General features: G+C 35.1%; 1 protein-coding gene across 3 annotated transcripts; it reads right to left on the bottom strand.

Annotated features, from left to right (window-relative positions):
* Positions 1 to 36,843: 36,843 nt before the first annotated feature.
* On the bottom strand, positions 36,844 to 115,444 carry LOC131160260 (DNA (cytosine-5)-methyltransferase CMT2-like). Of its 3 annotated transcripts, none has more exons than XM_058115717.1 (21): positions 114,575 to 115,444; positions 93,127 to 93,161; positions 92,901 to 93,003; positions 88,160 to 88,267; positions 87,949 to 88,068; positions 87,696 to 87,789; positions 77,549 to 77,754; positions 77,378 to 77,443; positions 77,069 to 77,290; positions 62,361 to 62,419; positions 62,169 to 62,235; positions 61,712 to 62,041; positions 61,572 to 61,640; positions 61,419 to 61,505; positions 61,252 to 61,339; positions 49,707 to 49,828; positions 49,528 to 49,629; positions 44,842 to 44,885; positions 44,689 to 44,758; positions 44,514 to 44,617; positions 36,844 to 37,117 (listed from the first exon to the last, which is right to left on the bottom strand). In XM_058115717.1, the coding sequence occupies exons 1-21, from the start codon at positions 114,977 to 114,979 to the stop codon at positions 36,949 to 36,951; spliced, it is 2,670 nt and encodes an 889-aa protein (XP_057971700.1). In that variant the 5' UTR covers positions 114,980 to 115,444; the 3' UTR covers positions 36,844 to 36,948. The 3 variants fall into 3 exon arrangements, with proteins under 3 accessions (XP_057971700.1, XP_057971702.1, XP_057971701.1); XM_058115719.1 differs by having other exon boundaries at positions 44,514 to 44,613; positions 114,575 to 115,297; XM_058115718.1 differs by having other exon boundaries at positions 77,549 to 77,742; positions 114,575 to 115,296.
* Positions 115,445 to 130,016: the final 14,572 nt, after the last annotated feature.

Here is a 130,016-nt window from a genome sequence, read left to right as displayed (position 1 = left end):
AAGGAAATCAACAGGAAATGTATTTTCACCCATTTCCTTCCACTTTTTGAATTTCTTTTTCTTGTTACGCTTTTTTCCCCTGGAAAGAGGTGGAAAGGCATACTTGGACTCATTTTCCTTAGGTTTTCCGTCCTCAAATGAGCCAAGGAGTTTCTCCCTCACCTTTTCTTCTCAACCCAATCCTTCTTGTCTCCTCCAGACTCCAAATAGTGATCTCAGTAGTTATATATAATGTCTTTTGTTACAGAGTTTCGGGTTCCTGATATTGTTAGGCACTGCTGATTTGGTGGAAAGAAAATCATAGATGTAGGGCTCTTAGGTATGGATCACGTAATGTAGTGAATGCTATTTTTTTAGGAGGATCTACTTTTTCAGCCCCAACATGCTTTTCTTTTTTAGTTTTGCTATATTCATGTTGTTACTCTATTTATTTAATGATTGCTTTTATGATTATATATCGTAATTCCAAAGCTTCGGTTATAATTATGATTTTTTATATTTTTTATTATTTCAACAAATAAAATAATTGAACTGTTAAAGTTATTGTTTTATTTGTATGTCTTCTATGCCTAATAGATTATTTGGATGTATAATATGTTTTTTTATTAATTAATTTTTTGAAAAAAATGTTTGAAAAGTGAATACACAATTTTTTTTTGTCAATACTAATTTAGAACAAATGCAAAATTTATTGCCCTTGCTAAATAATATTTGTAAGTTGAACTATTAGATTCAAAATACACTTGATAAGAATGATGTATTCTCAAGAGAGAGAAGGGGGGGGGGGTGAATTGGGTATTTAAAAAAATATCTTCTTAGGTTACATCAAAACAACAATCAGTATTATGCATTTGAAAAAATCTCTCTCTTGGTTAAATCAAAACAACAATCAGTATTACACAACTTAGGGTTTGTCTAAGCAAATGCCAATTTCCCCAAGGATCAAGTATTTAAAACATGCATGTAAAATAATCAAGACAGTAAATAATCAAACATACATGTGCAGAAATTTAAATAGAAAGGGAAGAGAGAGAGAGAGACACGATATTTGTTATTGAAGTTCGACCAAATTAGTCTACATTCCTGCTTCAAGCTAACCAGTAAGAGGATTCCACTATTTGCTCACTTAACAGGCGGAGCGATGCCACTTACACTCTCCTTACGGGGCGGAGACTCCCTAACTTAATTACGGAGTTGAGCCACAACCAAATCTTCTTATGAAGCGGAGACACCTCAACTTAATTACCAGATTAAGCCAAACTGTGCACACTTTATAGGATGGTGCAAATCCTAACTTTCTTAACCGGGTCTGAACCAATATGGGACTCCTTACAGGGCGAGTCTCCCTCTTCAGGCCACACTTAGAATGCAACAGATATAAAATTTTACGTATAAAGAAATGCTTCTCAAAAGGTAGAGATGTACACAATGAAGCACGATATGCACTCATATATGATATGAAATTAAGCTCAAGTATGTTTATTTTTCACTCAAAAATATTTTTCCAATAAAAACGAGAGTATAAAAAATAATATTTTCAAAATTAAGAAACTTGTCAAGAAACAATATTATATTTGAAGATATGCTCAAGGCTCTTTCAATATCCCAAGAGATTTTTCAAAAATAATTTTTCAAATAAAGTTCAAGGGAAGCAAGAAATTTAGCACATAAATATATTTGCAACTAAGACCATGTGAGCTTTTGAATCTTGCAATGAATGTGCAAATATTCACAAGTTAGAATATGATTTCTCCCAACAATATTTATCAAGGAAAATATATGGGAGAACCTATAATCTTACTCTCAAATATGATTTTCAAAATAAAGATTGAGTGAGAGTATATGCCTTTGATAATATAAATATATGCCCAAAAGAAATTCTCTTTCAAAAAGTATTTTTCAAATGAATATGGGAAAAAGAGTAAAGTAATTTTTTCTTTGAAGAAAGAATGCCCAAAATGTATGCTATGTTAAAATAAAGATTTTCAAAAAAATAATAAAGAGAGTAAAAAATATGAACGAAGAACAAAAATTATTTTGGGAGGATTTTCTCTCAAATTATTAATTAAATTTTTTTTATAAGGGGGTATTTATAGAGTTTTTGAAAATTATAACCCTTAAGGACACGCTGGGTATTTTGAGATTTGTTTAATAAAAAATTTAATCGTGATTAGCGCTGGAAATTTGCCCAAACCTGAGAGGTTTGGTCGACTGAGCTAATACAAAATTTTGAATACTCCTTTGAGTTCAGTCGATTGAGCAAAAGGCTGATCGACTAAGCAAAGGCGATTTCCCAACCTTCGATACTCCGTCAATTGCCCTAATGACTGGTTGGCTGAGTGAACAGTGCTGGTCGACCGGGGTCATTTTGTTCAAGAAATGTTGGTCGGCTGAGGAAAACATATTTGCCAAGTTCTAAGGTCGGTCGACTATAGAAACTTAGTTAAGAAAGTGGTCGGTCGATTGACCTATAGTCAAACTTTGACTTCTGGCCTAAGTCATGGTCGGTCGACTGAGGGTATATAGTGTGAGCTGGTCGGTCAATCGAGGACATTGAAAAACTGAAATTTTGCCCTGATTTTGACTCTAAAAATTTTCAAGCACATATTAAAACCTTTATATGATTTTAATCTTTGATGAAAAAGGTTTCTCATGAAAGGTATGGTCCCCTAAGGTCTGTCTATGGTCATTTGATTCCCTATGGTCATGTTCTAAACTTAACATTCATATTATGCATGAGATGCATTATTATAGGCCAAAAACAAAATGCAATTACAATAAAAATAAATGTCTTCTACTTTCTTGCTCTTCTAATCCGTCATGGAATATGCCAAGTGTATGATCTTGAAGTCCTTCATGGCTTCCATTTTCTTCCCCTTATGTGTGTGTTGAAATTTAAACTTGCTCAAACACTTAAATACACATATAAGATACGAGTACTTTGTCAGCATCAAAACAGGGATCAAATTCAAAAAGTCAACAACACTCAAAACTTTTGAAGAAGGATTAAAACTTTAAAGCATACAAATATTTATGAATAAGGTTGTATATGTTTGAAAAAACAAATTTCAATCATTATACCTGCATCTTGTTAAGTAATATTTGCCACTCCCACTTCTTACTAGTTACTATAGCCATTACTATTACGTTATGCTATCCATTACAACTTTCAAAATCGTGCCTACAACAAAAAATTATGAACGATTTGAGTAAAGTAAGAAGAAACCCTTCACGTTATATATGCACATAAATTGATAAACATTCATATAATGTAACAATTTTTATTTTTATTTTTGTAAATTGCATTATAAGTCTCTAGCCAATAACATATAGTCAGGGAAATCAACAAGGTCGACTTTCACTCTATAAAAAAGGAACCAAAACGAGGAGATATTAGGACGTAAACTTTAGAGTTTCACTTCACCCTTTAAAATTTTATATTGTGACACTTCAATCCTTGAAATTTTAGATTTTGGGTATTTCAAGTCTTTATTCAAGAGGCTATTTTTTTCAAGCATCTAATAATGTTCATTATTTGAACTCAAATAATTTAGTAAAACTTGATAACTATTGAGATAAATTACTCTTTTATTTGGGATGAGATCAAACATAAATTGGAGAATTAAGAACACAAACAAAAAATATGTTCAGGATGGAGGAGATTAATTAGGTGATGGAAGGATGGATCAATGCAACTATGCAGAAACCCATAAGGCGACTCTGAGTAAAAGACGTGGGCATTGCATAATATAATGAAACAAAAAGGGAGAAGAGTGAAGATAGCTTGAGGTGGGACTTCTCTCTTTTTCCATCCTTTACCCTTGTTGCGGAATTAGGCCTAGAAATAAATAATATTTCTAGTAGGATCAAAATTTGGAGTTGTATATGATCACGAGAAATTAATGGTAAAAAATAAATAAATGAATAAATGGCATGACACGCACACAGGAGATTTACGTGGTTCGGCAATGTGCCTACTCTATGAGCGAAGATAGATCAGAAGTATTCACTAAAAATTGTAGGGTACAAAATAATGACAGCTCACACTCTCAAACCCAAAACCCAAATACACCCAATAATCCTCATAGGATAGTATACAAAATTGGGTATACCATATTTATCACAATATTAAACTGATTTTGGGATTAGTTCCTTGAACCGCAAGCATGCCCTTTTATAGGCATTCAGGCATAATGCTAGAAGAGGAAAATATGGATGTGTGTTGAGGATGTGAGACAATTGGCAGCAAATCATAGTCATCACATGACCCAAGCATGGGCATGGACAGCTACAGGTCATGGGCAGCATGGGAAGCTGCAGGTCATGGGTTGCATGAGCATGGCATGTGAGAAACATGGGATGCTATGGGGAGGATATGGACATGGCATGGCTGCATATAGGCTGCATGTGAGCAGCATGAGCAGCACACTGCCCCACGTCCTGCTCCAACAAATCTCCCCCTCCAGCAGATATGGGGAGGAAGTTGAAAAACCACAACTTTCCAAGGAAAGAAACAAAACTACTGATTCAGTCTTCACCAAAAAAATTCCAACTAGGAATTAAAACTTGCGAACACCAATCAAGTTTGAGTAGTGAGTAAACTTGATCGTCGTAACAGGCTTTGTCATCATATCTGTTGGATTATCAGATGTACCAATTTTTTCAACATTGATAAAACCATTAGATATAATGTCTCGAATAAAATGAAATCTGACATCAATATGTTTGGTCTGCTCGTGATACATTTGATTTTTGGTCAAATGTATTACACTCTGGCTGTCACATTAAACAATAGTTAAATCTTGTTGTAAGCCCAAATCAAAGACCAAACCTCTAAGCCAAATGATTTCTTTCACTGCTTCAGTCCGTGCCTTATATTCTACCTTGGTAGTGGAAAAAGCAATAGTCGGTTGTAAAGTTGCTTTCCAACTAACAGCACATCTTGATAGGGTGAAAATATGACCAGTTAGGGATCTCTTCTTTTCCATATCGTCTGCATAATCATAGTCCACAAAACCAACAACACTTTTAGAAGTGTCCACGTTGCTACGTTCAAATACCAGACCAACATCTGAAGTACCCTGTAAATACTGCAGTATCCATTTCACAGTCTGCCAATGTTTTTTTCCTGGATTCTCCATGTACCTGCTAACAACATTAATTGCATGTGAAATGTTAGAACGGGTACATACCATGACATACATAAGACTGCCAACAACACTAGCATAAGGAACACGTGACATAAGCTCCTTATCCTCATTGGTATGTGGTGACAATTTCGTTGATAAGCATAAATGCATAGCAAGTGGTGTACAAATTGGCTTCGAAGTTTCCATCCCAAATCGCTCAAGTATTTTCTCAATATAATTTTTCTGAGATAAACAAAGTTTTCCAACTTGATGGTCGCGGTAAATTTCCGTGCCCAAAATTTTTCGAGTTGCACCTAAGTCTTTCATCTCAAATTCAGAGTTGAGTTGAGATTTTAACTTTGAAATTTTTGACATGTTATTAGCAGCAATTAACATATCATCAACATATAATAATAAATGTATAAACAAATCATCAGAGAGCTTCCTAAAATACACACAACTATCATAGTTGCTTATACAATAACCATGATCAATCATAAAAGAATCAAACCGCTTATACAACTGTCTTGGAGATTGCTTTAACTCATACAATGATTTTTTTTTAACAAGCAAACATGGTCTTCTTTTCCTTGGACAACAAAACCTTTAGGCTGATGCATATAAATCTATTCTTCAAGGCCACCATGAAGAAAATTAGTTTTTACATCGAGTTGTTCAAGCTCTAGATCATATAAGGCAACTAAAGCAAGTAAAACACAAATTGAAGTATGTTTTACCGTAGGTGAGAAAACTTCATTGAAATCTATACCTTCCCTTTGACTGTAGCCTTTTGCTACTAAACGTGCCTTGTACTTAGCATCCTTAACTCTAAGAATTCCTTCTTTTCTTTTGAAGACCCATTTGCAGCCAATAACCTTTTGACCCTTCAATGGTTTAACTAGCTTCCATGTCCGATTTCGATGAAGAGACTCGATCTCTTTAGTCATAGCAATAGTCAATTTAAGAGATTCTTTGCTTACAATGGCAAGACGGTACATGGAAAGTTCATCCTCTTCGATGAATTCTGCCATAGACAAAGTATAAGCAACTAAATCTACATAAGCATACCTCTCGGGTAGCTTAATTTGTCTACGCTGTCTCCCACAACAATACTATCCTGTTGTGGTGGTGGTGCTTCTTCATGTTGCACCTCCTCCTCCTCGATAAGCTAATCTATCGGTGCTTCAAGCATCATTTTTGAAACATCAAACAGTAACTCCCCCTGATGTTTGTCACTTTCACTACAACCTGTATCAGAAGAATACTTTTTCCAGTGAAGCATAAAAGATTCATCAAAAGTGACATCCCTGTTGATTAGAAACTTAGGTGACTTCGGATCAGGACACCACAACTTGTATCCTTTCACCGCTTGTCCGTATCCAAGAAAGATGCATTTCTTGGTTTTAGGCTACAATTTTCCTTTCATTAACATGAGCATAGGCTAGACAACCAAAAATTCTTAAACAAGAATAATCAGCAGGTTTACCTAACCATAACTCCTCAGGTGTCTTACATTCAATAGTAGTCGATGGAGACCTGTTCACTATATAACAGGCTGTGTTGACTGCTTCAGCCCAAATTTCTTTGGCAGATCTGTAGTAAAGAGCACACAACGTCCTCTCTCCAAAAGAGTTCTGTTTATGTGTTCTGCAACTCCATTTTTGTTGTGGAGTACCCTTGACCGTATGGTGTCGAACAATGCCTTCGTTCCTGCAAAACTCATTAAATTCTCCTAAACAAAATTCTACACCATTATCAGTCCGTACATGTTTCACCTTTTTACCAGTTTGATTTTCTATCATAGCCTTCCATTCCTTAAATTTTTCGAACACATCTTTTTTACTTTTCAAAGTATAAATCCAGACTTTGTGGGAAAAATCATCATTAATAAAAGTCAGTATATACCGAGAACCATTGAGAGAGGGAACTTGTGAAGGACTCCAAAGACCAGAAGGGATATAATCCACAGTTTCTTTGGTCCTGTGCACTGTAGTACCGAATTTAATTTTTTTATGTTTACCAAAAACATAATTTTCTTAAAAGTCACATTTACTTGTCTTTTGTCAATAAAGTAAACCACGTTTACTTGATTCGGTCATGCCCCTCTCGCTTATATGACCCAAGTGCATATGCCACAACTAAGTAGTATCTGAATCTGAATCAACTGATGAAGAAACTGAAGTAGAGCCATAGACTGTACTGACCTGCAAAAAATAAAGATCATTTCTTCTATTTCCTTTCATCACAATTAGTGCACCTTTCGAAACTCTCAATACTCCACCTTGAGCTAAAAACTTATAGCCAATAGCATCAAGAGTACCTAAAGAAATTAAATTCTTCTTCAACTCCGGAACATGCCGAACATCTGTCAAAGTCCTTACCATACCGTCAAATATCTTAATATGAATTTGATAGCTTTGGTGTATTCCCAAAAAGGGGGGAGGGGGGATGAATTGGAATTTTAAAACTTATTCCTAGGTTAAACAAGATATTAATAGAATATCACAACCTAGGGTCAGTCTATGCAATCCCAAATGCGCAAATTAATATAATATGCGAAAATTTAAACCATACGCATCATTCACAATAAAACATACACGTGCAATAAATAAATTGCAGAAATGTAAAGAAAACACACGATATGTTACGGGGTTCGGCTAACTGTGCTTACGTCCCCTCCTCTAGTTCGCAAGCTTGAGGATTCCACTAATGGCTCACTTAACGGATGGAGCGGAACCTAATATAATCAGGTCAAATAGCATAGGGCTGACCTCAACCTTTACACAATCTCCTTGCGGGGCGGAGAAGGCCCTAGGTCAAATTCACAGGGCTGACACCAACCTTTACACAATCCTTACCGGGCTGGATTATCGCCCCCTCAGGCCATGCCTAAAAATATAACAATATGTTCACTCAAATGGTACAATGATTATGGTTTTATGTAAAGCAGATATGTACCCAATACGTCCAATCACATACGCATCAATAATGTAGGTCATGTAAGCTAAATGATGTGTATATATTTGCAAATAACGTTTAAGAAGATATGATCACAATAATACTCAAGAGACAGTAAACAAGCAATATCTTGGATTTTAAGCAAAGCACAAATCAATAGCAAATTAGTATTCCAAAGATATCAATCAGATATTCAAACTAGTTCAAGAAGATTTTCTTTAATGAAATAGACACACTACTAGTTTGAAAATATTTTGCTTGTTTGAAAGAATCTTTGCACAACCAAAAACAAAGTTATTGGACACTTGTAATAACAATGCAGATATCCTAAGCTTACTAGGTTATCCCAACACAAGATTTATAGTATGAAAATCTGTGGGATAAACCTAAGCTAAACTCCCTAAAAATAATATCTCAATCACACAAGCACATTGGGAGTTTTAGCAATGCCTAATATACACTAGCACAACTAATATGCTCTCACAATACTAAAATGTATTAAGGGAATGAAGATATGAGAGTATTTGGGTAAGAATATGATTTTGAAATAGAGAGGATTTTTGTAAATGATTTTCTGCTAATCTCTATCTAATCCTCACAAATGAACCCATATTTATAGGCAGGGGCAAAAATATAACCGTTGGGGACCCATTGGGTATTATTAGAAAAGTTTCAAATGGTTTAACATAATTAACCCAACTTAACCCATTTTTACCTCAGTTAAATTAATTTTAACCCAACAAGGTTCGGGTGGCCGAACCTTGGTTCGGTTGCCCGAACAGACACAAGGATAAAAGTAATTTAAATGAGTTTGGTTGCCCATGTCATGCTTCGGCAACCCGAATCAAAGTCAGTAATATTGCTTCATGACTTCGAATGCCCAGTCATATGTTTGGTGGCCCGAATCCGTGTGTTCAGTCACCCGGGGCCTATTTTGAACTAAACAGTTCGGTCGCCTGAGTTGGTGGAATGTCCCTTTCAAAGGGTTCGGGCGCCCATGGCCGGTTTGCACAAAATAGTTCGGTCGTTCGAGAGCCGAAGTCAACTTTTGACTTCTCAACTTTTCGAGTGCTTGAGGAGTTTTGAACTCCAAGGGTTCGGTCGCTTGAGCTCTCTTAACTTTCCTAATAATGTTCAATTAAGTGCAATTTTAACACTCCTGTATTTTGTATGATGTATGTGCGTGAGTTTTGGGACCTATAGTCATACTAGGGTCTTACTGAGGCCATTTTGAGATAGTCCCAAAAATCGACGTCGATCGACCGAAGGGTGCCCTAAAGTCATTCAGCCCCTATGGTCATTTTACGGTCATTTTGAGCTTATAAAACCTACATGCATGACATGCAAAGATTATTATAGACTGTTTCTCCTAATTACTATTACAGACCTAAATTACACAAAATAGAAATTACAATAAGTCTTTAGGGTCTTTAATTAGTCTTCAAGTCTTCATATGCCATCAACTGGTTTGCTAATATAAACCTACACACAAATTAGATAGACATTAAATACCAGAATATTTGTCATAATCAAAACATGAAATAACCCATAGAGTCAACAGAATTGTACTTATTCCAATGGTTTTACACGCTATATTATTACTCATCAAGACGGTACCAACAATTAATTAATTTTTATGCGGTAAACCAGTCTTTATTGGGACACATATGATAGGAACAACCCAAATCAAGAATCCATTCATTTTTTGAACTAGAATCAACAATGGTAACTGAAAGAATATATTCATCATCTGAAGATTTATATTCAACAACAGAAGAATTTTCATTCTTATTGTCCTTTTGATTTGATTTATTATTTTTCTTAAGTTTAGGAAAATTTCATGTAGTGTGCCCCTTCTTGTGACAATAGAAACATTCAATATTTTTCTTCAATTTGGATTTAAATCGGCCTCTATTTTCAGATCCCTTATTTTAACTCCTCCCCCTTGCAATAAGACCATCCCCAATTTCTTCGGTATTATTGCTAGAGACATTTTTCCTTAATTCTTGTGAATTTAAAGATGCCTTAACATATTCCATACTAATGGAAAGTGGTAATAAAATGCTCACAAGAACAGGGCAATGAACATAATAAAATAATGGCTTCATCTTCATCATCAATTTTAATATCAAGATTTCTTAGATCCATAATTACCCGATTAAATTCATTAATGTGTTCTTTAATAGGCATATCTTCTTTCATCCGTAGTGTGTAGAGATTTTGTTTAACGTACAACCTGTTGGTGAGAGACTTCGCATTGTAGAGACTCTCAAGCTTTTGTGTAGTGATCCTAAAAAATAAATAAAAAATGAATTATATAATAATTATTAATTAAATAATATAATATAATATTTTATATATATAATGTTAAAAGATCCAGGATCAAATTCAGATCCAGAGACAAGCCCCTCCTTCTACATTTTCTTCTTCTTCTTCTTCTTCTTCTTCTTCTCTCTCTCTCTCTCTCTCTCTCTCTCTCTCTCTAAATTTTCTTTGCATTTCATGGTCAAATTGAAAAACGAACATCATTTTCAGGTCCTAACTCTGCACCTTAACATTTTAACCGGAGAGATTCTTTGTTTGGACATCGTAGGCACCACTCCAGGGTTAAGGTAAGAAGAATATATCATGTTAGGATTTATTTTAAATATATTCTTAATTTAAGTTAATTATGCTAATTCAATTATTTCCATATGCTTGAGTTTTTGAGTATTGTGTAGTTAAATTAAACTGCGGGGATTTGATCATATTTGGGTATTTAAATATATTGGGATTAAATTTAAAAATGGGGAGTTGATATCATACCCGCGTTATAATTAAATTTACCAATTATACATTTTGAAAATTCCGTAGGCAATTTTGTGAAATTATAATTATTGAATAACTTGTGTGGCATGAGAATATTTCCCCTTTATTTCATAATTAAGCTTATTGGGATTTTTATGGTGTTATACAGTGAATGTTAAGGTATTATACTGATTTCTGGAAATGTTGAGAATAATGTGGAATTGTGAAAATGAAGGTTTAAATACCGAGTTATGAAAATGGCGGTTTAACACCGAGCTATGGATATGACTGTTTGATATTGAGTTGCGAATTTGACGATTTGATACGTGAATGGTTGGAAATTGTGGAAATACTGATGTTTGTTAAAGTAATTTCGGAGGTATCAAGGCAAAGGGGGATGACAATACGTATCGCCCCAATCCTCAGAACTTTAGCCTGAGGGCTTGCTGAATTGGGGGACGGCGATATGTAACGCCTCAATCTCAGTGAGTGCTTGATACGTACGGATCACGAAAATTGTTACGGTGATGTACGGATCATGTGATTTTTAGATTATTATAAATGGGGCCAATTATGGGCCGATTTTTACAAATGGAAAGGAAAATATGTATTTTTCAATTATATAGGTGTGAGTGCATTTTATAAATGCTATCTCATTTAAAGTTAATTAATGGATGTATTTGTCTTACACTAAAACTCATATAGCCACGCACTGATGATAATCTATTCCGTCTTACTGAGAGGTGTCTCACCCCAATAAATATTTCAACTTTTCAGGACCTACAGGAAGACAAGCCTAGCGAGCTTCGGGGTGGGACTTAGATAGTATAGTTTAAAGTAAGAGATTGTGAAAAACTAGTGAAATATGTTTTATGTGATGTAATATTAATATTGGGGAAATGCCTATGTAAAATGTGTGGTGGTTTTATTACTTTGGTATGATATTCGAAGTTTAGTTTATTTTCAACTGCTTGTATTAATTATTTATTTTTAAGGTCATTACAGTTGTGGTATCAAAACCTAGGTTGCTATGTTCTGTAGACTTTAGCGGATAATAATACCAGAGTATAGATATGAATTTTGATGAGGGTAGGAATGGGTAGGTTAGGTGTTGTAAGGTGGGTCGGGTATAGGATGCATGGCGGAGTAAAATACACTCAGCAAATTGGAGTTTTAGATTTTGTCTCGTAGCCGCAAGCAAAAGTCCATCGAAGGTTTCCTTGGATTTCTTGAAACAATCAATAGTTTCAGAAAAGCCACGGCGAACCATCAACGGTTTTTCTCTCGGAAGGCTGCATTATGCTCTTCTTTTCGTGTAAATTAGTCATTATAATAATAAAGCCACCATTCATAACATTAGGATATTTTTAGTTTAGTATTCGAGGTCTTGTAATTATGTATGTGATTAGAGGTTCAATCCTTGAAATGAGTAACTTATATAAAAAGAGGGATTTAGTGAAGCTTTCAGGGGGCAAACCGTTGACAATTTTCTAGGGCGTTCACAAATCGTCAACGGTTTTCTAAAAAATCATGCCCTCGGTATCTCCAGTCATCGATGGTTTTGTGTCTGAGCCTTAAATTGGGAACTTGGACGTTAAATTGGTTTATTTGTGTAGGGAAAGTCTCGGAAGGAAAGCCTAAGTATTCTTGTATGAGGGTATTGTGCACTTTATAGTTTCCTAGTTAAATGGTTATACCAATCGTGTTACGATATTGGGATTCTAAGTTAATTTCTGGATGGACCCCAGAGATAACAATGTGAATGCGGGAGAAAGTAGCAATGTGGGGACTTTCAACGAAGAGGACATTGATTCTACCTTATTGCTACGTGGGCTAACCTGGCAGGTCATGGCAGAGATCATGTGGAACTCTAGGGGACAGAACTGCCCCCCCCTGACCAGGGTTGCACTATAGAGCAATTCACCCGCATGAATCCCTCAACTTTTGTGGGAGGAGCTGACCCGATTATTGCAGAAAATTTGGTTCAGGAGATCAAGGAATTACTGGCGTTCTTTGCTGCACTGATGAACAGAAGGTTCTGTATGCCACTTTTAAAATGACTAGGGACGCCAAGCATTGGTGGAGATCAGTGAAGTTACTTGAAGAACAGAGGCTAGGACTCGCAACGTTGACTTGGAACCGTTTCAAAGAGATATTCTTTGATTGATACTTCCCCTCTTCTATCAGGGATGCCAAGGCGGATGAGTTTTTGAACTTAACCCAGGGGAACTTGATCGTCTACCAGTATGCGGCCAAGTTTGTTGAGTTGTCTTGATTTGTTCCGTATATGGTTCCAGATGAATCAAAGAAGGCACGAAGATTTGAGAAAGGTCTGAATCCGAGGATCTACGAGCAGGTGGTGGCATTTCAGATTCAGAATTTCTTAGAGTTGGTGGACAAGGTAAAGGTATTGGAGACAAGTTTACAGAGAAGTGCAGGGGTACAAAATCAGAGGAAGAGGCCCATGCCTCCTGGTTTTCAAGCTGGTACAAGTTAGGGTCCATGGAGAAGAAATAGTAACAATATGGACCAGAGACAGGAAATGGGAAATCAAGTGTATCAGGGTAATCCATCACATCCTACTTGTACTAAATGTAATAGCCGTCATGGGGGTGAATGCTGGAGTGGAATGGGTACTTGTTACTGATGCGGTAGACCCGGCCACATCGCACAAGACTTTCGTGCGTTGCTGAATCATGCACCCACTCCTAATCAATAACAGGGAAACAATCAGGCACCCTAAGGCGGCTACCAGAGGAACATCGGCTAGGCGCGGGTTTATTCTTACTCTGAAAGATGCAGAAAATGCCGGTGACGTGGTGACAGATAATATCTTTATATTTTCAAATAAAGCTGTTGTATTATTTGATTCATGGGCAACGCATTCATTCATATCTATGGAGTACATCAAATTGTGTGGGGTAGAAACTCAGCTATTAGAGGTCGACTTATCTGTGGGCACACCGATGGGAACCATGGTGATATGTAGGAAGGTGCTTAGGACTATCCAATTTGTATTCAAGGAAGAATGCTACTTGCTACTTTAGTAGTGTTTGATATGCATGGATTTGATGTGATTCTGGGGATGGGCTGGTTAGCCTCCGGTTATGCTAGTATAGACTGTTACAAGAAAAAGGTATTGTTCAGACCTCCTAGAGAGTAGGAGTACAAATTTGTTGGGTCGTGCGTGCGCTCCTCACCACAGATACTGTCAGCTATTCTGGAAAAAATGCTACTCTTGGATGGATATCAGGGGTACCTGGCTTGTTTGAAAGAAGCGCTAGAGGGAGAACTAAAGCTTGAGGATGTCCCAATAGTGATGGAATTCTTTGATGTATTCTCGGAGGACTTACTTGGGCTACCTCCCGACCGTGAAATTGAGTTTGCTATTGATCTACTTCCAAAAATGGCACCAATCTCTAAGGCTCCATACAAAATGGCTCCAGCAGAATTGAAAGAATTGAAGGAACATTTATAGGAGTTATTGGATAAAGGATTCATCAATCCTAGTGTGTCACCCTGGGCGCACCAATTTTATTTGTTAAAAAAAAATACGGATCGATGAGGATGTGTATCAATTATCGAGAAATAAACAAGGTGACAATTAAGAATAAGTATTCACTTCCCCGTATAGATAATTTGTTTGAAAAACTTCAGGGAACATAGGTCTTCTCTAAGATTGATCTCCGATCCGAGTACCTTCAGGTGAAAATCAAGTTAGAGGATGTTCCAAAGACTGCATTCCGAACTAGGTATGGTCACTACAAATTCTTAGTTATGCCATTAGAATTGACTAATTGTAACAACCCAAAAAAAAGTTATATTAGATTAGGGTTATGATCCTTAAAAAAAAAAATTAATTAATTAAATAATATAATAATATAATATTATAATATATATATATATATAACTTCAAGAACGATCAAGAAGATCCTTCCTGAAAATCAAATCCCCCCCCCTGAGATGTCTCGCCACTCTCTCTCGCTCCTAAAACTTCCTTTCTCTCTTCTTAATTTCTTCCCTGATTCTTGGCTGATTGAAAAACGGAAAATACCACTGGATTGCATTGTCGGCCACCAACATTTTAACCGAAGTGGATTCGTGATTAGAGCATCGTAGGCACCACTCCTGAGATAAGGTAAACTCTCTCTTTATCTCTCTCTCTCTCTCTCTCTCTCTCTCCCCTCAATTTCTTCTCAAATCTTTAACCAAATTGACGATGGACACTTCCACAGGGTCCTAGCTTCGATTCTTGTCATTTTAATTGGAGTAAATTTTTAATTTGGGTCTCCTAGGCACTACTCCAAGGCTAGGGTAAGGATAATGAAATTATATCCGTTAAATATTTTTAAAGTTTAATTAGTTATAGTGAGTGTGTGAGCTTAGGAAATATTAAAAATAATTGTAATTCTGGGGTTGAGTTGATTGAACTGGGGAAATGTGATTTTAGGGCTTTAAGCTCCGAGTCGCCGTGGGCTTGGGTTTTAGGATTTTCGCAGGAATTCTCTCAGTAAACAGGTAAGGGGAATAAGTTATGTCAAGAATCTTTAGAATATTATATAAATATTTTTCTGAATATCTAAGCATGCGTGAAAATGATATTTTTAGCAAAAAATTTATATTTTTCTAGGTGGATATAATATTATAATTTACTAGAAAAAAATTTGTGTGGCACGAGGATGTTTTAGGGATTGAGTAAATATGACGTTTTTACTAGTTAAGATATGACGACAGTAATGTCAATTATGATATGTGATTTATATTGAAACTAAGAATAAGAATTTTACACTGAAATGTGCTTTAACTAATCGTTGAATTATATTGAACTTGAGAATGATGGTTTTTATATGAGATGTGATTTACCTGACTATTTATTGATTTATGAAAAATGGAATTTTGATATTGTTGTTGTGAAAACCAGAATATAACGTTGGTAGGATATGAGGAGTTCGTTATATTATTGGATATGGAAATGATAATATAACGTTGGCAGGGTATGAGGAGTTTGTTATATTGACCGATTTTATGAATATTATGGAAACCACAATATAATCTTGGCAGGATATGAGAAGTTTATTATATTGTTGGTTGAATATAACGTTGGCAGGATATGAGGAGTTCGTTCTATTGATATTATATAACACTATGTAAAATGCAATATATATATATATATATATATATATGAATTAAGAACCTTGGTGGATGATTGATGTGAAGAGCACGGTACCGTAGTTACAGTATTAAAGGAGTGAATGCAACCACACTGACCTGGGATGGTAGTGTAGGTGATGACAATCGATTAGGCTTGCATAGAGTTGTTGACCATCCTGGGTCCGGACTAGTTGCTGTAGGCCAATCATACCACATACATATATGGAAGTTTGAATTAACCCGATGTTGGCCAGCCTAGGTTAAGTCTAGCCTTCAGGCCACACAACCCTATAATGGGGGGAAGCGTGACATTAGCTAATGAGACCCTACGTGGGTGGTTCTTGATGGGGTATATATGTTGATTATTTACATGGAAGTATTCTATTGAAATTGAGCATGTTTTGAGAAAAGAATGTTTTATAAATATATATATATATATATATATATGTGTGTGTGTGTGTGTGTGTGTGTGTGTGTGTGTGTGTGTGTGTGTGTGTGCATGCATGCGTGTGTGTGTGTGTGTGAATTCAGATTTAGACGTTTTTCTTAGATTGAATTATTGACTAAACAAATGTGTTTTATAATATTTAAACTCATGTTGCCACACATTGATGATAACCTTTTCTACAGTAATCTGGATAATTATAGGAATTAAATAGTTAAGAAAAGGGGAAATTTTTCAAGGGGATTCAGTAGGGCCTCGTCGATGAACAGTCTTCTTGGGCTTGTCGACGTGGACGTGTGTCTCGTTGACGAGAGTTTACTGAGGGGCTATTTCGGGGCTTGAAACTCGTTGACGAGGGTTAGGTGTTCATCGACGAACCCCCTTCTTGGACTCGTCGATGAGATGTTGTGGCTTATCGACGAGGCCATGTGGACAACACTTTATATATAGCCCCAAAATCGATTTTCAGTGGAAAAATTCATTTTATCAACTTTATTTCTCTCTCTAACTCGGTTTCTCTCACTTCTCTCTACAAATCCGACTCCGTTTCTTTCTGGTTCAATGATCAGAAGCCACCACGGTGATCCTGGGGAGATTCTCTACAACCTAATCGGAGTAGAAATTCGATTTGGGAAGTTTAGGAACCATCCCAAAATCAGAGTAAGTGGATTTTTAGGTATTTCCAGTATTACCAGTTTTATCTAAGTTCAGATTTTGTGTTGTAAGGGTATATACTGGTGTTTTATGGAATAAAATTAGGGTGTTATATTTTCAGGGTTAGGTTGTTTTTGGGACCCTACAAGCATGGGTTGAGGACCCCAGCAGGTATTTTTCTAGGAGCCAGGTATATTAAAGTTTAAGAAATTGTGAATAGGCAAATTTAGAAAATATGAGTGGATAATTTTCTAAGGAAATTCAGTGATTCACTGAGAAATTTGTGTAAATGTATTATTTCAGGATTTATAGATTGGTACGTAGAGAGCGTGAGGGTAGAGTTGGAGGCGAGCCTCCCAGTCAGTTAGGTAAGGGAAATATATTATGTTAGGAATCTTAGAAATTTTATCTGTAATATATATGTGTTTTGGGGTAAATTTTATGGAGTATAAATTATCTTCATTATCAGAAAATATAGATTTCAGTATAGGGGCTTCTATTTATTTAGCCGTGTGGCATGAGTTAATATTAGAACAGTTTAGACTTTATAACAATCTTTCAGAATATCTTGATTCACATTATTTTTGCACAAGAATATGTTTTATCAGATTTTACAGAATTATGAATTACAATATATTTTTCAGCAAATATTTTGCAGACAAATATTTCACAAGACAGATATTTTACAAACAGATGTTTTACAGCATTTGTAAAATACCATGATTTTATAGAATTTCAAAACCATAACACTCAGTTATTTCAATTTATTCAGAAAAATATCTCAGTTTATACAGTCAATTATTTTAGTTATTTCAGTAAGATATTTTAGTATTTTCATATCAGATTTTCAGTGTTATGGTTATTTTTGAATCATGATGAAACAACAAGATAATTATATATTACTGTAATATAGTAGTAGACCCTGATGGACCAGTTTAGTTTTCAAAGCGCGGTACCGTAGCTATTTTAGTTCAGAGTGTAACCAGATATCTTCGACAGTGTGTGGATTTTCAGTTGTCGATCGTGCCTTAGTTGTGGACAGGCTCCTCGTCAGTTAGGGTTGAGGTGACCGATCTGACTATCAGAGTTCAGTTGATTTATCCTGATCAGCCAACCAGGGTAAGTCCCACCTGCGGGCTGCACGACCCTATCATGAGGGGTTAAATCATGAATTTCAGTTATCCATCTAGGGAAGTTTTCTCAGTTATTGTATATATACAGATGTACAAAAACCGTAGACATACCTATAAATATTAGAAGTATTATGAATAGAATATTCAGAAAAAACAGTTTATGTTAAACAACATAGGTGTGAGCTATATTGTGTATTATTTATACATGTTATCTCAGACTCAGTTGTTTACCGTACTTTAAAATCAGATTTTGGAAATTATATAAATTCATCTGCCACACATTAGTAATAGCATATTTCTTCTTACTAAGAGTTGTCTCATCCCAGTAATATATTATTTTTCAAGTGAACCAGATAGACGAGCATATCAGACTTGTAGGTAGAGGGGACTGGAGTACTGCCTTGTCTGTAGGGTGAGTCTTTTTAGAAAGATGTATTTTGAGTGGTCTCTAGGAGATCAATTAGAAGGTTTTTGGGGATGTTCACGTTATATGTATGTATTTTGGGAATACTGGATTCTGGTATTGTATATATGGATATTTGACTTTATGTTTTCCACTGCATAGGTATGTTATTATGTGAATAGGAATTTCCTCAATGCCCACCTAGGGCCTGAGATGTTATAGCAGTCATTATCAAGGGTATCAGAGTATCTTATTCTGCAGTATATAAAAAAAATTGGTATGAAAAATTGGGTCATTACATTTTCCGTCTTATTGAGAGGTGTCTCACCCCAATATTTATTCTAACATTTCAAGACCTCGAGAGGATCGAGTCTAGTGCCCCAGAGTAGGGCATTGAGAGAGAGTGTTGAAAGTAAGTATGGGAGAGAATTATTTTTGTTTATGGAGATGTATTTGTACACTTGGGATTATGATAGCATTTTAGGGAGAGCGACCTATGTGTATATAAGATAGCACTAGAACTCTAGTATATTGTATTCTGGCTTGATATTTTCGCTCCATGTATGCATTTTTGGGTTATACAATTATGGTATCAGAGGTGAAAAAAATGGGAGTAATTTTGGGCATTACACTAATGCTCTTGCTGCATTTATGAACTTTATGAACAGGGTCTTCCATAAATATCTGGATCAATTTGTGGTAGTATTTGTTGATCATATTCTGATTTATTCGAAGAGTCTCGAGGAGCATAATAATCATTTGAGGTTGGTACTTCAAATGATAAGAGAAATGAAGCTTTATGCCAAATTCAAGAAATGTGAATTGTGGTTGGAAAAAGTTGCATTCTTAGGACATGTGATAACTAGGGATTGTGTTTTTGTGGGTCCAAATAAAATAGAGGCAGTAGTGGATTAGATAAAACTAAAGAATGTTCATGAGGTCAGAAGTTTCTTAGGTCTGGCGGGATATTATCGCCGATTCGTGGAAAGGTTTTCTAAATTATCAGGTCCTATGACGAGATTGAAAAGAAAGAATGTGAAGTAGTGAACAGATGAATGTGAACAAAGCTTCCAAGAATTAAAGTAGCGACTCATCACTGCGCCTGTGTTGACCATTCCTTCAGGGGAAGGCGATTTTGTGATTTACAGTGATGCATCTCGGAAGGAGTTTGGGTGCGTACTAATGCAACAAGAAAAGTCATTGCATATGCTTCTCGACAACTCAAGGAGTACGAGAATAATTATCCGACGCACGATTTTGAATTGGCGGCGGTGGTTTTTTTGCTGAAATCTGGAGACACTACCTGTATGGTGAAAGGTGCGAGATTTTTACAGACCATAAAAGTCTCAAGTACTTCTTCACGCAAAAAAAACTGAACATGAGATAGAGAATATGGCTAGAACTGATAAAAGGATTATGATTGTACCATCAACTACCATATGGGGAAAGCCAATATGGTAGCAGATGTGTTAAGTCGAAAATCATTGAATGCATCAGTTTCAGCAGTGGTAACTCAACATCAAATCAAGATGGATCTGGAGAGATTTGGTGTGAAAATAGTGGGGGAAAATCATCAGGCTTTCATTGCTAATCTGGTAATCCAACCGACCTTACTGGAGAAGATTAAGGCCGCACAGATGAAAGATGCAGAGTTGGTGAAGATTAGGGGTAAAGTACAGAGTGGACTAAGGATGGATTTTAGCATCTCAAATGATGGGGTTTTGATGTTTTACACCAGATTATGTATACCCAATGATACATAGATTAAAAGAACCATTTTGGAAGAGGCTCCTCGCTCTCTTTATTTAGTGCATCTATGGAGCACCAAAATGTATCAAGATTTGCGATAATTCTTTTGGTGAAACAACATGAAGAGAGAAATTGCCCGATTCGTAGAGCAGTGCCTTACATGTCAGCAAGTGAAGACTGAACATTAGAGACTAGCAGGGCCATTGCAGCCACTTCACATTCCTGAGTGGAAGTGGGAGCTCATTTCCATGGATTTTGTAATAGGGTTACCATTAGTACTGCATGGGCAAAACGTTATTTGGGTAGTGGTCGATTGTCCAACAAAAACTGCCCATTTTGTTCCAATCAAGGTTAACTACTCCATGAATAGACTAGTAGAGTTGTATGTTCAGGAGGTAGTTAGATTACTCAGCGTACCAGTGTCCATCATATCAGATTGGGACCCACGGTTCACCTCCCAGTTTTGGTAAGCTTGGAGAAAGTCTTGGAATCACACCTTACCTTTTGCACAACATTTCATCCTCAGACCGATGGACAATCTAGGTGGACGATTCAATTATTGGAGGATATGTTGCGGACATGTGTGCTTGATTTTAGAGGAAGTTGGATTCAGTATTTGCCATAAGTGAGGGTCATTAATAAATTTTGGACAGGGCCGCTATGTGAGTGGTCGACGGCTCTTTCTAGAGTCAAGTGACCATTTTAGTAATTTTAGAGGTTTTGGTAAGTGTTGGTCAGCAAATTTCGAGGGCGAAAATTTTATAAGAAGGGAAGGATGTAGTGATCCTTAAATAAATAAATAAATAAATAAATAAATAATAATTAAAATTAAATAATATAATATAATGTAATAATATATTAATATAATATAATATAATATTATAATATTAACAAATTGAGATCTAGAGACAAGCCCCCCTTTACATTTTCTTCTTCTTCTCTCTCTCTCTCTCTCTCTCTCTCTCTCTCTCTCTCTCTCTCTCTCTCTCTCTCAATTTTCTCTTCATTTCTCGGCCAAATTGAAAAACGAACATCATTTTCGGGTCTTAACTTCGTTTCTCAACGTTTTAACCAAAGAGATTTTATCATTTGAACGTCGTAGGCACCACTCCAGAACTAAGGTAAGAGGAATAGATTATGTCAGAATTTATTTTAAATATATTTTTGATTTAAATTAATTATGTTAATTCAATTATTTCCATATGCCCGAGTTTTAGAGTATTGTGGAATTAAATTAAGTGAAGGCAAATCATGCTAGATTTTTTTTTTTTTTTACTATTAGTAATAACACATATGGTCAAAGGCACTAACTTCTTTTTTGAAGTTTGCTAAAAACATATATGCCTATCTCACATTCTAAATATAATAATATTTACATATAATGACATGTACAAAGTTCTACAAGCATCAATGTCATATAAAAATAAAAATAAAACCTTTTTATAACTATCATCAATATGTATCTTTTTTTTTTTTTTTAAAAGTACATTTTTAAGAGGTAAACTCAGAAATGATGGTGTCATTAAAACCATTCAAAAATCATAAGTGATTCATTTCCAACATTATGGCTTCTTTGATGAGTTTAAATTCATCATAAAAACAAATATATTATCAACAAAAATATATTAAAGCAAATATATTACCGTACATGTGTCATCATTCTTAAATGCTAGGAATAATTGATTAATTTTAAAATGTCAATGAAATCCCTATATTTTTTTTAGTTTAAAAGTATAATCTCCAAGTTTAGAGGTAAATATGGATTTGTATATTACTATTTGTTGTACTTAGTCAAAGAACTATGTGAAAAAATGAGTTTAAAACTATGTGCTGGGAAGAGTTCTATGACTAGTATCAAAGTCATTGAATTCTTGCATACCAGAAAATTTTAAGCCAATCTTACCAATTTTACAATGTAGACACATGTACATATAATAAGACTAAAGGTAAGTTTTTGAAGTTTTTTCCCGTTTTGTTATTAAAAAGAAATAAAATATAAAATAATACTCTTATTGGGAAAAAATTTTCCAAACTGATGCTCACGTAATCTCGCAGCTTGATGCTGCGAGATTTAAAAGCCCAGCCAATGAGAAGCTGACGCGTGACACGGTTGCAGAGAAAATCTTGCAGCATGAAACTGCGAGATTTAAAACCTCAGACCAATAGGGTGGTGACATGTGGCATTGAGCAAATCTCGCAGGTTAGTCCTGCGAGATTTACAGCTATAATAAACATTCATTTATAAATTATAACTTTCCTTTTTTACAAATTTAAATTTAAATAATAAACATTCCCTTTTAATAAATTTAATCATAACTTTCCCTTATAAATATAATTTAAAGTTAAATTTAAATTTAAACTTATATTTTAAATTTTAAATTTAAAATATAAATTTTTTTTTTAAAAAAATCCTTACATAAAAGAAATTATTGATTATAAATAAGTATTTTGTCATAAAAATTTGGATAAAATCCAAAAAAAAAATTTCAAAATATGATTCTAACCCCTGAATTTTCAAAAAAATACTAAAAAATTTCTTATAATTTAATTTTATTGACAGAATGAATATTTTGTTAGTTAACTATTAAGTGCATGTGGAATAACAAAATTTGTCCTTAATAAAATGATATTTTAAAATGACATTAATTTAGTAAATTAAAAAAAAATATATGATTAATATAATGATTAAAGTTAAATAAGTGAATTAGAGACAGAACAAAATTTTCGAATTGACTGCTTTGATGCTTTGGGCCAACTAATTATATAAGTATGACAAAATAATTTGTATTATTTCAAAATTTTCTAAAAATATAATTGGAAAAAATAAATTTCTCAATAAGTTATAAAAATGCCTATTGGATGTAATATTTAAAATTAACAATTAAACATTTTGCAAGACAAATTTAAATTTATTATTTAAATTTAAATTTAAATTTATAAAAAAGAAAGTTATAATTAAATTTAAATTATAACTTTAAAAAATTTAAATTTAATTAAATTTTAAATTTATAAGGGAAAGTTATATTTTAACAATTAAACAATTTTTATATTTTAAATTTAAGTTTATAAATTTATAAATTTAAATTTTATATTTTAAATTATAATTAAATTTAATTATAATTAAATTTAAATAAAACACATTGTTAATTTTAAATATTACATCCAATAAACATTTTGCAGCATTATAATTACTAGGCATTTTTATAACTTGTTGAGAAATTTATTTTTTCCAATTATAATTTTAAAAAATTAACAATGTGTTTAATTGTTAAATTTATAAGGGAAATTTTATAAGGGAAGTCGTTAAAATTATATATTTTAAATTTAAATTTAACTCTAAATTATATTTATAAGGGAAAGTTATGATTAAATTTATTAAAAGGGAATGTTTATTATTTAAATTTAAATTTTTAAAAAGGGAAAGTTATAATTATAGCCGTAAATCTCGCAGGACTAACCTGCGAGATTTGCTCAGTACCACATGTCATCACCCTATTAGTCTGAGGCTTTAAATCTCGCAGTTTCATGCTGCGAGATTTTCTCTGCAACTGTGCCACACGTCAGCTTCTAATTGGCTGGACTTTTAAATCTCGCAGCATCAAGCTGCGAGATTACGTGAGTATTAGTTTAGGAAATTTTTTCCCAATAAGAGTATTATTTTATATTTTATTTCCTTTTAATAATAAAACGGGAAAAGACTCTAAGTTTTGGTCCCTCTCTTTTCTCTCACCTTCTCATTTTTAAAAGTAAAACTTAGATCAAACTTTTACGGCTTTTAAAAGTTAACTTTTACATTTTTGGTAAACTTTCAAAAGTTATAAATTTGAAACTTTTAAGCTAAAAGCTAACTTGTTTCACAATAACTTATTCAATTTCATTATTGTCCTCAATTTTTTTTTTTTCAAATATCACAAAACTATCAATACATTAATTATATTTCCTAAAAATATATATTTATTTTAATTGTTTTCAATACTTTTAGACACCTTACAACCCTTTTACCAAATGCTCAAAGTAAGTTTTTTCTTTCCCACAACTCCTTTTTCATAGGAGAATAAAATATTTTGAAAATAATATCAAAAAATTCCTTTTCATTAGCTCTTTGTGGGGGAAGGGGGAGCGAGGCGAAACTAGCCTAAAATTTGGTAACCAACAAGCAAATTAATTCATTTTAATATTCACATCTTTCAATGATAATTGCATATAGCAAACAATTAGACCATTAAATGAAGGTTGTTCATAGTACATATGCATCCTTTTGATATGACTGGAGTTACTTTTTTGCTACTACTCCCATTGTTTGAAATAGTTTGCGCATGAGTTATATGTGACATCACTAAATTTTAATAATTACTAGGCAAATTGCTACCTGATTATAACTATAAAAGTACAAATTTATAATTATTATTGAGAGAGTTATTGTCTCAAGAAGATCTATAACTACTACCACCATTTTCATGCATAATTGGGGTGTTGTATGTGTGGGAAGATGCAAGAAAAAATAAACTATAATCATCGAATGGAAGTAAAAAAAAAAAAAAACAATAAGCAACAATAAGAAATATTGTTGTGTTGTTTTCCCAATTATCTAAATATTCATGAGATTTACTATATTATTTTTATGCGTTAAAAGAATATTAAATGCATAGATAAATTAAATAATAAGTAAATTTGAGAAGTTACAGTTGAATCACAATAGTATTTTTTCGGTTCATCTATAACATTTTTAATTTTATTAAAAAAATACTTGTGTGTATATTGTTTTCCAACTTAAGAATTACATTTCGTGAAGTTAAAACAAGTGACAAAGCAAAAGTGAAGGAGAGATAAAATAAGGGTAAAATAAATAAGGTTAAAACTTGGAATATTTTAAATAAAAAAAACCTTCGTGGTGTCACATCTAACCCATGCACAAATTATTTCAAATAATGAGAGTAGTAGCAAAAAAGTAACTTCAACCATATTAGCAGAATACATATGTACAATGAATAGACCTTGTTTAACGGTCTAATTATTTACTATACACAATTAATATTGAAAGATGTGGATATTAAAATGAATTTCATTTATTTGTTGTTGACTTTTTAAGTCTGATATCTATTTTGATGCTAACAAACTACATGTATCTTATGTGTGTATTGAGTGCTTGAACATATTATAATTATACATACACATAAGGGGTTTGAAGATGGAAGCCAGACGGAATTTAAAGAACACATCATCTAGCGTATTCCATGAAGATGGAAGAGCAACAGAAGAAGAAGAAGAAGAAGAAGACATGTTTTTACTTGTAAATGCATTTAATTTTTATTTGATTTGTAATAATGCATGCATTTACATGATATGGTTGAATGCTCAAATGACCATAGTTTGACCTTAGGAGACCTTAGCTTTCAAAGACAAACCTTTTTCTAAAAGACTAAAATCATACAAAAGGTTTAGAAATCCTTTAGGGTTAAAATTGGGGCAATAACAGGGCCAAAATTGATTTTACACAGACTTCGGTCGGCTGATGCTAGAATTTTGGGTTAATTAAATAGCTCCAGTCAACCGACCCATTGACGTTTAAATCACCACAGTCGACCAACCGCACTGTAGGCTAGAAGTCAAACAGTTGTTAAAGCCTCGGCCAACCGACCTTGATTTGAGCATAGCCTCCACGGTCAACCGACCAATGAAGTTTGACTTTTCTACTTTCACCGGCCAACTGATCCTTTAGTTCAAAATCACCTTGGCCAACCGACCATGAAGAACCGGCAGACCAACTTTAGTTCCGGTTGACCGAACCTATGAAGGTTTGAAATCACCCTTGACTTGGCTGACCGACATCTTCTACGACCAACTGAACCCTATTGAAATTCAAAATACGCTATGAGAGGATAGCCGACCGACACTTGGACCGGTCAACTGAACCTCTTGGGAAAAATTATTTTCCAGAGCCTAATCACGTTTAATTTTTAATAAAATAATTTGAAAAATACCCAACATGTCCTTAACGGTCATAATTTTCTGAAAATCTATATATACCCCTTCATAAGCTTAGATTAGTAACTTTGATTAACTTTCAAAACTCTCTAAAATATTTTTCTAATCAAAGTTCCCCCATATTGTTTTCATTGCAAAAATTCTGTTGGGACAAATTTTTCACTTTCTCAAACTCTCTTTCATTCATTGAAAATTTATTTTACAAGAGAGTATTTTATTTGGGCATTCATAAGCACATACTCTCACTCTCTCTTTTGTTTTGAAAATCATTTTGTGAGAGTTAGCTTAGTGGTTCTCCACATTACTTTTCTTTGATAAATATTTTTGTGGAGAATTTCTTACAGGTTGTAAATCTTTGCATATTCATTGTAAGATTCACAAGCTCACTTGTGTTTATTGACAAAAATCCTTTTGAGCTAAAAACCCTAAGTTCTTCTATTATTATGGAAAAATGTTTTTGGGAGAAAATGTTTATTAGGGTTAAATCATTGAGTGTTTATCATATACATATTTTTTAAAGATTGAAATATTATTTTTGAAAAACACCCTTACTATACTAAGCACAATTTCATATCATATTAGAGTGCATGTTTTAGAACTTCGTTGTTGTACATCTTTGCTTAATTGTAGAAGCATGTATTTTGTACAAAACTGTTTAATGTAACGGTTCGGTTCAACCCGTTAATTGAACTGTAGAGTCTTTGCCTCATAAAAGAAATCGATTGGATTCAGTCTGAAAATTGAACTGGGGAGTTTCGGTTAATTGTAAGGGAGACCAGTTCAACTCAGCCTAGTAATTGAGTTGGGGTATTCCTCACCTCGTAAGGAGAGATGTGTAGGTTGGGGTTAGCCCTGTAATGTGACCTGGGGTATTTCTCGCCCGGTAAGAAGAAGTTGTAAGTGGCGTTGCTTCGCCAAGTTAAAGTGAGCACTTAGTGGAATCCTTGGGGGGTATGCTCAAAGTAGGGACGTAGGCTGGTTTGACTGAATTTCAATAACAAATATCGTGTGTGTCTCTCTACTTATCTCATTTAATTTTCGCACGTTAATTTTCATATGTGTATGTCTATTCATTTACAATTATAATTATTTGCATGCACACATTTAAATTAAATGAGATATGTTGCATGTGTATGTATGGACTCATTGCTTAATTATATTACATACACACTTATATTTTGAATGAGATATGATCTGTGGTGAATCGACAATTGTTTAAATTAGCAGAATATTTTTTAATAGTCAATTCGCCTCTCCCTCTTGGGATCACACCAATTAGATCACTTGTTGTAGTCTAGGTTCAAATCTTCCAATCAATAAATTTTATAAATATATTTTATAATTTTCAAAAGTAATATTTATGTCCAAAAAAAAATTTATATATATAAAATTAGATATGGGCTACACAAAAGAAGACAGTCCATCTACTAATCCATTCCCCATATCCACCTCCTTTTAAGGTTAGAATTTAAAACCTTTTAAATAAAAATCTCAATTATGTTTATATAGTCTATATATATATATATATATATATATATATATATATATATATAGATTATTATTATTCACTCCTGAGGCGCGCCTTAAGGCCCAACTTGAAAGGAATAAAGCCTCAAATGCATACGCCTCAGGAAAAAAAAATCGCAACCCCCCCCCCCCCCCCCCCCCCCCCCAACGAAGCTTCTTTCTTCCAAGCTTCGTATCTCTCCGACGCCTCCTCCACCTTCTCGTCCCTCTCTGACGAGTCGTCGACTACTTCCGAGGTATCGTCTCTCTTCGACGACCCCTTCGGAGCTCTTGTATTTTTCCAAGCTCTAGGGTCTGGCTTCAAAGATTCCTAGCTTCTCGTCTCTCTCCGACGAGTGGATGACCCCTTCCAACCTCTAATCTGCCTCCGAGAACCCCTTCCGACGTCTCGTCACTCTCCGACGATCCATTATGACCTCTCGTCTCTATCCAGCAACCCTATACAGCCCCTCGTCTCTCTCTGCGACCCCCTACAACCTCTCTGCTTCGTGTATTCAACTCTCACTCTCTCCAGTGTTGTTCGTAGCAGACTCCCATGGGACTCTCTGACAGTCTCTCTAAAACTCAAGCTAGTTGTAGCTGCTTTTGATTTGTTTCAGTTTTCCCTTTTTATTTTTCAATTTTCAATTTTAATTTCCTATTACAGCTGCTGATTGGTTCTGTTCAATAAACAAAAAACATGTCCGAAGGTGAGTCAAAGGGGTAGAACCCTTTTCATTTTGTAATGTTTCGGCCTATATGATATTTTTTAAAAATTATGTTTTTATTTTTTTCTCCATTATTCTAAAATTTGTCTCATTTTTTTGTTATATATAAATTGATTTTATTTATTAACTATTTTAAAAAAATATAGTCCCAAAATGCTACTTAAAGCTTACGCCTCGCCTCGCGGAGGGTATAAAGTGCCTCGCCTTATGCCTTCTGCCTTCGACTTTTAAAACATTGGTTCATTTACTTATCAAGTCCTCCAATTTAATTTGTTTATAAATTTGTTTTCACTTTTTCACAAATTTGCAAGTTTAAAAACAATTAAGTCACATGTGAGTACTTTTTTTTTTTTTTTTTTCCAACTCGACTTGTGTATGAGGTCGAGTCTAGTAATTTGGGTTTGACTAAGTTGACCATGATTTGTATTTATAAGATTTTAAATTATGACCTATAAACCAAACTAGTAAACATGATTGATTGTGATCGAATTAAGTTACAATGGTTGGTTCAATTTAAGTTTTAAAACCAAATTGAACCATGTAAATAACAGTCAAAAGATTTGCCAAAATTAGAGTTTCTAAAATTGACCTAAAATTTTAGAACAAATAGTGTTCTTTTTCATTATTTTGATCTTCCTTCATTTATAATTAGATAGGGTCCAAATTTGATGGGTTTATTGGAATTTATATGTCAACTTGTTTTAAAACATTTTATGCTCGTGATAATATATTTTTTTAATGTGTATCATTTTTTATCACATGAAAACAATTACATGATTTAAAATATTGTGCATAATCCCAATCATCCATTAATAAATAAAGTCATTTTCCCTACTTAATTAACTAAAAAAGTGTCCTCTTCTCTTGTTAACTATTCTTTAAATCAACTATCTACATAAAAGGGATAATGGAATTTGCAAAAAAGTAAAGTATGCATAAAGCTAGGCAAATTAATAATTTAGAGCATATGCAATCATTTTAGTTTTAGTTTTATTTTTAAAATTCCCTCATACATTGTTTCTTTACTTCCACTCTATCATTCTTATTTAAACAACCCAACGTATAATTAATCAAAACTTACCCTAATTCTCCAATATATAAGGCAAGTTTTCCTTTCTATAAGATCCTACAAGATCTCAAAACTTTCTTGATTTGTCAATAATAATGTCTACAAAATTGTTCTACTCTTTCTATTATTCACATATTTTTATTTTCTCTTCTCCATCACTGCATCTCTCCCATGCCATTATATAAATTGGTGGTGCGACACTACTCCTCACCCTTAGCCGTGTAAACACTTAAATATGTCGTTTATACTGCCCAAGCCAAAACCTAATTTGTGTATGATCATAGTACAAGTCACACTAGAAGAAGCCATCAAGGCCTAGCAACACTTTATCTGGTGTGGATCCTCTTGTGAAAAGTAAAATGATGCTTTGATCGATTGCTTCAAGCTCTCGGTGCTACATACAATGATAGATGTGAAAGTGTAGGGTGTATATATAGGACTTGAGATAGTATTGCACAACTTCTTGAAATGAAATTGGGAATCAATTATATTAATTTCTAACATTCAACTCAGGAGCATGGGAGATTTTATAACTTCCTACAATAAAATTCAAAATGGAGACCAAAAGATTATCAAAGAAGACATGTTTAGAAGCTTTGTTAGGATGAACCACAATGCTGCAATAGCATCCCTCCATCCCTCCACCAAAGTCAGTAAGGTAGAGAATAATAATCAAATTATTCTTACATCACAAATATGTCATTTTACTCTTTGAAATGAACAACAAACCATCCAATCAAGTGGTAATTAAGAGGAAATAATCAAAATTAAACAATCAAAATTGCAAAGACCGTGAATAAAAAGGGAAAAGTGACCCTTAAAATCCTAGGGACACATTTGTTAATAAATTTAGTTTTTAAATGAGATAATGAGTAAGAATTTAATAATCTAAAATTTGTAGAAAAAAAATTATCCATGATTGCATAAATTGGCGAAGGATTCCTGTAACTAACCCACCTAGTGGAACTAAGACTTGGTTTTGTTATAAAGATATTTTGAAAATCATCATTCTTAAGACATAACAAGAATTTAAATTTGGATTAAATAATCATTGTGGGCAATTTTATCATTATGGAAATTGTCACATCAGAGGACTACAATAGAAATTGTTTTTTTTTTTTTTTTTCCTTTTAGTAGTTAAATTAAATATTAAGAGAGATCAGGGTATTTTACTGAAATAAATACAATATTTAACATAACAAGATCCATTTAATTTTGAATTAGAGCAAACGCACTATTTGTGTCAATGTACTAGAGAAATTCAAGAGTATTGACATAATGAGTTTCAAAAAAGATAATGGTAAAATCACTAAATTGGAAAATAAATTGTCTAATTTGTAGAGTAGAATAGTTGGGATAAATATAGAATAGTGATTGCCTAGAAATATAATAATTTATAAAAATTATTATTTTAAGATAATTGGCCATACAAAAAAGTGAAACCATAATTAATTCCATATCAAGCGAAAATAATTTCAATCCCTATGTTTTTAATTAATACAACGACGAACTTGTGTTTATTAAATTTATACAAGTGAAGTCATCACTTATCACTAGAGTCTCCCTCCCCCACTTTAAGGCTAGGTGTTAGGGCTTGATAGTGTCATCTTGGTTAAATCGGAAAGAGAAATGGTGTCACCTCTGTCTGCCAGGGATTTTTATACTGGATGTTGAATTACTCGAAAGAAGACTTGTGTGGTTGTCTTGTTGATTGAATATAACAACTAGTTCCACGTATCATTGAGTATAAAGGTCGCTTGTATTCATGAATTTATTATTGTTGGAACTGATATTTCATGACTATAAATGGCTTTTGAAAACCTCTCGAGTGTTCATGACAACCAGATTAAACATATAGTTATTGGCTAATTAGGTTGAGGGAGAGCCTCGATGAGTGCCGCACGTCCCATAAATTGAGTTTAAATTGGGGGTCCGTGATAGTTGGCATCAGAGCACGGTATATGTGAGTTCGGCGGGCGTGAATATCCTGAGTTGTAAAATTAGAATCTAAAATTTTGTAAAACAGAACAATGCGGAAGCATGTAAGGCAAGGGATGACTTAAGAGAAAGTGCCAATAGAGTTTGAGGGCGCCAATGTGAAAATTGATTTTGAAAACAAAATTGTGGAACTTGAGTAAGTCACTCCATGTATAAGAATCCTTGGTATGGAGTAGTTGAAAACCTTGAGAATAGGTTGAAAAACATTGAGGGCATGATGTCATCTCCCATCTCGTGAAGGAGAAAGACAAACAGAGCTTGCGGTATTCGAAAGGAGGATTGAGTAGTTAGAAACTCATCGAGGGAGTGAGCCCATACATAATCCCAAGGGGTAGTGTCAATAGAGCTTGAGGCCTCCCTGCGGGAAGTAGACCAATAGAGCTTGAGGTCTGCCAAAAAGTATTGAGTTGTCGCCTTGAGTAGGTTGAATCACATTGAGGGCATGATGCCATCATCATCCCAAGGGGTAGTGCCAATAGAGCTTGAGGTCTCCCTATGGGAAGCAGACCAATAGAGCTTGAGGTTTATGGAAGAGTATTGAGTTGTCACCTTGAATAGGCCGAATCACATTGCTAACGTGATGCCATTTATGATCCCAAAGGGTAGAGCCAATAGAGCTTAAGGCCTCCCTACGGGAAACAGACCAATAAAGCTTGAGGTATGTTAGAGAATATTGAGCTATCAGAAACCTTGAATAAGCTGAAACACATCGTGGGCATGATGCCTTCCATAATCTTATGGGGTAGAGCATATAGAGCTTGAGGCCTCCCTACGGGAGTTTTGGATATCATTGCTTATGTTTGTGTGTGCAGAGATTGGAAAAGAATCCATGACAAATTGTTGGGTAAGTGGCTAGAGGACTTCTAGAAAGACCACAGAGAGAAGGTAATGGTTCACACCAAGCACTCGGGAAAGTAGGCAGGGTGTCATGCAAAAGTGCAAAAGGGAAGGCAATGTGAATGCTACATGCTCTGGTAAGTCAACATGGTAGAGAAAGGGTAATGATTCACGCCAAGTGCCTAGGAAAATAGGTAGAATGTCACACCATGCACTAAAGGGTTGGCAAGGTGAACGATGCATGCTTCAATTAGTATGGCAAAGAAAGGATAATGGTTCCCGCCAAGTACCTAAGAAAGTAGGTAGGATGACACGCCAAAACGCACAAAAATGGTAGGTAGGGTGTGTAGCGACCCAGAGAAATTATAGTATTTAAAGATGGAGAAAAGGAAATAAAAAAGGGGCACAACAGGTCTTCGTCGATGAATGCGAAGTGTTCATTGACGACGCGCCATATTGGGCTCGTCGACGAGAGTGCTCTTTGTCGACGAGAAAATACCAAGAGAGAGTTTTGGGTGATTCTGAATTTCATCGACGAGGAGATAGTTCGTCGACGAGTTGTTTTCATGACCTCGTCAACAAGGTGACGTGGCTCGTCGACGAAAGCTAGTGTATAAGTAGTCCTAAACGCCATTTTTTGGTGGATTTTGGCTGTAGAAACCTTTTCTCTCTCTTCCTTCTATTCCCCTTACTTCTCTCTAGGATTTCTTGGTCCGTTTTTCGATAGATCGACAATTCAAAGCCACCACGACATTCCTGAGGAAGTTCTCAGCATATCTGCTGGAGTGGATCGTCAGTGGGGTGAGTTTGAAATTCATCCCAAATTCAGGGTAAGACTTTCTACTCAGTTTTTGAATTTATGACAGTTGTAGAAAGCGTAGTACGTATAGAAATACTGAAGTTTAGTTCTGAAAAATGTCATTTTCAGGGTATTGAACAGGAAACCCTGCGGGTGCAGGAATGTTTATTTTAGGGGCTTTTCAAGACTCTTATAAGGGGATAAACTAAACTAGTTATTTTATAAAAATATATGTATGTTATTACAGCATCTGATTTCAGGAAAATAAATATATTTATATATGTTTTATGTTTGGAAAATACTGCTGTAAAAGATGATATGTTTTAAATATGTATAAAACCTATTTCATGTGGCATGAGTAGAATTTACGATAAAATACTATTTTCTAGAAATATGATAATGATATGGACATGATCTGCCAGCGTATGGGCCATGCTATGGATATGTTTTCCTGGCGTACAAGCTGAGCTATGGATATGTTTTTCCGGCGTACGGGCTGTGTTATGGATATGATTTGTCGGCGTATGGGCCGAACTATGTTAAAATATGAAATGCCGGCGTATGGGCCGATGATTTTCATTATGTATATAAATATGCAAATTGATGTGATGATATTGATTTGGAAATTAATAGTATGAAATATTCATGTATCACAGTTTGATTATATGCTATATGTTATCAGAACCTGGTTGGCTTGGTTTAGGCTAGCACTTGCACGGTACCGCTACTATGTGTTCGTGATCATCACGATATTGTGTTAATGCTTCTGTACGGAGTAATGTGAGGATGGATAGTCGATGGTTTTAAGAAGTGTGAGTGCCCCTGGTGTACAGACCAAGTCTGGCAGACCCATCGGACTTACAAACTGTACTTTTGACTTGGTAGTGGTCGGCCAACCATTGTCAAGTCTCGCCTTCGGGCCACACAACCCAGTCATATAGGGGTAATACATGACAACAACTAGCTAACCTACTAGGGTTGTTTTCGTATTATTATTATATGAGATGAATTATGCTATGAAAATCCTGTATGTTCTACTATGCTATGATTATACATGTTTTTCCCAGAAATGATACATACAGTTTTATTGGTTATGTTTATGTACATGATTGTATGAATATCACAAAAATGCTCATGTTGCCACACACTAGTATTAGTTTATTTCCCTTACTGAGAGGTGTCTCACCCCAAATTATATGAACATTTCTAGAGCCCCTGATAGGAGAGCGGATAAAGCTCCACTGAGATAGCACTGTTGATATGCGCTCTTTGAAGGGTAAGTTTTGGTGGGGACAGATGGATTTTAGTGGGAAATGTCCCTAGGACTTTTTTTTTGGGATATATATACCTAAATACAATGGATGTAGTAATTATGGTGTTGAGATAGATGGTTTTGTGTTTATGTTATTATGATTTTATGTTTTCTGCTGCTTAGGCTTCCATTTTGTGTGTTTGTTATATCCCTGGTACCCACGGGTTCAGGTTAATCATGATCTGCTAGATGTGTTATACTGGTTTTATTGTATTATAAATATATATATATATATATATATATATATATATATATATGGAAACTAAGCTGGTCATTACAGGGTGAACATTGCATGCTCTAACCAAGTTAAGATAGATAATTGCAAGCCTCTGTTGATTTGAACGATAGTATGATACGAGATTCAGTAAATTTTAGTACCCAAAAGACAGCTAACTGGAGTGGATGAATCATATACCTTTTTGTTTCTTTACTCGTCAATTGTCGTAGTTATCTCACATAGTCAATGAGTCGTATCCTTTTTCAGATCCTTACCTGTTAGTTGTCATTGTTATCCCACATAGTCGATGAGTCATATCCCTTTTAGCTCTTTAACAGTCAGTAGTTGTAGTCAACTCGAATAGTGGATGAGTCGTTTATCTTTTTATCTATTTGCAAGTCAGTAGTCATCGTAAGCTCACACATTGGATAAGTTTGTGTCCCTTTTCAGCTCTTTGCAAGTGAGTATTCATGGTTACCTCATACCATGGATGAATCATATACAGTAGAGACTAAATATGTAGAGTATAACTTGGTAGACATGTAGTTAATGATGAAGGTCATCAACAACGAGTGGCTAGTCTTCTTACAAACACTTCGACAAGGTTGTCGATAGAGTACGTGGGGGAGAATGTTAGGGCTTGACAGTGTGATCTTGATCAAATGGGAAGAGAGATGGTGTCACCTCCATCTACTAGGGATTTTTATACTGGATATTGAATTACTCGGAAGATGACTTGTGTGGTTATCTTGTTGATTGAATATAATAACTAGTTTCACATATCATTGAGTATGAAGGTCGCTTGTCTTCATGAATTCATTATTGTTGGAATTGATATTTTGTAACTATAAATGGCTTCCGAAAACCTCTCTAGTGTTCATGACAGCCGGATTGAACGTGTAGTTATTGGCTGACTCGGTTGAGGGAGAGCCTCAACGATTGCTACACAGCCCGTTAATTAAGTTTAAATTGGGGGTCTGTGATACTAGGCTTATAACAACTAATAGCAATACAATATTCACTCAATATGAAATCAAATTTCACATATTTTTTTTTTATTCTATCCCATGTAATAAGAATTACACCAACTTCTATACGTTTATTTGATTAGAATAACACTAATTCATTTCATAAATCAAGCACAACATATCCAATAGTCAACTTTTAACTATGCTAAATGATCAATTTACTAAGAAGATAAAACTAATGCCGCTAAAAAATGAAGGAAAAGGATACTTAAGATGGATTAACACTTGCCCAAAAGGTTAGAAACAACTAAAAGGAAAAAGACCTAGAAATGACTCTTCAAACTTTTGAAGATGGTATTATCCAATATCAGTTAAAATAACAAATGAAGGTTCACATGCACCAACACAGGCATGTATGCATCCATATGCATCAATACACACTCAATGTTTTGCAAGGTGAAGGTGCAACGCAAGTTGTTTTAACCCTTAAGATGCGAAGGCTTAAGGGCTGGGCCTAAGCCTTTTGAGAATTTTATTTCAAATAAAAATATATAAATAAATTATATATCTTTGAAAAAATTAAAGAAAAATGAAGAAAATAAAAAATATAATATATAAAAAAAAAGATATAATTTGTAAGCTACTTGTTGACCATTCAAAAATTGCTAACTTGAATTTAGAAGGCATGTCTTTTACACAAATGCGTAAGCCTCAACATGTAATGCATTAGCCATTTCCAAATCTAGTTTTTTTAGATTGAGCCTCAATGCATTTTAGGCATGCCTTGCCTTGAGGCAAACCTCGATTGAGCTTTTAAAACATTGATACACACACACATATATGGTGATCATCAAATGAGCTACATATATGGTTCAGTAAATTAAAGCAAAATGTGGATAAATGGTTGGAAAACACGGCCATACAAAATTGTGTAAAATTTTTAAAAAATATTAAATAGTTGTTTTCTTATTATAATTCAATGAATGCTTCAATGAATTGAAGGGAGACAAGCCGAAAGATAAATGTGCATTCCTGTTTTATTTTAAATATTCGCTGAACCATCTCTTGTACATGTTGTGAACAAGAAAAAAAGTGAAACAAAGAAGGAAATTAACTTACACTAAATCTCATGAGAAGATTGCAACAACTGAAGAGTTGTGGAATGGGAGAACTTAGGTGGGAGGGTCATGAGAGGTTCGTCTCCACTCAGTTTCTGTACTGCCATCCCCAGTGCATATCCTAAAGCTCTTGCAACTGGAATTGCAACTGCATTTCCTATCTGACAGTATCTGCCAGGATACACAAGCAGTCATATGTTAAAACAGACTAGTGTAACAGAAGCGGATAAAAGCATTTCATTGGGAGTCAAATTTCACAGATTTGCAACATAAGAGGATAAGTGTAAATCTTGCTTTAGAAGTAAATATGTTCTCCAATATAAAATAGCTCACTTTTTAACTTTTCAAACCTAAAAATACAAACATTCCAAAAGTGATATATTTGTCAAAATTAACATTTTTCAGGATTGAAAATAAAAATTAACAAAATGTTTGTAAGACATGCCATTTATCCCTCACCACCTGCAGGACGTGTTGGATTAGTTGCATCAACCAAATTCTGGTAAGTTAGTTCATATTTCAATCCATCACTAATTGCGATAGCACCAAAGTGGCCAAACCACATTATATTGCATAATTGAAATAGTTGATGACTTTTCCTTAAAATTTCTGTCAATGTATATTTAGTAAAGCTGTCCTTTTATTCTAAAGCAATAATTTGAGTGTATATTTTTTTGATTTAACAAGTATAGGAGTGCAATCTAAATTCAAATGCAGCAGGAGACTTAGATGAAAGTATCAAAGTATGGAGGTTAATATCAGTAAAAGAGAAAGATACAGGGTCAAAACACAAGAAAAGTTAGCACCATCATATATTTGAGCATGAAACTTGCTAGTTTCTACATATCTTAAGCTTAAACTTTTCAATCAAGTATTTAATAGTTCTTTTTGCTTCTTTCACAAGCAACACACTGTGACTTAGTTATTGTAAACGGCAACCTTAAGAGACAGGAGAGAAAAATATGTAGAAAGCTCAACACCTTGTTTGAAACTTAGAAAACATTAGGAAAAGGAAAGAAAAATAGGAAGAATTTCACCATTTTATATTTGGTTATCAAGAAAAGTGAGAAATATATATATACACCAAACCAACAAATAAAATTTTATTTTACATTTCCTTAAAATTTAGTTTTTCTTAATTTTTAATCATTTTAGAACTTTTTTTTTTTCATTTTTAAAGGTATTTTAATATAGAAAGAAAATATAGTAGAAAATGAATTTCTTTTTAATTTTTCTTTCCTTTTCTTTCTCCAAGCAAAATCCTTGATTCAAACTGGCTTTAAGAATTTCAAGAAATAGTTAGAAAAATCATGAAGCTGATAATTGAGTTAGGTATCTTTAATCTTCATTTGGTTTGCCTAGGAACTAAGAATTCGATGCAGCCCAATGGGGGAAACATACCAGACTTATGTTATTTATATTCTTGTGAAATTCTGGTAAAAATGCTTTACACACTTGTTTGTTTAAATGGTAGGTCATTGGTGTTGGAAATAATGTTGCTGTAAGTGTGCTTTTGGTATATAGTCATTTATAAGCGTAAGGGGTTTTTTTGACCTTGTACAGCATGCTACAGAATATTTATTATATTTCTTCGCGAAGGCAGCAGGAAATTCATGCTGGACAATCTTCTCTGTTCCTCCTCTACATTACTTCTCTCTCTCCCTTCTCCGTTTCTCCCCCTCCCTTCTTCATCATCATCATGTGTTTTATTAATATTATCAGACTTTGGTTTGTAATGTGGTATGAAAGCGGATTAAATGTGATTAAATCTTATAGTTTTCACCTTTTGTTTATTATTGAAAAGGCTCTGGTAGCAGAGAGGTTCATAGCTGTGTCTGTGTGGTTGCAGTCATCTTGGTTGCTGCTTGTGTGATTGCTGCAGTATGTGATACCAGTTGGATTGATGACATCAAGAAAAAGGGATTTTCTTATATGATTTAAGCATAATCGGCTGACTAAGTTGGTGACTATAATCTGTTTGATGAAGTGTCTAACAGGGCTACAGTCGGGTTTGGATGGCTTTTCATGAGTGTTGTGGTGTGTGATGTGTTTCTGGAGTCCTAAGCAATATTTTTGTAATCTTCTTCAAAAGTTTGTGGCATACACTACTGCCAGCTTCTGCTATGTTCTGTTCCTCTGATCTCCACACCCTGCTTGTTTTTTAGTAGCTCAAATTCTAAATGGGTTTTGATTCTGTTTCTGTGAATCTTGATTGGCCACTATTCTACTCAAATATCAAGATCAAGAATGTCTTAAGCAATGTTATGCTGACCATTCAGTATTTACTTACTTGACAAGGAATTTACTTGACAAGATCGTTACACCTTTCGTGCAAGTTGGAACTTACTTGACAAGGAATTTCGCTACCTTAAGACTGTTATAGTTACGGCCGCTGTTCACCGGAATTGCCATACTCTTTCATTGGTCTTAAGAATGCTTGTTTTAAAAACGAGTTATTGCCCTTCTCTGACCCTAAAAGGATGATAAAAGTATCACAAAGTCCTATCCAACTCCTAGAATTTCTTGGATTTTCAAAACAAAAAAAAGACATTGTCAGTTTCAGCATGAATACTAATAGGAATTGTGAATCATTCAAATGGGGATTCCTTGCTCAAGGATGTTCATTTGTACATGTTATATATCACAAGACTTGTGATAAGAGAAAAACATTTCACCAAAGAATAGATGCGTTAGTTAGAGAGACCTTTCAATGAGGAAGAAGTGTAGGGGGTGGTTTTTGGGATGGAAAAGGATGAGGCCTTGGGTCCAAATGGTTTTAATATTTCTTTCTTTCAAGATTTTTGGGAGGTGATTTGTTGAAAGTTTTTACCAATTTTTATAGGAATGGGTCCTTATGGAAGAGCATTAATTCCTCCTTTATAGCTTTGGTTCCTAAGAAATCCATATCCATCAAGGTAAGAATTCTAGGTCTATTAGTCTAGTCTCTAGTGTGTAAGATTATCACTAAAATTTTAGCTAATAGGTTGAGTGTGGTGCTCAATGAGGCTCTCTCTAGGTGGTTTTGGGGGGGGGGGGGGGGGGGGGCGTGCGTAGGTGGGTGGCAAATTGTGGATGCTATTCTAATGTGGCTAAAGAGGCAGTGGAGGATGTTTGTAGGAATAAGAAGAGGGGGTTCATTTTCAAAATGGATTTTGGGAAAGCTTATGATAGTGTGAGTTAGTGTTTTTGGATAAACTCTTTGCAAGAAAGGGCTTTGGTGAGTGATGGCATCAATGTATTAGGGGTTGTTTGTCTAATCTAGTGTGTGGTTTTCTGTGATTTTGAATGGTGAACCCAAATCCTAGTTTAGTGCTTCAATGGGAATTATACAATAAGACCTTTTGTCCCCCTTATTGTTTGTCTTAGTATCTGATGTATTGAGTAAGACGATGGATAGGGGTGTGGAGAGGGGGTTGGTGGGTTAGAAGTGGCGAGAGAGTGGTGGTTTCTCATTTTAGTTTGTTGATGACACCATTTTCTTTCTAGATGATTGTAGCCCTTCTTTCAGGAGAATCTTTGGGTATTCTCAAAATTTTTGAGAGGGTGCCTAAGCTTAAAATTAAAATGGGGAAGAGTGGTTTAGCAGCTATAAATGTGCCTGTTGAGCGCGCTAGTGAGTGGGCTTCTAACATGGAGTGTGGTATATTGAGGTGGCATTTGATCTGTATAGGGGTTCCTTGAGGGGTAATCCTAGAGCTGTGGATTTTTAGAATCTGGTAATTGGAAAGAGTTACAAAGAGATTAGATGGTTGGAAGGGGGCTCTTTTCTCTCTTGGGGGTAGAATCACTCTTATTCAAGCTTGTCTGTTTAGTTTTCATTTGTATTTCTTATTTGCTTCTAAGATTCCAATAGGGATTGCTAGCAAGCTTGAGAGAATTATGATAGATTTCTTCTGGTGTGGTGTGGGGAGTCATAGGGACCACTTAGTGAGCTGAGATTAGGTCTATAGGTCTAAGAAGGAAAGGGGATGAGGGTGAGGCCGGGTCTTGGTAAGTTGGTGTCTAAAAACACTGCTGTAAACAGTTATGGCGTTTAACCCTAAAAGATTCTTTCCTTTTTCAGAGAGTAATAAGAAGTAAGTTTGGGTTGAACAAGAATTGTTCAGATATGATACTAGTTTAAGATGTCCCCAGGGAAGTCCATGGAGGCCTATTTTCAAATTTATTTGTTATTCAGTCCTCACATTTTGAGGTTGGCAATGGAGGCTGGGGGTTCTCGGATTTGTTTTTGGGAAGACCCATTGTAACTCCCCAACTTGGGTTTGTCAGGGAGCACTGCGTCTCTCCTCCTCCACCTAAACCAGACAACAGGGGGGTAGGCCTTATCGGACTAATGACTGGCCCCACAGACCAACATGTGTCCTTTTCAATGTGTTTTGTCCTCACTCACACACTTCCTGGGAAAACTTCTCAGAAGATCACCCATCCCAAGATTATTCCAAGCCAAGCATGCTTAACCGTAGAGCTCTTATGGGAGGGCTCCCGAAAAGAAATGTGCACTTTATTGATATGGGTAGTAACATCTAATCCTTTTTAAATCTTTCTTCCATGGGGTATCACATTCTCCCCCACTTACAGAACGTAACGTCCTCATTGTGAACCAACATTTCCAAACCCAGGCAATGTGAATCTCTTCACACTTCCGGCTGGGTAATTTCTCTGATACCATTTTGTAACACCCCAACCTGGGTTTGCCAGGGAGCACTGCATCTCTCCTCCTCCACCTAAACCAAACAGCAGGGGGGGCAGGCCTTATCGGACTAATGACTAGCCCCACAAACCAACATGTGTCCTTTTCGGTGTGTTTTGTCCTCACTCACACACTTCCTGAGAAAACTTCTCATAAGGTGACCCATCGCAAGATTACTCCAAGCCAAGCATGTTTAACCGTGAAGTTCTTATGGGAAGACTCAGGAAAAGAAATGTACACCTTGTTGATATGGGTAGCAACATCTAATTCTTTTTAAGTATTTCTTCCATGGGATATCACTTTCTCCCCCACTTACAGAATGCAGCATCCTCGTTGCGAACCAACATTTCCAAATCCAGGCGATGTGAATCTCTTCACACTTCCGGCTGGGTAATTTCTCTGATACCATTTTGCAACACCCCAACCTGAGTTTGTCAGGGAGCACTGCATCTCTCCTCCTCCACCTGGACCAAACAATAGGGGGGATAGGCTTTATCGGACTAATGACTGGCCCCACAGACCAACACGTGTCATTTTCAGTGTGTTTTATCCTCACTTACACACTTCCTGAAAAAACTTCTCAGAAGGTGACCCATCTCAAGATTACTCCAAGCCAAGCATGCTTAACCGTGAAGTTCTTATGGGAAGACTCTTGAAAAGAAAGGTGCACCTTGTTGATATGGGTAGTAACATCTAATTCTTTTTAAGCCTTTCTTCCATGGGATATCACATTCTCCCCCACTTATAGAATGCAGTATCCTCGTTGTGAACCCACATTTCCAAACCCAGGCGATGTGAATCTCATCACACTTCCGATTGGATAATTTTTCTGATACCATTTTGTAACGCCCCAACCTGGGTCTACCAGGGAGCACTGCGTCTCTTCTCCACCTAGACTAGACAATAGGGGGGCGAGCCTTATCGGATTAATGACTGGCCCCACAGACCAACACGTGTCCTTTTCAGTGTGTTTTGTCCTTACTCACACACTTCTTGAGAAAACTTCTCATAAGGTGACCCATCGCAAGATTACTCCAAGCCAAGCACGCTTAACTGTGGAGTTCTTATGGGAAGACTCTCAAAAAGAAAGATACACCTTATTGATATGGGTAGTAATATCTAATCCTTTTTAAGTCTTTTTTCCACGGAATATCACTCCCATAGTTAGGGAATGATGTACTATACGCAACTTTCCATTGTCTTTTTTGATTAAGATTAGGGTCGAATAGTGTCATTTCTTTCTCTACTAGCAATTTGAGTACTCCTTAGGTTTCTTGCAATCTCCATGTCAGGAGATCTATTAATGACAGGGAGTTGGTGGAGTTGTTATCCTTATTGTCCTTATTGAATAATTGTAATCTTTCTTTGGGGAGGGATTCTCGTTCTTGGTCGTTAGATCATTCAGGGGTGTATTTTGCAAATCATTTTTTGAATTCTTAACCCATTCCAATTTTTCATTTCCTCTCTCTTCTATTATTTGGAAGGCTAAGATACCCCCAAACTAGTTTCAGATCAAGAGACCTTTAAAGGCTTCTCTCCATATGTCAATGTACTCTGTTGTAAGAATTTGAGACAGTTTCTCATCTTCTTTTGCATTGTGAATTTGCTTGGAGGATTTAGAGTAAATTATTCAGGGTATTTGGGTGAGAGCTGGGTCTGTCCTATTTCAATGGAAGACTTGTTAGCTCCTTTTGCATGTTTTGAATGAAGGAAGGATAGGGCAGCTTTGTGGAAATGTGGCATTTTCACAATTTTTTGGGGATTATGGTTGGAGTGAAATGCACGGATCTTTTCTGGGAAAAAAGTTAAACTGGTTGCTAGTGTAGGAAAAGATTCTGTATATGGCTTCTTTGCATGCTGTGTCAGTTTAAGGTCTTTAAGGGGTCCTAGTTTTCCAGTCTCACAAAGAGATTAAAGAAACACAACGGGTTGATATTTTATTTTTATTTGTTGTTTTCAGTGTTTTCCTTCTAGTTTGTCCCAGAATTTTCTAGGGGAGATGTCTTATTTTCCCTATTGTATATTCTTTCCCTATTAATGATTTTTTTTTTTACTATCAATTTATGAAATATATATATAGAAACACACACACACCCAACCATAAATCTCAGAATTAATCCCATTCTAATGCAATTTCCAACTTTTCTGCACCTTGCCTGCTGCCATTTATTCCTTATTGTGGTTTGATCAAAATCTCTTACTATCGGTCATCACATAGATTAGTCAAACAGGATATTAACAACAACAACAATGATTGTTAAAAAGCTTGATCTATAGTTTTGGGTGTTGGTCCACGACCTAACAGCTTAAAGTCGTAATCTAAGATGGTATCAAAACGATGGATACCAAGAAGTCTTGGTTTCTAGTCTTCTTGTCTGCATTTAATATGTGGTGGTAAAAAATTATCTTATTTTCTATAAGGGTGTCTCCTTTGTTAATATCCCCATGTGCAATTGGGCTGCACAAGCAGGGGAGGTTTAAAGCTTGATATACATTGGCCCACAACCTAACAACTTAAGCTTTTAGTAAAGTGGTAATTTAATAACTCAACAACAATTATAATTATAAAATTGGACCAATAGATAAGGGTATCACTGAAAATGGAGGCCTGCTTCAATTACCATTACTTGATGGTGAGATGTCTCAAAGTAGTTAAAATAATTTTGATCATCTACATAATGTAATACACACACACACACACACATTTTAAGTCCTATTAAGTAGATTAAACAGAGATCATCTTAATGCCCATTGATCCAACTCAAATCATGGAAATCATTATAAAATCATAAGCAAATATGAGAAACAGAAACTTTGGCTCATAGAAAGGACATGCACGACATAGGAAATTTTATTAAACAAATGAAGAAAAAATACCTTCCTTTAATGTTCCCACAAAATTCATAATAATCAGGAAACCCTTGCAATCTTGCATTTTCACGAATTGTAAGCATTCTATCTTGCTCTGGATGTAAAACTGCCTAGATGATACCAAAAAATCTATCAAGCTTAGTTTAAACGTCAAGGTAACTACACAAGTAGACAAAAGTACCTGGCTGTGAGGATCAGGTCTACACAACACAGTTGGCACAGTCTCATCCCACCACAACCGTGCAAAAGGTCTACATGATTATTATGGTTAAAAAACAGGCACAAAAATCTCTGAAAGGATATAAAGCATAATTGCTAACAAAGATAAGCTTACCTTAAAGACTTCCCTTCCCATAAATTTAATGCATATTCAGGTATCTAGTCATAACCAAAATATGACACATCACAATGGTTTCAAGTACAATAAAGTTACATCAGAGAAAAAAGACATTTTTTGCAAACATTAAAAGAAAATGACTTTTTTCAAATAAAATATGATAATGCAAGGTGAATAAGTAAAGACAACAAGGGAAAATTGACAGAATTTATCTGTAAGATCAAGACTTGACTCTTCTGGGTTCTGCCAATATACAAAACAAAAAACAAATACAACATCTACATCAAAATCTCTATCTGAATGATTTGGGGCCGATCATATCAATCATTTTTCCACATTCAGCTCAATTTAAGGCTATCTCATTTCTTTTTAATTTTATAATTTTTTTTACTGCATCAACGTACAGTTTTCTCAATCCCTATCTCTTGCTCGTATCTAAGAATCACTTCACCTCAATCAAATCAGTCTTCCATATTAGTGCATTTTTAATATGCATATCATCCTACTAGTCATTTGTTTCCAATTCTATTTTCAATCCCTGTTCTCCATGCAGTGAAATCTTATTTCAGCTTTTCTTTTATTCATCTATCTCAACATCCTCATTCTAGTTACACTAAAAAACTGGAACAGACACAATTCATTAAAAGGCTTGCTAGGGTCATCGTACCAGCAGTTCCTCTCCCATCTCATCCAGTCATCCTTGACCCCTCCATTACTGTGGAGTTCACAGAAATTTCATATGGGCCCCACAGCAATGGAGATCTGATATGGAACAGTTGCCACAGATGTGACTGTTCCTTGCATTGCCCTCAGCATCAGAAGCATTCACACATTTCACTAATCTCAATAATCCTACTTGAAATAAATTGGCAAGGTGAAGGTTTTGTGAATTGCTCATACTTAACTAATCAGCGAGAAGTTAAATCACTCAACATTCTTTGATTTAAAAATAAAGAAAATTCATTTATTCATTTATCGGATCTTATATGATATGTAATGTCTTCAATCTCTCCTTTTATGGTGGAAAATTGATCTAAGGACAACAATCACTTTTAGTTATGTCTCAACCAAAAATGTCCCTATTTCATCATCTCTATTTTTACTGTCCGTGATCACTTCCTCCTAAACTACTCCTTAAGGCCTGATATACATTGTTGACCTACAACCTAACAGCTTAAGCTTTTAGGTAAAGTGGTATTCTAACATGGTATAAGAACTGGTTACCAAGTGGTTTTGGGTTATAATCTTCTTGCCCATGTTTATTATTCATTCGTTAAGAATGATCTTATTCCCTATAATAGTGATGTTTTTATGTTTGTTTATCACTTCACGTGCTGTTGGGCTGCACATGAGGAGGAGCATTACATAGTTGGCCCACAACCTAACAGCTTAAGCTTTTAGATAAAGTGGTATCCTAACCTCACTGGATAAGCAAATCATGACAATATAAGACTTCATGTTTACCATGTGAAGTAAGTTAATTCTGATAGAGTGAATAAAGGACACGATTTAAATGCTAGCTCTTGAAGTAATCCTAACGTGAGAAGGATTAATTTCTCCTCCAACTGTTCCCATACTACTTGCTACTTTATCATACTTATTTTTTATTTTACCTGTAAACCAAAAACACATTTTGTAAGAACCAGCACCAGAGAAGCCGCTAATCACACTGACAACATGTCATCAGTTTGTCCAACAGATTCCTCTTGTGGAGAGGCTCCTGATCAAGAAGCAGCCTGTAGCAGGCCTTTATGTTTGCAGGTGAGTAGAACCTGGCTCGGGACAGTCAATATGGGATGTTAGGAGGGTATAATAGTTAGATTCTCTCTAGTAAACTATGACTCAAGGATGAGATAGGGCAAAGCCTATGGAGTTGCAGGTCATAGAACTAAAGAAGAGGGAAAGTAATAAAGACTGTGATCAACGGCAGTCTGTGGCAGCCCTTTGGATGTGCAGGTGAGGGGCGCCTAGCTCAAGATTGAATTGAACAAGGGAAGAAGAATCTTGTGAATTACTATGCAGAGCCAGAAGGAAACCAAAGCAGTGTAATAGAATGGTGGCAATGAAAATAATGTAGGAGTGAGTAGTAAGCCCACGCTGACTTAAAGATAAAGTGTAATTTATACGTGGATAGTTGACCAGAAGTAACTTGAGTTCAAGCTTTTAGCTCAGTTGAATGAATGCTCATAGGACTTTCAGGTCCAAGTGTTACATATTTCTTTTCTAGAACTGTGCTCTCAAGGGATCTTATCAAAAACATTAGAATAGGATATCCTCCAAAAGACTCCTGTAACGCAGAGGTATTGGTCTACAACATATCAGCATGTCAGATGCATGTGTCAAGACATCATGCCTCTGCCACCTGTAAGACACTATAAATCCATGCCAATTTTTATTTATTTATATACTTTATCTTTTGAACTTAATTTTTGAGGCTTCGAAGAACAGAAATCTTGATATAGGGGAAATGGCAGTGTAACAGCCTGCTGCATGCTTCTCCTGGCTAATGCAGTCTGAAACGGGATTGGTCTTGGTCCTACCAAAATTCATTACATAAAGGCCATTATGCAACATAACAGCCATTGTATAACACCATGATATCGGTTTTGATTTTACAAAGTTGTATAAATTAGTAGTAAAATAAGGAATTTTTTAATGAAACATTACAAAATGTTAATCGACATGGTCACACAAGATTTAGACATAAAATAATATAAATCAAATACATATGACATATATGAGGAATACTAGGTTCTATAATTATAAAATGATAACCATATTAAACATCTTCAAACTGACATAAATGAAATACAAAAATTAACTAATATCAGTTCGTATGCAGGTATGACCATTTTAGAAGTAAAAGGTTTAATAAAATGTTCTAGTTAATATCCAAGTTCAATCTTGCATAAATTTCAAGTGTTAAAGCTATCATTTCTATCACTCTTGTAATAGTCTATATTAAATTAAAAAAGAAGACTTATCAAAAATTTCAGCAACGAGGGTTTTGGATCTTAAAGTTCAATTACAAGTTCAATTTCGACAATTTAATGGAAATTTGAGACTATGGTTAGGATTATCTCATACTTACAGGACGCATTAGACAGTAGGAGGGGTCAACTATATAATGTGCTATCAAACACCTTTTTAAAAAAAATTTAGTATAGCATGTCTTCCTTTATGCTATGGGATAGGATTCAGTATATGGTCTCATTGCGGGCTATTGCAGCTGTTTGTTTTAAAGATAGAGATTTAAAGCATGATTGGCTAGTGGTGCTGGTTTGATTTTACTTTCATTTTTTTCTTCTTTCTTTTCATATATTTTAAGGAGAATTCCTTATGCTCCATTTTTACAGTTTCTCTATTCTTGAATGACCTTCTTCTTCTAAACAGAGGAAGATTTCTTCTGTCCAAAAAGAGTTGAATCATGTGTGATAGGGCATACAAGAAGCTAAGAAATGTGTCTCTTGTACAGCACGTACTGCTCACTAAACCAACTTCAAAGAGTTGTAAGCCATATCATTGAAAATTGTGGTAGAAGTAGTTGTCCTTCAAAAGCTCTAGTATTAATCTCCCTCCACATCCAGATTGGGCCAGTTTGTGACATTTCTTTATACAACCGTAAAAATCAGCAAAAGAATCGAGCTCTCAATCACAGGAATTTCCTAAATAGGGGCATTTTAGGCTATCCTATTGATGGAGTTGTCCACGTACATCCTAGCTACCCCCTTAACAGAATTGTCCATGTACATACTCTCCAAAGCCTCCTCGTTGCAGCCAAGTTGTCCCCATTTTCAACATAGAAGTGGATGGGTGTGAAGAAATCCTCCCATCCTTACCTGATGGAAGGATGCCCATCAAGAAAGGACTTCCAAACCCCTACCATAGGTCTGTGCCTCCTTGGATGCCCATCCATTGTGATCAAGGTTATACCTTAATGCAATAATCTTTCTCCTTAGTAACTCCCTCTCATTCATGGATCTCCAAACCCATGCTTTGAGAGATTTGAGACCCAAGCCACCTTTTCTTCAGTTCATTACCAAACAACATCCCATTTAACTTAATTTGAACTTGAAAACCTCCTGCATACTTCACCAAAGAAAACTTCTTTCACTTTTGCCCATATAGCAAGGAATATGGAAGAGGGACATGAAGTAAACTAGAGGTTGGAGGTTAAAGAAAAGTAGAAGATGAAAGAGAAAATACTAGCTTAAACCCAATGCTTGTCTACACTTGTTTTGTGCTTAAAAATAGGAGAAAATAGAACTTTAGGTCTTGTGTTGCCTTCGCCAAACCATTTTTCAATCTTGGAGGAGTATATTGCTCTATCATTGAGAAGAATAGGAAGAACACTCCTCAGCTAAGGTAGTGCTCATGTTCCAATTTGTTGTTAAGATGCAAAAGTTGGTTTTTTTTAGTGGTTTGTTCAATTATGATCATTTTTTAGGTTAATTATTTTTTCTGTTAACTCGAGAAAGAATATACATGAAATATTATTTTTCTCAGCTGTTGATAAACACCAAAAGTTCAGTATATATTACCATCTTGGCAATTTTCACATTTCTGTTAACTTTCTATTGAATTGTGGCAATCGTTAGAGAGAGAGAGATCGTAATGATGATATTCATTCTTATGCATCATGCAGAAATATAAATGGAAAAAAAAAAATTTAAATTTTCTTACCAATGGCTTTCCAGAAGGCAATAGTATCTCTTCTGCTGGATCCCTCCGAGCAACATTGTCAGATCCAACCACTACACCTGGAAGGTCCCTATAATTTGCTCCCTATAAAAGCAAATATTAATAACAAAAAAAAAAGATTAATGAAAAAATCAAATGGCAGGGTGAATTATTTATTAAACCTTTTTTTTTGGGATTCGACAAACTCGGACATAATCATCCTCTGTCAACGGTAGAGGCCTATGATCATATAGGCGAGATTTCTGTGTTTTTATTTTACCGCCAGAAGTGGAACCCATCATCTCTGGAGATCAATGAAATGTGTTTTGTCAAATCTTATAGAGAATATCGAAGTCCCCAAATGTAACATGATGATCTCATAATAAGTTAATCGGCCACCTAATTTACTCTCCTATGGAGATAGATGTGTTGAATATAAGCAAATGAATGCTGGCACATTGTACAAGTAGAAGATATGAGTTACTATGTCTGTGTTCACGAATTAGAGTAAACCAATTGAATCCCTGGCTAAATGTAAAAAAGAAGAGAAGAGATGAATGTACAAAACTTGACCAAGGTGAAGAGTACGTTTTCACCGTTTAGATACCATCAGCACACAAGTACGAAAGCAAGTCAAAGTTGTCAAAAAGAATCTTGAAATTCATACATATCTCACATTTACTCAAGTAATACTTACTTTTAACTATTTCAATCATTTGATTCAGCATAGAAATTTTTCTTGGTATGGGTAATAAAGTTTAAATTTATTCTAAAAAGACATCGGCAATTTTTTTTCACCTTCCACTATGACCACAAATTATCAAAATGCTAGACAAGCATAGAAAGCCATCATCAAACACAAAATATAATGCACATAAAATAGTACAAATGGGTACTAGAAAAGAAAATAAGGTCAAGTTTGCACAAATTGAAACAAAATACCAAATTATTAATACTAAAGAAATAATATAAGGTTGAACTTTTCGGATTCTACAGAAAATACTCATATCAAATTAGCAACAAATGCATGTGTTACAAGCAATACAAAGAGTAAAGAATCGGATATCATCGTCATCCTCATTATCATTTCCTTATCCACCTCATAAGACAATTGAAATTGACTTATAAAGAGGGAATGGTAGAAATTTATAGGAGGAATGTTGGATTACCATGTTACACTTAAAGCTGTTAGGTTGTGAGCCAACAATGCATGTCAAGCTTCAACACTCCCCCATGCATGCAGCCCAATTGCACGAGGAGAGATAGATAAACAATAGAAAACACCCACTGTCGGGAATAAGACTAGGTTTTGATTTTTACTCTTTAATGTGGCATGAAAACAAGAGCTATTTTATTGTTTTAGTTTTTATGGTAATTTTTTTTTTTTTTTGCAGAATCATATCTTCAAGATTCTAGGATATCTTTCTAGGGTATAATTATTTAAGAGATTAGTATTTTAAATTATTACATTCTGAAAATAGTTTCCTTATCTTCCAAGCACTGTAATCCTATAAAAACCGCCTATGTATTAGTTTTATTTAGACTTGGCTTGAGAATTAAAGTTGTTTGACAATGGTCCTGCATCACTCTTATAATTCATGCAACATCTCAACAATTGCGTTAGTCTTGCCTCATGAGCCATAGTTTCCTACCCTGCCCCTAGAACCATCTTTAAATACCTACAGGAAGAAAGAACCTGCTCTAATACCACTTTGATGCAGAGGATGGGCTGAAAAAAGTGTTAGCCTCAAGGTTTCAAGACCTAATTTTGATCATAAAAAACTACTCACAAACTAATTACCATGAGCTTAAGCTGTGCTTAACAGGTTTAAAAGAATTCAAGTTTCAAAAATGGTTTCTTGAAGACTCGTTCAAGATGTTTTATTTTATTTTTTTGTTGGATTTTTTTAGTATTCTAAGTTGTATTGTGTAATTCTCCTATAATATCTTGAAAATTGCTCAAAAGCTGAACCAGGAAAAAGAACTAAATGAAAGACTGTTTTGGGCTGTCAGCCTAGAGTGGTGGACCAGGCCCCCATGGGCCAGTTGACTGACCTTTGCAGAAGGCTTGGGTAGTCAACTAATCCAAGGAACAGGTTGATAGACCCTGCTTTTCATAGACCCCAATGGTCTGATCAATACTCTAATGGCTAGTGCCCAACCAAACGTCTTTTGACACAATTTGACCAATCTGAGCATAAATCAGACTCCAACAGGCATAAATGGCTAGTTTGACCAAGAACACTATATATATACCCTCTAAAGCCCAATGAACAGTACCTAGGTTGTTTATATTTATATTTGAAAGTCTCTAACACTCACCTCTCTCAAAAATTCTCCTAGTGCTCAAACTTAGTTCTTGAGAAACCTTATAGCCCTTTGGCATACTTCGCATAGTCTTTAAGAGTTACTTAGTACCTTCACTTGCATCCACACCTCGTGGTGTCATTCTTGTATTATTCAAAAACTCTTGTATTTTATCACCTTGCCACCAGATGAAGTAAGGGGAGTGTAAGGAAGGTTGATATTTTGGAACCTCAAGGCAATTTGATCTTGAGAGAGCGGACATAAGCTTGAGGAAGCCAAACCACTATACAAGTTTGCACAACTCTTCTCCCTATCTCATTTAATTTTTGTGTACTTGCATTAATTTCTTGTGTGTATTTAATTTGATCATGGGTTGCATTTGAGACAAAACAGGCCAGCATACTAGAAATGGACCACATAAATGAATTGTGACAATAACTATTGACTCTGAAATGAATCAAATGATAAACATGACTTGGACACAATAACAATCAGCTAGATACCAATGACTCATAATTAAATAAAAGAATGTTAATAAGTAGGATCAGAAGACAACAATCCCATCTGATCCACCATTTATTGCACTTTAATATCTTTTCCTCTTATCTATTTTTCAGGCAAAGTTGGGATAAGAAAAATTCCATCCTTGGTCTTCTCAAGATCTCCTCATTCTTTATATATAATGTCATCCATAAATGATAAAAAATTAGGAATACCTTCAAAACCTTTAAGTAATAATCCAGCGGCACAAACAGATGAATTCACTATCAGCATCACCCTCGACATCAGTTTTTCCTTAGAAAAAAGCTCCCTCTCCATCCTTCCCACATGAAACATTTTGCTTAGCAACCGAAATTTCTATAACACATAATGATAGATCTCTCCCTCTATTTATAATATATAAGGCATACCAATGGCCATAATGCCCTCACTAACTCTCACTTGTTCACATAACAATAACACACTAATAATGCTAAATGAAAAAAACAACCATCAACACTTCCCCTCAAGATGGAGCATATACATATCATATGCTCCTACCTTGTTACAAATGAATTTAACACAAGCACCCACTAAGGCTTTAGTAAATAAATTAGCAAGCTGCAAATCAAACTTCACATGAGTGGTGGTAATGAGCTTCTGCACAAGTTTCTCTTAAACAAAGTGGCAATCAACTTCAATGTGTTTTGTCCGCTCATAGAAGAACAAGCAAGAGGCAATATGAATTGAAGCTTGATTATCACACATCAACTCCGTAGACTGAGAATATGGAAAATCCAATTCTTCCAACATATTCTTCATCCAAACAAGTTCACTTCTATTGGAAGGTGACCTGGTCCAATCTGCATCAATATACTCCTAAATATAAGTGTGACCCCGATCTTGATATAAGAGATCTTTCCCAGGTGCAACTTTGAGATATCTCAAGATGCGAATAACTACATCCTAGTGACTTGTTCTCGGAGAGTCAAGAAACTAACTCACAGCACTTATTGCAAAAGATATATTCGTCTATGTGACCATGAGACAAATCAACTATCCAACAAGTCTCTAGCATCCTCAAGGGTTGGTATACAAATCACCCATATCTAGCTTACTATTAGGATCCATAGTTGTATCAATAGGTTTGGATCTTGTTAAGATTTGATTAAAATGAATAACCTAACTTGAAGATAGGTCTCTTCCTCTATTTATAATATAAATTAAATACATTCTAATGAAAATAACACTCTTACCAACTCTTACTAATTAACATACTAACACACTCAATAATAATAATACTAAAAGACATATATAACTTGTTACACTCCCCCTAAGTTGGAGCATAAATATAATATGCTCCTAGCTTGTACAAATGAATTTAACACAAGCACCCCCAACGCTTTGGTAAACAAATCAGCAAGCTACATGTCCAACTTCACATAGCAGTTGTAATGAGTTCCTGCACAAGTTTCTCCCGAACAAAGTGGCAATCAACTTCAATGTGCTTCATCCACTCATGAAAGACTGATTTGGAGGCAACATGAAGAGCATCTTGATTATCACACATCAACTTCATAGCCTAAGAATGTGAAAAAACCAATTCTTCCAACATGTTCTTCAACAAAACAAGTTCCCAAACAGTGTTAATCATAGCTGTATATTTTGATTCAGAACTTGACCTTGCCACCACAATTTGTTTCTTACTCTTCCAAGAAACCAAATTACCACCAACCAAGATACAATACCCGGTGGTGGATCTCCGATCGGAAGGTGATCCAGCTTAATCTGCATCTTGATATCCATGGATATAAGTGTGACCTGGATCACGATATAAAAGACCTCTCCCAGGTGCACCTTTGAGATATCTTAAGATGTAAATTACTACGTCCCAATGACTTGTCCTCGAATAGTCCAAAATTGAATCACAACACTTGTTGAAAAAGATATATCTGGCCGAGTAATTGTGAGATAATTCAACTTTCCAACAAGTCTCTGGCATTGTCTAGGATTAGGTATAGAATCACCCATATCTGGCATTAACTTGCTATTATGATCCATGGGTGTATCAACCGGTTTAGATCCCAACAAGCTAGTTTCATTCAAAAGATCAAGAACATACTTCCTCTGTGACACAACAGTTCCTATATAAGATCCAGATACTTCTATATCCAAGAAGTATTTCAACAGTCCCAAATCTTTGGCCTGAAACTTAGCCTATAGAAAAAGTTTGAGACTCTGAATACCTTTATCATCATCACCTGTAATAACAATATCATCCACATAAACAACAAGAAGGATCCTACCCGACAAAACACAAAATGATCCATAGCACATTGTCAAAGAGCAAACTCAAGAACTACAACATTGAAACGACCAAACCATGCTCTAGGAGACTGTTTTAAACCATATAAATCCTTCTTGAGCCAACACACTAGGCCTAACTCCCCTCGAGCAACAAACCCAAGTAGTTGCTCCATATAAACCTCCTCCTCAAGGTCACCATGCAAGGAGGCATTTTTCACATCTTGCTGATGCAGAAGTCAGTGGCAAGTAGTAGCCAAGGAGACAAAGAAACGTACTAATGTAAATTTGGAAGGAAGAGAAAAAGTGTTAGAATACTTTAGACCATACACCTAAGTGTATCCCTTACCAACAAGACGGGCCTTTAGACGAGCCACAAAACCATCAGGGTTGACTTTCATAGTGTAAACCCATCTTTTCAATCATAGCATCCCTCCACCTAGAATGGGCTAAGGCTTCTGAAACAGATTTAGGAAGGGTAGTAGATGATAGAGCAGTAATGAAACAATAATAGAAGGGTGATAGGAAGTCATAAGAAACATAGTTGGAAATGGGGTGTTGAGTACATACGCATTTACCTTTCCAAACAACAATAGGAGGATCAACATCATGGGAAGTATGATCATTAGACGAGGAAATCAAAGGTGTGGTAGTAGAAGCTAAAGGGTACTCTTCTCCTTGGAATTGTTGTCGTGAATACACTTGCAAATTATGATGATCAAGAAGATAAGGACTCAAACTATATGGAGACTCAAATGGTTGGTTGGGCAAGGAAAACAACATAGAATCTGGAAAATTAGACAAATAAAGAGACTAATTGAGCTTAGAAGCACTCAACGACTAGGTGTAGTAAGGTGTAAACTCAATGAAGGTAACATCAACAAAAACAAAAAAGTTATGCAACATTGGACTATAACAACAATATCCCTTTTGAGTATATGAGTAGCGTAGAAAGACACATTTTATAGCGCGAGGATCCAACTTATCCACCCCAAGAGTTGGTTGATGACAAAAGGACACACCCAAATATGAGGAAGAGAAAACAAAGGTGAATTAGGAAAGAAAACGGAATAGGGAATTTGGTCACTAAGAATAGAGGATGGCATTTTGTCAATTAGATAACAAGTAGTAAGTACAACATCGCTCCAAAATACTTTAGGTGCATGCATTTGATAAAGTAAGGTGCGAGTGATTTCAAGAAGATGTCTATTATACCGCTCTACAACCCATTTTATCAAGGAGTGTGAGCACAAGATGATTGATGAACAGTACCAAATTGAGTCATATAAGTAGTGAATTGTGCATTGAAAAACTCTTTAGCATTATCACTTTGAAGTATTCAAACTAGCAAACCAAATTGAATCTCTATTCAAATCAAAAGGCACAAAATGCATGAAATAACTCAACAATTTTTATTAAATATAACCAAGTCATTCTAGAAAAATCATCCACAAAGTTTACAAAGTATCGAAATCCCAACTTGGACACAACCCTACTAGGACCCTAGACATCTGAATGAACTAACATAAAAGGGTTTGCAGCCCATTTATCAACTCAAGAAGCGAAAAAAACACAATGATGCTTTCCCAATTGACAAGACTCATAATTGGGACTACACACTGAACTCAAACTAGGAACAAGACATTTTAACTTTTCCAATGAAGGTTGACCCACGCAACAATGAATTTGAAAATGTGTGGCAGCAGTAGTGCAGGCGGTAGAAGGAGATAGCAGCTCAAAGTGATAGAGTCCACCAACTTCACGCCCTCCTCCAATTGTCTTCCTCGTCTTCAAATAAAAAAATTACCACAAAATTAGGGAAGAATGTCACTGAACAATTCATGGATTTAGTAATTTTGCTCATGGACATAAGGTTGAAAGGAAATTAGGGAATATATTAAACCAAACGAAGAGAAATAGAAGAAGTGGGATTTACAGTTCCAATTCCCTTAACTGTAGTAGCAGATCCATTAGCAAGAGTGAAACAAGGTAAATTTGCGAAATATTAAAGAGTGGAGAAAAAGCTAGGTATACCTATCATTATGATCAGTCATAGCGGAGTCTATGACCCAAGGACTAGGATGAGAAGTACTGGATGACAAGCATACTATGTGATTACTTGTTTGGGCAAAAGATGCAATGGGAAGAGAAGCTTGTTTTGATGCTTGATCTACTGGAACTTGGAATACTCTTCCTCTGACATAGATACAGTGTATGCACTCCACTTGACCCCAAATGTGAGGAGTCGGTGGTGCTGCATTGGCTGCCCCCAAAGGTATGAAATCAGTGGTGGCTACATTAGCAACACATAAAGGTCTACCGTGAATATCCCAACACTGCTCAATAGTAATGATTATTCCGTCCACAATGAGTGCACTTGCAAGGAGTACCTCTGCCTCATCCGTCTATACCACCATGACTGCTCGAACTACAACAATAACTTTTGCGATTTTTGGGAGAGAACTAGAATCATTGTGTGTAGCAAAGGTTATCCTCTCAGAGCCATATGCAAGAGAAAGAGAATGTGTGCTAAAGGAAGCACGAAGGACACGAGAACAAACATCAGCATATGATGGCAGCTCGGAACTACTGAGTATCAGAGACCGAACTGCCTCAAACTCAGGTCCCAAAGCTGCTAGAACACAAAGAGTTGTCATCTGCTCCCTCTGCTTCTACATCTCACGACAGTTATAGGTTGCACAATGTTAAGCTCCTCATGAATATGCTTCATCTCTCCAAAATAATATGAAATACTCCTATCTCCTCTTTGGAACTGAAAGTATTCCTAGGACAAATCATGCATATGTGTAATGTTACTAAAGTATAGAAGTTTGACATAATCCCAAATCTCCTTGCACGTATCTAGATGCATACACATCTGTGCAATCTGTGGCTCCATCGAATTCCATGAAAGGGAAACAATCAAGGCATCTTCCTAAACTAACACGTTTTTTCTCTTCTCATCAGAAAAATCAAATTGAAGCAATTGGTCAGATTTCCCTAATACTGCTAAATAAATCCAAACAAATTCAGAACATCGAACATAGTTCTTTCCATCCCACTTTTGAGTTGTTATTTGTGGCAGCGATGTAGGAAACAAATTTTTGGAATCCATAGGTTCCATCCCAACACTCACAAATCAGCAATCACACCAAAAACAAGAAGAACAATAAAAAATAATCAGGACAATCACAAACTATGTGAAGCACAAACACAACAACAGACAAGGTGAACAACTCCCCGACAGATATAACACTGCCACGGCACTCACAAATCAGAAACCACACCAAAGACAAGAACATTCAATAATCGGGACAATCACAAACTATATGAAGGACTGACACAACCACGAAAGAGGTGAACAACTTACCAACGAATATAGCACTGCCACAGCCTCACAACTGAACATACGAACGCTGCCATGGCTCCAAAAAACTCACAAAGAAGCCTTCACAAACGCTGAACAGAAACGAACGGAATACTGAGAGTGCATGTCGAAAAAGGTTGAATTTTTTTTAAAAATACTGGCCTAACAGCTTGATAATATAGCCTAAAGAAGGAATCAGAGCATGGCAGAGGAAAAATGAAGAAAAAAATGGGGTTTGGGGTCTGCCCTGCCAGCATTTGGCCGGCGCATGGGGTGTCCTCTAACAATGGGGTTTTGTGGGGTGGGTCGTCGCCGGGGGGTGGGGGGGTCTGCTTTTATGGGTATATGGTTGAATCTGGAAAGAACAGCCGCAGGAATGGTGTTTTCCGGCGATGGCTTAGGGGAATAGAGTTTAGTTTTGATCATGCTCTGATACCATGTTAAGATTTGATTGAAATGAATGACCTAACTTGAAGATAGGTATCTTCCTTTATTTATAATACAAATTGAATACATTCTAATGAAAATAATACCATATCCCAACTTTAACATGACACAACTTGGACCCTAAACATTGGAATGAACAAACATAAAAATACTAACAACTCTTTTGTTGACTCGGGAAGCAAATAGTTAATGATGATTCTTTCCTAATTGACAAGACTCAAGGTTAGACATCGAACTCAAAGTAGGAACTAGCGGTTTTAACTTGTTCAATGATGGATGACCAAGGCGACAAAGGATTTGATGTGTTGTGCCAATTGTCTTCCTTGTCTTCAGATCATGAATAAGAACAGAATTAGGAAAGAATGTTACAAATCAATTTAGATACTTTGTAATTTTACTAATAGGCATGAGATTGGAGGGGGGTTTAAGAATGTACAAAACATAAACAAGAGAGATGGAGGGAGTATGGTTTATTGATCTTATCCCCTTAACGGCAGTAGTGGCCATCAGCAAGGGTAACTTAAGGAAGATTTTTAGAGTACTAGAAAGTAGAAAAGAAGTTGGTGACACTTGTCATATGGTTAGTGCCAGCGGAGTCAATAACCCACTGACAAGTGGGAGAGACACCAAATGACAAATACACAATATGATTACTTCTATAAGCAAAAGATGTAATGTGAGATCTTTGGACAAAAAAAATCATGAGAAACTTCAATAATATGCTTATAGAGGGATTCAACCACTGCTGGATGAATTCAGGCCAGAGACATGCCTGAAATTAGCTTCACGCATCAGCAACTCAGTTTGTGGGTTCAGCCCTAGCTGCCTTCGGCTGGCGCATGAGGGCACATGTGAAAGTTCTAGGGATGGGATTTCAGTTGGGTTGGGGGTGGGGGGGGGGGGGGTGGCAGATTGGCAGAGTCTGCGGTCTATGATGTCGTTTTTGCAGAATCTATAATGAGTTTTGTGTTCCCGAAAAATACAAAAAGAGGGCTAGAAAACTTTAGCAAACGGGATTATAGAGTAGAAACAGTCAAACCTCCTATTGCCTATATATTTCCCCTACATCAAACAAGATATTCTTGACCACATATTTAGCAACCGAAGGCGAGTTCTAGAAACAAGAAAGTTCCTAGTTTTCCAGATTCAACACATATTTAGCGACCGAAGGCGAGTTCTAGAAACAAGAAAGTTCCTAGTTTTCCAGATTCAACATACAGTTGCTCCCCATGCTAACTAGCAAATAATATGAGGATTGCAGCAAGAGAAGAAATCCAAGAAATACTATATCCCTAATTATCAAGCATTTTTGGATTTTTTTGCATGCCCACAAGCCACAAAACTTTCAAAAGCCGGTGCTTGGTACCCATGTTTTAGAAGGCGAAAGCATAACGCATAACGCATGAGGCATAAGGCAAGGTGTTTTAATCCATATGAGGCGAGGCGTGAGCTCTAAGGTGTTGAGGTGAAAGACTTTGGAGAATTTTATTTTTTAGATAAAAATATGTAAATAGATAACAGAAACTAAAAAATTAAGAAAATTACAAAAAATTAAAATTAGAATTAAACATAATTATAAACTACTTGTGGCCATTCAAAAAATAAAAATTTGAATTCATTAAGAAAATCATGTGAAGAGATAATTATAACATTTCAAAGTTCAAATTATTTTCACAATCTAAGATGTAACCCTCAATTATTTTCAAAAGGTTAAGGCTCACGAACTTTAGAGTAACTCATGTTAGGACATTCAATATTAGGACATTCCCTTCATATATAATGTGGTTAACATTTTATAGCCAAATCTAATTTGAGATTCACCCATTCAAAATGTGCAAACCACAACTAAAGAAGTTCAAAAGGCATGCCTTTTGTACAAATGCATATGCTTCCGTTTATAATGCATTGACCTTCTTATTTGGTATTTTGTACTAAGCCTCAGGGCATTGTGGACATGCCTTATCCTGAGGCAAGCCTCAATTGAGTCCCTTAAAACGTTGCCTAGTAGAAATGCAACTAAAAAGTAAATGTTCACACAAAAGAAAAGAAGGAGAAGTGGTCCTTCCCCAACCCAACTGTTTATCCAATGTGAATTCCGAGCCAACATATAAAAGAGTCCTAAGGAACATGTCCATAAAACCAAGGTCGAAGCCTAGTTGACCACAAAAGCTTTTGATATTAAGTCAAAATCAGGGTAGAGGGTCACAAAATTGGCAACAGTGTGCTTGGAGATAAATTCACTATAGTTTTAATCTCATACATTACTTTTGAGTTTTTTTTAGCCAAATCCAATTGTTCTCATCAATAACATTAGATACTTTTGCCTTAAACATGCCAAATTCAATAGGGATATGAGAACCAAATGATTCAAGGAATGGTCTAAGATCGTGCCCAAATCATGTCGTATCCTTGTTGATGTCCAAATTAGGTTTTCAAAGTTGCTAAATTATCAAGTACCCAATGGCCAATTTGGCTACATAATAATCAACTATTGAGCAACATGTACAAGAAGGTAGATTATACAGAAATCCTATTTCACTTCTTTAGCTTGATATGATAGGCATAACACTAAACTCATGAAATTCTACTCCATTTTATTGAAGGCCATTTCTACAAGCAACATCAATTCCAATACTCATGAAAAAAAGGAACCAAGGTAGCAATGTGTCAAAAAGCAAACATGCACACGCACAAGAATTATACAAGAGTAAAAGGGGAAAAGCAAAAATAATCTCGTGATCTATAAATCTTGACTACATCTACAAAGCTAAGCAATATTGGTCCAAAATTCAGTCTACAAAGACGGAGGTGAATGTGTTTACCGCATTTTGTTGCTCTTATATATCTTTGAAAATCAGTTTCTGGAGGTGCTCTATATGACATCTCCTCCCGAATTTCTTCGTTTGTGATCTTAAAGAAATACACCACGTAAGCACATGATTCAAATGTAAGGAAATAAAAACAAAAAGGGAGATAATGGCGAGATTACAGGAGGAAGATCAGAGATAGCATCACGAAGAACAAGCGCTTTCTCCAATTCTCGAGATTGGGTTTCATCATAAGCAACAACATTACGCTGCAATATTATAAAGGGTTATCAATGAAAATGCCCCAAAGTGAATGAAATGGAACAAATCAGTACCTCAAACTCAGATGGAGCCCCATATTTCAAGACCACATCATGTGTAGGAAGTGGAAATTGTGGTAATCTCTGCATAAACGAAGCAATAACATAAATAAATAAATTATATTAAATCATGCGTAGAATAAGAGAGTACTTGCCTCAAGTGGATGCGCACCCCACAAGAAAACTCGTAATCGAAATTGCGGAAGACCATAACAACCAGCGGCCATCATTCCAAGCCTCGCTTGGTAATTCATATGAACCAAACGACTTAAAGCATATCTTCCAAGGGAACCTTTGGCAAACCTCAAAATGTCAACCACATTTTCCATCAAAACATATTTTGGTTTTAAAAAGTTCACTATATCCATGAAGACTACAATTTGACGATTCCTTTCATCGTCCAAAGGAAAATCTTCATTTCTGTAGCGGTTATAGCCACTAATCCCTTGGCAAGGAGGGCCTCCACAAACAACACCGGCATCTCCCTGCAATATATTGAATACTTTATTTAAAATAAAAGAAGAAAGAGAATCTCAAAGAAATCATACATAAAAATATGATCCAATAATATGCTAGTATTATTCTAACACATTTCACATAAACAAGTCTTACCGGGCAAGGCAGTATCTTCGCTTTTAACCCTTTTAGTACAAAATCTTGTATGCGTTCCTGGCAATTACTAACAAATATACTTACCTATGAGTAACATCCATCATATTCATACACATATAAACTATTATGGAGTCCTCTATCTCTGTACACACTAACTACGAAACTAAGCAACAACAAATACGAATAACATACCTCAAACCCTGAGCTGGCTCCCACGTATCTTCACTTGCAGCATAGCCAGCCCAACGAACCTACCAAAGGTAAAAAGTAGAACAATTAAGAATAGCAAGCAATAAATATCGCATCTTGAATTTATTATTTATGATCCAATATAAATAGTTCAGAAGCATTGATAATGCATAACATTCACAAATGGCTCCCTTACTATGCAAATTGAAGCATAAGAAAAAATTTGATTGTCAACCAGCATGAATTAGGTTTCCCCGCTAAAGTCCATCAACTTGTGACTAGCAGAACGTTAAAAAATGATCCTTTTTTGTTTTTTTTTAGTGGGAACCATGACCAACTTGGCAGAGCCAAATTTGTATCTTCATTTAGACCATGATGATGTTTGCCAATCGAAATCAAACTTGTTACTCAACCAATGGTACCTCCAACACCGTAGTCTTTGGCCAAAACAGCCAACATCAACCAAAATGATTGCCACTTACTAAATGAGCATGTTAGATTACCACTTTACTTATAATCTTAAGTTGTTAGGTTGTGGGCCAACAATGTATATAAAGCTTTAACACTCCCCTGCACATGCAGCCCAATAGGACATGGAGTCATAAACACACGAAAAATAACACCCATTACGAATTATATAATAATTTTTTAAACACCACATAATAAACGTGGGCAACAAGACTAGAACCCAAAACCTCCTACCTCCTAGTAACCAGCTCTAATACCATGTTAGATTACCGCTTTACTTAAAAGCTTAAGCTATCAGGTTGTGGACCAACAATGTATATCAAGCTTTAACAGAATAAAACACCCTAGAGCATAAAATCCATGATTTCTAAATTAACCATTCTATCATCATGCTTATGCTTAGACCTTGGAAACCCAAAATCCTAATACAATCTAAAAATAACTTAGGGGGAGAATCTGCTTAATTCAATGGTAAAACTGGTCAAAGGCATCGTCTGTTTGCCCTTAATAGCCTCCAAATAGAATCTGGCCTTTACTTGTTTAAAATTGCATGAACCGGCCTTGTTAGGTAAACCTCTTAATTGGTGTTTATGTCCATGGATTGAACAAAATATCTTCCAATTTCTAATTTTCTAAGAGGTCTATTAAGGTCTCTGCTAGACATTTTTGCCTAAAAAAAAAAATCCACAATGCTTCATGTCTTTCATGATACACCTTTCCTCGTCTCCTAAATCCTATCCCCACACATATTTAGAGGTCAATTACCAAAACTGAAATAACTCAAAGATTTAACCATCCAGTATTCAACACTTTTTTTGGGATAGAAAATGAAATTCATTAACAAGAGAGATAAAATTCTAAAAGGGGTGGAGGATAATTGATCCTCCTACAAAACCAAAGGAACAAAAGAAACAAAAGAAATTACGATTATGCGCCACTCAATTGCTCTGAATATCTAACAAGAGTAATCCCCGGAAAGAATCAAAAGAATAAGCCCAAAAAGACACAAGGAGCACCACTCCATCACACAAGATACAAAGTTGGATTGCCTAAAATCCTTGCGTTCCGTTCCATCTAGAGTCCAAAAGGTGGAAAATACGGAACATATTGATGAGTCCCTAAACTATATGATTTTAGACCCTCATTTACCTGTGTTTATCCTCGTTTTATTATGTATTTACCCAGAGTTATCATCGTTCAGAGCTATGCAAGGTTTGTTGTCTTTTTAGGAAAAACAGGTTAAAACCATGGAGTTAGGCATTACAAGAAGAAAAGGAGGATTCAAAGTACGAATTCAGACATTCAGCCAAGCTCCGAAGTCTTCAGATCATAAATGGATTAGAAGATGATGCTCAACCATGTGGCGCGACCAGCAAACCATAGGGGCGACTTAGTCTCCCACTGCAAACTCCAAGGTTCAGATTGAGATCAGAATGCAACAAGGTTCGACCAAGTGCTCAACCAAGTGACCCGCTGGGGCGATCATGTTGAGATACTGAGACAGAACTGAAATTCAAAAGTACCGAGAGTCTCGACTAGGGCGCGCACAAGAATGACAGAGGAGTGACTTGGTCAACAGCGACAATCTTCTGCGCGAAATTTTGCTGCTAACCTTCCTAATTTGTAAAACAAACCTTGTAAACCCTAGAGCCTATAAGTATTCACTACAAACACAAGCTCTGGGTTCTTCTTTGGTCTCTCTTAGGAGAGTGTTGGAGCTAGGAAGTTATTGAGAGCCAAGATAGAATAGGAGTAGAATAGTTTTGCTTTGTGTATGGAGTGTCCGACGACCTGTGACAACCGATGGCGTTCATGCAACAACCGTGTATATTAGGATCTCCTCTTGTACTTCTGGCGTTAGTGACAGACGTTTGGAATGATAAAGGGATGATCTTTTTACTCTTGCTTTCATTTATTGCTTTCAATTTACTGTTTTCCATTTACTTGTTGTGTGTTTGATGAAAGGTTGCAGATAAGGATAAGCACTGCTGCGTATCAGTCAGAGGGAAATAGTCGGCTACAGAACCGAGGAGGTGTTCATTATTGTTAAGACAAGGTATACTCCGGTTCCTAACCGTACTCTGGACAGTTGGTGCACCCTTACTACTATGCCCTCGATCGCCCCTCTCCCGCTTTGGCCCGTTCAGGTTGGTACTTCTATGGAAGTTTGGATGAGCGTAGTTAGAGGAATGGCATCCAGCGTTTGATTCAGACCACAATATCGCTTTGTAGAAGTAGGGTAACTTAGAAATTTACTTGCTTTATGGTAGTATAGATTTATTTGCTTTCATTTACATGCTTTCCAGTAGTTGTTAGACAACCACCATTGCAAAATACCATCTTTCACTTCTTTTTCATAACAAGGCTTTAATAAACTAAATTGGAAGTGGTTTAACAATTGCGCTTCAAGTCTTCGTGGATCGATACCCGACTTACCCCCTTTCAGCTGAACTTGGGATAGTTAGGTTTTATAAATGTTATTTTTGGTAGTTACGGACCCAAGCCTTGGCGAGCCTACCACATATCCAAAAAACCATCTCTTCCTTCCTTCTAACAAAGCCTCTATGATGCACTTTTAAGAAGGCTAGAACTGTTCGTGGGAAAACCACATCCTCACCAAAGACTGAAAACAGCCTTACCCAAATCTCCTTATCCAACTGGCAATGAAACAAATGACCAATACTTTCATTAGAATCATAGCATATTAAACAAATATCCAGGCTTATAGCTTTGTGAGCATCCTTGTCTGTAGCAGATCATTTGTATTATGTCGGTAAAGGACCAAGGTCCAAATGAAAGCCCCTATTTTGAAAGGAACCTTAGCCTTCCATATGAATTTATTCAAAGGGAAATCTAGTGTTCAACACTTAACAATTAATTTCATCAAAAGTCCCTTTAGACAAGGTAAATGCACATACACAACAAGCCATCACCAACTTTGTTTGCCATAACTTCAGATCACCTCCCATTATTGGTTTGTTACTATATCATTGTTTTCCCTTCCTAACTCTATTTCTGAAGCCTTAGCCCACTCCATAGAAAAATGCAACAATTGAAGAGATAAATGCTTTATAGGACAATAACAATACTTGGGAATTGGTATCTCTACCTCGTGGCAAATATGTGCATTGGTTGTCATTGGTTATATGCTGTGAAAGTCAATCGTGATGGTTTTGTGGCTCGTCCAACGACATGGCTAGTTGCTAAAGGGTATACTTAGGTGCATGGTTTGGGTTATTCCAACACATTTTCCATAGTTGCCAAACTTACATAAGTATGTCTATTCATCTCCTTGGCCACCACTTGTCATCGGCCTCTACACTAGTTTGATGTGAAGAATGCTTTCTTGCATAGTGATCTTGAAAAGGAGGTCTATATGGAGCGAGAGGGAGCAACCACTTGGGTTGGTTGCTCAGGGTAGTCAGGCTTAGTGTGTTGACTCAAAAAGGCACTATATGGTTTAAAACAAACTCCCAAAGCATGGTTTGGCCGATTTAGTCTTGTAGTACTTGAATTTGGCCTTCGACGGTGTGCAGTGGACTGCTATGTGTTTTATCATCATACTTCATTGGGTAGGATCCTTCTTATTGTGTATATGGATGGTATTGTAATTATAAGTCATGATGACAAAGGTACTAAAGGCCTAAAACATTTTCTACAAACTAAGTTTCAAACCAAAGATTTGGGACCATTGAAATACTTCTTGGGTGTAGAAATATCCATATCTCATATGGGAACTAATTTGTTACAAAGAAATATATTCTAGATCTTTTGGATGAGATAGGGTTGATGGGATCCAAACCGATTAATGCACCCACGGATCCTAACATGTTAGTGGAAAATATGGTTGATTTGTTTCCTATTCTTGGATGATACCGGAGACTTGTCAGAAAGTTAAATTATCTCATAGTCATTCTACTGGACATATCTTTCGCAACAAGTGTTGTGAGTCAATTTCTGCATTCTCTAAGGACAAGTCATTGGGACGCAGTAATTCACATCATGAGATATCTCAAAGGTGCAAGTGGAAGAGGTCACTTACATCAAGATGAGTGTCACACTTATATTCAGGGAGATACTGATGAAATTGGGTTGGTTCACCTTCAAACAGAAGATCCATAACCAGGTAGTGTATTTTTGTTAGTAGTAATTTGGATTCTAGGAAGATTATGAAACAAACTATAGTGGTCAGGTCAAGTGTTGAGTTAAGAGTATAGGATCATGGACATATGAGCTTGTTTGGCAAAAAAAAAACATGTTGAAGAATTGAGATTTCCACATTCTAAGCCTATGAAGCCCATGTGTGATAATCAAGTTGCTCTTCATATTGCCTCCAACTCACTCTTTCATAAGCAAACAAAAAACATTGAAGATGATTGCCACTTTGTTCATGAGAAATTTGTGCGAGATCTCATTACTTCTACTTAAATGGGTCTGATATGCAGCTCGCTTATTTGCTTACCAAAGATTTTTTTTTTTGGGGTGGGGGGGAGGGTGCTTGTATTAAATTTATTTCTAACAAGCTAGGAGCATATCACATCTATGCTCCATCTTGAGGGGTAGTGTTAATGGTTATTTTAGTCCAATACCATTATTAGTGTGTTATCCTCCATTTTCCTTGTAAAATTTAGCTTGGAATGGAACTAATTTTCAGGAATTGAATCACAAACCTGCGTTTGGTTTACGAAATTAAGGATGAAAGCATACTCTGACCAAAACGTGATTCTTGCAAATGGGGAATCATGATTCTAATCCATATGGGTTGGAATCGATCTTCGTTCCGTAGAATCAGACATATTTTATAATTAAAAAAATATTCCAAAAACAATAATTAATACTAATAAAAGTAATTATTATTACTATTATAATTAAAATAATAAAAACTAATAATAATTGCAACAAAAATTATATTTATTATTATACAAATAATAAAAACAAAAATAACAATATTAATAATAAAAAAGGTTAAAATTATTATTATTATTATTATTAGTTTAAGGATAATAACTTTCATAAAAACTAATAATATTACAATTAAAATAATATTTATTATTGTAATATGATAAAAACAATAAGAACAATAATAAAAAAGGAAAAAAAGAATTATTATTATTCCAAGGACAATCATTATTATAAAAATAGTAATGACAACAATATAAAATAAAAATTATACTAATAATAATCACTATTAATAAAATAACAAAATAGTAATTGAGAAAACAACAATAAATAATAATATTAATTTTTATTGTTATTATAAACAATAACTAATAATAACTATAATAACAATAATAACAACTGATAAGGTATTTACTACTATTAAACTAATAATAACAAAAGGAACAATAATACTAAAAAGTGCAACAATTATTATTATTATTTAAGGACAATAATTATTATTAAAATAGAAAAAAATAATAAATTTATTATAATTACAATGGCAACAATATTTATTACTATAAAAATAATAATGACAAAAATAACAATAATAATAAAAAGGAAATAATAATTATTATTATTTTAAGGATAATAATAATAACAACAATAAAACATTATATTAACACCAATAAAAATAACTATATATAATAAAAATAATAATACAAAATTAAATAATTATGTATTAGGATTTTTCATAAAAATGGCTTATTTTCATTCAATTATAGAAGTTATTAAAGAATATCAAATGTTGGAAAGAAATTTAGACTGAAATCCTATAGTCATTCCATGTTACAAACCAAACACAGTAATTACATTTCAAAAATAGTTCCATTCCCATCTTGATTCCATTCCTCCCTCAATTACTTTTCTACTTCAATTTCATTCAGTGTTATGCTAACAAATGAGAGTCAACAAGGGTATTATGGTCATTAGAATATAATTGGTAAAGGCACTTCAAAGTCAGGATTCTTGAATCTGACTTTACAAAGGCTATTAGAGGTATACAATTGAATGAAAATGAAGTTGGTTGCTAATTATCTAGATAATGAGGCTGACAAGGGAAGGAAGTGATGGGTTTGTGTTGGCCTTACAAAGTTTAAAATCTTGTTTTGATGATAACAAATCAGAGGAACTTAACATATTTGGTTAAGAGATGATGTGATAGGACTCAAGAAAGAGAATACAAGGTTAAGTGCTCACAAAGATCAATGAAAGCTAATACTCCAAAGAAAGATGATCAAAGGAAGCTTAAAAGGCATGGATTCAAAGATGATCTAATAAAGCTTGAAGATCATGAGAGCATGAATGAGAACTTGCTAAAGTATATTGAAGCATGAAGACAAGATGGAGTCAAAGCAAAAATATCATGGAAAACTTCAAAGCTTAGAATTGTAGGCTTTGAGAGATATGATGTAAGTACTTCATGTTTTAAATAGCCTATGAAATATGTTGAAAGCTCTTCTAGGGGTAATTATGGACTTAGAGACCTTATTTAAAACCCTAGAAAATGTTTTATGAGAAATCAAAGCAAAAGAGCAAAAAGGATTTTAGAAAACTACAATGAAAAATTTGAATTTGGTATGCCCAGAAGACTGAGGTGCACACTCAAAAGATTGAAGATGTACATCAGAAGACTGAAGATTTCGTTCAGTCTACTGAAGAATTTCTTCAGAAGACTGAATAATTAGTTTAGTCTACTGGAAATTTTTTTGAAGGAATAGAGAAGAGGCAGTACACCCTCAGAAGACTGAACCCTTAGTTCAGTCATCTGATCTGGACTTCAGAAGACTGAACCCTCAATTCATCTGACCCTGTGTCCAGTTCAAGTTTTTTAGGGTGTTAAGGAACATCAGAAGACTGAACCCGATACTTCAGCCGTCTGAACACTGTTAACAGCTAGAAATTTTAAATTTTTTAAATTTCAAATAAAGGTTTCTTGAGCCCCAAATTTTCTAAAAACTTGGAAGATACTCCAAGTAATCTTGGGCAACACGAAAACACTTTTAGAAGCCTATAAATACATGGTTTTGCAAATCAAATCATACCAAGAATTGAAAATCTGCTGAAAGCCATCTTGCTATCAAAGCTCTCTCTTGCTCAAATCTTGCTAAACTGAATTGCTGAGAGAATACTAAAATGCTGATCCATCCTACTCTGATTTCTACTGCTAATACTCATCTAGAGAAGGATATTGGTGAAATCTTACTAAAGCTTCAATCTTATTTCAATTTGATATTTAAATATAGAAGTATCTAGCGTTTGAAATTGTACTAATCTACCCTATGTGCGAGTGTTAGTGCACGCAGATCTTGTTTATTGTTTCTTGTAGTGATTGACGATTCCAGGTTGTTGGATCGTTGGACTGAGCGTGGGGTATCTCTTGGAGAGGCATTGCTCTAGCTATATGAAGGAGTGACCAAGCGTGGGGTATCGCTTGGAGAAGCGTTGCTCTAGCCTATTAAAGGAGTGTCTAAGCGTGGGGTATTGCTTGTAATAGTTTGTTCTGCCTGGAAAGGAACAATATAGTGGAATCCTTAGGTGGTATTGGCCTAAGGCGAGAACGTAGGCTGGGGATAAGCTGAACCTCATGAAAAACGTGGTGTCGCTCTCTTTCCTTACTCTCTTTAAATTCCAGCATATATTAACTGCGTGGTTGAGTTTAATTTTTGATCATATACACTGTGTGGGTTGGATATTAAATAAACTAAAGATTAATTTGATTTTGGGATTTGCGGAAACCGAAAGGAAGCACGTTGGTTGATCAATACAAATTGCGGAAACCGTAAGAGAGTACGTTGATTGGTTAAAACCCAAGACTCATTAACTGAAAGTTTATTTAAAGTCCAAGTTCTTAGAAGGAGGGTTGGATTTCATATTGTGCATCATATTGAGAAATCAAATCCATTGATATAGGGCTTACATATATTCACAGGGCTACATACAACCAAATATATTGAGTTCTTGAAAAAAATGAGAATTGCCAAGAAGCTGCATATTATATCTTGATTTGGTATTTTGTGGTTGAATACTTTAGTTGTTGTTTGATTGGTTGAGTTTTTGTTTAATTGTGATTGGTTTGTGGATTGAACAAATAACTAAGTCTTTTCTGTGTGTTAAATCAACAAGAGATTAAGAATTCTTAAAAAGAATTAAAGGAAAATTTAATAACCCAATTCACCCCCCCCCCCCCTCTTGGGACAACTCCTCAACTTTCAGTTTGGATGACTTAGAGAAGTTACCTTCAAGTTTCGAAGATGTAGGGGATGTTTTGACATCCTCTTATAATTTTTTAGGATAATGAACTTCTTATTGAACAGCTGCAGAAGATTGGAGCAAAAGTAGGTGTTGTAGAAACATCTTACTTCAATTATGGGAGGTGTAAGGTGCTGGAGGACGTTGAAACCGGTGTGGAGGCTGTGGTATTGATTCATTAGCTTCACTATTGAAAAAGCTTCAGATTAGTCTTGATAGGGAAATATGGGGAATATTTGTGAACCAGATTTTAAAAGAAACCAATTAATCAGAAGCGGGGTCCAAGTGAAATCAAACAGGAGAGCATGTTTGGTCCACATCAAATGTATATTAGGGAGATCTTGAGCTTATAAGGATCATTTAAGCTCCAACTGTGTGAAGAATTTTTATTGAGCAAAATTGAGAGACTAGTGGGACACAATGGACAATACCTTACCAGAGTTGGTCCAGCATTATTATATTTGGTATCAGAGCCACCATGGGGAATACTATCATGTGGGTGGATCCTACGCAAAGGCGTGGGCCGCTATGACGAGGGCATTAGATATCAGACAGAAAAGCATGTCATGGTCCTACATTGGATGTGTAAAAGGAGATCCGAGGCTTATAAGGATGGTTCAAGCTCCAACTATGAGAGGCACTTTTTATAGGACAAAAACATGAGGTAAATGAGCCAAAGCAAATAATACCTTGCTAGACTTGGATTGAGACCGTTACAACAGGCTTAAACTAAAAGGTCTTAGGGAAAGCAAAAGGACTAGTAAGTTAAGTAGGGATTTGGTTAGGTTTGCTTCTTCATTTAACTACGACAATGGGAGTTGGTTTTTTTGGGTACTAATAATGAAATTGAATGAGGATTTTGTCCTAGAACTTGTGGAGTTAGGGTGTTGTAATAAGAAGATAATGATTAAGGAGTTGGTCAATAAAATTAGTCCACATATTTTATTCTTGTAGAAGTCTAAAGTAAGCAAAAGGACTAGTGAGTTAAGTAGGGAGTTGGTTAGGTTTGCTTCTTTATTTAACTACGACAAAGGGAGTTGGTTTTTTTGGGTACTAATAATGAAATTGAATGAGGATTTTGTCCTGGAACTTGTGGGGTTAGGGTCTTGTAATAAGAAGAGAATGATTAAGGAGTTGGTCAATAAAATTAGTCCACATATTTTATTCTTGTAGAAGTCTAAAGTAAGGGATATAGATGTGTTGTTCGTAGAAACATTTTGGATTATAGATTTAAAGAGTGGATTTCTTACCCTTCTATGACTTCTTGGGATCATCTAGCAGCTTAGGACACAAGAATTGCAACACTAGGAGATTGTCTTTTTGCATCTTCTTTGATGTCAATCCTGCTCTAGGTAGGGGTGCGGGGGGGAGTGGTGGCTTACGTCAGTTTATGGCCTCACGCAGTTTCCCTTGCATGGTGCTTGCTTTGATGAGCTAGCATGCCTTTTTCATTTTTGTAGTCCTTGCTGGGTGGTCAAGGGTGATTTCAACATCATTAGGAACTCTAGGGACAAGGAAGGCACACAATTTGGTCAAGCAAATCATTCTCAACTAAAATCTTTCCAGAAACTGAATAAAATTTTCATTACAAGGAATAATTTATAGGCTAAAAGCCTTGAGACCCAAACAAAACTATATTAGGATATCTTAATCACCTAAAATACTCATGCAAGACAAACTAAATTAAACTAAAATAGTGAATAAAATGCTGAAAATAAAATGGAAATAAAAAATAATTAAAATATTCTAGGCTACTTGGAATTTTGAGAGGATTAGCAATAGTGTGGTCGCACTTATAACCTCCTTCATTCTACGAAAGAAATCAACCTCAAATTTACTTTGGATTTCAGCTAATAATATCAGCACTGGAAGCTGGAGCCTTAAAAGAAGTACGAAGACCGAGCTCAATGTGGCATGTCTCATGATTGGGGAGATTAAATGAGATATTTTTTCTTCGTGTGCAGAATCAATACAATTGGAATTAGGATGATAAATTATAATATTTACATAATAAATATTGTCAAAGCTTTCCCAAATTCACAAACTCGTAGCTTTCTCACATAACAGAGTAGAAAACCAGTCCAAGCATAACAAATGGAGCATAAGCAAACATAAGAATTATCTCATCACAATCCAAACAATATGTACAAACCCTTACTGGCTAAAAGCTCTAGAAATTAGCAAAGAGTACACACAAGCCAATAGAAACAAGGTTCAAAGAAAAGCCAGGATACACCATAATATGAAGAGGCTGATCAACATCACTTGGAACCATGGTTTGAAATTCATAAAACAACTAGTTAACTGGAGTGGTCACATCGAAGCACAGTAGGTGAGGGGCATTTATATGATCTTACAGATCTTAACCATCCCATCTTTCCACCTGACAAGGCATAGGCCGCTTACCTAACATCTATAACACAAATTGAACCCCATCAGCATCATTAGGATTTCCAGATAAATCATAAGGTTTCAATGAGGACAACATCCGTATCATGCAGTCAAGTGACCCTTTTTTCAACATGCATAACAGTTAAAAGGAAAATCCTATTGTTTATTCTTCTTTTTCTCCTGTGGCTCAAACACAGGAGATTAAATACTGGACAACCTCATTAAGGTTTAGGTACCTCCTCATAGGAGAATGCATTTCAATACCCATGAACCTATCTAAATGGGAGTTTGGTTCACCTTACCCATTGAACTCCCCTAAGTCAACCTTGACTCAGAAGCACAATAAAGGTTGGTTTTGAATAGCAACAGCAGCAATGAGAGCAAGTAAAGCATTGGCATGCATCAGATTCTTCTGCCTGTCCATATAATCTATCTGAATAGAGATGACCGGAGTCATTCAAATAAAATGGTCCATTACCACCCAGATCATTGCATGTCTCACCATTTGGCAATCAGATAACCTCATCCATCATCTTCAAATCACTATAACCTGATTCTACTTTGATGGTTAGTTCATTCTCACAGTTGTTGCACACATCAAAATCAACATCTTCACCATTTTTACAGAACCAATTTGCTCTAAAATTAATTGAAAAATATGGCTTGCTTGTGCTCTAGGATTAAGAAATGCTATGGGCCAGTTGTCGCTAGGGATGTTGTATTTATTAGCTCTCTGATGGTCACGCCAAGACAAACTTAAATCATGATGCTCAAGCATGAAGTTTCAGTTGGTGACAACTGAAAACCTTGCAGAATCATTGATTCCAGAGGTTCTGATTACAATAAAGATTGTCAATGCCTAAAGGTGGAATAACAGTGTGTTCCAGGTATTGGCAGCAAGGGTGGGGCTATGAGATGATAAGTGATGAATCAATCAGCCATGGGTTGCTAAAAATTTTAATGTTTCAGAGTACGTTCGGTTGGATTTCTATCAAGGGATCAGGACTTTACTGGGGTAATTAATGATGAACATCAACACCTTGAAAGAGTTGTGGATGTTGGCTACAAAAGATTTCAATTATGGTTTTTGAATGGATTTAATGGTGGGTTTAGGGATTTAATCAAGGTTCTGATATTAGTGGATTGGATAGTTCTTGATCTTGAGAAAATAGAACAGTTAGTGTTTGTAGTCTAAGATTGATTACAAAATGTAGGCATCAGATCTGGATGGGTTTCCACTGGTGGGAAGATTCAAATGCAGCGCTAGTCAATTGGGGAAATTGAATGGCAGGCCATGCTGGAGGTTCAATTTATGGTGTAAGTAGGCAATATAATGGTGACAGAATGCAGCAGTTGCAGTAGCAGCACAATGATCTAATAACACTTTGACACAAAACACATAATGTGACCAAGCAAATAGTTCTTAAACCAAAATATTAATTTTCTAAAAATTAAGATTGATTAGTTACAACTCACAAGTAATATACACTAACAACCACGAAGCACAAGTAAAACTGAAATGGGAAGTAAAAACTCCTCTAAGATAATCTAAATTAAAATAAAATATTGACCCTAAGCATGGACCAAAATAAAAATAATTAACATCTTCTAGCTTCTTGGTATTTTTGGTAACCGATGTTGGTGCAGAAGCACATATATCTTATGTTGGACAAGTATGATTCAAGAAAAGGTGTTCCCAAGAAGGGATATTATAAGACATCCAACTTTGGTCCACTAATGTTAAAGCCCAAACCAATTTGGTGAGTAGCCCAAAATCTCAAAGCCCTATTGACCCATCATTGCAGACATAGAATCTAGCAAAACTAGGTAGTTTACATTGAGAGTAATTTTTGTATTTAGTTTTCACTGGATGACAATCTTGATATTTAATTTGAATAAGATGATGGTATTGGTATCTGATACATGTCAGAGAACTAATTTAATATTAAAACTTCATTGAAAGCAATTTGGATACTTGAAATTGGATGAGGGGCAATTTTGGAACTTCAATTACATGCAAGGGGCAAGCTTGGCATTAAACACAACAAATCTTAATGCATCTATTTGAGTACAGAATTGTGTTCATTAAATGAAATGTCTTTTGATATGTAAATCATATTTTAAGTCGTGCATACACATTGTTAGCACTCTAAACCCGATTGATAGAAAAGCAAAGGAACTCTTATTGCACACCGTGGCCATAGCAGATGAACTAGAAGTTGGTCAAGACCATTGTTGTTTTGTTCCCTCACCTAAAATAAATCTCAATCATTGATTGCATCTCTTAGACTCCAAGGAAGTTGGTCAATCATTGATTGCGTTTCTTAGCCTCCAAGGAGTAAAACAACAGCCCTTGCACATCTATAACTAAAGGTTTAGGGTGCCTTCTTTGGAGGAGCCACCAAAGAGATACTCCAAGGCCTTGTAACATGACAAAGTGTCATCAAGCCACCTTTAGTGTGTTATCCTCATTATTGCAAAGTGAGAACAAAGGGAGAAAGATGTTCCTACAAGTGCCCAAGGTAATTTTCAAAGGATTTCTTATTCGTCAAAATTTACAGCTCATTTGGTTCGGTGGAATAGCTATTCATTGGAATAAGATGGGGTATAGTTTAAATTTTGGGAATCAAGGGAATAGTTATTCCTTATATATTCATTCAATGCGTAATAAGAAAGGAATAGACATCCCCACGATGAAACTTGGGAATAGTTATTCCTCATCTATTCCTTATTATGGACTCATAAAAAGTTTCACATTGTAATTTGCTTTATAGTAACAACATATTTTATTGTATAACTAATTGTAACTTAAGTACTAAAACTAATCTATTCTAGGGAATAGGGATTCCGCAAACCAAACATAACCTTAATTCATCTCACAAGGTATTTTAATTGACGGTTGGGTAATATCTTTTGATAATGTGTAGGAACATGCTTCAAAAATTAATTTAATTATTTTAAGACTGCCTCCCTTGCACCTTTAGTTATGCTGCATTAGCTTGCAATGTATTTATGATCTTCCCCATAGGATTTTCAAACCACCATTGTTTTTATGAGTCTCAAGTCCAAATTATCAATGAGTAGGATGGTTACAAAGGAAGAGCATTATGGAGTTGTAGGTTTTTGCCACCCTGTGAACCCATCGGAAGGAGAGGAATATTAGAATCTTCAAAGATGGTACGACCACTCATCATTTGTTATGGGATAGAATAGTGTTGTTGGCTTCTTTTTGGGCCCATTCAGTTGGATTCTTTTGGGGGATGACGTTGTCCGACCTTCAAAGGAATTCGATGGCAGCTTCATTGTAATTTTTTTCTGTTTTTGGGAAGACGTCTTGTTCTCCTCTCAATGTAGCTTTGCTTGTTCTCTTTTAAAATATATTTTCTTGTCCAAAAAAATTATCAATGAGTGTTTCACTAGCCCAATTTACCTTTTTAATATAGTTTAATTATACAATTTAAAAGCATAATTATGTGGTTAATGTTTCATGTGAATGGTAAATTTTACGTGTATAATCCTTCTTTTGAGGTTTTGATAAGGAGAACATGTCTTTTTCCCTTTATCATAATATTTGGAAGGCCAAAGTTCCCTCTAAAACTAATGCTTTTATTTGGTTGGTTGTTCTTATAGAGTTAAATTTCAGGGTGTTGTAGCACACATACCTTAAATTTCAACCCACGCTTGCCAGTATTGGTGGGATCACCATAACAAATATCAACTAGACTGGAAACTTCATATTCACCAGAATTTGAATCCTGAGATGCTCTCGAGATCTTAGAATTTGATCTGGTTACTTTTTCAACATTTTTGGTTCCAAATCTTTTGCACAGTTTGTCCCATTCCTTCAATAGATGGAGGAAATCCTCTGCAGATTCATTCCTAACCTGTTGAAAGAAGCATGATAGACATAAAGCCTTCAATGTTTCAACACTTGCATTAATTTGGATAGTAAATAAAAGAGGAACACATACGTGTATCCCTGGATGATTTAACTTCAAGCTGTCACATGCAGATTTGTTAAGGTCAATGGCCCATCTCTGCAAATATTGTTGAAAATAAGTTCCGTTTCATCAACACATATTGATATGCAACGGTGAATAAATTGAAAATCAGGAATGTAGAACTTCTCAGTGATAGTTTACCGTCACAAGATCTAGTCCTGAGAGTTTGGCACCCAGGCACAACCCAGTTGACATTCCACCGCAACCAGAATAAATATCTAATAAGGCTAGCTCTGATCTGTAAGGTTTATGACTAGATATTCCCTCAAACTTAGGCTTAATACCATTCATAAGAACTGTCTTCATGCAAGCAGATGAGGATATATTATTACCATCTGCAGAATTATCTAGACCAACAAGGAAAATTAGATGAAAGCACTCTAGTGTCTTATGAAGTTTTACAACCTCAAAGAGAAGAAAAGCGAAGGAAGGCGTGTGAAAAAATAAAAATAAAAACATGAGAAACAAGAGATTTATGTTATGAGATCACAAACAGTTCTTCATCTGCTAAAAGATTAATGAAATCAATCAGTTAAAACAAGAAATTAAATAAAGAAGCAACCCTATCTAAACTATCTTGAAGTTAAAATGAACACAATAAATACAATAACATCAACAACAAAAAAAAATATTTCATAAAATATACCAGAATCAATAAAAGAAAAAAAATGGAAAAAGACATTAGATAAATGAGAGAAGCAGGCCTGAGTGTCTGTGTCTGTGTGCATGCGTGTCCGTGTATATGTGTGTGTGTGTGTGTGTGTGCATGGATGCTGAATTTAATAAATAATGTCAAATGAGAACACTACAACTTGAAAATATTTGTCTATGAGCATCTGGAAGACTAGTAAATGCCAACTACTTGAATCAAAATCCAAATCAAACCTGAAGAAAGAATGAATTGAAACCAATTACTGAAACTTGCGGTTCAATACTGGGGCAAACTCTAAAATATCCAACTTGACTAAAGGCCAATCCCAAATAAATTCATCACATGGTGAATTTACATTTTATGATAGAACACGGTGAGTTTACATATTGTGGAGTGGAATGTGTATGCCGTTGTATGTGTTAAAAGCTTATAGATTCACGTGGGTAAATGTGTGTGTGTGTGTCAGCCTCCAAATTTTACAAAGCCATTGAGAGTCATTCCACCAAGTCCTTTAAAACCAAAAAATATTAGAAATTAAAAATACCATATCAATGACAACTTTGTATGCCTACGCTAAACTATCTTCCTCAGAGTCGCTCTGCCCCTCTCCACCCCCTCTTATTTCCGCTGTTTATTTCTAACCAGATTTTTAAGAGGGAAATGGTTAGAATAATTTTATTAACATAAATTCAGGGCTTCCCTTCCTGGTTTTCACCTCTCATACGTGCATTGTTTTCTCCTCCTTTAACTTCTCCAAGTTGGTCATATTTTCAACTTAACTTGGAAATTAGTGCTTTAAAACCTAAGTTAGTCATCAAAGCAAGCAAATGCAGGCATACTTTTTTTTTTTAAAAAAAAAGGAGGGGGGGGGGGGGAGGAAAAAAAATGTATTACAAAATTTTCCTTCTTGTATCAGAACAAAGTTTTACCATGGGTCAAGAATACAGTAAACAGTTATATGTTTGGTCAGGAAAGAAAATTTTGCTGAACGAAATACAAACAACAATGAACGCTTACAAAGTCTACTTAGGAAGCTATTGTAATCAAAATTTGATGATTGAAATAGGAACAAATAGCAAATAAGTCACTTCAAATATGATATTAATCATTCAATTCAAAAATTATTTTATCTTTTAAATCATGTTGCAAACCAGAGCGAATTAAATGGATCAAGGAACAATGAGTAAAGGGTTAGGGCAAGAGAAAGGAGAAGAAGGAGAAAATAAGGGAGAGAACTGCCAGCTAGAGAAGAGACTCGCCTATTTAGTTAAAACATTTTTTTTATGACTCAAACACTCCTCACACATTTAAACACAAAATGACTTATATAAACCTGTCAACACTTTAACACTCCCACTCAAGTGGGAGGTGCAGAGATATCACCTTTTCCAACTTGTTTCAACAACTAGACAAGGCAGGTTTAACACACTTTCGTTGTTAAAAGTTATCTGATTTCCTGCTATAGGTGTCATTTATCGTTAATTTATTTCTCCAAGAGCAATAGGGCTGCATGGGCTGGAGGTTTTTAAGGCTTGAAGTGCATTGTTGGCCCAAAAATCTTAAGCTTTTAGTAAATTTGTAATCTAATGGTTTGACCTGAATAAGCCTTCAAAGTTCAAATAGGCGTTGTAAAAGCCTGATATACATTGTTGGCCCACAACCTAAGAGCTTAATCTTTTACGTAAAGTGGTAATCTAACATGATATTGGAGCTAGTTACCAGGAGATCCTAAGTTCTAGTCTTGTAGCCTGCTTTTATTATGTTGTGTTTAAAAATTATTGTATTCCATGTGATGGGTGTTATTTCTCGTCTGTTTATCTCTCCATGTACCGTCGAGTTGCACATATGAGGGAGTGTTAAAGCTTGATATACATTGTTGGTCCACACCCCGACAGCTTAAGCTTTTAGATAAAGCGGTAATTTGACACAGGCTACATCTGACTAATTATTTATTGCAACTGAATTGTCTAAATTAGTTAACTAATTAAGTGAACTGGTCACATGAGGATCTAACAACTCTAACCAAATTATACATATTCTCATTTTCCGAAATCAATAAGAGGGAAAACTCATAAATCACTTTTACATTTTTACCCCTTATGAAAAATAAAAATGACAAAAAGTTGTGGTTACTGAAAATTCCAATACAACCAAACAAAAAACTATCTCACAGTCCACACAAGGCATCCAGTACCCTCTATGGCCATCTTCTTTGGCAAAAGTACACTAGCTTCTTCTTCTTTCTTCAACAAATCTTTCACTATGCATTGCTTCTTATAACCTTTTGTGGCTTATTGAAGTTATAATTAGTTTTTCTATTCACTTGTCCGACAAAAATATTATGCCACCTGTTCTCACTCATATGAAGACCCAGACAACATCTAGTACTAGCTTAAAATGAAGCCTAAAAGTAGGAAGAAGCAGGGGTAAGGAATGTTTGAAGGAGGAAGCACAAAGGACGAAAAAATAGACATCACCAAAGGATGGAAATGTTACACTACCAAGACTAGAGCTTGACATAATCCCAAATCTCCTTGCATGCATCAAGATGCATTCATGCCCATGCCATCTGAGGTTCCATCAAGCTCCACTAGGGAAACAATCAATGCATCTTTCTGAATCAATAATTCTTTCATTCTATTGTCACTTGGCTCGGATTAAAAACAAGTGTTCAAATTTACATAAGCCTATCAAACCACCTAGATCACTAGAACAAATTACAAACACATAATGGACAAGACAAACAACCAGAAATAATCAAAACATGCAGCACAACACCGTTCCAACCCCAATGGACTCATTTACCAATAACAAACAGCTTAGGTGGTCCAACAACCATTCCCAGAGTTCCACGCATGAAAAAGTAAAAAAGGTGGGATCCTTGAACAAAATCCATGATCATAAACTCTAATATGGTTTAAAGAGGTATTCATATGATATAGGAGCAGTCCAGGCCAAAAACATGGTTAAATGAAGCCTCATGTGCCAGCACATGGGGTTGGCACTGCTAGGCTTCAATAAGTGCATGAGAGCACGAGCCAGTCTAATGATGGAGTTTTAGGGTTGAACAGATCGGTGGTGTCTGTGTGTGGGTATGAGATTGGTTTTGCAAAAACCATAGGGATTTCAAGGTTTCTGAGCTGGCAGTGGCATCTAGAAATTTTTCAACGACTGTAGTGTTCTCCAGTGATTGCTGGAGTTGTTTTAGGTCTTCAGTGGTGTGGATAACCCTTGTACAAAGGCAGACATGCCTAGGGCTATGAGATTTAGGGTTTGGTTGGGTGGTGGTTGCGGCACTTAGGGTTTAGGTCGAATCGTGCTTTGATACCATGTTAAAGTGCAGGGAGAATTGGAAGACCGTATTAAACCCATAGGTCTCTCCCTCTAATTATAATATATACCAAGTACATGACAATGACCACAATAGCCTCACTAACCATGTTAAAGTACTGGGAGAATTGGAAGACCTTATTACAATGATAGGTCTCTGTTAACGGAGATAATTCAGGCAATTAGGATGTAAATAATGGGCTGTAAATAATGCTGAGTAAGCTGTAAATAATGCTGAAAATCTGGCAGCATTTAAGTGCTGAAAATCAGACAATTAGGCTGCAAATAATGCTGACTAGGCAGTAAATAATGCTGAAAATCTGGCAGTATTTAAGTGCTGAAAATCAGGCAACAACTACGTAAATCTCTTCTATATAATGAAAGCAAACCTGATGGAAAGGGCAATCAGACCAAAATTAACATGGTATCAGAGCCCCTCTTCTCATTCCGTCGTTTTGGTCTTAATCACTGGGTGCCATTCTCATTGCTGTTTATTTTTTCTCTCGGGTTCAGCAAGTTCTTTCTTGCTTTTCGAAGGCATCGGCCTTCTCTGTGTTGTCCACATTGGTGATTTTGAGTTTTGTTTGGGGCTGCCGGAATTTTTTTTTATTTGCGCACACTGTCCTTTGTTGTGGGCTACTCATCTTGGTGTTTTTCTCGTGGTGGCTGCGCATTTTTGTAGCTGTCGGCAGTTTCTGTGGTGATCAGCACCTTCAACTCCTCCTGGTGTGATTGACGAAGGTGTTGTGTTTCTTCCTCTGCTGCATCATTTTTCACACAGGGCAGGTATTTCTAGTTAGGCTTCTGTGTTTGATCTGGGCCTTCCATGTTTGATCCGGGTTTTTTATTTCTGCTGGGCTTTTGTAATCTGGTTGTGTCTGTGGACCTCTTATTATTTGGATTTGGACCTGATTTGAGTTAGGCTTGCCGTTTATTTGGTTGACTTCTTGGGCTTATTTTTCTTTTGTGTCTTTCATCATGTCTATTGAAAAGACTACTGTTCGATTTACCGGAAAGAATTTCTCTACGTGGGAATTCCAATTTAAAATGTTCTTGAAAGGGAACAAATTATCAAATCATATTGATAGTTCTGCTCAAGCTCCCAGTAATGAAAAGGGATTTGCACAATGGGAGGTCAAGGATGCTAAGGTGATCTCTTGGCTGTTGGGGACGAATGAGTCTTACATTGTGACCAATCTTCGTTGTTTTACTACGGCTCAGGCTATGTGGGATTATCTCCATCGTATTTACGACCAAGATCACAGTGCTCGGAAGTTCCAATTGGAGTTGGAAATTAGTAATTGCAGTCAAGGTAATTTACCTATTGAACAATTTTATTCTGGTTTTATTAATCTTTGGAGCGAGTATTCTGTGATTGTTCATGCTAAGGTTCCCCCTACGGCACTCGCAGCTCTTCAAGCGGTTCATGTTGAGAGTCAACGCAATCAGTTTTTTATGAAACTTCAACCTGAATTTGGGCCTGTTCGAACCAGTTTATTGAACCGTGATCTAGTTCCTTATTTGGATATTTGTTTGGGAGATTTATTGTGTGAAGAACAAAGGTTATCCACTCAGATGGGTATGACTTCTGAGAAGGTATTTTCTTGAGGCTATGAATGTAGCATATGCAGCACAAGGGAGAGGGAGGAACAAGTTGCAGTGTTTCAGTTGCAAGGACTTTGGTCATATTGCTCGTGATTGTCCTAAGAAAGTTTGTAACTACTACAAGAAAGAAAGCCATATCATCAAACAGTGTCGAGTGCGACCTCAAAATCGCCAATCCCAAGCTTTTCAGGCTTCTGTTCAGTCCTCTTCTTATTCTTCTGCACCACCCACTATAAGCTCTGACACGTCTGTTGTCACACCAGTAGTGGTCCAATAGATGATTGTGTCTGCTTTTACGGCCTTAGGCCTACAAGCCATGGCTACTGACTCAACTTCTTGGATTGTTGATTCGAGCGCTTCTAATCGTATGATTGGTAGTATGACGGGTCTCCATGGTGTTCGTAAGTATAGAGGCACGCAAAATATTCAGATAGCTGATGGCAGTACTCTTCCAATTACTGTTGTTGGTAATTTGGGCTCTTTATTTCGTGATGTTTTTGTCTCTCTTGGCTTGTCTACCAATTTGATTTTTGTTGGACAATTGTTAGATAAAAACTGTGATGCTCATTTTTCTCATAGTCATTGTCTTGTGCAGGATCACATGTCGGGGACAGTGATTGCAAAGAGGTCTAAAGTGGGACATTTATTCCCTTAACAGTTTTCTATTCCTAATGTTGTATCTCTTGCCTGTACGGCTATTGCCAATAATAATGAAGTTTGGCATAAGAAATTGAGTCATCCTAATTATGTTGTCTTGGCTCATCTTATGAAACATGGTTTTTTGGGCAATAAAGATTACTTTTCTTCTTCTCCTATATCTTTTGATTGTGCTACTTATCGTCTTGGTAAAAGTAAAACTTTAACTTTTCCTAAACATGGTAGTCGTGCTTCTAATTGCTTTAAGATTGTGCATACTGATGTTTAGGGTGTGAGTCCTGTTATTTCTCATGGTCAATATCATTATTTTGTGACGTTTATTGATGATTATAGTCGATTCACTTCGATATATTTTCTCCACTCTAAAGCTGACGTGTTTTCTGTCTTTTAAAAATTTGTTGCGTTTGTTAAGACTCAATTCAATACTTGTATCAAAAATTTACGCGCCAACTCAAGAGGGGAGTACATGTCTCATTCTTTTCAAACTTTTCTTCATCAAAAGGGTATCATTTAGCGTTCTTGTCCTTATACCCCTCAACAAAATGGAGTCTCTGAGCATAAGAATCGCCATCTCTTAGATGTCGTTCCTACTTTGGTGATTGATTCTTCTGTACCTTCTAAGTTCTGGGTAGAGGCTTTATCTACTGCAGTCTATTGTATCAATCATTTTCCTACTGCCACTCTAAATTATGATTCTCCCTATTTTCGATTATTTGGCATATCTCCTGAGTATCAATCCTTTCATACTTTTGGGTATGTTTGTTTTGTTCATCTACCACCTGTTGAGTGTCACAAGCTTGCTGCCCAATCTGTCACGTGTGCTTTTATGGGATATAGCTCTACTCAGAAAGGATTTGTTTGTTATGATGCTCATGCAAACAAATTATGGATCTCTCGGAATGTGATTTTCTTCGAAAATAAATATTTCTTTCAGTCCAGGTTATTTCTAATATTCCTATTAGTCTTCTTCCCGCTTTTGATGATGTGTCTTCTTCTATTGAGCGATTTAAAACAGTGGTGTATCATCGACATCCTCCTTCTTCAACACCCCTTCCAAACATTGATCCATCATCTGACTATGCGATTCCTCGGCGCTCCACGCGGGTTACACATCCACCGAATAGGTATGGTTTTCCTCATACCTCACTTAGTGCCAGTCTCAACACTATTTCTGTTCCTCACTCATATACCCAGGCAGCCACCCCCAAGCATGTTGGCAGCAGGCCATGCAAGAAGAAATCCAAGCTCTTCAAGATAATCATGCTTGGGATCTTGTTACTTGTCCCTCTGGTGTCAAACCTATTGGTTGTAAATGGGCGTACTCAGTCAAGTTTCGGTCTGATGGGTCACTAGACAGATATAAAGCCCGTCTCTTGGCTCTTGGGAATCGGCAGGAGTATGGTATTGATTATGAAGACACCTTTGCCCCTGTTGCCAAAATGACTATTGTGCGGATTATCTTGGTACTTGCTATATCGCAAGGGTGGTCTCTCCGGTATATGGATGTGAAGAATGCTTTTCTACATGGGGATTTGAAGGAAGAAATCTACATGTCTCCACCTCCCAGCATGTTTTTTACACCTTCCATAGAGGTTTGTCGGCTACGCCGATCCTTGTACGGACTGAAACAGGCTCCGCCTGCATGGTTTGATAAATTTCGCTATACCCTACTTTTTTTTCATTTTACTCAAAGTCAGTTTGATTCTTCTCTTTTTCTTCACAAGACTTTTGGAGGAATTGTATTGCTTCTGGTATATGTTGATGACATTGATATTACTGGCTCTAAAACTAAGTTAATTAAGCAAATTCAACAGCATCTCAAGGCCTCTTTTCACATGAAAGATCTTGGTCTCCTGCAATACTTTCTTGGCCTTGAGGTGCAACTTACTTTGACTGGTATGTTTTTACAGCAGCTTAGATACACACAGGAAGTGATTTCATTGGCTGGTCAGTAATTCTCTTCTTACTATCTTGGAGGAAAATCTTAAGCTTTATCAAGAGGAAGGCGAGTTTCTATCAGATCCATCCATGTATCAGCAGCTTGTTAGGAGTTTGAACTACTTAACGATTACTCGTCCTGATATTTCTTTTGCTGTGCAACAAGTCAGTCAATTTATGCAGGCTCCCCAACATCTTCATTTAGCCATTATCCGCCGTATTATCCGATATCTGAAGGGCACCTCTACACGCAGGTTGCTCTTTCCTAAGGAGTCTTCTTTACAGTTGGTGGGGTATAGTGATGCTGATTGGGCCAAGTGTGCGGATACTCGTCGCTCTATTACTGGCTGGTGCATGTTCTTAGGCAATGCACTCATTTCTTGGAAGAGTAAGAAGCAAGACAGAGTTTCCAAGTCCTCCACTGAGTCAGAGTATCGTGCTATGTCTTCCGCATGCTATGAGATCACATGGCTTCGTGGGTTATTGGGTGAACTTGGTTTTTCTCAGCTTCATTCCACTCTTCTTCATTCTGGTAATACCAGTGCTATTCAGATCGCCGCTAATCATGTCTTCCATGAGCATATCGAAGTTGATTGCCATTCCATACTTGAATCCTTTGAAAAACGAGTGATTACTCTTCCTCACATTTCCACTGAATGTCAAACCGCAGACATAATCACTACAGCTCTTTCTCAGCACCGGCATCAGTTCTCGGTTGACAAATTTATGCTTCTTGATTTACCAGCATCAATTTGAGGGGGGATGTTAACGGAGATAATTTAGGCAATTAGGCTGTAAATAATGGGCTGTAAACAATGCTGAAAATCTGACTGCATTTAAGTGCTAAAAATCAGGCAACAACTATGTAAATCTCTTCTATATAATGAAAACAAACCTGATGGAAAGGGCATTCAAATCAAAATTAACCGTCTCTCCTTCTACTTATAATATATACCAAGTACAAGACAATGACCATAATACCCTCACTAACTCATGTTTATAAACACGGCAATAACACATAGCAATAATGCTAAATGACTAAAGTAACCAATAAATCAATGACAACATCCTCAAAACCAAGGTCTTAAATTTAGATTTCGACTCAAATTTCAAAGCTCCAAAAGTACAAAAATTTTGACAAAAATTTTGATTTTGATGTCAATTTCAATTTCGATTTCGATTTGAAAAAAATAATGGAAATTAGTTGTAAAACATGGAATTCTTTGTGAAACTTTAGAAATGGTTAACAAACATAATAATATAAGTTTTAGGACTAATATATTACAAATTAAATACATATATGTTTTGTATGAGGTGGAAAGTTGTAAAATAGTACGAGTAGCAAACATATTTGTAAGATAATGTACATTAAACATATTCAATTAATACAAATGAAATACATATCATTTAAATATTATTTATTATACAAATAATGATAATTTAGACATGAATGGTTAAATAAAATGTTATTGTAAGTTTATTTTTTTCATATAATTTCAAAAGCACCTATAATAATCTTTTGTTTCGATAAAATAAAAAAATAAATTCAAAGAGAAATTTCACTTCACTCCTAAATCTCTCATTTGATGTCTGATGAAATTTCATTGTATAGTTAAAATGTCGACAATTTACGCTAAAATTTTGAGATATCAATAAATTTCGGATGCTTTGTTGAGATTTTGATGTAAAATATGCAAGACGGAAATCGACTGCCATTGAAATTTTGACAATTTCATGAAAATTTAACACCATGCTCAACAACCTGCACTAAGCCCAAAGATATGCCAATTAATGGATCATGTGAACATGTAGCATATGTACAAGAACCTATCTCCAAAGTGTCGGGGGTTAACCCAAAATAAAATTGAAAATAAATTAAAATTGATCAATGTCATATGCACAAAGCAACTAGGCAAGGAGAATAGTCCATCATGGACATTAACCCAAACTCGGCAGGGATTAAATTCACATTATAACATTCAATAGAAAAATTAGATTGCCAGACTATATTCACATGGTTGGTACAAAAAATAGCTGATTTACATGTGACACATAATTTCAAATAGAGGAATCGCAACAAGATTACAGCCTTAATCAAGAACTTACCTGTTACCATTGTACAAAATGTTGAATAATCGACAGAGTATTTCATGTCATAATAAAAGTCACAAGTCGGAATACATTTTGATTTCAAATTAACCTGCCAATAAGTAAATAGCAACATTAATAATACAATATTTTTAAAAAAATTTGCACTAACTGAATGAAATTTTGTTGTGAATCAATTGTAAAAACTCTAATAAATCAACTATTTAGGAATATTAAATTATAGAACTTAAAAAACAAGATTGAAGCATACACTTGGTGCTGTTTGTATTATTTTGAGTTTTGAAACAATGCAATCTAACAAATTATCATTCATCATGTCGGAATAGAAGAGACGCCTTTTGTCATGAGATGCCACATCTTCATTCATTATCTGGAAAGGAAATGGAGCAAATAGTAAGTGCCAAAAATGACCTAGAACAACATGAAATACCCAACAAAATCAATAATGCAAATATTCTTACCGTGTCCTCTGCCCTATAGAGCCACCGAACCCTAAAATAATCTTCATCATCCATTGTTTTAAAAAATTCTAGTATCCTCCCAACATAGTTCTGCCCCCCTTCCTTGCCCTAGAAGACATAAAAATGCATCATGAAACACAACTATTGAGCTCCACATTATTCAAATATATAATATATTCAATTAAAACAATTAAGGGGAAAAGAAAATGGTAGATACAACAGAAGACAACAATGCAAACTGATACTTGAGTTAATGAGGAATCAAGCCAATGGAAATGCACAAAATAAATAAGTTGTAAATTCAAACAGGCAGCCTAAATCATATCAGTAAGAAATAACTTCAGACAGAGACACTGAACTAGATTTTGATAAGATTTTTTAAAAAAATTTTGAAGTGAGGCTAAAGGGAAGCAATGTCATTCCAAAAGTCTTAAATAAGATAAATAACCTACATAGAAGGCTTATAACCAAGCCAAGAAGCTTGAGTCGCTACACAAGAGTTTCACAGACGACTTAATAAAACAATGCAATGTCATGCCCCCACCCAAAAGTCTTCAGTAAGTCAAATAAAATGAAGTAGCAACTTAAAACAGATAGAGCCATTGTACAACATTTTGAAAGATATTTTATTCAAAACAGAATACAAAGTGATGCAATGTCACACCCAGACCCGAAAATTTTGAATGTCAAATAACATGCATAAGTAACTTCACAAGCATAGAAGGTTAAGCTAGAGATTGATAGAGCCCTTTCTTATAGGCAATAGACAGATCTCATCTACATCCTATTTTTTGCTGTGCACTCTAATTCCTTTCAGTAATGATTCACCAGGATCTATCATCCACTTTTCAACCGTGTGAGAATAGAGGTACTGTTCAAAAAATCACATAAAGGCCTACCACATTCCACTACTTGATTATAGCACCACTCCTAGACGCCAGGCAGCAGGATTCTCACCACTTGCTGATGCACTATTGACATCCACTTGCTTCTTGTCTGATTTTAAATTCATATTATCCCACCAGCTTCGACTAAGCTTGGCTCTGAATTGCAGTCTACCGGCATGAATCAGACTACTATGACTCTATCAAGCACAGGAAGAGAAGTGCTGAATAAGTTGAATGAACTGCATAAGTGGCTTAGCAGAAAAGCCTAAAAGCTTATGTTCAAGTTATTCTAAATTATTCTAACAATTCTGCATCAAACATTTTCAGTTTATTGATCCTGGCTGCAACCAATATTTCCATTAAACAGTCTGATTCCTTTGGAGTGAGAAATTTCCAGGATCCATATCCTTTTCAACTATGTAAAAGTTAGAGCACTGTTCACTTGTTCAGCTGAAAGCTTGCCACTAACTGCTCCTTGAACAGTGGGGATTCCCATTGCCTCTTGATATTCACCTGCCATTTCTCAAGTTTCAAGGTCTCAAATGCAAGAGGGTATTAAGAATGTTCTGATGACACTCAAGCCAAATGTATCAAAAACACCATAAACAGTAAGATACATCATGAACTAAAAGGGGCAGAATCAACAGGAACATTCTTCAAGCCAAATCAAGTCACATATACCAAAAACAATGAACTTAGCAAAAGTGTAGCTGTGTAACCTTATATTAAGGCATAAGATTTTTAGTGTGCAATGTGCATCCAAGCTAGACAAAAATTCATGCAACAGTATTTTTGACGTAAAAAATAAAAAATAAATTTTTTATATTTTAAGACTTGCAAATGAAAACACAAGAAAAAAATATTAAGCCTACAAATCTGAGACAAAAAATCACCACAGCTAACCAACTATTGAAAAAAATATATATTTAACAGCGGTAACAAGAAAAGGAATAACAAGAGAGAAGATCTCACCAGTGGCTGAAACTAAAAAGGTGAAGACAACTGCTTGAAAAATGCCCTTTGATGCAGGAAAATTGATGTTGAAGCATCTTTGAGCAATGAGGAATTGAAGAATTCTTCAATCTGCCCAAATAGGAGTTGGGCTGGAAAATGAATATGAAGTTTTGGGTCAACCAAGATTTGATTTTCTATGGCTTCGGCTGCTGTATTCTCGTCTCTGTCGCAGGAAATTTGATGCTACTAATGAAAAATCAATTGAAGAATATTTAAGCAACGAGGGATTGCAAGAATTCTTCAATCTAAATTCAAGATACAAAATCCAAGAATATTGAAGAAACAAGATTTCTCAACCCATAAAATTTTTATTGCTTTTTCCATGATTTTAGGGCTGAAGAAACAAAAATCCTTGAATTTGTTTGGGTCTTTGGGAGAAAAGAAAGGACAAGGAAGGAAGTTCTTAATGTAGGACAGATATTAGAATTTATATATATTGATAGAATTGAGAGAATTAGAAGAAGAAGAAGAAGAAGAAGATAAGAAGAAGAAGAGAAGGAGAAGAAGAGAAGCAGCAGTAGCAAAAGGGAGCCGGAACAAAAAAATAACAGATAGGGGAAAGAACAAAACAGAACAAAGGTGAAAGGCAGAATCAGAAAAAGAAAAACAAAACCAGCGAGAAAAAGAGAGAGAGGCCCCAAGAAACTTAGACACAACCCCAAGAAAGCATCCCACCTATTTAACATGCTAGGAAATTTACTTTTAATAACCTATGCCAAAGAGGGGACTCCCTGACGGGAAACTGCTATAACCATTTACCCAAAGCAATGTTTTTAGACACCAACTCTCCAAGACCCAAACAAACATCCACCTTAGAACTACACACAATCTCCCAACCAAGTGATCATCTCCTTTGCAACACCATACCAAAGGAAAGCTCTCATAATTTTCTCAAGATTACTAGCTATTGTCATAAGAATCTTAAAAATTGACAAATAATAAAGTGGGAAACTAGCCAAACAAGCCTGAATAAGAGTAGGACGTCCCCTAGAGAAAATAACTCACCATTTCACCCATACAAACATTTAGACACCTTTTCCACCACTATATCCTGAAAACCCACCTAGGTTTGCCACACTAGGACCTAAGGAAGACAAGGGTCAACTCAAAATACCACAACTTATTAATAAGGCCAACTTCCTAGATCTACTAGAGCTCAAAGTAATAGTGACAATAACACTCTTCCCTGGTTCAAAAAAAAATCTCCATGATCACCTACGAAAAAAAGTAGTATCATAAGCAAACGGAAGTCAAGACACAACCCTCTCTACCCACTTTCAGCCCTTTCACAAGACCTTGACCAACTGGCATATCCATCATTCTACTCAAGACATCAACTACTAGCACAAACAAGAAAGGAGATAACAGATTCAACACTCCATGTGCTCAAAACCACAATTTAGATTTACCTTTAATAGAACAAAAAAGAAAGAATTAGACTAGCAATTGCTTTTCTAAGAAAAAAAATCAAAAAGTGAGTCTAGAAAGACCAAAAGTTAACCATCAATCCATAACTGATCCTTACCTTTCATATCTCCCAAAACCGAGGGAGAATAATGCAACAAGGCTATCAATTTCGAAATAGAACAAATAACCCAAACAATAAGAATGCCCCCAACTGCCTCCTAAGAAGGTAGATTCTCCCATTGCTTACACCTACCATCCAAAATACTCCTCATTCACCCCCACCAACCTTATATTTTCTTTAGTTTAGTTTCTTGAAGTAACATTATATCAAGAGAATATCTGACCAAAACTTCGCTAATAAATTCCCTCTCCTAATATACCCTAATACCTCTAGCATTCCAACTTATGGTCCTCACATTTTAAATCTCCCCTCACCCCCCACCAACACCCCCCCCCCCTTTCTCCCAAAAAAGAAAAAGTCAATAGAAGAGGCTGCTAAGTAAGTTCATTTTGAACCTTATTTTTCAAATCTGAACATATTTCCTATTACATATTCTAATTGAAAATGAAAACTTCCATTTGTCACCGTAACTTTGCATGATTGCGACAAAACCCTTAGAGAGGTCAATAGGGAAAATAGAGGTGAAGTTAGGTGGTCTAGAACCTATGAAAAAAGAAATTTTCAAAAAGAACCTAATAAGCTAGCCTCTTTTTGGTGCCAAATTTTCTAAACCAACATTCCCTCATTCTCAGGCATCATTTATACTACTTAAGATAAATAAAGATATTACACAGGAATAAATGACAAACAAGCATCAATTAATTTGTTATGAACCCCCCACTCCCTTTCCTAAAAGACAAGGGGAAAAAAACATGAAATAAGCCCCCTTTCCAACCACTTAACACCCTTCCAAAAATAGGATTCCAAACACTCTAGGATTACCCCTCCCATGTAACCAAATTGAGATAAAAAAACCCAATCCTCTAAATTAATAGCACCCAACCCACAATCGCACAAGTTACTACTCAACCCTAATATCCTCCCAAACACTTGCAAAAGAGTAATCACATTTGAAAAATAACCAGATCATCTTTTAAAAAAAAGGCTAGAACTTTCAACAAACTATAAATGAAAAACAACATCCTTAAACCCATCTTAATGCCCTTCATAAATCCCGTATTCACTCCACAACTAATCATCCTACTCAAGACATCAAAGACAAGGAAAAAGAGAGAGATAATGCGGCCAATCTAACAAAAAATTTGTTTCCCAAAAATATGATGACAAAAGCCACTTAAGGCAATCAGCTATTATTTAAAATGTCTCAATAGTGATAAAATGCAAATATACTCTATCAAAATTCCAGTAGAATGTTGATGCATTACATGAAAATATATACATGCAAAAAATATTAACGAAAAAAATACCTTACCTTGACATACACATAATCTCCAAGATTGAAAATGCAATTTTCAATTTCAGCTTGATAATAGTGACACTTTACATTCAAAACCAACTCATCCTCGTCATCATCACTACATGAAAGACAAGTAAACAACACAATATATTGGAAAACATGAAGAGAGAGAAAGAGAGAGAGGGAGAGAGAGAGAGAGAGAGAGAGAGCTTTAATTGAAGAGTATGAGTTGATCACCGACTTAGATGTCAAGCATTTATTTTTACTTTGTCGACCCTGCAGTAAGCAAGACGTTATAAGAGAATGATTAGATGGTCATATTTACCCCCCCAAAAAAAAAGTAATCAAAATTATGCAAGTTACAACTTACGAGAGAAAATCCAGTCTCAATTCACGCAAATGTTGCATTGATAGGTCACTATTTACTAAGGGTGAGTCCCTACCCCCTCTTTGTACAAACTTCTCCTTTTTAATAAGTAAAAGTTGCGTGTAACACCTCTGTAAACAACTCTTAAGAAACTTACTTTGGCCTTTGGGGAAGCTTTAAAAGCTACGGATTTGGAACTTTTAAAGGCTAAAAGTTAGCTTTTTCTCTACCAGCTTATTCTATTCCATGAGTGCCATTACTTCTTTTTTTTCCTAGTATCTGTATCTTATTTACATTTTCCAAAATGAGATATCCATTTTGATCATTTTAAACATTTCAGCCAACTTACAGCATTTTCGTCAAACACTCAAATCTTTCTAACAGTTCTTTTTTCACATCAAAGACACACATTTTTACTACAACCTATGTCACAATCAACTCCTTATCAACACCAGGGACTAAGCTTAAATATGCAGCAAGTAATTTAAGAAGCAATTCAAATGCCAAGTTGGATTTCACTAAAATCTGAAAAAAATTTCATAGAAATCACTACTGAAGAGTCCATCACCATTTTAGCCACTGATCCTATATGTGAGTTCTCAGATTTTGTACCTGTTAAGCCTTTTAATGAGTTGTCACTTTCCACCTATAACAGATTGTTAAGCAACCATAGCTCTAAACCTAACATCTTAAGATATTAGGTTGTGGGCCAACAATGTACAGTAATTCTATCAAAGATATTCAAATATAGATTGGTTCCAAGCTCCTAATTACCTATCCTTTCCCACTATGGGATGAAACATAAAGTGCACTTTTAGTGAAGGACTTGTGAGACATACTGTGTGTTAGCTTGCCTTTTTTATGCCAAAGAAAATGGATCTTAACGGATGCGAATAGATGGTAGCACCATAAATAAGATCACCCTCAAGAATAGGTTTCCGTATGCAAAGAGGCAAAGCTTGCTACATTGGCAGCTCCTAACGGCCACCCCAAGATATAGTTGCACAGTGGTTTCTACAAAATTCAAATTAGGTTAAAGCAAAAAATTGAACTGAAGACCAAGGATAATCTATTGAGTGCCTAGGCATGACCTCCAAATTTTGTCATGCTTTTAGCTTTTCTTTACGGACCATAACACATGTTTGCAACCCATAAGGTAAATTCCTAGTGGGCTATTAATGACATTCTAGCCTGTATTGTGGACTTAAGATGGTGAAGCATCTACAACATCTTCACCATATTAATTTGTTTGCTAACCAAGAAAAAAGCACTTTTTTTTTTGCAAAATTGTGTCCTTTTTCTAGGTTTTGTAGTTTTGGTGCCAAGTCCAACAACTAATCCTAAAAATATTTTTGTGCAAAGGACTATCTTACAGTTTTGCTGTTTTCATAGCCCATATACTTAATCCAAATCATTAGCAGATTTGGAACTATAGGTTACTAAAAGGGCGTCCCCGGGCCATAAGGCTCCCCACTTCGCGAGGGTAAGGGGAGGGTCATCACGGTGTAGGCAACCTTACCCCTACTTTTATGTAAAGAGGTTGTTTCCTTGGACTCGAACCCATGACCAACTGGTCACAAAGGAGCAACCTTACCGTTCATCAAGCTTAATTTACTGGTTGTGGGCCAACAATGTATAATCAAGCTTTAACCATCTCCTGCATGTCCAGTCTTATAGCACATGAAGAGATAGGCATACAATAATAACACCTATAAAAAAGAATGCAACCATATTTTGAATGCCACCACAATAGACGCAACCTATGAGACTAGAACCCAATATGCCTGGTAGATTACCACTTTACCTAAAAGCTTAAGCTAATAGGCTATGGGCCAACAACTATTATGGTAGCCTTCACCATTGAAGATATTTTCCACTACCTTGACAATTCCTTAAACTTACAACATGGCCTGCCTAGCTCCTAGTGGTTATAGAAGAGGGATTTGATGAGCTAAAACTAAGAGAGTACAAGTCAAAATTTGAATAAAACAGGAGTTGGAGGAGACCAAAAAAAACAAAACAAAAAAAAAAAAAAAAAAAAAAACATAGAAGATCAAAACACTAATAAGCCGGGAATGGACACAACCCCTAGCACACTTTGGATCCCACTAGTTGTAGTCTTGTTTTACTACTTCCAAGTTCCAAAACAATATAGTCAACAACATCGCAATACCTATTCCCATTGTTGTAAACCATAGTTCTAGAGAGAGAAGAAAGAGGAGAGAGAAGGAGAAGGAGGAGAGAGAAAATTCTGTTCAAACTCAAGAAAAATCAAGAAAATTGAGAAATCATGAAAAATATAGGAAATTCAGAAAAGAATCAAAGTAAATTGAGGGTAATAATCAAGGTAGTCCATATTCTTTATTTATTCATCGAGGGATTTTAGATAATAATGGAATTCCTCAAAGAAAAAGGTAGAAACTTGCATTTAATTCAATCCCAATAGGAAAGGATTTGTAAGTACATTTGTTTGCTAATTAATATATATATATATATATATATATATATATATATATATAGCAACAGATATGTTCTCTTTGGTTTTCCTACCTGCATACTTTTTCTTAGTAGTTAGGAAATTATTATAGTTGTAAATCTTGCAAGGAAGATTGTTTATCTTCTACAAAACTAAGCGTGAGTGCATCAATTGAATTCCTATTTTGTAAAATAATTGGACCTGCTTGCCATTGTGTGCTGTTAGTGCTTGTGATATTTGAAATTTGAGCAAGTAAGGATTGCGGCGCCCTTCATTACATGATTTATTCTTTATACAGATAGATATAAGATCAATGGGGCAATTGTTTAGAAGTACATTTTGTGCAACAGCCCTTCCTACCTGATAGAAAAGGAACCCATGATCTTGAACGGATCTTACCTAGGATTACAAAACCCCAAGTCTGTCTATGAAAAGCGGATCTAATTGTATTAGTGCCTATAATTGATTTCTTCTATATAATACTAATCAATAGGGCCTCATTGGTAAGTGCTACAAGATCTTGTGCACTAACCTATGGTTATGGACCCGAATTCATTAGTATGAACATTTTATTTTCCAAAAGAAATCCCCTAGTATAAGAAAAAGTGAAAAAGTGCTTTCAATGTTGTGGAATAATAAGCCTTCATATCTTAGTGCATGTAATTAATTTATTCGGATCTATTAAAGCAGGATATAAATTTTCAAGAATATGAATCGAAGCAATAACAAGAATATTTTTCGTGGAACATATTTCACAATCCCTAAAGAGATAGTTCACTAATAAACCCAAGGATAAGCAATTCAACTCATCCACATCATATCATGAATGTTTGGAATCCATACTAAGCAAGGAGTCATTGCTTTTGCTAATTCAAATTGAAGGGTGATATAAAATCAGTCTATTTCCGACATCATATCCATAGTTAGTGTATTCATCATAGTTAGCAGCTCCAGATCTGTATCAAGGTCACTATCATCAATATTGATAGTGAGGAAAGGAGCATAGGAGTTTGTCGCTAGCTTCGGATCCCTATCAAGGTGACAATCATCAATATTGATAGTTATCAAGGAACTTGTTTACAAATACTGTAATGAAAGGAGCATAGGAGTTTGCCGCAAGATATTTGACCAAATAGGATCATCCAATTCCTATATAGCCCTCGAGTGGAATAGGGCTAAGCGAAGCAAAACGGGTTTTCCATGAGATGGGAAATGAAAACTATTAGCCCCACACAAAGTTTGTGAATAGGTGATTTGATAACGAGCACGAAATATTTGTCTTTCTGTTAAACAAGATGTATTGAACTCATAATTCATATGATATTTTCTATGAATGTCAACGAAGTATTGTAAGTAAGCTGCTCCCGCTTGCTCAATCATTTGATAACCAGAGTCATTCTTTGATAAATGATTACTGAGTCAAACTCATTAGAATTTTATCAATCCTTTTTTTTCGTTAAGGTGGAGAACTAAACCAAGAACTCTCTTTCTTCATCATCAATTGAATCATTGCGTGTGACCCAAGATTCTATTTTAACGTTTATCAACAATCCAATCACCGTTTACATTTTTTTTATTTTCTTATCAATGAATAGATCTCTTCACTTGTATGACTTAGATATCTCATATGTCTTGAAAAAAAATTTTGATTAATGGGATTTGGTATGATACTTATGGAACCCCGAATTTTTTATTTAAAGAATCTCCTAATTGTCCCAAAGCAACTAGAAGGCGATTTTTTAACCAGAAAGAATTCAGTTAAAGATTTAACCTTTTTGAATTGCATCTGTAACTCATATAGGCTTTCGAAACAAAGAGAAGAAGTGTACAAATGAGATATCTAGCAACAAGAAGGAAAAGGATTGAATAGAGGAATTTCCAAACATTTCGCAATCTCAAATGTGTTGATATCAATGATGCACATTATTACGATGAATTATTTCTTCAGACAAAAGAAAATTATATAAACACTTGCTCAAAATCTCACTTATCAGATTCCATTATGGAAGAAACAATTTTTTTTGAAGAATTGGTCATGATATATCCAATCCATGCATAATATCATGAAAAATGGATACAAATATTTGACTGCTACTTAGTATCAGCAATAGGTTTGAAAAAAATATCTAAAAATACCAAATTTAAATTTTGTACCCTATTTGAAGTAAGGAACCATCACATATATGTTTGGAATCAATCCCATTTTGAGAGTTGAAAAAGCCTTAAACCTACTCATAATTGTCCACCCTACTAAATGATCTCGAACACACTCACAAGCACTAACCACAAAAATACCTCATTAACTTCTCTAATCTCCAAGAAACCCTCACCAAGATTCCAAAAATGGGATAATATTGAATAATGCAAGAGAACAAAAGAAAGACAAGAATGGATGAGAGTAATATGACCCCCTAAAGTTAAAAAAAAAAAAAAAAGCTCCTTTCTACGGTCAACCCGTCCAAAACTCCAACCTACTAGCAGTCCTCTTAGACTAGGTTGCAAAAAGAAACAATGCTAGGATTGCCTCCTAAAGGGACACCTAAGAAGGTAATAGGCCAGCTTAGAACACCACTACCAAACAGCCTAGCAAAAGAACTCATATCAATGCCTTGACCCACAATACCACTCTTAAAGAAATTAATTTTTAACCCCAACATAATCTAAAAAACGTGTGAAATGGTCAGCGCATTAGAGAAGCTGCTCCTGCCCTGTGAAAGAAAGAGGATTGTGGGCAGATCCTTATGACTTTAATCCATTTCACCAAATCTCTTTCAACCCTCTATTAATCATCCTGCTTAGAGCATATGCCACAATGGTAAAAAGGCAACATGAAGAGCATAGGAGCTCACCTGCCCCTAAAAGCTTGAAACCAGGACTTAGCCTCCTTATTCACCTTGATAAAAAATCACAAAAGAGAGACACCCACAAATTCACTTCCTGCAAAACCTTTTCCATCCATGTGATAACCATACCCTTCAGCCATGGTAATTTAAATTACTTTAAAAGATTTGCATGGTTGTTGCTTTGCATTTGTATTGAATGAATTGATACTGTGTTTAGCAAAAATTAAGTTATGTTAATTTATATTGGAAATTTCATTTTTTTTAGTAGTGGTAGGAGGTGATTAGATGAAAGAAAATGAAGAAAGCCAATATCAAACATTAACTACATAAGGGTTCTGCAGAAATGGAAAAGAAAACTGAGCAGGGGCATCCTCAAGGTATTAAATTTTGACTCAAATTTTGAAGCTCCGAAAGTATGGAAATTTTTACAGAAATTTCAATTTCGATGTAAATTTCGATTTCGATTTCGATTTGAAAGAATAATGGAAATCATTAGTAAAACATGGAATTTTTTATGAAACTTTAGAAATGATTAATAAACATAATAATGTAAGTTTTAGGACTAATATATTAAAAGTAAATACAACAATGCTGTGTATAAGGTGGAGAAGTTGTAATATAATATGTGCGTCAAACATATTTGTAAGATAATGTACATTAAACATATTTAGTGAATCAGTTAATACAAATGAAATACATAAATCATTTAAATATTATTTGTTATACAAATAATGATAATTTAGAAATGAATGGTTAAATAAAATGTTGTTGCAAGTTTATTTTTTTCATATAATTTCTAAAGCACTTGTAATAATCATTTGTTTTGATAAAAATAAATAAAATAAATTAAAATAGAAATTTCATTTCACTCATAAATCTCTCATTTGAATTTTGAGGAAATTTAATTGCATAGTTCAAATTTCGACAAGTTTTGCAAAAATTTCAAGATTTCAATAAATTTTGGATGATTTGTTGAGATTTCGACGGAAATTATGCAAAACGGAAATCGACTGCCATTTCGATTTTGAGTGTGACGGAAATCAGAAATTTCGACAATTTCGTGGAAATTTAACACCATGGGCATCCTAAACCAGATGTGGCACCTGGCAGCAACGCAGACCAGCAGCTGACAGCAATGCACACCAACAGCAGACACTAAGAATGCAGGTGGCAGCACTGCAAGGCTCTTGTTGCCACCAGCCTGCTGGCCCTGCCATGTTTTCAGCTTAGGAGAAGACACTTGGTAGGCAGCTGGCAGCAAACAGCTGCTTTCCTGACCCATTTCCAGCCATGCAGAGCAGCAACAAAAACAAGGTACGACAAACTTCTGCTCTAAAGCCTAGTTCTAGAGAAAGAGAGAGAGGAAGGAAGAGGGATAAAACTCTGCAGAAAATCAGAAAAATCAGGAGAAAATACAAAAAACTAGGAGTAAACTTTAAAAAAATTTGGAGAAGCTGAAAAGAAGGTAGATTTTCTAAATTTTCATTTATTCATTTAGGGATATTGGATATTCTTCTAATTACTTGATATGGCTGCATATATGTTCTCTTTGGTTATCATAGCTGCATATTTTGTTTAGTTGGGAAAGTTTCATATGATAGATAATCATCTCATAAAGATTATGGTTTTACTTGCCATGACATAGCTAGTGTATGCATATGTTGGATCACTATTGGGTGAAATATCTGGCACCATGTGTTGTTGTGGCACTGATATTGTGAACTTTCAGCAAGTATGGTATTGTGTCTCCCTTGGGTGAAAGGCCCTAAACCTCTAGAGAGTATTTCCACATTAAATAATGATTGGCAAAGCTGGAAGTTGACACTTGTTTGAGGTTAAAAATTTACACTTATTTGAGACAGCACAATTATGTTGATTATGCGTATGCATATAAGAAATCACATCTTAAGAGCAGAATTAAGAATATCTACTGAGCTCATGGTTGCTCACCCTACTCCTTAACAATTTCAAACTGAACGAAAAACCCACTTGTTAAGTTTTCCAAGAGTGACATTTTTTGCATGTACTATAGGTTGGTAGGAAGATAGTAGAGATACTAAGCATTTATTTTTCTGGCGAATATGTATTTAGTATAGGAAGTGCAAAAATGTTGTTTGTGACATACAGTCCGATGTAAACAGCTTGTCAATGAAATAAAAACTATCTTGTTGGTTGCTTCATAAAATACATGTACATATCTTGTGTTTTAACAAATACTCACTCTTAATTGGCTTCTTACTTGCATTCAAATGATGGTTTTGCAAAACAAATTCTTCCCGAGGACTAGTGATTCCATCGGATTTGGATGGAGTCACAGTCAATCACGTGCCAAAAATAAGGACAAGATAGAGTGGCATTGGGGCATTGGAGCATTGGTTAAGTGATAACCATGGTTTTTGCTTTTGTTTTGTACTAAACAAGTTCATGCTAATCATGTTGTTCATTAATTATGTTGATTGATATTTTGGAAATTTCATTAAATTTATTAGTGATAGGAGGGGTTAGATGAGGAAATTATTAGAGTCGTGCTAAAACATAAATGACATAAGGATTGGGGCAAAAAAAAACCAAAGCAAGGATATGCTGAAACCAGGTGAGACACCTTGCAGCACTGCAGACCAACAGCAGCCACCTTGCAGAACTGCATACCAGCACCAGCCACCTGGCAACATTGAAGACCAGCAGCGAATACCTGGCACATAGGTGGCAGCACTGCAGGATCCTTGTCGCCGCCATCTGCTGCTGTCCTACCATGTTTCCAACCTAGAAGGGGACACTTGACATGCAGCTGGCAGCAAGTACCTGTTGTTAATCAGGTGAAATTTGGAGAAGCTGGAAATCAAGGTAGCATTTGTAAATTTTCAGCTACTCATCTAAGAATTTTGGGTACAAATGGAGATTTTCCTAAGGAAAAAGGGTATAAACCTGAATGAGATTGAATTCTAACAGATTTAAGTTTTTCATTTCTAGGTACTAGATGTGTCTGCATATATGTTCTCTTTGGTAATCGTGGCTGCATATTTTGTTTGGTTGGGAAATATTCATGTGATAGATATTCATCTTGTAAGAATGACGGTTTTACTTGCTATGGCATAGCTTGTGTATGCATATGTTGAATTTCTATTATGTGAAATTGCTGGCGCCATCTATTGTTTGTTTGTGGCTGTATCAAATTTGAGCAAGTAGGAATTATGTCTCCCTAGGGTGAAAAGCCCCAAACCTCCAGAGAGTATTTCTGCATTAAGCGTTGGTTCGCCAAGCTGGAAATTGGCACTTAGTTGAGATAAAAATTGCACTTTGCTGCAAAGTTATAGATGGAGGAGAGAAGCAAAGGAGAGGAGAGGAGAAGAGGAAAAAAAACCCAGGTGACAGCTTTCTAGAGCCGACATACAGCTCTAGGTCTGCTTTCTTATATATTAATAATGATAATAAAATCTTAGAGACAAAAATAACATCTTCAAGGTAAGGCTGCATACTATAGAGCCATCATGGTCCGCCCCTTCCCCAGACCTGCATATGTGAGAGCTTTGTGCGCCAGGCTGCCCTAATAAAGTCTTTAAAGGACAAAAATACTCTCATTAACACAATCTAAGTACTAAAATAACATATTCTCTGCTAAGACCCTCCCTCAAGATGGAGGTGTATAAATATTGCCTAATCCCAAATTGTAACAAACCTTAGACAAGGCGAGCTTAAATAAAAGCTTCGTAAAAACATTGCCTTAATCCACAGATTTCACAAAGGGAGTCCTCACGACCTTCTACAACACAGCATCCCACACAAAATGGCAGTTAACTTCAATGTGCTTTGTCCTCTTATGAAACATTGGATTGCTAACTATATAAATGCAGATTGATCATCACAAAACATATCTATTGGACTCCTCACCAAGAATCCCATCTCGAACTGTTAAAGCTTGATATACATTGTTGGCCCATAACCTAACAGCTTAAGCTTTTGGGTGAAGCGGTAATCTAACATGGTATCAGAGTTGGTTACCAGGAGGTCCTGGATTCTAGTCTTGTTGCCCGCACTTATAGTGTGATATTTAAAAAATTATTGTATTCCCTATAATGAGTGATATTATTGTGTCTTTATCTTTCCACGTGTTGTCAGACTGCACGTGCAAGGGAGTGTTAAAGCTTGATATACATTGTTGGCCCTAAACCTAACAGTTTAAGCTTTTAGGTAAAGTGGTCATCTAACACGAACATTAGAGACTTCAGCCACATAAGCTCACAATATGAGTCATAGTTTAATATTCTGCTTCAGCGCTAGATCTTGCTACAATTGCCTTTTTTCTTATCATGCCAAATAACAAGATTACCTCACACAAATGTACAATATCCAATAGTAGACCTTCAACCATCAACAAATCCAGCCCAATTTGCATTAGAGTATTCCACAATCTCACAATTTCCATTAAATTTAAATATCAAACTTTTGCTTGGAAAGCCTTTGAGATATTGCAAAATCCTACAAACAGCATCAAAATGTGGTTGTTTAGAATTTTCCACAAATTGACTCACCACTTCACTGCAAGAGAAATGTTAGGTCTAGTGACAAGTAGATTAATTTGCCAACCAGCAAACCAACCTCACTCAGCAAATACAATGTATACTTTCACCCAGATCTTCAACCCTTTCCTACACCATAAAATCTCAAAACCAAAAAACTACCACAGAATACCCAAGTCATTTAAATATATAATATTGTATGAATTATTTCTACTACATTAATAATTATTAATAATATAATAAATTGTAAGAGTGGTAATATAACAGCTCACTATTATAGTAAAACACTTTGTTGAATATAATTATACTATTTTATAAAAAAAATTAAACATTTAAAAAACAACTGTCAGAGGTTATTTATGTCTTTTAGTATTACTAGTAAGTTTGTTTGGATAAGATGTAATATAAAATTATGTTGAAATTTGTCCAAATCTACCCAAATCCAAATCTAAAATCTGAAATTCATGCTTGCAAATGCAACTTAGAAATAATTAACAATTAATGTTACTGAACAATTAATTGTATTAAAAAAATTTTGGAAACTAGGTTTAAGTGGAGGAGGAAGCTCAAGAAGGGGTGTAGACAGAGGACAGCAAGGGCCAAGGAGTAGGAAGAAGCGTCAACTAGGAATTGTGTGCGCACAGATAGCGAAAGTCAGTGAGGGTGGAGGCAGCAAAGGCTTTGGCTGCAGTGAAGGATGAGTAGGAGGAGGAAGTGGGGTTCATCGAGGGCCAAGAGGAGGAGTTGGTGGAGTAGGATAAGTGGATGGAGGAGAGAGAATTCTCATGTCCTGAAGTTTTTCAATATTACGAAATTACCCCGTCTATCTATGGTAACTTCTTATAAGTAATCCCACAATACTTCTCATGCAAGGATTGTACTCATTCTTTTCCCCCACAAACTACTTATTAAGAGGCTGGTTGGTATCATTGTCAAAAATTACAGAAGATAAAATCATAAACAAAATCTAAAAATCAAAAATAGAAACAAAAAACCAAAAACCAATAACTTATTTGGTTAATACTTATAAAACCATAACAAATTCAAAACTTAATTAAAAAATATTCATTTTGTTGTCTTTTAAATCAAATAATACTATTAAAATACGATTAAAAAAATAAAATTCCAAATAGCACACATTAAAAAAAATACTATAATAAAAATAAAAATTATTATAATTATTTCACTTAATCATCATTCTTTTAAAATTTAATTTACAATAAAAAATTTTATTGGACATGACAATTGAAAAATAGTAAAAATATTTTGTAATTGGCTTTATTATTTTTTTAAAAAAATTTATGTGTATTTTTATTTTAATTATATTTAAATTCATATGATCATTTTATTTTTGTTTTTATTTAAAAGTATATAAAATGAATATTTAATCCAAAAGAACTGTTTTTGGATATTAATATTTCTGACAACAGGTTGCCAAAATAATTAAAATCATAAAATCTGGTTCTCAGTTTTTTCGCAAACAGCTGAAAATCAATAATAGAAACAGAAAATTGACAATATAAACATACGCATTTTTGTGTCTGTATTTTCACTGTCTAGAAACAAAAATATAAAACAAAACGCAGCAACAAAACCAAACAGACCCTAAAAATCTTCTATTGATTTGAGTGTCAAAGAGACCTTTCAAAGGCCATTAGAACCTTCCAAATTGCTTGTTCATTCTCAATCTTGCATGCCTCGAAACAATCTATACATTGTAAGCATTGTTGGTGGCAACAAGCAATTTTTATAGACTACAACTTTATTAAACATTCATTAATTAAGAAATTTATGTTAGTTTTAAACCTAATAGGAGAAAAGATAAGATTCTAGTATGAATATGCTAGTTAATTGAACAACTTAATATTATTACCATGTAATTTTTAGTTGTACAGATTTAATTGAATTATCAAATTAAAACTACACTAAATTAGAAAAAATATAGCACAATGAGTAAAATAGATTATTTTAACTTTTGGGTGATTTGGGTACCTAGTCACATAATAAAAGGAAAGAGCATTTGGGGCTGTTAAAAATACTTTTGGATCCTCCTGGACATGAAAAAGGATTTTAAACGTAAGAGAGTTTGCATGTTCAAATATAATTTGCAGAGTCGGAAATGATGACTTTTCTTCCCTCTATATGATTATTGGGATAAAAAGGAATTCCACTAATCCGTCGTTATGGATCCCATTTCCCAATTTTGGAATAAATGAAAAAATTCAATCCATTATTAATGGAAGTTGTTGAGTAGCTAGGTAAAATGGAAGGCCAAAACTCAATAATAGGTCTCTCCCTCTATTTATAATATATGTAAGTACAATAGGAATAACCATAATACACTTACTAACTCACACTTATTATTAACAAAACTTTTAACACATAATAATAATAATGCTAAAAGACTAAAAATACATTAACACTCTCCCTCAAGCTGGATCATATATATCATTTGCTCCTGGCTTGTTACAAATGAGTTTCGCATGAGCACCACCGAAGGCTTTAGTGAACAAATCAGCAAGTTGAAACTCAGACTTCACATAAGTGGTCGTAACAAGCTTCTGTACAAGTTTCTCTCGAATAAAGTGGCAATCAACTTCAATATGTTTTGTCCGCTCATGGAATACAGGGTTGGAGGCAATACGAATAGCAGCTCAATTATCACACATCAACCCCATAGGCTGAGAATGTGGAAAACCTAATTCTTTCAAAATGTTCTTCAGCTAAACAAGTTCACATGTAGTATACGCCATAGCCCTATACTCTGACTCGGCACTCGACCAAGCAGCGACAATTTGTTTCTTACTTTTCCAAGACACCAAATTACCACCAACAAAGATACAATACCCAGCTGTGGATCTTCAATCAAAAGGCGATCCAGCCCAATTTGCATTTGTACATCCCTAAATATGAGTGTGACCCCGATCCTAATATAAAAGACCTCTCCCTAGTGCACCTTTGAGATATCTTAAAATGCGAATTACTGCATCTTAGTGACCTGTTCTCAAGGAATCGAGAAACCGAGTCACAACACTTGTTGCGAAGGATATATCTGGTCGAGTGACTATGAGATAATTCAACATGCCAACAAGTCTCTAATACCAACCAAGGTTAGGCAACAAATCACCCATATCTGGAATTATCTTACTATTGGGATCCATGGGTGTATCAACAAGTTTGGATCCCAATAGCCACGTCTCATCTAAAAGATCAAGAACATATTTCCTCTTTGATAAGATAGTTCTCGTATAAGATCTCAATACCTCTATACCCAAGATGTATTTCAATGGTCTCAAGTCTTTGGCCTGAAACTTACTCTGTAGGAAAAGTTTTAGGTCCTAGATGCCACGATCATCATCACCAATGATCAAAATGTCATCCACATATACAATAAGCAAAATACTACCCGACGGAGTATAACAATAAAATATAGAGTGATCTACTGCGCACTGAAAACACAAGTACAACAACACTAAAAATGGCCAAACCATGCTCTTGGAGATTGTTTTAATACATACAATGACTTCTTGAGCTGACATACTAAACCTGACTCCTCCTGAGCAACAAACCCAAAGGGTTTCTCCATATATCACCATGGAGGAAATCATTCTTCACATCTAACTGATGTAGAGGCCAATGACAGGTGGTGGCTAAAGAAATGAACAAACTTATTGAGGCAAGTTTAGCAACTGGAGAGAATATGTCAGAATAATCCAAACCATACACCTGAGTACCCCTTAGCAACAAGGCAAGCCTTAAGCCAAGCCACAGAACCATCAGGATTGACTTTCACATTGTACACTCAGGCGACAACCAACCACAGACTTATCAAAAGGAAGAGGTACCAAATCACAAGTATCATTATCATGCAGTGCACGCATCTCTTCAACCATGGTCGTCCTCCACCCAGAATGGGATAGGGCTTCAAAAATAGATCTTGGAAAAGGAATAACAAAATAGTAATAAGAAGGTGACAAGAAATCTTAACAAACAAAATTATAGAGTGGATGTTGTATACAAGTGCATTTACCTCTTTGAACAGCTATTGGAGGATCAACATCACGAGAAATAAGATCATCCGACGAGGGAACTAGAGGCACAGTAGTAGAAGCTGGAGAAGGCACTTCCCTTTTGAGTCAACGTCTGTATGCTTGCAAATTGAGATGATTCTACCAACGAGAAGGACTCAAACTAGATGAAGATGGAGGAAGATTGGGCACGGATACTAGGTTCAGATCTAGAAGGCAAGGCAGAGGAAGGGACTCATCAGAGTCAACAGAACTTAAGGAATCAAAATAGTATAGTGTAGACTCAAAAAAAGCGACATCAGCAAAGACAAAGAATCGATGTAAAGTAGGATTATAACATCAATATCCCTTTTGAGTATAGGAATAGCCCAGAAAAATACATTTGATAGCATGAGGATCCAACTTATCCATTCCTCGAGATAACTAATGGGCAAAGGACACAACCAAATATACGAGGAAGGGAGAACAAAGCAACCTTAGGAAAGATAACTAAATATGGGATTTTACCATCAAGGACAGAGGATGGCATTTTATTGATGAGGGTGAAAGTTGTGAGCACAACATCACTCCAAAAGACTTTGGAGACATTCATTTGATACAACAGGGTACAAGTGACTTCAAGAATATGTTTGTTTTTCTGCTTTGCAACTCCATTTTGTTGTGGAGTGTGGACACGAGGACTAATGGATAATACCAGAGTTAGTTATATAAGTACTAAATTGGGTACTGAAGTACTCCTTAGTATTATCACTACGAAGTATCCTAACTGGCATGTCAAATTGAGTCTTTATTTGGGAACAGAAAGCACAAAAGATATCAAACAACTCGAAACGATCTTTCATTAAATATAACCAAATCATCCTAGAGTAGCCATCAACAAATGTAACAAAGTACCAAAACCCCAACTTGATGTCACATGACTAGGACCCCAAATATCAGAATGGACAAGCACAAAAGGACTAACCACTCATTTGTCGACCCAAGGAGCAAAGAGAACAAGATGATTCTTGCCCAATTGACAAGACATGCACTTAAGATTAGACACAAAACTCAATGTAGGAACTAGCCGTTTCAACTTGTTCAAGGACGGATGACCAAGGGCGAAAATGGATTTGAAGTGGTGTAATTGCGACTGTGCAGGCAATAGGTGGAGAAGGCGACTCAAAGTAGTAAAGTCCACGAGCCTCACGTCCTGTGCCAATTGTCTTTCCTGTCTTCAGATCCTGAATAACCACAGAATCAGGAAGGAATGTGATAGAACAATTTAATGACTTTGTAAGCTTACTAACATAAGATTGAAAGGAGATTTAAGAAAATATAAAGCAGAAGAAAAACTAAGATTTACTGTTCCTATCCCCTTAATAGCAATAGTGGACCACTCAGTAAGGATAACTTGAGCGAGATATTTAGGATATTGGAGATCACAAAAGAAGTTGGTTCCACTACGTGTAAGGAAATTTTCATAAATATACTGCAACCAAGGATCTTCAATTATCATGAACTTCACATCAATAACCTTTATACAAAAAATAAATAAATCATAAACTATAAACTTTACATACCGGAATCGGCCGTATCGAATCTATCGAGAAGAACACCCAGAGAATCCGAAGAAATCGCTTCTCCCACTTTTCCTCTTTCTCTTTCCTTCCTTCACCAGATCTATGGGATCTTGTGATGATTAGAGAAGTAGAGGTAGAGAGAGGACAATTCCTTTCTTCCTATCTTTTCTTTGCAGCTAACATCACCATGTAGCTAACCCTTAGAGCTTATGAGCTTAGCTTTTCCTTTCTCTTCTTCAGCTCTCTTTTCCTACCCTTAGAGCTTAGCTTGATGTGTAGCATGCCCTTATGGCTACTCCGCATAATAGTAGCTAATATTGTATTATATTATATATATATATATATATATATAAAATATGGTCAGTGGCAGCAGAATCGATAATCCAAGGACTAGTAGGAAGGATATCAAATGACATGCAAACTGTAGGACTACCTTTCTGGGCAAAAGAAGCAATGTGAATAGATGCTTATTGAGACAATTGATACAGTAGAAACCTTGAATACTCCTCCTTTGATATAGTCACACTACGCAGTATCATACTTTTGGGATTTGCAAACGGCATCCCAACATTCACAAACTCAAACCAATGATCATAAGATTAATTGCTACAACAACTGGAACAACCACGAACAAGGTGACCCGCCATGAACAAGCCACTAGATAAATTAGTACAAGGCTGCCATACCATCAAGAAACTCACACGCAGTCCTGAGAAAGCAACACTCAGCACTGGAACAATTGGAGAGGAGAACAACTGAAACTACCATGCAAAAATCAGCAATAACATCATATGCAGTCCCAAGAAAGCAACATTGCCATAGCCTCACACCGAAAAAAAAAACAAAAACAAAAACAGCTTATGAGCACTATCACTGTCCTAATAAGGTCACCAATGACCGTTAATAACACCAAACAACAACTAACGAATTACCATGAGTGCATTGTCACAACAAAAATTGGATCCCAAATTCCCAATAGTAAGTTAATGCCATATATGGATGATTTGTTGCCTAATCCATGTCGGTACCAGAGACTTGTTAGAAAGTTGAATTATCTCACAATCACTCGACCAGATATATCCTTTGCAACAAGTGTTGTGAGCCAGTTTCTCGATTTCCCGAGAACAAGTCATTGTGGTGCAGCAATTCGCATTTTGAGACATCTCAAAGGTGCAGCAAGGAGAGGTCTCTTATATCAGGATCAAGGTCACACTCATATTTAGGGATATACAGATGTAGATTGGGCCGGATATTCTTCCGATCGAAGATCCACAATCAGGTATTATATCTTTGTCGGTGTTAATTTGGTGTCTAGGAAAAGTAAGAAACGAATTGTGGTTGCCAGGTTGAGTGCTGAGCTAGTGTATAGGGCACACTACATGTGAACTTGTTTGGCTAAAGAATATGTTGAAAGAACCAGATTTTCCACATTCTCAGCCCATGAAGTTGACGTGTGATAATCGAGTTGCTATTCATATTGCCTCCAACCCTGTCTTCCATGTGCGAACAAAGCACATTGAAGTTGATTGCCACTTTATTAAAGAGAAACTTGTACAAAAGTTCATTATGACCACTTATGTGAAGTCTGGGTTTTAGCTTGCTGATTTGTTCACTAAAGCCTTGAGACGTGCTTGTGTGAAATTCATTTGTTACAAGCTAGGAGCATATGATATATATGCTCCAGCTTGAGGGGGAGTATGAATGGTTATTTAGTCTTGTAGCATTATTACTATTATGTGTTAAGAGTTTTGTTAGTAATAAGTGCGAGTTAGTTAGGGTATTATGGTCATTCCTATTGTACTTATGTATATTATAAATGAAGGGAGAGACCTATCACAGAGTTTAGGTCTTCCATTTTACCCAATTACTCAACAACTTCTTATCACCCTCCTATTATTGTTTTATTACTGCTCTATCATCTGCTGCCCTTCCTAAATGCATTTCAAAAGTCTTAACCCACTTTGGGTGGAGGAATGCTATGGTTGAAGAGATGAATGCATTACAGGATAATGGCACTTGGGACTTGGTATCACTTCCTCCTGACAAGTCTGTGGTTGGTTGTAGATGGGTACACTTTAAAAGTCAACCCTGATGGTTGTATGGTTCCTCTAAAGGCCCATCTTGTTGCTAAGGGGAATAGTCAAGTGTATGGTTTGGATTATTCCAACCCCTTTTCTCCAATTGCCAAACTTACACCAGTAAGCTTGTTCATCTCCTTGGCTAATACTTGTCACAATCCTTTGCATCAACTATATGTGAAGAATGCCTTCTTGCATGGTAATCTTAAGGAAGGGGTCTATATAAAGCAACCACTTGGGTTTGTTGCTCAAGGGGAGTCAAGCTTAGTGTGTCAGCTCAAGAATGCACTATATGATTAAAAACAGTCTCCCGTAACATGGTTTGGTCGATTTAGTGCTATGGTACTCGAGTTTGGACTTCAAGAGTATGCAGTGGATCATTTTATGTTTTATCGTCATACTTAATCGAGAAGGATCCTTCTTGTCGCTTATACGGATAATATTGTTATTACAGGTGATGATAATAAAGGTATTCAGAGTCTCAAACTTTTTCTACAGATTACATTTCAAACCAAAGATTTAGGACTGTTGAATACTTCTTGGGTAACCATAAGAAGTATCTAGATCTTGTATGGGAATCGTTTTGTCACAGAGGAAGTATGTCCTTGATATGTTGGTGAAAATGGATTGTTGGGATCCAACCCAGTTGATACACCCATGGATCCTAACAGCGAGTTAGTGCTAGATATGGGTGAGTTGCTCCCTAATCAGGGACAATATCGGAGACTTGTTGGAAAGTTGAATTATCTCACAGTAACTCAACCGGATGTATCTTTTGCAACAAGTGTTGTGAGTCAATTTCTAGATTCCATGAGGAAAGTCATTAGGAAGTGATATTTCGCATCTTGAAATATCTTAAAGATGCACCTAGGAGAGAGGAGAGGTCTTTTATATAGTGATTAGGTTCACGCTAATATTCATGGATAAACAGATGCAGATTGAGCTAGGTCACCTTCTGAGCAAAGATCCATAACCAAGTATTGTATCTTGGTTGGTAGTAATTTGGTTTCTAAGAAGAGTAAAAAACAAATTGTGGTGGTCACATCAAATGCAGAGCCAAAATATAAAGCTATGGCTCACAATTCTTGTGAACTTGTCTGATTGAAGAACATGTTGGAAGAATTGGTTTTTCACATTCTCATTCTATGAAGTTGATATGTGATAATCAAGTTGCTCTTTATATTGCCTCCAACTTTGTCTTTCATGAACAGAAAAAACACATTGAAGTTGATTGCCACTTTGTTTCGGAGAAACTTGCGCAAAAGCTCATTACTACTGCTTATATGAAATCTGATTTGCAGCTTGCTGATTTTTTTACCAAAGCTTCTTGGGGTACCCATGTTAAATTTATTTGTAACTTGCTAGGAACATATAACATTTATGCTCCAGCTTGAGGGGGTGTGCTAGAGGTTATATATGTCTTCTAGTATTATTATTCAACGATAAGGTTGTTGTCATGTGACCTAGAGGTCACAGGTTCGAGGCATGAGAACAGCCTCTTGCAAAAATGCAAGGTAAGGCTGCATACTATAGACCCATTGTGGTCTATCCCTTCCCCGAACCCTGCACACATGGGAGCTTTGTGCACCAGGCTGCTCTATATTGATATTTAATCAAAATATCAACAACAATAATGTAATATTACACAAAAAGTAAACATTTAATTATTTTTTAATAATATTTATTATATCAAATATTCTATTAATGATTTAATCTACTATACAACTATAGGATTTATTTGAAATGCATTTTATTATGTTAAACTTTATGATTTAATTTTGTAATTCACATGTTATTTTCATATTATTTTATATAACACTTGACTATCTAACCATCTATGTCATGAATCTAGGGGGGTCCCCTCAACTTCCATAGCTTTTAAAACCAATAGCTTGCAACAGCGTGTGTATGATGTATCATAGAATTTTCCAGTTATATGAATACAATTACTACTATTTCATGAGATTTACGCATTAAGTACTGAAGTATTTTATATCTTATTAAACATAATTATGATATTGTAATTTATTTATTATTAAAGGAGAAATGGAAAAAAAATACATGTCCCAATTGCAGAGAAAATGGAATCATGATTCCATTTTGCCCCCACTCTTTCAATTGGAAAAAAAATGGACAATCTCATGGAATGGCCATCATGACTTGAATTTTTGATTTCATTCCACCCCTTTTGGCTCACATAATCCATGAAGATTCTCAATAATATGTATTGTATAAAGGTCTAGGCCTAACTCCAATGAAGTATTGTCTGTTTTGGTCCATTGGGCCTCACATTTTTATCCTATAAAGGCACCTCACAAGGTTTAAGACTAAACCATATTTATATGCCCAAGATCTCCCTAATACATGTCGAATTTGGGATCGTGAGAAGATCTTCCATCTAATCTATAAGACCCCATCAGAATGGCCCACACCTTTGTGTGGGACCTATGCCTCCGTGTAGAATACACCCATTCCTCTGATACCAAATGTAATAGTTCTAACCCAACTTTGGCATTGTCTTGTCCACTTTGGCCCATTCATAATTTTATCACATAAAAAGCACCTAACATCCTTACATACTCAACATCTCCCTAATACACATTCAATGTGGAATCGTGACATATGGCATCTTACTATCACATTTGTTTTGAGGTCAAAAAGTGATGTATAGTAATTTCACATTTTTTAAGAATGAAGGATTTTATAAAATATGGAATCCTTAATGGTTTACATGCCTTTGGGTCCTATTTTTTTGGACAAGAATATCCTCCACAATAATGCTCCCTACAATATAGCATTATCACAAACTACTAGGATATTTATAATAGTAAATTCTTATAATATTGAGAATAAAAAATTATAAAAATAGTAAGTGTTATTATTGTTAAGTGATATTATTATTATGATATAATAATATATTATAATATATTATATTATTAATTATCCACTTTTAGCAATTTAGCTATTGTATTCACAAAATAACGTAATAATACACTTTATCATACGATATTTATAATATTCAAAAAATGCAATATAATATTACTATACTAAAATATGACAACATTAAAAAATATTATGGGTTGTCGTACTAGTAGTTATGGATAGAGTAATATTTAATAAATTATAAATTTTCATATAAAAGTATTAAAGTTATAACATTTTTTAATACTAGGAGCAAGAAAAATAAATTAAAAATGGTCTCCTCATTTCGTTAATTAATAGTGGAGAGGATAGTATGTATAATACAATAGAAAAAAAATATAATAATTTTAGAAGTTACAACAGAAATTGAATAAAAACATTTTTATCAGGCAAATAAATTATTTTTGAAAATAAATTTTTTTTTTTTTTTTTTTTTAAATGTCAGTACACGGTGGCAACGAATCTTCGCCCATGAAAATGAGTTACCTGGCGCTTGTCAGCACCACGTACGTTGTCCGATTGTGGGACGCACGCACTGCTAATTTCTAAGTTATACCCGACTCAGAAAACATGCTCCGGTTCCTGTTCCTACTTCACCAGTCTTGCCACGTCATCATAACACTTAAGTGTGCTCCACCGACGTGGCAGCATCAAACCCGTTGGATATAAGGACTAGCAAGCAGAGAAATTCGGGAAATACAAGAAATAAGTAATTATTAATAATTAGTAAATAATCTTATTAATTGCCAAAAAGCACTTTTCAGAGAATCTAAACTCACTCTCTTTTTTTTCACTTTAGAAAGCGAGACGCTGATTAATTTCTAAAATTTCGAAAAAAAAAAAAATCGATTCGTTTCAGTTTCCGAGTCAACGAACGAAACATGCAAGTACAGTACCTGTTCCTGGTACCGCCACGGCCATCTACGGCGAGCTTCGTCGTCGGGGACGGGATCGCCGGCGAAGAATGGCATGAAGGCCGACTCCTCGAGCTCGCTCTTCTTCTTGGAAGGCTCCGAGCCAGTTCTCAGCTTCTTCTTATTCGGCGGTTTCGCTGCTGATCCCTCGGGCGGCGCCGCATTGGCCTTTCTGGCGCCGGAATCGGAGTTTCGAGCTGTCGCGCAGAACCGCGGCGATCGGCGAAGCCTCATCCGGTCCGACATTTCCAGATCTGAGGCGACGAAAGCCAGGGGGAGAGGAGAAGAAGCAGATGAGGAGAAAAGAGACTTTCTTCGGGCGTGATTTTTCGAGGCGGAGGGATCGGATGGCCTGGGGGAGACTCTACGGGCGAGCTGCTCCGACATTGGAGGAGATCTCGGAGAAGCGGAGCCCTAATTTGGAAAAGAAGCGAGAAAGAGGGGGAGAGAAATGAGGAGTGGCGTTTCGGTAAATTTGGGCGAGAGGGAAGTTTGTATGCAGGAAGTGAAGGAGTGTTGACTGTTGAGGGGAAGGTTTTGGCGGGAATGGGGGATTAATAATAATATTAAATTTTTTGTGTGTGTGTGTGTGCAATGTAGACGCATGGGATGCAGAGAGCAGTGGGCAGAGAGTGGGGAGCACTTCTAGGAATTGGGTTGGGCAGTGGGGAGCTGTTGGAACTTGGAAGAAGAAATTACTGTGAAGCAATTGAGAGTCACTGTTCTGATTTGAACGCCCGGCTTGGAAAATTTACAGAGGATGGAGTGGAGATGAGGTGAAACAGAGGACTCTGTTTGGAGACTTTTGTGTATTGAGTGCTTTCTCTCCTTTATTAATGGTGGATCTACCATGGGGATGAGAGCTTTTGGGACAACAGTCTGTATATTTGAATTTAAAGTTACACAAAATTTGAAAGGGATGATGGTGTTGGGGACTATGCATTTTAAATATTAATTTTAAAGTAAATTTTCAAGAAAAAGGTTAATAAAATATTTATATTATAGTTTTTATAAATTTTGTAAATTTAAATATAAATTTTAAAATTCATGTTCTCACAAAAATAAGATATATTAAAAGTTTGGAGTTCCAGTTTGTGGAATTATTTTTTTTTTAAATTAATTTTTTTTCTTGAGATGAGAACTTATCACTCAAGAGAGGAAGAGATAGTCTTGGATATCAATGATTAGGGAATGAGATTTTTACGTTAAAATTGTCAAATATAGATATTGAGATAAATGAAGAGTATGAGATAAGAGGTAAATTATTTTTTACTATAACTTTGATTAAGTAAATTTTGACTATGAATAGCATATAAAAAAGGATAGATGACTTTGTGAAAAAAAAAGTAACTATTGTGACTAATTTGAGTATTTAATTACCAAATATTATGACTAATACGACATTGTGATATGGCAATTATTTATATATAAAAGGAAAACAAGTCTCGTTATAACTTTCAAAATCTCAATCTTAATTTTTAGAATTTAAAATTTAAAATAAAATATAAAAGTGAAAGAGCTAATCCTTTTTTTTTTTTAATTATTGAATAAACAAATAGGAAATAATAGAATTGTTATAATGCCTACACAATTCAAAACACTAATACATGTTATTCCACTTATTTATCACGCTTATCACGCGCCACACGGGCGACTATTATTTATATAGAAGTAAAACAAGAACTTCTATTATTTTGACGTGAAAACTATAATTCTAATTTCATTTTCAGTTTAAATTAAATAAATAATAAATAATATATTTTATACAATGTCCTTCATTTCTTATAAATGCTTGATTTATTTTTTATTATAATAGTCACACAATTTAACATACATATTCATTAGACTCTTTAAAAAATACCTTCATAAAATGTATTGGTAAATATGTAGGTCAATTTCATTTTTTCAAAAGATATCCTATATAGTTTAACTTAATTTGGTATCACTCGTTCAAAATCACATGAATTATGAGGTATATACTATTAGTTGATAATGTAATAAGAGTCGATTAAATTTATTTTGATAAAAAAATTTAGCAAATAAATTATATTTATTATAATTATCTATACAATTCAAAACACGCATTTATTACACTAGTTTTCATATACAATTCCCCCACAATATAAATTTGGTATTTATTGGTTCTTTAGAAGAAAAAAAAAATGCATTCATTAAATGAATGGCTAAACATAGAAATTAATTAAAAAAAGATCAATTTAATTTTGCATTATTTGTTTAAAATCATAGGTACTTTAAGGTACGTGCTATTAGGTGATGACATTATAATCACATATTTTAATAATGGTGGCATGGTGTTGCTAACATTCTCGACAATTTTACTAAAATGCATCTCAATTTCAAAATACAATGTTTTTAGGTCCTATATATATAAGCTTGAGTAATGATTGCACGAGTGATGAGACCTAAAAGAAAATCATGTTAAATACGTAACACAATGCTAGTAAAGTTTTCAAGAAGGTTAATATTTTTAATTAACACAATGCTAGTAAATTAATTTATATAAATTTATAATTTATTTTTTATGTTTTAATTATATATATTACAATAATATATAAGCATATATATATATATATATATATATATTTGCACAATGGTTAACAAATTAAATATTTAAAGATCTAGTGCATTAGACAAGTCTCAACTGGTTAAAAAAATTAAATTAAATTAACTCATCTAACTAGCTTATCCATGCGTTGTATTGATATTTTAAACAAACATCCATCTTAAAGGCATATATGAGTTGCCTTCCAGAATTAAGATGTACCCCCCAAACCTAGTGGGGTCCGGAGTGTTATTCTGCCTATGTATATCTCTAATACCATAATTGTAATAACCCGAACCCGAGGTGGGGAACCGGGTACATCTGTCCACAACTCATACTAATAACACAGCGAAAACATAAATATACAAAATTCCCAAATACAGTACCAAAGTTCTAAACCTTCATATTACGCAAATATCTCCCAAGGTAATACAAACCATAAAACATATACACATCAGTGTCTCACTAGTACTAACTTTAAACAAAAAATCAAATTAGTTTTGCCCTAAAGCTCCCTAAGCTCAGCTCCCTGGATTTGCTGAAATGTTAGAATTTATTGGAGTGAGACACTTCTCAGAAAGACGGAATAAATTATTATCAGTGTATGGCAACATGAGTTATAGTGTAACATACCATATAACCTTTAATAATTAACTTTAACTAGTAAATCATGTAAATCTGTATATACACGCGCGCGCGCGCGCATATATATATATATATATATATATATATATATGTTTTTTTACTTAAACATACTTTATCATAATATATTCATTTATGTACGTAAATCATTTGTTATATCTATACATAAAGGATTTTCCCCTTACTAGATGGACATTCATATAACATCATGTAATAACCCCACATAATCAGGTTGTGCGGTTCGTAGGCTGGACTTTGCAATGGCAAGTCTACCACGTTAAGTCAAACATAATAGTTTGTAAGTACGATTGGTCTACCCAATGTGGTCCAGACTACTAGGGGGTACTCTACTCTTCTCTGGGTACAATCGACTATCCAACACCAACACTCAATCTAAGAAGGGTGATTGCACTGACAAAACATAATAGCTGCAATACCGAACTTCCTGAACATATCTGGTCTATCGAGGTTCTTATACTATGTAATACTATTTATATACATAATGATTCTGATACGTGATTTCATTTCATAAAATCTGTCTGAATCGGCATAAGCTCTCTGAACTGTACTCGGCATATTGCCGTCTGAACTGTACTCAGCATATAGTCGTCTAAACTGTACTTGGCATAAAATCGTCTGAACTGTCACATCATAGTTCTGTATAAATCTGTCTTATCTTAATCTGTATAAATATGTATTTTATTGTATATCTTCATAAAATATACTTATAAGTTTATTTAGGCAGTAAAAAAATTAATTACTCATGTCATACAATCTGAGTAAATATTTCATAATATAATAATTTGTCTCAGAAAAATATATTTTATTCATCTATTTAATTTAATTCCAAAATATTTCAAAAAATCAGATATAATTAAATCCATGCAATTTAATATAATTCCAGAATATTCCAAAAAATCTAATATAATCAAATCCCTGCAATCTAATATAATTCCAAAATATGCCCAAAAATATAATATAGTCAAATTTATGCAATTTAATATAATTCCAGAATATTCCCAAAAATCTAATATAATCAAATCCTTACACTTTAATATAATTTCAAAATATGCCTAAAAATATGATATAATCAAATCCCTACAGTTTAATATAATTTTAGAATATTTCCAAAAATCTAATATAATCAAATACTACAATTTAATAAGCGGTTAAATTTTCTAAAAATAACTGATATAATCTATTTCTCTTACCTTATCACAAGAGTGATGCCTACAATGCTCAAATCTATGAAAATTTTAATAATAGGCTGAATAACTTTTAAATTTTATATATATATATATATATATATATATATATATATATATATATTAAAGATCTATTGTTAGTGCACTTATGTGCAAGATTTCAAGAAAAAATCACCAAAAAACATCCCACATAAAAGCAAGAAATCCTTAAAACATGGTGCATTCATCAGAGGTTCGAATCTTGGCGGAGGCAAAGTCATAGTGTGCTTTGTTTGCCCCTCTGACGTCTCGTCCGCATGTCATAAAGGGGGGTCCACAGGAGGAGAGCCGCATCCCGAACGTCCGGCCTAAGTGTGTATAAGCCGTGACTGCATCTGGATTAACATTGGGTGGTGTATTAGGGAGAAGGTAGCCGCCTCGGGGGTTTGGTGTTGCACCAGGGGGTCCAAAAGGCTCGTTGGTGGCTGGAATTTCCACGTTATCAAATAAAAATCCTTAAAACATCAATTCAGCTAACTTAAAAAAATAAGCAAGCAAGTGAAGGGAATGAATAAAACAAGGTTCCCACAACCTCAACACCCCCCCCCCCCAAAAACAATTCATGGAGCAATTTAATTTATTATAGAGCATGACACTTCATAACCATTACTAAAAGTCACTATCTTTCTTTTCCTTTCTCACAAGAAATTCTTAAAATATTGGATACATTTTAAATCTCCGCAATCTATTTATTGTCGTAATAATGATCATATCCTTAAAGAGTTCAAAATAAGTCAAATTTGCTGACTTACGGGTGTTTGACAGCCAAGATAAAAGTTTGACCTAAAATTAATTACTTTAATATATTTAAACTTACCATGTATATCCATATCAATGGTGCACTCTCACACCGATGTCTAACAATTTTTTCATCTGCTAATTATTTGAATATCTTCAACATTCACTTCATCCAAATGCTTCCCAATTTCATTGAATATTTTAATTTTTTTTCCATTGTGAACCCTTCAAAATTTTTCCTCCCTTACAACTCAATTTATGATATTGTTTGCATTTATAAGGCCTTGCAATAAACAATTTCTTACTCACAATGCCGCTCTTTATTAGGTAGGGTTCTAGTGGCAAATCATTGACCATCCATGTCACTTATCTAGTTTCAAGATCTCTCAATCCACTAACTTTCTAGTACTACAACCCGCCCTTATGTTGTAGTTTACTAGGAGGATTCAATTTTGATAACAACCAAAATGACCCATCCAGCTTACAAAAGTTGAACAATTTGTAACTTATTTACATCTAAGTACATAATAATTGAGATAAATTGTTAAAGTTATTTAACTTATTTAAGTTTAACCTTGAGATGTATGGTCATGTCAACCACACTGTCACACCAATATTTTGTAATTTTCGATATGTTTGATTAGTTTTATTAGTTTTTTTATCCGTTGCTTATTCTATTGCACACTTTGATTTTCTCCCTTTACAGGTCTATTTGTTCTCCTTTTCCTTCGTTTGAATACATATAGGCAAGGGTAGCTCATAGAGTTGTAAATAAATCAAGTTGTTTGCGAGTGACTGAGTTTGACTCAAAAAAAAGTTTGTTCTTCTTGTACATTACATAAATGAGTGGTTCTCAAGCCAAAATTTGAAGCTTGTTTAATAGGACGAACTTGAGCATGAACAAACCCGACTCGTTTTAGCTCGTGAGTGGTATAAGCTTGGTTAGGGTAATCTAATAAACTTGGATTAAACTTATTTATGGGCTCATTTAATAAGGTCAAATTAAGTTTGATAGATTATAATTGACTTAAAAGTAGGTATTGTGTGAAGCATGGGCTTGTTTAATTAAAATTCCATAACCTAAATTTATGGATAAGGCATGCCCAAGATCAGGGCCGGCTCTTGACAATATGGGGTCCTAGGCGAATAATTTATTCAAGGACCCTTAATATTTTTTTTTATTTTTATTTTTATTTAAAATTAATTTTTTTTAACTTTTTGAGATGCAAAATCACTAATTAAAGTTTTATATTCAAGATTTTCAAGTATTAGCTAGTTGTTGGTTATTTATTTTTTGGCAAAATAACTTACAACAAAAACAAAATACTCTATCTAAATCTTTAGAATATATAAGCCATTTTCTATCATGTTTCTCTCCATTTTATTATTATTATTATTATTATTATTATTATTATTATTATTATTATATTCTAATTCCGTCTCTGGAATTGATTGCTCGTTTTTTGGGGGATTTTTATCTTACTCATTTATATTTTGTTTAAAGCTAAAAATAAATTTATCAAGAGCTCCCTTTTGAGATGACACTAATTCTTCTAATTTTTTTTCTTTCTTCGTTTTTCATATCCGGAGTCATATTTTCTCGTTGACATAATTAAATTTCAAAATTAACATTAACTATAAATTGACAAATTATGTAAACAAATAAAAATAAATTTAATAAATTTATAGAAATAGTAGATTGAAACAATATAACTTGATTATTATTATTATTACAAATCGATCAGTGAGTAAGACTTTAGAGATATCGGATTCTTGTCGGATACAACGCTATAATCTCAAAACTTCCAAAATCTAAAAAAAAATAGAAAAAAAAATTCAAAGTGAAAATAATAGAAAAATAATATACAAACATTGAAATAAAAATTAGAGTTAATGAAAATTACATAAAATTGGAGGCCCGAAGATGATGAACACAATAGTTGGAGCAAAAATCATAGAAAAACCAAGAGATGAGAGTGTGAGAGATGAAAAAAAAATTTTAGAGAGACTAAGAGAGAAAGATGGGAATAATAGATAATTTGAAATACAATAAAGTTGTTAGTTGAGAAATATAAGACTTGAAAAAAAAAAGAATTACATTGTATTTATTTGATATTTTAAAATATAATTTTATTATTTATTAATTAGTTGGGAAGTCAATTATGGGTATAGAGCATAATAAATAATATTAATATTATTTAATTAAAAAAAATTTTGAAATTCAAAAATAATATTATTATATTAAAAAAAATTGAGGGGCCCCAAAAATTTGGGGGCCCTAGGCGCCTGCCTCAATGGCCTAAAGGCAGGGCCGCCCATGCCCAAGATCAATGGGCTGATTTGGTAGGAACAAAAAAATCATAAAACAATATTAGTAAAAGTTCATTTTTTAACTTTTTTACCTAACAAACCCATAAAACCATCTTGTCTCTTCCATAAGAGGCCCCTAATAACCAAACTGTTCAATGGAATGCGGGTCTGGTAAAGGTTCATCAAATGAGCAAGCTTCATCAATTATACTGAAGCTTGGTTTGAACTTGACTCAAATTTGAGTATGGTTAAAATTTTAATAAACAAGCTTGAGCACGGTAAAACTTAACTCAACTAAACTTGACTTGCTCATTTACATCCCTAATATCAACTTACCAAAGTTAGCGAACACCCATCGCTTGAGTATGATACATGACCTCTAAAAAAATTCAAACATAAATTTTGTTAGTTAAATAAATTTTTTTTTTTTTTTACCATTTTAGCCATGTAAATAAGTGTATCATTAAAAGGTGAGTTTAATCAATAAAAATTTAAAATGGATAAAACTATTAACCTTCTGTAAATCATCTAGGGCCTCACTTCGACTATTTATGACTACTACATTACTTTTTTCCTGCAAACTAATGGATACAAGATAAAACTTTCATATCTCTCTCTCTCTCTCTCAAGCTATAGTCACGGACCATGCTCTATAGGTGGCAAGGGCTTGTTTAGTAAAATTTAATTTTCACTTTTTTTATCCCAACAAACCCATAAGAGTCTTTTGCCTCTACATAAGAGATTTTTTACATGTGAGCATCTTGGTAAGGACTTGTCACCTCATTCATTTGCTAAATGAACAAGTTTGAACAATATTCAAGAGTTTGACTAAAGCTTGAGTTTGGTTATTAATTTAATAAACAAATTCCACCATGGTAAAGCTGAGCTCGACTTTTCTGATTTGTAGCCTTAATAGCTCACCCAAAGTTAACAACACCCATTGTTAGTTAAGCATGATTAAATTATTTGACTATTATAGGTGTGTAATTAAAGTGTATTATTAAAATGTGAGTTTCCTTGATAAAACTTAAGGATGAATAAAACTTTTAAATGTGGTAATTAATCAAGGGACTTATTTTGATGATTGATGACTATTACACTACTCCTTTCCCTCTTTCTAAATTTAATTCCACTAGTTTAAGTGGCAAGACTATATCATGTTCTATTTTGGTAAGATACTAGCAAAAATGACATAAAAATTTTTAAACAAAGTGTAAACAAATGGATACAAAATAAAGCTGTATAATAGATATTTGAGTCAAGGTGAAGTGCAATAATATTGTCATATGATGATGTTTTTGGGTTTTCACATAGGATTGTATGTGTGTATCTCTCTCTCTCTCTCTCTCTCTCTCTACACACACACACACACGGATATATATATATATATATATATATATATATATATATATATATATTTTTAGTCTAGGATTGAAATTCTAGACTACAAATGACTTGGTATTGTCGTAGGATGACAATTTCACTAATGAGACAGTGGAAATTAAGTAGAGGCTTTGTGTATGGGCATAGGCATATTGTCAAATCACGTAAATCATTATATTCTTGTTTTCTATTAATTTCCCTCTCCAACTTGCTGCATGTTCAAAACCTTAAGGCGCACTTTCATATTACACTCCAAATTTCCATTATCAATTCCCTTCTCATATTTTGAAAATAATTCACCATAGTCTTATATTTTTTGCAGTTCAAATTTAGGACTTTTATATATAAAATTTTATGTTTGAACCATAAAAAGGATAAAAAAAAAAAAAGGATATAAATTGAACGATGAATCAATATGATCCGAAGTAGCCTAGACTTCTAATTTGGGGGAAAAAAAAAAAAAAACTTTTTGTTGCCATAATCCCACGTGGAATCCAATTTGAGTCGGATTGTTTACCTTACTACCAAAAAATTTATTATCTTCTTTGCAATTTGGTCAAAATCTCTATACCTTGGGCAGTTTGAATATAGTGCAACTCGAACATTGCATTGTGGCTGCAGTGGTCCGTCCAGTAGGGAAGGTTAGATTTAGGTTGGAACTTTAGGGACTGCTAACAAAAGAAATAATGATATTAAAAAATATGAATGATTCCACGAGTAAATCAATGGTGTAATATAAATAATAAATAAAATGAGATATAAGAAATTTAACGTAATTTCTCAAATATTGAGGCACGTTCACGGGACACGACGGTCCAAATCCACTATCACTAAGGTTCGTATAAAGTGGGTACAAAAGGCGCAAGCCTTACAAATATACAAAAGTGTATAACAAATGTATCAAGATGAAAAAGACCTCACCAAATATTGTGAACAAAGCTCCAAAATCAAACCAAAGTAGAGTACAATCAAAAAAATCCCAATATGCTGTTAATAATCCACAGCTGGAGTCTTGGAGTGAGAGTAGCAACAGGTTGCTACAACGGAGAAGACGACCGACGCAGGCATGAGAAACACAGTGCATAATGGCCAGAAAAGGGAAACACAATGGCAGCTCTACAGGCATGAGTGGTGCTGCAGACGTGAGGAAAAATGGAGCAAAAAATGGTGGAGGAAAAATAAATGGCTGGCTACTATGCGTGGCTCCCTTTTGGGAGTTCCAAAACACGGCAACAAATTTACTTCCACTGGGAAGCCAACAAAGCATTAAAAAAAGGAGGCACCTTCTCAAGACATTGGGCCCCACAAGGAGGGACACCCAACAAATCTCCCCATCCTGACTTATGGGAACGATTCCATAAATTCGGCCAAAACTCGGCACTTCACATGCTTGTCTCTAGACAATGTTTTTTTCATCATACACGAACCATTATCATCGGTGTGAATTCTGTCAAGTTACAATAATTTCTTATCCAATACATCCTAAATCTAATGATATCTAACATCATTATATTTCGACTTTGAATGGAAGATAGTATTCTTACTCAAATGAATTGCACTTTGGCCATCACAATAAAGAACATACCTTTCTTGTTCCATGCCCAACTCTTTCAAAAATCTCTTCAATCAAAGCAATTCTTTGCAAGTTTCGGTAATGACAATAAACTCAACTTCCGTAGTAGATAGAGCAACACATTTTTATAATTTTGATTGTCATGCCATAGTTTCCCTTGCAAAAGTTATCAAATAACCTGAAGTTGATTTTCTAGAATCAACATCACCGGCCATATTGGCATCCGTGAATCCATGGAGCATAGATTTACTATTTCCAAAGTACAAACACACCTTTGAAGTGCCTCTAAGGTATCGAAGAATCCATTTTAGCGCTAACCAATGCTCCTTTACCGAATTAGAGAAAAACTGACTAGCAACTCCAACGACATGAGCTAAATACCATTGCATATATTAAAGAACTAATGGCCGAAGTATAAGAAATTTTCTTCATCTCTTCCTTGTTTTTCTTACTTGTAGAACTTTGTTTTGTACTAAGCTTGAAGTGATTGGCAAGTAGGAAACCAACGGGTTTTGTTTTATCCATATTGAACCTCTTAAACATTTTTTCAATATATCTTTCTTGAGACAATCAAATTTGCCCATTTTCATGATGACAAACAATTCTCATGTCGAGAATTTGCTTTGCTAGTCCCAAGTCATTCATAGCAAAAGACTTGCTCAACTCCAACTTCAGATTGTCAATCTTGGAGAAGTCTTGTCCCGCAATGAGCACATCATCAACATAGAGTAAGAGAATAAGATAAATACCATCCAGAATTTTTTTCATAAACACACAATCATCTGAAGAGGTTTTTGAGTAACCATGATCAATCATGAAAGAATCAAATTTCTTGTACCATCTTCGTGGTGCTTGCTTCAACCCATACAAACCTTTTTTTTTTAATTTGCACACTAAATTCTTTTTCCCTTTTTGTTTGAAGCCTTCCGGTTGTTCCATGTAAATTTCCTTTTCCAAGTCATTGTGTAAGAAAACGGTTTTTACATCTAGTTGCTCAACTTCTAAATTCAAGTTTGCCGTCATACCAAGAACAACTCAAATAAATGACATCTTCACAACCGGTGAAAATATTTTATCAAAGTCAATTCTCTTTTTTTGACCAAAGTCTTTTACCACTAGCCTAGCCTTGTTACGAAGATTCTTTCCATCATTTTTTAACCTAAACATCCATTTGTTTTTCAAAACTTTCTTTCCAGGAGGAAGTTTAACCAAATCATAAGTGTGATTGTCGACTATAGACTTCATTTCCTTTTGCATAGCCTCCATCCATTCAACATTATTTTCATGTTTCATGGCTTCTTGATAGTTTTCAAGCTCCCCTTGATCTGTTAGAGTAACATAATCACTTGATAGATATTTAGTTGAAGGTCTTGGCTCTCTTGAAGACCTTCTTAATGGAGCTTGCTCTTGAACGTGATGCTCTCCTTCATTTTCATCTTCAATGTCACTAAGAATTTCATCATTTCCAACATATTGAAGAGGTGGATGAATATCTTCCATATTTTCATCATGTGCCAACGGTGGAGAAGGTGACTCTAAGTCAACAAAATCATTCCCATTAGATTGTGATTGCTCAATCGTGCCAAAATCTCCAACTGTTTGATGTTCAAAAAATACAATGTCCTAGATTCTAACAACTTTCTTGCCAACTGGATCCCACAATCTATATCCAAATTCATCATGCCCATAGCCAAGAAAAATACATTGCCTTGTCTTGTCATCAAGTTTGGATCTTTCATCTTTTGGAATGTGAACAAGTGCCCGACAACCAAACACTTTCAAGTGATCATAAGTGACATCATTACCTATTGGAAATGGTGTGATCCCAAGAGGGGGGTGAATTGGACATTTAAAACTTTTCGGCTAAATTAAAACATTTCGCCGATTTACCACAGTTCATATTCCATTCAACATATATACGTGTATGTAAAATGAGTTTAACAATGAAAGAAAACATACACGTGTGCAGTATTTTATTTAAATCAAATGTGTGTATGCAAATAATTTTGACATTAAATAAACATTCATACACATGCTGAAATTAAAGTGTAGGAATTTAAATAAGATAGAAAGAACGACACCAGATTTGTTATCGAGGTTCGGCTAAACCAGTCTATGTCCCTGCTTTGAGCATACCCCCCAAGGATTCCACTATTCCTGCTCACTTAACTGAGCAAAGTAGAAGCCTTTTATATCCTCTCTTTATGGGGCGAGGAAAACCCCAGTTCAATTTTCAGCCTGAACCGAACCGGTCTCACTTACGGGGCTGAGACTCCCCAGTTTAATTTTGGACTGAACCAAACTGATCTCATTTACGGGGCTGAGACTCCTCAATTCAATTGACAGGTTGAACCCAACCAGTACATGGAAAACATTTTTGTACATGAAAATGCTTCTGAAAAAAAAAGTTAAGTTGTATATGTTTAAGCTCAAATAAATGCACTCTAATATGATATGCAATAATGCTCAGTAAAGTAAGGGTGTTTATCTAAATAATATCTGCACAAATGAAATGTATATGAAAAATGAGTATTATTTTTCTCCTATAAATATTTTTGTAAATAAATAATATTTGGAGAATCTAGGAATTTAAGCTCAAAAGTATTTGTGCAATAAATAATTTTTCTTCCAAAAATATTTACCAAAGAAATAACTGGGAGAAAACCTAAGCAATACTCTCAAAAATATTTTTCAAAGATAAAAGCCATGTGAGAGTAAAAGCAATTAAACTGCCCTAAATAAATTACTCTCCTAAAAAAAAAACGATTTTGAAATAAATGCATGAAAGAGAGTTGAAGAAACTTGTATAAAATATTTGGCCCCAAAAGAATGATTTAAACAATAAAAAACATTTTGGAGGAACTTTGATTAACAATGGATTAGAAAGAAAATTTGGGTTAATCAAAGTTGCTAATATGGAGTTATGAGGGGATATATATAGATTTTCTTAAAATTTTGAGCATCGGGGACATGCTTGGTATTTTGAAAAATATTAATTAAATTTTAATGACGTTTTAACGTTTTTCAAAAATTCCAACCCGAGAGTTTCGGTTGACCACTTTTGTGGTTCGGTCGACCATCGTGTCCAGTTTGATCGACTAGGGAAAAAATTGAACTGAAAGTATGGTTGACCATCTTGAGGGTTTCAAAGGCGATTTTCCAAATTCGTGTGGTTCAGTCAACCGGGCAGTTGACATTTCCCACGTGGGGGTTTGGTCGACCAGGGCGTTGCCCATATAATTCTGATTAGTCGACCGGGAGGTCAACTTGTTGACTCGAGGAGGTTTGGTCGACCAGGTCTTGCTTGTATATATTTGGTCGGTCGACCGAGGAACTCAATGTAACTGAGTTCGGTTGACTGAACATGCCATCCTTGGGCATTTTGGTCTTTTTTCCTTTATTAAATTGTCCCTAATTATATGATGTTTATTTTGAAGACTATGGGGGACATTTTTATGCAATATTTAGGGTCCTGAGGTCCGTCTAAGGCCTTTGAGAAATAACCCTAAAAATCTGGCGTTGGTCGACCTTTTGTCAACCGAAGGGTGATCCCTAAGGTTATTCAGTTCCTTATGGTCAAACTAAGGCCAACCGAGCATATAATCCATATCATGCAGAAGCATGTATTATTACAGGCCAAAGATAAAAATTAAATGCATATACAAATTAAAATGAATGTCTTCGTATTTTGCTCTTTAGTCTTCATGGAATACGCCGAAAAATTTGATTTTTATGTTCCTCTAGGTTTCCATGTCCTTTACCTCATATGTGTGCTGAATCATGACCTATTAAAAAACACTAAATGCACACATGAGATACTTGTATTTTGTCAACATCAAAACAAGGATCGGACTCAAAAAGTCAACAATCTCTACCTTTTTGATGATAACAAACGCACTAGAACAAAATGGGTACAGCCTGAAAAAGCTCCCCCTAAGAATATGCATAATTGAAAATATATACAGTAAAGTTCAAGCTTATTAAGACATAAGACAATACAAATGATCATGCATTTAATTTTAGCATTAAAGTGCACACTCAGACATATTTTCCTATGTTTTTGCCCCTCATGATATTTGCCCCTATGGTTATAAACATTTTGCTTAAAAAGATTCTTCCCCTTTTGGCATCAGCAAAAAGGGTTAAGTTGAGTATAAAATAATTTTATCATTTAAAATAGACTCAGCAAAGAGAACTCCCCCCCCCTTTTAAAATAATTTTTAAAGAAAACTCTCCCTCTTTTTAGTATAGATTATGGGCATAAAATTTAAACTGTTTTAAAAATATAGCAATGAAGCACATACAATAGTTTTCATAACTAGTTATTTAAGAGAATGAACCAGTTATACAACACCCTTAAAAGAAATTTCATGACAAATAATTTTAAAACAAGATAGCACAAGTCATGAAACATTTAAGCACACAAGCAAGGCATAAAATATATTCCATATAAGTTCATTTCTTGCTTTTAAAAATGTATATATATATATATATATATATGTGTGTGTGTGTGTGTGTGTGTGTGTGTGTGTGTGTGTGTGTGTGTGTGTGTGTGTGTGTATGTATAAAATAACTCCCTTTAAAATTTTTGATAAATACTAGGGGTTTATGCTTATTGAAAAAGAAACTTTAATTCAAACTTAAGCAAGCATCATTTTCCTAGTTAAGCATTTAAGCACAACACAAAGTATTACAGGAAAAATAAGCATAACCATATAAATCCAAAGAAATTAAGTAAATTTAAAGCAATGATCATATGGCAAATCCAACGAACTTGTGGCAAAACAATATTTTTCAAATTAAGTTTTTTAATAACATCATTACATTAAATCATGTGCCACAAGACGAACTCAAAACAAATCTAAATCAGAAGTTTGGGTGAGCAAACAAGATAGAGATTTGAAGAAAAGATGCTCCCCCTATTAATTTGAATACGTGCTTCGATACTGTTAGCTACTTATACTGATACAA

This window comes from Malania oleifera, chromosome 7 (genome assembly GCF_029873635.1).
Source record: "Malania oleifera isolate guangnan ecotype guangnan chromosome 7, ASM2987363v1, whole genome shotgun sequence".
In the NCBI taxonomy this organism is placed as follows: domain Eukaryota; kingdom Viridiplantae; phylum Streptophyta; class Magnoliopsida; order Santalales; family Ximeniaceae; genus Malania; species Malania oleifera.
Note: the sequence above shows the minus strand (reverse complement) of the source record. Positions and strands in the feature narration are given on the sequence as shown.

Excerpts from the sequence above, each read along its gene's own strand:
- LOC131160260 (XM_058115717.1), bottom strand. The coding sequence starts at position 114,979 with ATGTCGGAGCAGCTCGCCCGTAGAGTCTCCCCCAGGCCATCCGATCCC. Across the intron at positions 88,268-92,900 it reads GAGATTATGTGTATGTCAAG|GGCAAGGAAGGGGGGCAGAA; the intron begins GTAAGGTATTTT and ends TATGTCTTCTAG. Across the intron at positions 62,042-62,168 it reads CGAAGATACTGCCTTGCCCG|GGAGATGCCGGTGTTGTTTG; the intron begins GTAAGACTTGTT and ends AATATATTGCAG.